The 144,179-nt window shown below is 38.8% G+C and overlaps 1 protein-coding gene across 1 annotated transcript; it reads left to right on the top strand.

Moving 5' to 3' along the window:
• The first annotated feature begins 53,060 nt into the window (after nt 1-53,060).
• On the top strand, nt 53,061-138,677 carry SEPTIN14 (septin 14). Its single transcript, XM_025986424.2, has 10 exons — nt 53,061-53,240; nt 53,884-53,950; nt 81,940-82,060; nt 82,427-82,622; nt 89,448-89,634; nt 91,841-92,002; nt 119,077-119,173; nt 120,911-121,079; nt 124,255-124,387; nt 138,260-138,677. The coding sequence occupies exons 2-10, from the start codon at nt 53,897-53,899 to the stop codon at nt 138,437-138,439; spliced, it is 1,299 nt and encodes a 432-aa protein (XP_025842209.2). The 5' UTR covers nt 53,061-53,240; nt 53,884-53,896; the 3' UTR covers nt 138,440-138,677.
• The last annotated feature ends 5,502 nt before the right edge of the window (nt 138,678-144,179 follow it).

The following is a 144,179-nucleotide window of genomic DNA, read 5'->3' as shown; positions in this document are numbered from 1 at the left end:
AGTTATAATGTTCCCTCTTTCATTTATGATTTTATTGATTTGTGTCATCTTACTTTTTGTCTTGGTTAGTCTAGCAAGAATTTATCAATTTTGTTTATCTTTTCCAAGAATCCACTGTTTGGTTATTTTTTTCTATTGTTTTGCTGGTCTTGATTTCATCTATTTCTGTTCTAATTTTCATTGTTCCCTCCTAGACTCCTAACTCTGGGAAACAAACAAAGGGTAGTGGAAGAGGAGGTGGGCAGGGAGATGGGGTGACTGAGTGACGGGCACTGAGGGAGGCACTTGATGGGATGAGCACTGGGTGTTATGCTATATGTTGGCAAATCAAAATTCAATAATTTTTTTCTTAGAAAGAAATAGTTCAGAGTTTAGCTGATAGAGTTACTGAAAAAAGGGGACAGCCACTCTAGGGACTAGGTTGAGTTACCTTTTAAGACTTCCTCTAACTCTTGGATTTTATTATTCTATGAAAAAAGAAACAAACAGTGGAAAGAATACTTCTCTCTGGAACCATATTAGTTATTTCAATTAAAAAGTTCAGGGGGTGCCTGCATGGCTCCATGGACTAAGCATCTGACTCTTGATTTTGGATCATGCCATGACCTCAGGGTTGTGAGATCAAGCTAGCATAGGGCTCCACACTGTGCATGGAGCCTGTTTGAGACTCTGTCTATGCCCCTCCTCACTCTAAAAAATGTAATATTTACCATGTCATAATTCATCATTGACTTTAAAACAGTAACCACTAATTCCGAAACCAGACAAAGACCCCACCAAAAAGGAGAATTACAGACCAATATCCCTGATGAACATGGATGCAAAAAATTCTCAACAAGATACTAGCCAATAGGATCCAACAACACATCAAGAAAATTATTCACCATGACCAAGTAGGATTTATCCCTGGGACACAAGGCTGGTTCAACACTCATAAAACCATCAATGTGATTCATCATATCAGCAAGAGAAAAACCAAGAACCATATGATACTCTCATTAGATGCAGAGAAAGCATTTGACAAAATACAGCATCCATTCCTGATCAAAACCCTTCAGAGTGTTGGGATAGAGGGAACTTTCCTCGACATCTTAAAAGCCATTTACGAAAAGCCCACAGCAAATATCATTCTCAATGGGGAAGCACTGGGAGCCTTTCCCCTAAGATCAGGAACAAGACAGGGATGTCCACTCTCACCACTGCTGTTCAACATAGTTCTGGAAGTCCTCGCCTCAGCAATCAGACAACAAAAAGGCATTAAAGGCATTCAAATTGGCAAAGAAGAAGTCAAACTCTCCCTCTTCGCCGATGACATGATACTCTACATAGAAAACCCAAAAGCCTCCACCCCAAGATTGCTAGAACTCATACAGCAATTTGGTAGCATGGCAGGATACAAAATCAATGCCCATAAATCAATGGCATTTCTATACACTAACAATGAGACTGAAGAAAGAGAAATTAAGGAGTCAATCCCATTTACAATTGCACCCAAAAGCATAAGATACCTAGGAATAAACCTAACCAAAGAGGTAAAAGATCTATACCCTAAAAACTATAGAACACTTCTGAAAGAAATTGAGGAAGACACAAAGAGATGGAAAAATATTCCATGCTCATGGATTGGCAGAATTAATATTGTAAAAATGTCAATGTTACCCAGGGCAATTTATACGTTTAATGCAATCCCTATCAAAATACCATGGACTTTCTTCAGAGAGTTAGAACAAATTATTTTAAGATTTGTGTGGAATCAGAAAAGACCCCGAATAGCCAGGGGAATTTTAAAAAAGAAAACCATAGCTGGGGGCATCACAATGCCAGATCTCAGGTTGTACTACAAAGCTGTGGTCATCAAGACAGTGTGGTACTGGCACAAAAACAGACACATAGATCAATGGAACAGAATAGAGAACCCAGAAGTGGACCCTGAAATGTACGGTCATCTAATATTCGATAAAGGTGGAAAGACTATCCATTGGAAGAAAGAGAGTCTCTTCAATAAATGGTGCTGGGAAAATTGGACATCCACATGCAGAAGAATGAAACTGGACCACTCTCTTTCACCATACACAAAGATAAACTCAAAATGGATGAGAGATCTAAATGTGAGACAAGATTCCATCAAAATCCTAGAGGAGAACACAGGCAACACCCTTTTTGAACTTGGCCACAGTAATTTCTTGCAAGATACATCCACGAAGGCAAAAGAAACAAAAGCAAAAATGAACTATTGGGACTTCATCAAGATAAGAAGCTTTTGCACAGCAAAGGATACAGTCAACAAAACTAAAAGACAACCTACAGAATGGGAGAAGATATTTGCAAATGACATATCAGATAAAGGGCTAGTTTCCAAAATCTATAAAGAACTTATTAAACTCAACACCAAAGAAACAAACAATCCAATCATGAAATGGGCAAAAGACATGAACAGAAATCTCACAGAGGAAGACATGGACATGGCCAACATGCACATGAGAAAATGCTCTGCATCACTTGCCATCAGGGAAATACAAATCACAATCACAATGAGATACCACCTCACACCAGTGAGAATGGGGAAAATTAACAAGGCAGGAAACCACAAATGTTGGAGAGGATGCGGAGAAAAGGGAACCCTCTTACACTGTTGGTGGGAATGTGAACTGGTGCAGCCACTCTGGAAAACTGTGTGGAGGTTCCTCAAAGAGTTAAAAATAGACCTGCCCTACGACCCAGCAATTGCACTGTTGGGGATTTACCCCAAAGATTCAGATGCAATGAAACGTCGGGACACCTGCACCCTGATGTTTCTATCAGCAATGTCCACAATAGCCAAACTGTGGAAGGAGCCTCGGTGTCCATCGAAAGATGAATGGATAAAGAAGATGTGGTTTATGTATACAATGGAATATTACTCAGCAATTAGAAACGACAAATACCCACCATTTGCTTCAACGTGGATGGAACTGGAGGGTATTATGCTGAGTGAAATAAGTCAATCGGAGAAGGACAAACAGTGTATGTTCTCATTCATTTGGGGAATATGAATAATAGTGAAAGGGAATATAAAGGAAGGGAAAAGAAATGTTGGGAAATATCAGGAAGGGAGACAGAACATAAAGACTCCTAACTCGGGGAAACAAGCTAGGGGTGGTGGAAGGGGAGGAGGGCGGGTGTTGGAGGGGAATGGGTGGCGGGCACTGAGGTGGACACTTGACGGGATGAGCACTGGGTGTTTTTCTGTATGTTGGTAAATTGAACACCAATAAAAATTAATTTAAAAAAACAGTAACCACTAAATCAGTAGTAAATTAAATATTGAAATGAAGAGAATATGTTTTCTATTGGTTGTAATTACAAATTAAAATCCCACTTTTTGTTGTTGGCTCATGAGGTGTGGAGATACTGAGTAATTTATCCATGATACCTGTGGTAAATGAGATGATAGTAGTCAGTGACTAATGAGGTACTTTAGTTATTTGGAAAATCTATTTGCATTCAAAGGGTCCAGGAAAGAAGTGAACCTTCTTTAGTTTTACTACTCATTTATTGATTTTCTTTTTTTAAAGAATTATATACTTTTATTAGTAAATGCTTAATATAATCAAAGACATGAAGTGGGAGAAAATAAAATCATGAAAGAGACTAACTTTTCTTTATTCTGTGATTAAACTCTTTTATGCTTAAAATATATTTTTTAAGATTTTATTTATTTATTCATGAAAGACACAGAGAGAGAGAGCAAGGCAGAGACACAGGCAGAGGGAGAATCAGGCTCCATGCAGGGAGCCCGATGTGGGACTCGATCTCAGGACTCCAGGATCACGCCCTGGGCTGAAGGCAGATGCTCAACTACTGAGCCACCCAGGTGTCCTATGCTTCAAATATTTTGCATGGAACCTTGGACATACAATTTTGTCTATACTAAGTGGTGTTAAAAGGCAATGGATGCCTGATGGATTTTTCTGTTTTTAATTTTCATAGCTTCAGTTTCATCTTTAATGACGTACAAATGGCTTTTCAAATACATCATCATTTTAAAAGCTACAATATACTTAAATGAACATTAGAACTTTTATCTTTTGTAATGTTACCTATAGTACTCTTGTAAATGAAGGGGATAATTGTAAAATCCTGAATCATTCTGGATGTAAGTATTTTAAATTGCTGGCAATAAATAATTAGAAATGAGAAACCACTCCAGGAAAACATCTCACAGAGCCCATTTATTAAACATTAACATTTCCTGGTTCAAAAATATTTGAAGTTATTCCATCAAAATGTCAAAATAAATGAGTATACTTTCATAATTTAGTTTTTTATGGTAATATTGCTGGTGAGAAAAATCAATAATGTGAAAATCACTTTGCTAAGACATTTCCAGATGATGTAGCTCGTATATACATACATTGAACATTTGTATCGATGATTGTGCTTGCATAGTCAATTCTGAAATACTGTTGAGTAAAATAAAAAGTATATTTAACTATGAGACATATTAATCTTAGTTTAAAATAGAAAAATGTCAATTTGTATTTTTTATCCATATATTTGTACAATATATGGATATTGTATCATCTTAGGTGCCTGGATGTACTATGCTAAAACCTGGCTAATTCAGAAACATGGAGTCTAGTCTTCCAAGAGCTTCAAGCAGCTTCAAATGTATAAATGCAAGAAGAAAAAAATGGCAGGGGGACAAAAAGCCACAGAGAATCTCCCTTTAAATAATAAGAAGCAAAGTTAACATAGAAGAATGAAAGGCTCATTTCCATTCAGTGTTCTATTCACCAGCAGATCAAAAAGACCTACCCCATTTTTCTGGCTTTTCTTTGGAAAGGCAGGAAATTGAAAGCCCAAAGATACAATATAAGCAAACACAGAAGGAGGAGGAAAAAGAGAAAAAGGTGGAAGAAGAAATATGGACCTTGATGGTAAGGAGAAAGGAAACTAAAAAGAGACAAAACAATTCTAGACAATAGTCTGTTACCTTCAATAAAACAAAACATGTAGAATTAGAAGGCAGGACAAGTTAGAATCTGCAAATGACCCAGTGATAAATAACGAAAGTTCTCCTCATGTCAGATGAATTTACAGATGAATCTGCAGAATTAAACTATAAAGTATCTGCGTGCCCAAGTTTAAAGCATGTAATAGCAAAGTGTAGATTTACCAACCTGAGGAAAACCAGTTTTCATCCCCATCCAACAAAAGAAAAAATAAGGTAATGAAACATAAAGCCAAAACCAAAAACAACAACAAAAAACCCACATTAAATTACAGCAATGATGAAATATTAGAAGGTCAATTTAACACTAACTGGTTTACAATAATAATGGAAAGTATTGGTCCTTTATACAATCACATAAATTTAATATGGCTAATAGACACTTTGAAGAAAATTGACATTAACTTTAGGATTATCATCATATAAAGAGTTTGTGATTATCAAGCGAGCTATCTTGGAGCCACCAAACCATTCATACAACTGCATACTAAAACATGAGACGGATTTCCAACCCCAATTTGGGCAGAGAAGTAGGCAGCCCTGGGGGCTAACCTTGGGCACACCATAGGCCAGCCAGGAAGGAATTCCAGAAAGGAATACTGGATGTAAACTAGAGTTGGAGCCTAAAGAAGAATGAAAAGGATGAATTTAAGGTTTTAAATAAAACATATATTACAGAATGTGTGCTTGAGAGCACATGACACACTGCAGACTAGTTGCTTCTCTCACTGGTCAGGGAAGAGTAGTTAGTAAATCATGTAGATGTAATCCATTCTACTTCATTTCCACTTATTGATATTGCTGCATGTAAGATAAAAGAAATAAGAAGAGGGAAAGTGTCTCTCCCCTTGTGCCTTACATGAGTTTGCCTGAGCTTGGAGTGATCTCAGTACCTATTCTTTCTACTCTGGCTTCAACTGTGAAGGTTTGGGCTGGCTCAGAACAGAGTAAAATAAGAAATCAATTATGGTATCATTCCAGCTTTCAGTAACAGTTAATTGATACTTAAGCTCTCCCGAAACATTAAAAAGGTTGGAAATATTCTTTTTTTTAAGATTTTATTTATTTATTCATGACACACATACACACACGCACACGCACACGCACACACACACACACACACACAGAGGCACAGACACAGGCAGAGGCAGAGGCAGAGGGAGAAGCAGGCTCCATTCCATGCAGGGAGCCCGATGTGGGACTCGATCCCAGGTCTCCAGGACCACATCTTGGGCTGAAGGTGGCGCTAAACCGCTGAGCCATCTGGGCTGCCCGGTTGGAAATATTCTTAATTAGTTTTGCAAAAATATAATAATCCTGGTACCAATATCTGAAATATATAGCACAAAAAAGAAAACCAAAGCTCAGCTTTAAACAAAAATATGGATACGAATTTTAAATAAATCACTACAAAAGTCCAAAGTAAATAATAAATAAAAAAGAATTATTTGTCACCAAAGAAGTTTTATCTCCTAAAAATACACACATAGCTATTATTAAATACTTTATAAAATATATCATATTAATAGATTCAATATTTTAAAAATATAAATGTTTTTTTTATTTTTTAATTGAAGTTTGATTTGCCAACATATAGTATAACACCCAGTGCTCATCTCTTCAAATGCCCCTCAGTGCCCATCACCCAGTTACCTCACCCTCCACCTCCCCTTCCACTACCCTTTGTTTGTTTCCCAGAGTTAAGAGTCCCTCATGGTTTGTCTCCCTCTCTACCCTCTCTAATTTTTCCCACTCTTTTTCCCTCCTTTCCCTTATAATCCCTTTCACTATTTCTTATATTTCCCATATGAGTGAAACCATATGATGAATGTCTTTCTCCAATTGACTTACTTCACTTATCACATGAATTTTTTTAAAATAGTACTGGAACATTTGTTTCAAACCCAAAGAATCAGGGTGGCTGAGTGGCTCAGTTGGTTAGCATCTGATTCTTTATTTTGGCTCAAGTCATGATCTCAGAGTGATAGGAATGATCTCTGTATTGGTTCATGCTGGGTGTGGAGTCTGCTTAAGATTCTCTCTCTCCCTCTCCCTCTGCCCTACCCCCATACTGTCTTCTTCTTTCCAAAATAAATAAACAAAAACAAAAACGATGCATAATTAACCAAATGAAAAACCCAAGTTCTAACAAGCTTTAAAACATACCACAAATGGTAAACTTGATAAAAGATACCAGTCACTGAAGAGCAAACACCACCATACTATAAAGAGGAATAGTGAAAGCATCTCACTGAAGTCCGAATGGTAATAGCAACATCAGTATTTAACCTAACCCTAACTCTAACTGTAACCCTAAACCCTAACTGGGCACTAACCCCTAACCCTAACACTACACCTAAACCTATCCCTAACTCCCTAACTCAAAACTTAACCTTAAACCTAAGCCTGTCCCCTAACCCTAACCCTAACTCTAACCATAACCATACCTCTAACAACTAAACCTTACTCTAAACCTAAACCTTACCCTAAACATAAACTTAACCCTAACCCTAATAATAACACTAATCCCTAACCCAGCCCTAACCCCTAATGCTAGCCCTAACCCTAAACTTAACCGTAATTCATAACTACCCCCAAACCAATAACTCTAACCCTATCTCCTAACCCTAACCATGAACCTAAATCTAAACCCTAACCTTAACCCAAATCCTAACCCTAAACTTAACCCTAATTGTAACAATAACCATAACCCTAAACTTAACCCTAAACCTAAACCTAAGCCATAATAACACTAACCATAACCAAAACCCTAAATCTTAACCCTAAACCTAAACCTAACCCTAAACATAACAGTAACTTCAACACTAACCTTAAACTAAACCCTAAACTCCAACCCGAAACCTAATAACCCTAAGCCTAACCCTAACCCTAACCCCTAAACCTAACTGTAACCCTAACCCTACCCCAAACCTAACCCATAACCATAACACTAACCCTATTCCTTTGTCTTAACCCTAGCCATACCCTAAACCCTAAACCTTATGATAACCTAACCCTACCTCTAAACCTAAACCTAACACTAAACCTAACACTAACCCCTACTCTAACCCTTAGCTAACCCTAATCTTAATGCCTAATCATAAACCTAAACCAAACCAATAACAATAAAATTAACCCTAATTTAACCCTAATTAACCCTTATCCCCTAATCATAACCCAAGCCCTAACTCTGAAATCTAACCTAACACTAACCCTAACCCTAAACCTAACAGTAACTCTAACATGAACACATAAAAATAACCCTAACCTTAACCCTATCCCATAAGTATACCCTAACCTTCACCAATAACCATAACTCTAACCTGAAACCTAACCCTAACCTGTTAAACTAAACATTACCCTAACTTTATCCCTAACCCTAATCCTAACCCCTAAAGCTAACTGAACTCTAACCCTGTTACCCTAACCCTAACCATTACCCTTAATCCTAACTCTAACACTAAGCCTTAACATTAACCATAATAATCCAAGCACTTACCCTAACCCCAACCCTACACTCTAACCATAACCCTAATCCTAACACTCACACTAACCCCTAACACTAACCCTAAGCCTAACATCAACTTATCCCAAAACCATAACCCCGAACCTAATCCTTAATCCTAACCCAAACACTAACATTACACTAACCCTAAATACTAACCTAATCCTAATTTCTACCCTAACCCTAACCCGAAACCTAATCCTTAACAATAACCCTAACCTGAACCATAACCCATAATCCTAAATCTACCATAAAACCCTAATCCTAATCTAACCCTTAAAGCTAATCCTAACCATAACCCCAAACCTATGCCAGACTCCACCCCTAAACTTAAACCTAACACTAACCCCTAACCATAGCCCTAATGCTAATCCCTATCCCTAACAGTACCCTAACCCAAACCCTAAATCTAACCCTAACACTAACACTAACCCAATTGCTAATCCTTAACCCTAACCTTAAACTAACCCTACACCTAACCTAACCCTATCCCTAAATCTAACCTTAAATTTAGCCCCTAACCCTAACCCTAATCATAAGCCTAACCCTAAACACTAAACCTAACCTTACTCTAATCCCTAACCATAAACTTAACCCTAACCCTAAAACGCAGAATACTCATTCCTTTCAAGTGCATGTGGTACATTCTCCAGCAGAAGAAACATATTAGGCCACAAAACAAGTCTCAACAAATTCAAAAGGATTGAAATAATACCAAGAATCTTTCTGAGCACAAGGCTGTGGAACTAGAAATCAATCCCAAGGAAAAAAAAAAAAAAACCTGGAAAAAAACACAAACACGTGAAGGTTCAAAACCATGCTACTAAACAATGAATGCATCCACGAAAATTCAAAGAAGAAAAGAAAAAATTACATGGAAACAAAATGGCAAGACCATTTTCCAGCATCTTTGGGATACAACAAAAATGGATCCTAAAGAGGGAAGGTTACAGCAATACAGGCCTACCTCAGACAAAAATCTCAAATCACATAAACTTACACAATAGGATCTGGCAAAGAACAGTAAACAAAACCAAAAACCAGCAGAAGACAGAAAATACTAAATATTAAAGCTGAACTATATGTTACAGAAAAAAAATTAAAAACCATAGCACAGATTAATGAAACCGGGCTCTAGTTCTTTGAAGATAACAAAGTGATAATCTTCTAGCTAGACTCTTTAAATAAGAAGGGGGAAGCACTCAAAGAAACAGAATCACAAAGGAAAAAGGAGGAATTACAACCAAATCCATACATACATAAATTATTGTAACAGAATATTGTGAAAAACTATTTCCCAACAAATTGGACAAACTACATGCAATGGATAAATTCCTAGAAGAGTAGACACTACAAAAACTAAAGCAGGAAGAAAGTGAAAATTTGAACGGACCAATTACCAACAATGAAATCGAGTTAGTAATAAAAATAACTGCCAACAAACAAATGCCCAGGACCAGATGGCTTCACAGGCAAGTTCTACCAAACATTGAAGGAGTGGAATACCTACTCTTCTCAAACTATTCAAAAAAATAAAAAAAGAAGGAGAACTTCCACATTCATTTTATGAGGCTACCCTGACCCTTATACCAAAACCAGATAAATACATCACACACAAAAAGAGAACTACAGGCCAATATCTCTGATGAATAGAGGTACAAAAATTCTCAACACCAAACTACCTTATGGAATCCAGCAAAAAATTACAAAAAATTTCAACACAATCCAGTGGAATTTATCAGGATGCAAGGGTGGTTCAATATTCAAGAATCAATCGACGTGAAACATCACACCCCTTATAGAGAGGATAAAAACCATCTGATCATGTCAAGAGACACAGACAAAGCATTTGATAAAGTACAACATCCATTGATGAAAAAAAGCCCTCAAGAGAGGAGCTCTAGGCATAAGAAAGGTCATATATGAAAAACCCACAGGCCACATTAACCTTTCTTCATGGGGAAAAATGGACCTTTCTCGCTAAGATCAGCAACTAGACAAGGATGTCCATTCTCACTACCTTCATTCAGTCCTGGTACTGGTAAGCCTAGCTACAGGCTTCAGACAACAAAAAGAACTAAATGGCAACCAAATGGAAGGAAGAGGCCAAACTTTCACTATTTGCAGATGACATGATACTCTATAGAGCAAATCTGACAGACTCCACCAGAAATCGACTAGAACTGATAAATGAATTCAGTCAAGTAGCAGAGTACAAAATCAATGTGCAGAAAACTGCTGCATTTCTATAGTGAAATAATGAAGTAACATAAGGAGAAATTAAGAAAACAATTACATTTAAGCCTGCACCAAAAATAATAAGATACCTGGGAATAAACCTCACCTAGGAGGCAAAAGATTTGTTCTCTGAAAACTATCAAACAGCAAGGAAAGAAACTGAACAACACACACACCTACCCCAGACTGATGATCTATAAACATGTGTGAACTCAGCTGTAGCAATTAAAGGACTAAAATACTCATAAGGTGGTAAGAAAAAAAAAAAAGGAAGCAACAAACAGACTGCTCAGATCTCACACCAAGTCCCCACTTCATGATCAGGAGCTTAAGGGTTCCTGGCTGACATGGTGAACATCATCCCCTGGGAACACCCTGGATGAACTAGCCCCAGATGAATTTCCATGGCACTTCAGTGTCCTACCCCCCAAACAAAGGCTGCAACTTTCCCTAGAAACACAAGGAGCTGGCCTCTGCCAGGGAAGCCATTTCATATAGCCAAGGGACCTGACAGCCCGGGTGCTTTCTGACATGGGCCAGCCATCCTTGAAAATGATTTTTGAAAGGAAGAACAGGCAAGAGGATACTGGAACTCTAAAGAGAATGGGAAGTGACAGGGTCCAGGGCAGTCAAGGCCAGAAGGAAGCAAGTGTTTCTAGAGTAAGCCTGTTTGTATGCACTAACTCATTTTATCCACCCCCTGCCTCCCACAAAAGAAATATGGGTTCTTGTGAATATTATCACTATTTTCTTATATGGTGAGGGAAACACAGGGGGGCAAGCAGGGTGCTTGATATTACACATGAAGAAATGAATGGTGTTGGGATTCTAACACAGAGAATGATGGTTTTCTCTGTGAAAATGATGGTGTAATAGTCTATCCAACACACACACACACACACACACACACACACACAAGGACCTCACCCACGAGCTCACTTACCGTTAAGCAAGCTTGGGCTTTCCTGCTCCTACAGCTGTGAGTTTTGTGTCCTCCACCTAGGATGCCTGCTCACCTCAGGTCTGCCTCCCCAGGGAGTTGGCTCCCCCCGGTGACTCCACAGTCATCAAGGAGAATCTTGGTGTCTTTCATGTGACCAAGGCCCTGGTCAGTTCTGACCTCTTCCTGATCGCAGTGACCTTTAAATACAGAGCCTTGTCCCTATTTGTCCAATGGGATCAGAGGTGGGGGTCAGGATTTCTTTCTGTCTGACATACTAAAGGCCTGGAAAGGAGGAAGCAATGAGAATCTTTCTGGGTTGAAGGCACATTTACTTCTGGAGAAAAACCGCATCACACTGGTAAGCGGTGCTGAAGTAGAAATTTTGGCCACCTTCTTGCAACACAAAGTTCTGCCCTGTAGTTAACATGCTTCTTAATATGGAACTCCCTCATTGTTCCTAACCATGGTTAGTGGAAATAATAATTGGGCAAAACATAGTAAACAGAATTCTTCACCAATCTTGGACATTTTGCCAAAGAAAAGAAACAGGCCTGAGTTTTCACTGTTCACCCCTGCTGCCATGCCATGAGTGGCTGGTGCTGTCTTCCATCTGCATGTGCAATGGCCATCCTATCACACCGCATTGGAAGATGCATTGGAAGGCTACCAAATACTTTCATCCTTCTCCCTGGGGCAGACATGCTGGAAATGGCTCTGGAACTGGTTGAGGAGGACAGTGCTCACTCTCCCAGCCCATGAGCAGAATATCTAGGCAAACTCCCATTAACCATGACACAATTTTGATTTTTCTGAACATTACTAGTGTGGGGTTGATGATGAGTGCCTGTAGCAGAAGAAACCTTGTTCTGGACCTAGGACAGAATCACAGCAGAGAGCCTGGGAGAATGGGCAGCTTGTCCTGGTCTAAGAGGCTGTTGGAAAAGCTGCCTAGAAAGCATGAGCTCTAGAAGAAGGAGCATTACCAGGACCTCTGGAGATATTAGGGTGGCTGGTGAGACAATGGCACTGTCTCACAGAGTTGGTTACCCACGGTGTTGGAAACTGAGAGAAATACAGTCCAGATTGGTGCTGAATTTGCACAGGTATCACATGGCTAAAGTAAAGACTTCCCAGGAGAAGGGAGAGCAGAATAGGGGTGTGGTGTGAAAGACAGTATAGGGCCTCAAGGGAGTAGCAGTCAGTGGCCCAGAGAGTTTGTAGCAAGCAATGGCACAGGTGAAGCAAAACTGAGCCCTTCCTGGGGGACAGAAGGTCTCAAGTCTGGGATATGGATTAGTCTCAAGCAAATGGGCAATGGATGACTCTGTAGCAGGGCCACAGTTTACTTCTGGGGAAAGAGAGGTGCCCAGTTAGGAGGACAAGATCCTATTGCTGCAGGGGTCCCATAGACAGGTTGACTGATCCCTGAGTTTCTTGATCTCTTGAGAAGAATGGAGTATGGAGGAATGAGAAAAGGAAAATCTACCCCCTTATGCATTAAGGACTGCCCTGAGCCAATAAGACTCCCATGACTGACCTCACGAGAATGATCAAACTGACTTCTACTCCCCACATGCATATACCTACCACCTCTGTCCCACAATTTCCTTACATAAGCTGGATGCATTTTCAGCACTTTAGAGGCAGTCTTGAGACAGTGCCATTGTCTCACAATTGTCTACTGTCTCCCATATTGGGCTCACTGAAATAAATTCCTTTCTTGTTTCACCACCACTCCTCTTCCTGCCTTTGGATTTTGTCAGCGGTGAGTGCCTAGGCCTGATATGTCTGGTACCTCTAGAACCAGGTGATCTTACACTCCTCTACTCCAGGTACAAGAAGTCAATGAGATGAACACAAACACCCCATTAATGGGAAGACATCTAAGCACCCACTGTGCCAGTGACAATACAAATAGTAAACAAACATACAAATATATGCTCAACATCATATATCTTTAGGGACTTACATAACGGAAAAGCAATGAGAGAGCACATAACAATTGTTAGAATGGCGAAGTTACAACAACAAAAATGACAATAGCCATTGCCTGACAGTGAGGAAAACTAGGAGGTCTTCATTTATTACTAGTGAAGTGCATGTACATCCACTCTGGAAGAGTCTGCAAGTTTTCTCCAAAGATACACAGTATCACTTTAAGTTCTAAAAATCATACATCTAGTAGTTAGACAACTTCTTTCAAAACCATGACCAAATAAAAAACAAGCATCCCAATATGCAACTATGAATAGAACCTCTATTAATAATGACTAAAATCTTAACAAAACCAGTATGTCCTTCAGTGGACGAATGCAGAAGCAAACTAAGGTACACTCATGTGAAAGGAAGTAGAATTTGCCACCCAGAATAAGCATTTTGGCATGAACATTATTTGAGGCTGATTAATTGTTTAAAAAAAAACAAATATGGAAGAATGGCTCAACACAGACTAGAAGGTACCTTTTCATGAGGAAAATTTATATTTATAAGAATCCATTTGTAAGGATATCTCCCTCTCTGTACCAGGAACAAATGAATGACTAAATCATTGGACTTAAACCTGGACTTAAAACTGCATAACAACTGTTTCTTTTTTTAAAGAAAACAATGGGTAACAACCATGCCCTTGTTACTGTGCTTTCCCTGATAACTTTCCTTAACTGGCATACCAATAACCCAGACATCTTCTTGTCTTTAGCTAAACATGCTGTTCCAGTGGATGTCGTGAGCTATTTATGGCAGTTACTCAATTTTCCTAGGTATCTCCTATGTATACATCTTATTACTTCTATTTGTGTTTCTCCTGTTAATCTTTTATGGGGAGGAACGGGGACTCAGCCAAGAACCTAGAAGAGTAGAAGGAAAATTATTTTTGCCCACTTACACATGTAATGCCATTCTATCCAGCAATATAAAGAATGAACTATCAACCCATTCAAAGATATAAATGAGCCTTACGGCAAATAGAATTTAAATAAAATATCTTTTAAAATAAAAAAGAAACAAAGAATCTAGTCTGAAGAGGCTTCCATACTTTATGACCCCTTTATAGGATATTCTTGAAAAGGCAAAACACAGAAGAGAAACAGATCATGCATTTGGGATTTTGAAGTATTCCATAGGATACTGCAGGGATGACTTCTTGCTATCCCCTAAAATGTATTGATTTTTATATCCCAAGAAGCAAACCGTAATTTATTCAAATTTTGTATGTGGGATTGTCACAGGATGGAATAGATAATGTGACAAAAAACCTCATAGTATTAAAATGTATTAAAAAAAATCATCGGGATCCCTGGGTGGCACATCGGTTTAGCGCCTGCCTTTGGCCCAGGGCGCGATCCTGGAGACCCGGGATCGAATCCCACATCGGGCTCCCGGTGCATGGAGCCTGCTTCTCCCTCTGCCTGTGTCTCTGCCTCTCTCTCTCTCTCTCTCTCTGTGACTATCATACATAAATAAATTTAAAAAATTAAAAAAAAATCATCCTAGGTGGTAGTTCAAGAGGTGTAGATATAAGTAAGTTTGGAAATGAATGGAATGTGTACTCTTAAGGCATCTTCTACCGAACATGAGCAGCAGATTCTATTTTTCCATGGGTGTAGTAGCTAAATGGGAAAACCCTTCTGTAATCTGGAAAGGAAAATTTCTGTGGAATCAGAAAAGACCCCGAATAGCCAGGGGACTGTTGAAAAAGAAAACCAGAGCCAGGGGCATCATAATGCCAGATTTCAGGTTGTACTACAAAGCTGTGATAATCAAGACAATGGGGTCCTGGCACAAAAACTGACACATAAATCAATGGAACAGAAGAGAGAACCCAGAAATGAGCCCTCAACTCTATAGTCAACTAATATTCGACAAAGCAGGAAAGACTATCCACTGGACAAAGGACGGTCTCTTCAGTAAGTAGTGCGGGGAAAATTGGACAGCCACGTGCAGAAGAATGAAACTAGACCATTCTCTTGCACCAGACACAAAGATAAACTGAAAATGGATTAAAGACCTAACTGTGAGACAAGAATCCATCCAAATCCTAGAGGAGAACACAGGCAACACCCTTTTTGAACTTGGCCACAGCCACTTCTTGCAAGATACATCTATGAAGGCAAGATAAACAAAAGCAAAAATGAACTATTGGGACTTAATCAAGATAAAAAGCCTCTGCACAGCACAAGAAACAGTCACCAAAACTAAAAGTCAACCTACAGAATGGGAGAAGATATTTTCAAATGACAGACCAAATAAAGGACTAGTATCCAAGATATATAGAGAACTTATTAAACTCAACACCCAAGAACCAAACAATCCAATCATGAAATGGGCAGAAGACATAAACAGAAATTTCACCAAAGAAAACCTACACATGGCCAACAAGCACCTGAGAAAATGCCCTGCATCACTTGCCATCAGGGAAACACAAATCAAAACCACAATGAGATCCCACCTCACACCAGTGAGAATGGGGAAAATTAATAAGACGGGAAACCACAAATGTTGGAGAGGATGCGGAGAAAGGGGAACCCTCTGCACTGTTGGTGGGAATGTGAACTGGTGCAGCCGCTCTGGAAAACAGTGTGAAGTTTCCTCAAATAGTTAAAAATAGAGATGCCCTATGACCCAGCAATTGCCCTGCTGGGGATTTACCCAGATGCAGTGAAACACCAGGACACCTGCACCCCAATATTCATAGCAGCCACGTCCACCATAACCAAACTGAAAGGAGCCTCAACGTCCTTCGAAAGATGATGGATAAAGAAGATGTGTTCTATATATACAATGGGATATTCCTCAGCCATGAGAAAGGACGAATACTCACCATTTGCTTCAACTTGGATGGAACTGGAGGGTATTATACTGAGTGAAGTTAAGTCAATCTAAGAAGGACAAACATTATATGGTTCCACTCATATGGGGTATATAAGAAATAGTGACAGGGATTATAAAGTAAAGGAGGGAAACTGAGTAGGACAAATTAGAGAAAAAACATGAGAGACTCCTAAGTATGGGAAACAAGCAAACAAAGGGTTGCTGAAGGGGAGAATGGTGGGAGGATACAGTGACTGGGTGATGGGCACTGAGGAAGGCCCTTTATGGGATGAGCACTGGGTGTTATACTGTATGTTCAGAAATTGAATTAAATTAAATATTTTTATAAAGGAATTCTTCCCCTTAGGACAGGGGTATTTGACCCACTTATAAATATAGATAGATGGATAGATAGATAGATAGATAGATAGATGATAGATAGATAGATAGATAGATAGATAGATAGATAGATAGATAGGATGAGCACTGGGTGTTATATGTTGGCAAGTTGAACTCCAATAAAAAAGTATACAAAAAGAAACAATGAGTTAAATAAATGAGAGATGATGGGAGCCAAGTTTTTCACAGTTGAAATATGAAGTTTTAGAAAGTCAAAGAGAGATTACAATGTCCATGTGATAAATGGGTCAGGTTAGAGACATCAGTATAAACTCATCTTTAACTTAATATGGAGATGGACAGTTCCACATAGAAACTTGATAATTAGATGTGTATAAATTGATTGGATTGCATGCATATAATTTCTTGCATTGTCTATTGAGCACATTTCACACATGTAAAATCACGAGATTGTCAAGTGCCCCGCTCAGTGCCTGTCACCTAGTCACCCCGTACCCCCACCCACGTCCCCTTCCACTACCCCTTGTTCATTTTCCAGAGTTAAGAGTCTCTCATGTTTTGTCTCCTTCTCTGATATTTCCCACTCAGTTCCCCTCCTTATCCCTATAATCCTTTTCACTATTTCTTATATTCCCCATATGAGTGAAACCATATGATGATTGTCCTTCTCTGATTGACTTACTTCACTCAGCATGATACCCTCCAGTTCCATCCATGTTGAAGCCAAGGGTGGGTATTCATTGTTTCTGATGGCTGAGTAATATCCCATTGTATATAAGACCACATCTTTTCCATCCATCATCTGTCGATGGACACCGAGGCTCCTCCCACAGTTTGGCTACTGTGGACATTGCTGCTGTGAACATTGGGGTAAAGACTCACTTTTTTGATCTAGAAGTCTCATTCCAAGAGAGGAACCAAAGAGCAAACCCCAGCTTACTTGCAGCAGTGAGCACCTACAAAAATCATGAATGTGCTCACAGGGAGCAGGGAGCCACAAAATCAAGAGTAAAACTTGTGGTTTTCCATTCTGAAATCCTGGAGTCTCTTGTCTTATTCCTATTAAAGTTCAAATTCTTTAGAGGTGGGGGCTGGGCCTGGTTACTGATACCTACTACAGATCTGGGAATAGTATAGCCAGCCTTGGTAAGTGTGGAAGGAAGGAATAAAAAAAGGTATACGTATGAAGATCTAAAATATAGTGTCCCAAATATCTTAAAAGCAAAAAACAGAAAGAAGAGCCAACTCACTAGTAAATGGTTACAATTTGGCACCATTAATTGACATGAAAACTGTGAAAGTGAGCATCTGAAAAGTTTATGTTGCCTACCATAAGGATATTACTCTTCAATATAAAAGAGTGATAGGGATCCCTGGGTGGCGCAGCGGTTTGGCGCCTGCCTTTGGCCCAGGGCGCGATCCTGGAGACCCGGGATCGAATCCCACGTCGGGCTCCCGGTGCATGGAGCCTGCTTCTCCCTCTGCCTGTGTCTCTGCCTCTCTCTCTCTCTCTCTGTGACTATCATAAATAAATAAAAATTAAAATAAATAAATAAATAAAATAAATAAAAGAGTGATATATGTTACCATAATGAACCTGAAAACGTTATGCTAAATGAAAGAAGCCAGTCACAAAAGACCACATATTGTAGGACTCCATTTCTAATACATATTCTGGACCTCTGTCCCTTTCGGCGCCCCCGGGAACCCCAGTTAAATGTAGATTTTTCTTCCTGAGGCTGTCATTTATTTCCCTTAATCTCTCCTTGTGATCTTTTAATTGTTTTTCTCTTTTTTCCTCAGTTTCCCTCTTGGCCATCAACTTGTCTTCCTTGTCACTCACTCGTTCTTCTATCTTGTTAACCCTCGTCGCTAGGACCTCTAGCTTGGATTGCATCTCATTTAATTGATTTTTAATTTCTGCCTGATTAGATCTAAATTCTGCAGTCATGAAGTCTCTTGAGTCCTTTATGCTTTTTTCTAGAGCCACCAGTAGCTGTATAATAGTGCTTCTGAATTGGCTTTCTGACATTGAATTGTAATCCAGATTTTATAACTTTGTGGGAGAGAGGACTGTTTCTGATTCTTTCTTTTGAGGTGAGTTTTTCCTTCTAGTCATTTAGCTCAGTGCAGAGTGGCCAAAACCAAGTTGTATTGGGAAAAGGAGAAAAAGGAAGAAGAGAAAGAAGAAAAAGGAAAAAAAAAAAAAAGAGAAGAAAAGAATAAAGGGGGGGGGGGGGAAGCAAACAGTAAACAAAAAACAAGGGGGAGTATCCTCTGATTCTATATACTGTAAATCCCTCGACTTCCCCTGGAACTTTCCAGTGCTGCTTGGTCAATAACTTGCTCTTCCCTTGTCCGTCTAGCGGGTCTTCTGGGGGAGGGGCCTGCTGTGCTGATTCTCAGGTGTGTGCACCTGGGGAGCTGCCCCGCCCCCTGCCAGGTGCACGGCTCAGTGGGAGCTGTTTATCCTGTGAGGCCCCTGCTCCGTCCAAGGCACGAGATCACACCAGGAGGAACCCAGTGGTGGCGGCCAGCTCGCAGCCCAGAGTCAGCTCCCGCAGCAGCTCCCGCAGCTCCCAGTCCGCAGGGGCCTGGATGCTCCGGGGTGGGGCCGCTGACCTGCACAGCCTGGGGGCGCCCGGGGCAGGAGCGTCCTTGCTGTCCTGAGCCCTCCCGGCCTCCGCCTGTCCCGGGGGGAGGCCGGATCCTGGGCTGTGTCCCGGCGCCCTGTGCTCCGGGGCCTGCGCTGTTGGATTCGCGCTCCGGCCCCGCAGCCCCCTCCGCGGAGCCGCCGCCCGGCCCCTCCTCCGGGTCCCGCCGTGCGCTGCAGCCCTTAGGGAGCTCGGTGCACTCTCCTGGGCGCAGGTGCCTGTTAGTGTCCCAGGGAGCCTGAGGGCACCCCCGCCCTCCTGGGTCCTGCTCTAACTCCCTGCGAGCCCCTTTCCACCCGGGAAGGTCGGTGCAGCTCCTGCTCCTCTCGGACGGGGCTCTCCTGTCCTGGGGACACTCGCCCCGGCCTCAGCCCGGCTCCTCGCGGGGCCCCTCCCCCTTGGAGGCCTTTTGTTTCCTTATTTCTTTTTCCCCGTCTTCCTACCTTGATAGAAGCGCGAACTCTTCTCACTGTAGCATTCCAGCTGGTCTCTCTTTAAATCTCAGGCCGAGTTCGTAGGTTTTCAGGATGATTTGAAGGTTATCTAGGTAATTTGGTGGGGACAGGTGACTTGGGGACCCTACTCTTCGGCCTCTTGCCCCACCTCTCTAGGATTCCATTTCTAAGAAATATCCAGAATAGGCAAATCCATAGAGACCCCAGATTAGTGGTGGTAAGGGTATGGAGAGAAGGAAGTATGAGTAAATGCTAAAGGAACAGGATTTCTTTTGTGGTGATGGACATGTTCTAAAATTGATGTGGTAATTAAATGAATATGTAAAAATCAATGATTTATACACTTTAAATGGATAATTATATGGTATATGGATTTTTATCTCAATAAAACTGTATTTTTTTTTATAAAGGAAACAAATAGGTAGCCACTATGGGAGCACAAGAAATCACAGAATATGGAAGAACAGACTCCCATTAAATAAAGAGGGTTGCTGAAGAGGAAGTGAGTGGGGGGCGGAGTAACTGGTGGATGGGCATTAAGGAGGGCATGTGATGGGATGAGCACTGGGTGTTATATGCGACTGATGAATTGCATCTGTAGATCTGCTGTGAAAGCAAGCACTGATGAATTGCATCTGAAACTAATGATGCACTATATCTTGGCTAGTTGAATTTAAAATAAAAAATACTTCATTGAAACATAAATAAAGTGGCAGCCAAAACATTGTTTAGGAACATGTTTTGACAGAATTCCTTTTCAAAAGGACAAGGAAGGGCCTTGATGTCTCAGCTGTCCCAGGTGAAAGAAAGGATCTTTTAGACTTGATCTTCAAAGGAAGTTTTAGAAAGATTTGAGAATTTCTAAGATTTCTATTCTTCTCTTTTTTTAAAAATTTAAATTCAATTTAGTTAACATACATTGTATTCTTAGTTTCAGAGGTAGAATTTAGTGATTCATCAGTTGCATATAACACCCATTATTCATTACATCAAGTGCCCTCTTTGATACCCATTACCCAGTTACCCAATTGCCCACCAACCTCTCCTCCAGCAACTTTCTGTCTCCTAGAGTTGAGTCTTTCAGTTTGCCTCCCTCTCTGTTTTCATCTTATTTTCCCTTAACTTCCCCTATGTTTATGTTTTGTTTCTTAAATTCCACATATGAGTGAAATCATATGGCATGTATCTTTCTGACTGACTTATTTCTCTTAGCATAGTACATTCTAGCTCTATCCATAACATTGCAAATGGCAAGATTTCATTCTATTTGATGGCTGAATAATACATATATTATTAAGTAATATATATATATATATATATATATATATATATATATATACCACATCTCCTTTATTTGTTCATCTGCCAATGGATATCTGGGTTCTTTCCATTGTTTGGCTACTGTGGACATTATTGGGATGCATGTGCCCCCTTCGAATCACTGTTTGTATCCCTTGGATAAACACCTGGGAGTGCAATTGCTAAGTCATAGGGTAGATCTATTTAACTTTTTAAAGAACCTCCATACTGTTTACTAGAGTGGCTGAACCAGCTTACATTTCCATCAAGAGTACTGGGTGGCCCAGCGGTTTAGTGCCTGCCTTTGGCCCAGGGTGCGATCCTGGAGACCCGGGATCGAATCCCATGTCAGGCTCCCGGTGCATGGAGCCTGCTTCTCCCTCTGCCTATGTCTCTGCCTCTCTCTCTCTCTCTCTCTGTGTGTGACTATCATAAATAAATAAAAATTTTTTAAAAAATCTAGTTTTTCTGGTATAAGGATGGCTACTCCAGTTTTCTTTTGATGTCCATTAGTGTGGTAGATGGTTGTTACCCCCCCACACTTTCAATGGGGAGATGTCTTTGGGTCCAAAATGAGTCTCTTGTAAGCACCATAGCCATGGATCTTGTTTGTTTAAATTTTTTAGATTTTATTTATTCATGAGAGATACACACAGAGAGAGGCAGAGACATAGGCAGAAGGAGAAGCTGGCTCCTCACAGGAAGCCCAATGTGGGACTCGATCCTGAACCCCAGGATCATGCCCTGAGCTGAAAGCAGATGCTCAACTGCTGAGCCACGTAGGCATCCCAGATCTTGTTGGTTTTTTTTTTTTAAATCCATTATGATATCATATGTCTTTTGATAGTAGTATTTAGTTCTTTTACATTCAGAGTAATTATTGAAAGATATGAATTTAGTGCCATTGTATTACCTGTAAAGTAACTGTTTCTGTTCCTTTCTGGTCTTTATTAGCTTCAGTTTCTCATTTTGCTCGAAGGGTCCCCTTTAATATTTCTTTCAGGATTAGTTTAGTGTTCACACATTCCTTTAGTTTTGTTTGTTTTAGAAGCTCTTTATCTCTCCTTCTATTTTGAATGATAGCCTTGCTGGATAAAGTATTCTTGGCTGCATATTTGTGCCATTTAGCACTTTAAATATATCAGGCCAGTCTTTTCTGGCCTGCCAGGTCTCTGTGGACAGATCTGCTGCAAGCCTTATGTGCCTACCCTTGTAGGTTAAGGGCCTCTTCTCCTGAGCTACTTTCATGATTTTCTCTTTATTCTTGTAATTCACAAATTTTGCTAAAATATGTTGAGCTGTTAATTGTTTATTTAGAGGGGATTTTTCTGTGCCTCTTGCTGTGAATGCCTGTTTCCTTCCTTGGATTAGGGAAGTTTTCAGCTATAATTTGTTCAAATAAATCTGCCACCTTTTCCATCACTCTTCATCTTCTGAGACTCCTATAATATGGATATTTTTTTGGTTTATGGAATTGCTGATTTCCATGTCTACCTTTATGATCTTTGCTATTACTGATTTGCTCCTCTGCTTCATTCATTGTCATTTCTATGAATTACACTTGAGACTGCACATCAGTATTTGCATTTTAATTTCCTCCTGACTAGACTTTATTTTTTTGTTTTTTGTTTTTAAGTTCTACAGTAAAGGATCTCCAGCATCTTTTATGCTTTTTTTTGAAGCCCAGCTAGTATCCTTATAATCTTTTTCAATTCTAATTCAGACATCTTACTTATATCTGAATTCATTAAATCCCTGATGATGAATACTACCTCCCGTTCTTTCTTTTGGGGTGAATTTCTCTATCTCATCATTTTATCCAGAAAATAAAAGAAGAAAGAAAAAGAAAGAAACAATAACAACAGCTATAACCACCACTACAACAACAACAAAAATAAAACAAACAAAAAACACTAGATCCTCAAAAAAAAAAACTAGATACTCAATTAAGAAAGAAAGAAAAGAAACAAAAAAATAAAAATATATAATGTATATATGGAAATAAAAATTTTAAAAGAATAAAAAAGAATTGAAAAATAAAGAAATATCTGAAATAGTTTTACTGAAGGACGAGGAATAGAAATACAAAGAATGCTATATGCTAGAGCTGAAGATTTGCAGACCTCTATGATAAGTAAACTTGGTGCGAGCAAGTTGTTCATGCTGGTTCTCTAGGGGAGAGTCCTGTTGCACTGATTCGCAGGTGGCCTTGCCCTAGTGGAAATGTGCCTCCAGTGCACAGGGAAACAGAACTTGCATTCATCCCACAAGGTGGCGCTGTTTTGTTCCCTGGAGGCTTTCAGCATTGTTGGGCAGGATGAATATGGTGGTGCTCAGCTCCTTAGCCCCAGAGCTGAAAATGTACACCCCCTATTCTTCAGTGAACCCTTACAGAACAATCAATCACTCTTGTCTCCCTAGTTTCCATCAGAACTCTGTTCATCCCACCTGTGACCAAATGTTTTTATCTCTGTGATGGGACTGAGTTTCAAAACTCCAAATTTTAGTGACTCCCTCAGCTTTTTGCTGGACCTGTCCCAGAAAAGCAATTGCAGGAGTGTGCAGTGGTTCACAATTTATAGCAACACAGAGCAGCCAGCCAGTACCTAGACAGGCTGTTCTACACTGGCTTTCACATTCTAATGCCTGGGAACCATGCCGCACTTAGGCACCATCCATTCTCCCTGCTACCCCAGGGCTCCTCAGACCATGCAGTCACACCTGGGAGTCTGTCTCGCTTCACCACCTGAGCACCTTTAAGTCAGGCATGTCTCCCACATAGCAGACTTCTAAAGGTTTGGATTTTGGTATCTATTGTTAATAATACTTTGGGGTACCCAAAGACTAAAACCCATATTTTCTTCCCTCTCTCAATGGTGCATGTTCCATCCCATCCCAGGTATAGCACATTTCACCAGGTCCAGTTTACAGCAGGACCATGCCATCTAGGGTAGAATGAGTAATTCCTCACCAGGGATGCTTAGTAATTCATCCATCCTGGTGGAATATCCCATCATAAATGCCAGTAGATAATGGGATTTTTTTTTCTTTTTTGCAGGTGTGATAGAGCTTGGTGTTCTCAGCAACATAGCACCTTCATTCATGGTAATAGCCAGGATAATGGCTGTTCCCAAGGCTTCCATACCTTTATGTTATTAGGTGCCTCAACAGGGACCCCAGTCTGAAAATAGGTCCTATTGGTTGATCATTCAAATGTATTAAGTCCTGATGCAGTACTTTAGAGCACCCAGCCAAGATGGTTTCACTTGTTAATAATTTAATATGTGGCTTTAATATTCTATTTTTTCTTTCTACGAACCCTTCTGCTTGTAGATTATAGGAATGATGGAAGTTCCATCAAATGTAATGTTCTTTTGCCCAATCTTGCAGATTATGACTTTTGAAATGTGATTCCTGATCACTGTCTAGTTGATAATGATATTCATTCATGATGCTTAGCTTTTTTTAAGCCCCTGATTGTGGCAGCCTGGTTTGCATGGCAATATGAGAATGCTTGGATTAGTCATTATTCAGTGTTCACACAAACCATGCCATATTTAGGACCCTTACTCAGAGAAGGGAGGTAAGTACAGTCAATTTTTCAGTCCCATACTGGTTGGGAACTTTGGTGCATGGTCCCAGATTCCTTTGGCAGATGCTTGGGAATTGTTTAGAACATACAGGACGTGCTGCTACTGCATTAACCAGGTCACTGTACTTCAAGGGCAATCTGGCACACTTGGCAATACATAATCCCAACAAGGCACTGCATTGACATCTCCTTCTGTGAACCCAAAGTGCTGTATCTATTGAGTAATCAATTTTGAGGGCTGATACCCAAACTAGGGCATTAGCTCCCTCATTGCCAGGGATCAGAGTGCCTTATGAGCCAGGAAATGAAACAGTGAAAACTATCTCAGGCTCTTATAGATGAATTCATATATCTCTCCATATATCCTGACCACACAAGGGTATCCATGATTATACATCCCTCAGTTACCCATTGCCCCAGCCAAAGTGTTAATCTCTTTAGAACAGCCTAACTGTCAACGTACAGAATTAATGGCCAGGGCTGATGAGTGATCACCAGTCAAATCATTCTGAGTTCAGCCCATGGATTTGCTGTGGTTTATTCCTTCTTGAGAAATTACACCTGGAGAAGTTACACTGTGTACACATATCAGTGCTGTTGCTTTATGGGGCATATTGGGTTCTTACTTCCTTCCAGAGCTAGGACACAAATTCTAGGGACATTCTCTCCTTTTTTATTTCTGCCATAGTGCCATCCATACATTCTGGAGTTACAGGTGTGGAGGCTGAGAAAATTAAGGCCATTCCACTTTAAGTTCAGTGTTAGCACACGTCCAGCCATCCCAGGCCCCTGTGAATAAGAGCTGAACTTTATATTACTTCAGTTACAGGAGGAAAACAGCTTACAGCTTAACATCCTAGAAAACCCCATATTAGAATGAGAACAGAGCTCAATGCCCTTGAAAGCCCCATATCAGAATGTAAACAGAACTTGAGAAATTCCTCCCCCCCCTTCTGGAGGTCCCCCTAGACCAACCCATAAAAGTCAGCTAGAACCCACTTCGGGGTCCAAGTCCCTGCTCCGCTGGGTCGGTATACTTGGGCCCAAGCTCGAGCTTGTAAATAAACCCTCCTGTGTTTGCATTGGTGTCGGCTCCTCAGTGGTTTCTCGGATTTGCAATCTTGGGCACAACATTTGGGGGCTTGTCCCAGATCCAAGAAACCCCCAGGACCCCATCCGGAGGGTTTCACATGTGGTGAGTGCACTCAACTTTTTCCACTTTTTGTGCATATATTTTCTGAGAGCTCTAAATTGTACTTTTACTGTAGGAATTCCAATCTGTATTGGGTTGGCATTGGCTTAGGCAGATGCGCTGGTGGGCCGTCAACCGGGGGTCTTGAGGAGACGTCCCTTGCCCCTGCCTGGAGGACTCCTCATTTGTAAGGAGGACAGGGTCCTCATCTGTAGGAGGACGAGAGTCCTCATCTGTAAGGACAGGAGTCCTCATCTGTAGGAGGACGGAGGTCCTCATCTGTAAGGAAGACAGGAGTCCTCATCTATAAGGAGGACAGGAGTCCTCGTCTGTAAGAAGGGCTGACTGCCAGCCCTTCAGGTTACTTTCTGTTTTGTCTCCGCAGCCACACGGGAACATTTGTCTGTGTTGTTGTGTCCTTGTTAATCGTCTGTACTGTCTGTGTCTTGGTGTGGATTGGGGACTTAACGGGGGAGACAGAAACCACTCCCCTGACTCTTATGCTCTCCCACTTTCAGATGTTAGGGAAAGAGCTCGTATTCTGAGCATAGACATACAGAGAGAGAGATTCCAAATTTATTGCATATCAGAATGGCCAACCTTTGACGTGGGATGGCCCCAAGAAGGAACTTTCCACCTACCTATTATCTTACAGGTTAAGGCCGTGATCTTCAGGGACAAACCCGACAGCCACTCTGACCAGGTGCCCTACATCCTGATCTGGCAGGACATGATTGAGAATCCCCCTCCTTGGATAAAACCATTTTTACCCCCCAAAGCCGGACCCACCAAGATTCCAGCCCTGCGGAAAGCCGAGAAGGAGACGGACTCTATGCCCCAAGTGCCCCTTAATCCAGTCTTGCAGGATTCCTCCCTGGAGGACCTGATCCTCCCGCTGCCCTACCAGGCACCCTCCTCCCCCTTCCGCCCCTCCATTGGAGGCTCTGGGGGCTGCAGAAGGGGCACCACCCCTCCCTGAAGAGGGAGTCCCTGTGCTCGGGCCAGCAGAGGGGACGCACGGTGGGACCCACGGGGCGGCCCCACCTCCTTATGCGGGTGGCTGACTCCACCGCCCTTCCCTTCCATGCCATGGGGCCCCCCCGACGAGACTGGCAAACAGCTACTGTTATATTGGCCGATCTCCACCAGTGATTTATATAATTGGAAAACCCAAAATGCAAAGCTCTCTGATAATCCGAGAGATCTAATCGGGCTTTTAGATACTGTTCTCTTTACCCACCAGGCTACTTGGGAGGACAGCCAACAGCTCTTACAGGTTCTCTTCACCACCTAGGAGAGAGAACAATTTCGGGTGGAAGCCCAGAAGTCTGTCCTGGTGGAGGACAGACAGCCGACTCAAAACCCAGACCTCATAAATGCTGCCTTCCCTTTATCCCGCCCCACCTGGGACCACAACTTGGCTGAAGGTAAGGAGAGACTCCGGGCCCACCACCAGACTCTAATGGCAGGTCTCCAGGCTGCCATGTGCAAGCCTACAGATCTGGCCAAGGTCTATGATGTGAGACAGGGTAAGGATGAGAGTCCAGAAGCCTTCTTAGAGTCATAGAAGCTTTTAGGCAGTGCACCCATATGAACCCAGAAGCCCCAGAAACAAAAGCCACAATTATCATGGCTTTTGTTAACCAGGCCGCACCGGACATTAAAAAGAAATTGCAAAGAGTAGAGAGACTGGGAGAGAAGAGCTTGCAGGACTTAATAGCAGAACGAGTCTATAATAATAGAGAAAGCCCGGAAGAACAACAAACCAAACCAAGTGACCGGCAGACCTGAAACCTGGCCAAGATCCTGCTGGCCACAACCATGGACGACCCACGGGAAAGACAGAGGCACCTCCAGAAGCTGGCCTCAGGGACAGGTAAGGAAGATGGCCCTGGTCCCCATTGGGAGTGCCCTAAGCTGAACAAAAACTAATGTGCTTTTTGCAAAGAAGAGGGCCTCTGGGTGAAAAGCTGCCCTAACAAAAGATCTAAGGCCCCTGCCAAGATCTTGGAGATGGAGGACCTGGACAACTAGGGGAGTCGGGGTTTGGCACCCCTCCCCAAGCCCAGGGTAACTCTCAGAGTAGAGGGGCAGCCCGATGAATTCCTAGTGGACACTGGGGCACAAGATTCGGTTTTATTACAACCCCAAGGGAAATTGGCAAACAAAACTTCATGGGTGCAAGGGGCCACGGGCACCAAACAATACTCATGGACTACCCGAAGAACTGGGGATCTCGGCATGGGCCGGGTATCCCACTCCTTCATGGTCACCCCTGAGTGTCCCTACCCATTGTTAGGTCGGGATTTGCTCACAAAGATGGGGCACAAATTCACTTCCATCCCGAAGGGGCAAAAATCCTAAACAAGGAAGGGCACCTGATTCAGGTGCTTGTCCTGAGTTTAGAAGACAAATATCGTCTCCACCAAATGCCCTCAGCCCCAGTGACTGACATTGACTGTTGGCTGCAGGAATTTCCCCAAGCATGGGCAGAAACTGGGGGAATTGGGCTGGTCCTCACCGACGGGCCATATACATAGAACTAAAGTTGGGGGCAGACCCTGTCAGGGTCCACCAATACCCCATGCCTCTTGTCTCCCAAACCCAGACTGGGACCCCCCTCTGCATGACTGTCAAGAAATTTTGGCACAGGGGCAAGGAATCAGCTGATCTCCAGGACCAGCCACTGCCAAATGCGGACGCCACCTGGTACACGAACGGCAGCAGTTTCATCCAAAAAGGAATCAGATACGCGGGGGCAGCCCTAACCACGGAAATGGAGACCCAATCCGGGGGCACCAACCCTGCCGGACACCCCCAACTATACTGATGCTGATTTACACTGGATCAAATGCTTCCCTGTGACCCAGTGCTTGCGTGGCTGGTGGAGGGCTGCAGACTCCAGCATCCTCCTGCCAGAGGAACTAGGATGGCGAGCCCTGTCCAGAACACATCGGGGTACTCATATGGGAACAAGGAAGATGGAAGACCTCATACGACATGCAAAGATTGAGATTAAAGACTCTCGAGCAAAGATGGAGCAGATTGTGGCAAGCTGCCACGCAGGCCAGTCAACTAATGCCACCGCCCATGGATCTAACCCGGGCACCCGGCTCTGAGGGGACTGCCCAGGAGCCTACTGGGAAGTGGACTTCACTGAGGTAAAACCTGAAAAATGCGGATACAGGTATTTATTAGTGTTTGTAGATACTTTTTCAGGATGGACAGAGGCATTTCCCACCAAACATGAAACGGCACAGACCGTGACCAAGAAACTGCTGGAAGACATCTTACCGAGGTATGGTTTTCCTGTGAGGATTGGATCAGACAATGGCCCAGGATTCGTCTCTGAGGTAACACGGGGAGTGGCCCTAGTACTTGGGGCAGATTGGAAATGACATTGTGCATACAGGCCCCAGAGCTCAGGACAGGTAGAGAGGATGAACAGAACATTAAAGGAGACCTTAGCTAAATCAGCCCTGGAGACTGGCGGGGACTGGGTGACTTTCCTCCCCTTCGCCCTATATAGGGTGAGGAACTCCCCATATAAGATGGGACTGACCCCCTACGAGATCATGTTCTGTCTTCTCCACCTATTATCCCCAATTTAAAACCCGATGTGCTTGCTGAATTTAGTGATCACCAACTTCTTTTCTCCCTCCAAATGTTACAACGAGCCCATGAGCAGGTGTGGCCTAAGCCGAGGGCCCTCTACGGACTGGGCCACCCCCCGATCCCCATCGATATCAGCCAGGTGACTGGGTCTACATGCGGAGATACCAACACCGGACACTTCAACCTCGCTGGAAGGGACCTTACACCGTGATCCTGACCACTCCCACCGCTCTCAAGGTCGTCGGGATTACTCCCTGGGTCCACTACACCCACGTCCGGCCAGCTGACCCACACGCCGTTCTCAAGAACTATGTTCCAGAATGGAAAAGCCAACCAGACAAGGACAATCCCCTACAGCTAAGACTGCACCATTCTCACTTATTTCGCACCTCCAAGACTCCCTAGTCTGAGGTTGTCCTTCAAAATAGAAGGGGATTAGACTTAGTCTTCTTACAACAAGGTGGGGGTTATGTGCTGCCTTAAACGTAGGATGTTGCTTCTTCACTGAAATGTAAATGGGAGTGAGAACAGCAACAAGGTTTGTTCAAATCCTGGTTTAATCATTCCCCCTGGCTCACTCTGAAAGCAACCTGGACCCATGGTTGTTGGGTCCTTCCTTAGGTTCCTCTGAGAGGGGGAAATGTGGAGGCCGAGAAAATTAAGGCCATTCCACCTTAAGGTCAGCGTTAGCACAGGTCCAGCCATCCCAGGCCCCTGGGAATAAGAGCTGAAATTTACATTACTTCAGTTACAGGAAGAAAAAAAAAAAAACAGTTTACAGCTTAATGTCCTAAAAGCCCCATATTAGAATAAGAACAGAGCCCAAGGCAAGGGCAGGAAGCCCCTATTAGAGTGAGAACAGAGCTCAATGCCCTTGAAGGCCCCATATCAAAATGTAAACAGAACTCGAGGAATTGTTCCAGCCCTTCTGGAGGTCCCTGAGACCAGCCTTTAAAACTAAGCTGAAACCCACCTCGGGTCCAAGTCCCTGCTCCGCTGTGTGGGGTATACTTGAACCCAAGCTCGAGCTTGTGAATAAACCCTCGGGTGTTTGCATGGGTGTCGGCTTCTCGGTGGTTTCTCGGATTCACAATCTTGGGCACAACAATAGGCACATCTAACTTAAATGATAACCCTACTTGAGAGATGCCTAGATTTTCAATTTGCCCCATTAGTACTTTTGCCTTCTCAAAGGAGGCCACTACTCTGATCCTCATTCTTACACATGCCCTTTCTTTACCAGGCAGTACAAGAGATTGAGGCACTGTACCAGGTAGGGAGTAAAAGTCCTTAAAACTCCAAAATTCCTACAAAGGCTTGTACCTTCTTCACATTCTTAGGGGGCAGATAAGCTTGCACCTTATCAATCACAATTTCTGGGACAATGTAAATTCTTATTTAAAGACTCCCAAAACCTTATTCTGGTACCTGGGCCTTGAATTCTCTGTGGGTTCACCATCCATCCTTTCCCTCGCAGATGTTCCAGCAAAACCTGCAAAGTGTCATGCAAGGCTTTAGATGTTAACGTTACATTGCTGTGCCCAAGATTACGTATCCGAGAAACCACGGGGTAGCCGACACCGATGCAAACACACGAGGGTTTATTCACAAGCTCCAGCTTAGGTCCAAGTGTACCCGACACAGCAGAGCAGGGACTTGGACCCCGAGGGGGGTTCCAGCTTAGTCTTATGGGCTGGTCTAGGGGACCTCCAGAAGTGGGGGGGGGAGGAATTTCTCAAGTTCTCTTTACATTCTGATATGGGGCTTTCAAGGGCATTGAGCTCTGTTCTCATTCTAATATGGGGCTTCCTGCCACTGGGTGGGGCTCTGTTCTCATTCTAATATGGGACTTTCTAGGGCGTTAAGCTGTAAACTTTTTTTTTTTTTTTCTGTAACTGAAGTAAGGTAAATTTCAGCTCTTATTCCCAGGGGCCTGGGATGGCTGGACGTGTGCTAACGCTGAACTTAAGGTGGAATGGCCTTAATTTTCTTGGCCCCCACAATATCTTTCATGTAGTGGTCTCATTATACTGAAGTGAGGAAGGAGAACAGAGATAGGTCTCAGGTTACCCTCTCATGAGGCTATGCAGATAGCTTTGGGGAAGCACATGGAAGGCTCATTATTTTTCCTCCCACAAAAAGGCAAATTGATGTTAGTCATCATAAACCTATCAGTCTTTTCCATGAATCTCCTTGGAGATTGAGGCACTTTTGCAGAAATGTTCTTTTTTGTTGTTACAGTATCAGATTAAAACAATAATTGTCTCAAATGACAAAAGACTTTAAATTGGCCATTATTAAAGATTAAAGATCTGGTGAAATTTCCTTATAATGCAGTTGACCAGGGTATTTGGGTATTTCTGTGACATACATTTTAAAATTATTACTGATAACATAATACCAGGATATATTAGATTTCAATATTATTCTAAAGAAAGTTTAGCATCACTTTTTAAAATTTTATTTTATTTATTTTCCCATAAAATGGAACATATGTTAAAAAGATACATAATTTTAAAAAATACTTTTAATAGAGAAGACTCAATGTTCTTAACTAATCAAAGACCTAGTAAAGACTAAATACAGAATCCTTGTTTTCTAGGCAGATTTCATTGAAAGTAAAGGAAAATCTTTGTTCATAATTTCTTATTAAGAGAAGCCTAATAATTTAATAAACCTATGTCCTTTCAACATAAAACCAAATTCTAATTTTGTACCAATGTGCTTTTGTACAATTCTCCTTCTTTTTCTTTCTTTTTAACTCTGGGGGCAGTGTCTTGGGTATCTACTGGGGTGTTTACATTGCAGAGAAATAAGATTTACAACTTTGAAAGACAGAGAAAGAATTCAAGTTTTCTTTTGGAGTTTTTTTTTTTTTTTTGGTAATTATTACTCAAAATTTTCTAACGTATTAGACGCCAAAAAGCATGGAATTTTTTTCATCAATGGCCATAACATTCTCCTTTTTGTTCTTATTATTTCCCCAGAGATTTCATCCTTTAGCATCCTAATTAAGCTTTGTCAAAAGCCCCTGGATCTTAATCCAAGGCATTTTGTACTCTCCAGCTTTGCAAAACAGTAGGCTAATGCCTTTAATTTACTGCTTTTCTACATTGTCTGTCAACCCCAAAGGTAGCAGAGAAGTGACAACTTCTTGCCCTTTTCTAAACTCTAATCTCAGTTCTTTTAACTTTCTAACGAGTTTTATCCTTCAGTTGGGGATCAATGGCCAGCTAAACTGTCTACAGTAGAGGCCAGTTCCATCACTGCATCCCTTTGTTTCCCTTCCCTGTGGCAGTGTGTTATACACAGTTCCTCACGTGAGCCCCTTAAAATAGCCAGTGTTTGGGAGGTGTGCTTATATTCATGTAGTGATTCGCAAGTTGTGACATACACACCATCTCTCCCCCCACACAGTCATTGGCCAACGTGGAATTTTCTCCACAGGTGCTCCTTTCCCAAGGCTAGGGAACATAGTTAAGAAGCTTGTATAGGCCACTATTCCCCACACAGAGGTCAATAGTCAACTCAGGATTTCCCCTATGGATGCCTCTTTCCCAAGGCTAGTTTCTTTAGTCTCCTGGCTGGCTTGCAAATTGTCAATTCACAAGCTCCTCTGGAGCTCCCCAGGAGTAATCTGAAACAGGGCCCCACACCCACTCACCAAATCCTAAAAGTTTATATAGAAATTAACTGGCATTGGTCATATACTTTCTGGATGATCTTAATACCACATCATTATCTCAAGTCTATGTATTCCTTAAGGCAGTCTCTGGAAGTGTAAAAGGCAAATGGAATGCACATTCCTAGGACAGGAGAGGAATTGAGGAGCTTCCAATTAACTGGGGTCCAACTCATGGATAAACTGGCAGACACATCTTGTCAATGACCTTCCCCAGCAAGTATCCTCTTGGAGAATGTAACATTAGAGCCAAGGCTTAAAGAAGTGAAAGCAACAAGCCATGTGAAGGTCTGGGTGAAGAGGATCCCAGAAATTCTGGCAAGAATGTAGAGCAACAGGAATAGTCATATATGGCTGGTGGGAATACAAAATGGTATAGGCACATTTGGAAGACATTATGGTAGTCTCTTACAAAACTATGCATAATCTTACCATCCAATCAACAATTGTTCATCTCAGTACTTACCCAAAAAAGCTGAAAATATTTTAAGAAGTAGAAAGCAGGGCAGCCCTGGTGGCCCAGCAGTTTAGTGCTGCCTTCAGCCCAGGGCGTGATCCTGGAGACCCAGGATGGAGTCCCACGTCAGGCTCCCTGCAGAGAGCCTGCTTCTCCCTCTGCCTGTGTCTCTGCCTCTCTCTCTCTTTCTGTCTTTCATGAATAAACAAATAAAATCTTAAGAAAAAAAAGTTGGAAGCACAAAGACCTGGACACAACATTTATAGAAGCTTCTTTCATAATTGCTAAGTAACCAAGAAGACCCTAAGTAGGCAAATGGATACATAAACTGTGATACATCCAGACACTGGAATATTATGCAATGCTAAAAAGAAAGAAGCTATCAAGCCATGAAAAGACATGAGGAAACTTAAATTGTATTATTAAATGAAAGAAACCAATCTGGGAAATCTATATATTCTGATTTCAACTATATGATATTCAGAAAAAGCAAAATTATGGAGACTGTGAAAAGATCAATGGTTTCCAGGAGTTAGAAGATGGAAAAGGATGAATAGGAAAAATACAGAGGGTTTTTAGAGCAGTGAAGATAATCTACATGATACCATAGTGATGGATATGCCAAATCCATAGAATGTACACCAAGAGTGAACACTAATGTGAACTACGGACTTAGGATGATTACGATGTGTTGAGGTAAGTCAATCAATTTTACCAAATGTACCACTGTGGTGGGAGATCTTGATAATGAGGGAGCTATGCATGTTGGGGATAAGGATTATATGGGAAATATCTGGACCTTCCCCTCAATTTTGTTATGAATCTTAAACTGCTCTTAAAAGAAAAATAAGGACAGAGAGAGAGAGAGAGAATCCCAGGCAAAGGCAACAACAAACCAAAATACTTTGAGTGGGTATCTATTTGATGAATTCAAAGAGAAAGGAGGCCCATGTGGCTAGAATCTGATTAGTGAAGGACAAGGAGATAGGGGATAAAAGACAAGTAATGGTGAGTTTAAGTAAGACCTTATGATAAGCAAAAAGAAGTTATAGGGATTAGGCTATGGTAAGAAATTATATTTGTTGGTTTGCTTATTTGTTTGAATAGAAGCTGTGTCAAACCCAGTTGTAGAAATAAACAGAGACCATCTACATGAGAGCAGAGTCTATTATTCTGAGCTTGTTGTAGCAAGAGAGCCACCATATCTTGTATTTGGCAGAGACTCAAAGGCAAGCAGAGAACTAGGAAAGCTTTATAGTAGAAAAAAAGGAAAAGGTTTAGGCTTACTATGATTGGATGTTGTTGGCAGGAGAAGCTGGAGGCAGTATAACTAGGAGAGGGTCATCTTTTTTTTCCTTAAGATTTTATTTTTTAAATTGTGTTTTCTTTAAATTCAATTAATTAACATGTATTGTATTACTAGTTTCAGAGGTAAAGTACAGTGATTCATCAGTTGTGTACAACACCCAGTACTCATTACATCACATGCCCTCCTTACTGCCCATCACGTAGTTACCCCATCTCCCCATTCCCCTCCCCTCCAGCAATGCTTAGCCACCAAAAACTTAAATCTTAACCATTTGCATTGACATGGATGGAACTACAGGGTGTTATGCTAAGTGAAATAATCCAAGAAAGACAATTATCACAGGAGAGGACATCTTTTTTTTTTTTTTAAAGATTCCACTTATTAAATAAAATAAAATAAAATAAAATAAAATAAAATAAAATAAAATAAAATAAAAAAATAAAGATTCCATTTATTTATTCATGAGAGACACAGAGAGAGGCAGAGACACAGGCAGAGGGAGGAGCAAGCTCCATGCAGTGAGCCCGACGTGGGACTCGATCCCGGGACCCCAGGATCACACCCTGGGCTGGAAGGCAGATGCCCAACCACTGAGCCACCCAGGCGTCCCAGGAGAAGACATCTTATGTGAAAAGTTTGGAGAGCATATTCAGTTCTCCTTTGGTTAGTCCTAAGTTAGAAGATGGGGCAAATATAGGAAAGTTGACAGTCATTGACCAGGTTTTTATTCTGAACTAATGTTGGAGACAGAAATTGTAGTTTGGATGCCTAGAGAATTGTAGATCAGAATTGTATTATACCTGCTTTGTCCATGTCAGTTTATATATTCAGTCTCCCACAGTTTATGTGCCTTCAGGTATTTTCTCAGGAATGGTTTTCTACTTGAAGCAAATGCAGACCCTTCAGGAAGATCCTCTAATATTCCTGTTGGCCATAGAAGAGAGATTTTCATCTTCCCTGCAGGGAGGCTCATTGAGCTCAATTACATTTCACTGCAGGGGCCACACCATTGTGATGTACTGCCTAGTAATCCTAGCACTGACCTATTGTTCCAAGTCTTCCTATGGCTCACTGGCATGATCCTACAATACTTGGCCTCCCACTTCCTAGCTAGGCTTCCTTGATGTCTTGTGTGAAATGTGGTGAAAACACTAGGCATCTCTGCATGTGCACCAGTTTTCCAGGAGATATGTAACACTGCAGGCTGTGACTGGGAAGCTGAGGCGTAGCACTGAATGAGCACTGACATGCTGTGGGTGCCACTGCATTTCTCGTGGGAACTTTCCCCATGGTTGTAACAGCACTCCAGCTTGGCTTAAGGGTTAACTTGCTTCAAGTTAATACACTCTTTGCTTACTGACCTAAGGCCCTTGATACAAATTAAGGGCAACTAATTCACTCTCTTTGAGATCTGCAGACCACTGGCCCTGGGAAATGAAGAACCAGAACTTTCCCAGGCCACAGAGACCAGCAAATCTTATTGAAGCCTCCTCAGCTTCCTGATTAGCTCAGTAATCTTTTAGCAAAATGTTTTTCTTTTTTTAAGGTCACACAAATGACCTCCCTTTTCACATCTGTAGATCTTGCCTTCCTTTGCAGAAAGAACAGAGTACTCTTGCACAACCCCCAGGTACCAAGGAACTAGACCTTCTTGCACAACATTTAAGCAGAGATAACTGTAGCTGACATAATCGAGTCTATATGTATTTGAGAAATTTCATAGATCACTGCACTCCATTAACTGATTAAAACCCTTTGAAAATCTTTGAGCCAGGCAGAAACCTTAGATTTGGCTGTTGGACAAGAGTCTGCCTTCTCCAGTTTGCCAGCCTCCTAAATAAAGCTCATATTCCTTTCCAATCACCACTGTCTCTTGAGTTTGGCCTTTTGAGCAATGGGCAGCCAAACTTGGGTTCAGTAACATGTTGCCTGCAGGTAATGTAAGGAGCAACCAGGAAAGGTGAGGAGTTGAAGCCCCAGTGAGTGAACTTGGATCAGTAAAATATAAGAAAAAGGACAGAAGTGATGTATCTATATTTCTTTCCATCCCATGATCTTTGTGAAGTGCAATATTTTATAAATCATCTAGTTTATCTGGAAATGTTCCATGAGATGGGATAAAAATGATTCCAGTGAGGTGGATTCTACTGAATATGAGATTCAACTGGCCATTTTGGGGTCCTATGCCACTGAGTCAACAGATGAGAGAGAGAGAGACAGAGACAGAGAGAGAGGATTAATGGGTACAGTGATTGAGCTATATTACCAAAAAGAAATTGCATTGTTGCTATGCAATATGTAAAGGACTATGTATGTAACTTGGAATTCTGAGAGTGTGTCTTACTTAGTACTTTCATAAGTGATTGTGAAGTGCAGTAAAGAAAAGAGGAGGAGGAGGAGGAGAAAGGGAGGGGGGAGGAGGAGGAGGACAAGGAGGAGAGGAAAAGAAAAAAAGGCAGAACGATGGAGAACTTAAGCCTTTCAGGAATGAAGATTTGGGTTACTCAACTTGGTAAAGAATATAGAGCATCTAAGTTTCTGATGGAAAGCAAGGCAAATGTGGAAAGGGTTGAAGAATGAAGCAGTGAATATCAACTATGACCTCATGACCAATTACCGAAAAAAAAGAATGTAGTGTCTTTGAACATTTTTCCTGCTTGAAATATGCATGTTAATTTGTGTACAACAACCATTTTCTTTTTTCCCCTTCCCATTTTATTTTTTAAACTCATTGGAGGTTAGATCAACAATTAGTTTCCAGGAAACCAAATATTCCGTGTGACTGTGACTGGATTTGAGAAGTAATTAATAGAGTCAGCTACTTTTTGGAATTGTGCATTTCCTTATTCTAGGAAAAGGATAAGAACTCATTCACTTGTAAAAGAGAGAGATCTATTTCTTGTTAGTTAAATATATGGAGTTGTTTTGGTGATGTGTAGGAGTCCAAGTGGAGTTCAAGAGTGCATATGAAAACTGAACAGTCAAAGGAATGTGCTAGTTATCAGTGTGTTTCAAGTCTCAGTTCACTATTTTCTGCTCTGTGAAAATTTATATTGACCTTTAAGTATTTTTCTTTTTCTGGCCAGTCTATTAAGCTTTAGTAGTAGAAGTCACTGGAGAAACACCGCAGAAGGAAGGAGTTTTTCTTTTCTAGTTCTGGTGGCTTATAGGCCAGGATGTTGGAGAGCACATATTTTTTCTTCACTGCTTGGTCAATTTGATTTTTCCAATATTAGATTCAAGTAAGCAGCTTTATATAGCATTTGATAAATGTGTACTTTCTCTAGGCCTTGATGTGGGCAACAGCAGAGACCTCAGATATTGTAGTCTTGTCCCCAGCCCAGGTCTACTTCCCATAACATTTTGTCAGTTTCATATAGGTGCATGCCTGTGGCCCTGAGGCCTACAGCTGGTTGCTTAAGTGCATTTTGAGCAGCAGCCCAGGTATGTCCCAAACTGAGCCATACATTAGGTTCCCACAGAGATAACCTTGTAGGCTCTCAGTTTCAGCAGAACCCACAGGAGTTCCTTGTGTCCTTTTACAATTCTACCCTTCAGGGGTTATTCACCTGTGTCTCAAAAGTGTGCTTCTGCTTGCCCAGTGACTGTTGACCTGCTCTGATCTAGGCCATTTGTTGTTTCCTGAGTTGTTAATTTTAGTCATTTTGCCAGGTGTGAGGTGATATCTCATTGTGGTTTTGATTTGTATTTCCCTGATGATGAGTGATGTTGAGCATTTTTTCATGTTTCTATTGGTCATGTGTATGTCTTCTTTGACAAAAAGTCTGTTCATGACTCCTGCCTATTTCTTGACTAGATTTTTTGTTTTTGGGTGCTGAGTGTAATAAGTTATTTATAGATTTTGGATACTAGCCCTTTATCTGATAAGACATTTGCAAATATCTTCTTACAATCTGAAGGTTGCATCTTAGTTTTGTCCAATGTTTCTTTTGCTATGCAAAAGCTTTTTATCTTGATGATGTCCCAATAGTTCATTTGTTTCTTAAAGCATGGAGTTTTAAAGGCAAGCAGGCTCGGCTGGAATAGAGCCTGAAGATAGAGCTGCCCCTGGAGATAAGGCAGACAAAAAACCGAGGGGACAAACAATGTGGAAACAGTAATCTGAAGCAAACCTGAGGCACACAATGGGGAGCTTATTCATCTTTCTTGGAGCATGTCCCTGAAAGGCAGCGTTCATGGAGATGGCTCTCTGGGAACAAAGGAGCTTATTGGTGCCATTCCCCTACCCACACACCAGAGTAAACCCAGAGCCCTTTATTATTACAGTGTCCTCCTTTGTCTCTTGTTACAGTCTTTGTTTTAAAGTCTGTTTTGTCTAATATAAGTATTGCTACTATGACTTTCTTTTGACATCCATTTGTATGGTAAATGTTTCTCTGTCTCCTCCTTTTCAATCTACAGGTGTCTTTAGGTCTAAAATGAGTCTTCTATAGGCAGCATATACTTGGGTCTTACTATTTTTTTTTTAATTCATCCAGTTACCCTATGTCTTTTGATTGGGGCATTTAGTCCATTTACATTCAAAGTAAGTATTGATAGGTATGAACTTATTGCTATTTTATTACTTGTTTTGTGGTTGTTTCTTAAATTTATCTGCAATCCATTCTCTTTCTTTTTTTAAGATTTTATTTATTTATTCATTCATAAGAGACAGAGAGAGAGAGGCAGAGACACAAGAAGAGGGAGAAGCAGGCTCCATGCTGGGAGCCGGATGTGGGACTTGATCTGGGGACTCCAGGATCATGCCCCTGGCTGAAGGCAGATGCTAAACCGCTGAGCCGCCCAGGGATGCCCTCTCATTCCCTTTCATGGTTTACTGGTTTCCTTTAATGATACATGTGGATTTCTTTCTTATACTTTACAGATTTTAGTGATTTTTGATTACCATTAGGTTTGCATATATCATGTTTTGCATAAAGCAGTCTATATTAAGTTGATGGTCATTGAACCCACTCTCATTCCTCTCCTCTCTATGCTTTAGGCATTTAGTGTCATATTTTATGTCCTTTTATTTCATGAGTTCCTTGACTGTTTTTTTACAGGAATATTCATTTTTATTGCTTTTGTGATTCCTACGTTTATGTTGTCATTTTTTTCTTTCTCCTCAAAGACTTTTGTTTGGGAAACTCTTTAAATGTCCTTCTATTCTGAATGATAGCCTTGATGGATAGAGCATTCTTGGCTGCAGAAGACTGTTCCCCATTCAGCACTTTGAATGTATCATGCCACTGTCTTCTTGTTTACGAACATTCTGCTGAAAAATCCTCTGATAGCTTTATGAGTTTTCCCTTGTATGTAACTGTCTTCTTTCATACTGCTGGATTTAATTTTTTCTTCTTTCACTACATTTTGTATTTTTAAAATATTTATTTATTTATTCATGAGAGACAGACAGAGAGAGAGGCAGAGACACAGGCAGAGGAAGAAGCAGGGTCTTTTCAGGAGCCTGATGTGGGACTCGAATGCGGACCCTGAGATCACGCCCTAAGCCAAAGGCAGACGCTCTACCACTGAGCTACCCAGGTGTCCCACATTTTGCTATTTTAATTACAATATATCTTGATGTGGATCTGCTTGTTTTGTATTTGTTGGGGCATCTTTGTGCCTCCTGGATCTAGATATTCTTTTCCTTCCCCAGATTAGGAAAATTTTCAGCTATTATGTCTTCAAATAAAATTTCTGCCCCTTTTCACCTCTCTTTTCTTTTTGGGATCCCTACATTGTGAATATTATGCTTGATGAAGTCACTGAGTTCTCTAAGTTTATTTTCATTTTGCATAATTATTTTTTATCTCTTTGTTCAACTTCATTACTATCTTCTAGTTTATTACTTTTCCCTCAGTTTCTTCTAGCCTGCTATTTAATCCATCAAGTATATATTTTTTAAATATTTATTTATTTTTGAGAGAGAGTAGTGAGTGAGTGAGTGAGGTTGGGGAAGATGAAGAGAATCTTCAAGCAGACTCCTCATTGGGCACAGAACCTGATGTAGGCTCAATCCCAAAACCCATGTGATCATGACCTGAGCTGAAACCAAGAGTCAGATGCTTAACTGACTCAGCCATCCAGGTGCCCTGCCATCAAGTGTATTTTTAATTTTATTTATTATGTCCTCATCTTCAATGGTTCTTTTTTATGTTTTCCATCTCTTTGTTAAGGATCTCACTGATGCATTCCAGTCTTTCCTCAAGTCCAGTGAGTATGTTTATGATCATTACTTTAAATTCTCTATCAGGCATATTACTTGTATCTGTTTTACTTAGGTCTGTTGCTGTGATTGTCCTGTTCTTTCTGTGACCTGTTCCTCCTTCTCATTTGCCTACCTCTCTGTGTCTGTTTCTGTGTATTAGGAAAGTCAATTGAGAGTTTTCTCTTGAAAGCAGTGGGTGGGATGTGCATTTTTAACTAGGTGGCACTGGTCCTCCTCCACCAGGGATGCTGCAGATCATGCACAGTAGAGGGGTGCAGTTATAACAAGCTGTGCACATACTTTGTGGGAGGTTAGGAAGTCCAGCACTGGCTAGGTTTGTACAGGTTCTCTGAGGGAGGGAATTCACAGCCCTTGAGTCTAAGACAGGTCTGTCTATAGAGGCCAGGGCATGGTGAAAGGAAGTTTTGTACTGAATATTGGAGCCTTACTGGTTCTGGCAGGTGGCTGGCTGTTTTTAGTTAAGAGTTGGGGAGGGATATGGCACCTTTTAGCTCCTTTATTCCTGGAGAAGCCCTTTAGGGAATTCTGAAATTAGTCTTCCTCCTATATGCTAATTCTCAAAGCCAGATGCTATGGGCATTTCTTTTCCCTTTGTAGGATCACTGGTGTACTAGTAATTCTCCCCTCCCTTTCTTTTGCCCACAGCTCTCTCCCTCTGATGGTCAGACCTATTGGTGTTTATGTTCTCACCTAGTCCTCACCCTTCCTCCTCTCTTTCATTGTGGCTTTTCCCCCTACATTTTGTTATGGGCTTTGTTCAGTCAGTCCCTGAGTCCTTTTCTAGGTTGTTTCCTCAGGTGCAATATTTGTCTCATTGTACCTATGGGATGAAATGGGTTTGTGGACTTCCTCCTCTGCCATCTTCCCTGTAAGCTCCTAAACAATATTTTCTCAAACAAGGGAATTTTGTTGAGAAGAATTGCAGTTTTTCAAATCTCTTAAATGTTTGGCCTAATTAAAGAAAGTTGGTGAAAAAAATTTTAAAAAGACAAAAAAATACAGACATCTTCTATTCATAAACTGAAAAACAATATTGTTAAGGTGTTACCATTATTCAAAATGATCTCCAGATTCAATGTAATCCATATCAAAATTCAAACATATTTACAGAAATAGAAAAAATTTCTAAAATTCGTGCAGAGTCTTTGAGAGTCTTGTAAAGGCAAAAAGTCTTGAAAATAGACTAAAGACAGGGACACCTGGGTGGCTCAGCAGTAGAGTGTCTGCCTTTGAGTCAGGGATTATCCCGGAGTCCCAGGATGGGGTCCTATATCAGGCATCCTGCATGGAGACTGCTTCTCTCTATGTCTCTGCCTCTTGCTCTGTGTCTCTCATGAATAAATAAATAGAATCTTAAAAAAAAAGAAAAGAAAAAGAGCAGAGGTCTCACACTTCCTGATATCAAAACTTATAAAGCTATAGTAATCAAAACAGTGTGGCATTGGCATAAAGACAACATATAGATCAATGAAATGAAATAGAAAGCCCAAATATACACCTTCATGTAAATAATTAAAGAGTTTTTTAGTATATTTTTTATTGGAGTTCGATTTACCAATATATTACAACATCCAGTGCTCATCCCATCAAGTGCCCCCCTCAGTGCCCATCACCCACTCACCCCTGTGCCCCGCCCACCTCCTCTTCCACTATCCCTAGTTCATTTCCCAGAGTTAGGTGTTTCTCATGTTCTGTCACCCTCACTGATATTTCCCACTCATTTTCTCTCCTTTCCACTTCAGTCCCTTTCACTATTTTTTTATATTCCCCAAATGAATGAGACCATATAATGTTTGTTGTTCTCTGATTGACATAATTTCACTCAGCATAATACCCTCCAGTTCCATCCATGTCGAAGCAAATGATGAGTATTTGTGATTTCTAATGGCTGAGGAATATTCCATTGTATACATAGACCACATCTTCTCTATCCATTCATCTTTCGATGGACACCGAGGCTCCTCCCCCAGTTTGGGTATTGTGGACATTGCTGCTGTGAACATTGGGGGGCAGGTGTCCTGGTCTTTCACTGCATCTGTATCTTTGGGGGTAAGTCCCCTAGCTGTTGTAGGGTAGCTCTATTTTTAACTCTTTGAAGAACCTCCACACAGTTTTCCAGAGTGGCTGCACCAGTTCACATTCCCACAAGTACGCAGAGGGTTCCCCTTTCTCCACATCCTCTCCAACATTTATTGTTTCCTATCTTATTAATTTTCAGCATTCTCACTAGTGTGAGGTGGGATCTCATTGTGGTTTTGATTTGTATTTCCCTGATGGCCACTGATACGGAGCATTTTCTCATGTGATTCTTGGCCATGTCTATGTCTTCCTCTGTGAGATTTCTGTTCATGTCTTCTGCCCATTTCATGATTGTTGAGTTTTAATCAGTTCTTTATAGATCCTGGATACTAGCCCTTTATTTGATCTGTCATTTGCAAATATCTCCTCCCATTCTGTAGGTTGTCTTTTAGTTTTGTTGACTGTTCCTATTGCTATGCAGAAGCTTTTTATCTTGATGAAATCCCAATAATTCATTTTTGCTTTTCTTTCCCTTGCCTTCATAGATGTATCTTGCAAGAAGTTGCTGTGGCCAAGTTCAAAAAGGGTGTTGCCTGTGTTCTCCTCTAGGATTTTGATGGATTCTCACATTGAGATTGTTCATCCATTTTGAGTTTATCTTTGTGTCTGGTGTAAGAGAATGTTCTAGTTTCATTCTTCTGCACGTGGCTGTCCAATTTCCCCAAAACCATTTATTGGAGAGACTGTGCTTTTTCCAGTGGATAGTCTTTTATGCTTTGTCGAATATTAGTTGACCATACTAATATTCGACATTATTAGTATGGGGCCATTTCTGGGTTCTCTCTTCTGTTCCATTGATCTATGTGTCTGTTTTTGTGCCAGGACCACACTGTCTTGATGACCACAGCTTTGTAGTACTATCTGAAATCCAGCACTGTGATGCCCCTGGCTCTTGTTTTCTTTTTCAACTTTCACCTGGCTATTCAGGATCTTTTCTAATTCCACACAAATCTTAAGAGTATTTGTTCCTACTCTGCGAAGAAAGTCCATGGTATTTTGATAGGGATTGCACTGAACGTGTACATTGCCCTAGGGAGCATTGACATTTTCATAGTATTAATTCTTCCAATCCATGAGCATGAAATATTTTTCCATCTTTTTGAGTCTTCCTCAATTTCTTTCAGAAGTGCTCTATAGTTTTTAGGGTATAGATCCTTTACTCTTTGGTTAGTTTTATTCCTAGGTATTTTACGCTTTGGGGTGCAATTGTCAATGGCATTGACTCCTTAATTTCTCTTTCATCAGTCTCATTGTTAGTGTATAGAAATGCCACTGATTTCTGGGCATTGATTTTGTATCCTGCCACACTGCCGCATGGCTTTACGAGTTCTAGCAATCTAGGGGTGTACTCTTTTGGGTTTTCAATGTACAGTATCAAGTCATCTGTGAAGAGGGAGAGTTAGACTTCTTCTTTGCCAATTTGAATGTTTTTATTTCTTTTTGTTGCCTGATTGCTGAGGCGAGGACTTCTAGTACTATGTTGAATAGCAGTGCTGAGAGTGGACATCCCTGTCTTGTTCCTGATCTTAGGGGAAAGGCTCCCAGTGTTTCCCCATTGAGAATGATATTTGTTGTGGGCTTTTCACAGATGGCTTTTAAGATGCTGAGGAATGTTCTCTATATCCCTACACTCAGGAGTTTGATCGAAAATGGGTGCTGTATTTTGTCAAATGCTTTCTCTGCATCTAATGAGAGGATGATATGGTTCTTGTTTTTTCTCTTGTTCATATGATCTATCACGTTGATTGCTTTCTGAGTGTTGAACCAGCCTGGCATCCTGGGAATAAATCCCACTTGGTCATGGTGAATAATCTTCTTAATGTACTGTTGGATCCTATTGGCTAGTATCTTGTTGAGAATTTTTGCATCTGTGTTCATCAGGGATGTTGGCCTATAATTCTCCTTTTTGGTGGGGTCTTTGTCTGGTTTTAGAATTAAGGTGATGCTGGCCTCATAGAATGAGTTTGGAAGTATTCCATCCTTTTCTGTCTTTTGGAACAGCTTTAGTAGAATGAGTATTGTTTCTTCTTTAAACGTTTGATAAAATTCCCCTGGAAGCCATCTGGCCTTGGACTTATGTATCTTAGGAGGTTTTTGATGACTGCTTCAATTTCCTCCCTAGTTATTGCCTGTTCAGGTTTTCTATTACTTCCTGTTCCAGTTTTGGTAGTTTGGGGTTTTCCAGAAATGCATCCATTTCTTCTAGATGGCCAAATTTATTGGAGTATAATTGCTCATAATATGTTTTTAAAGTCGTTCATATTTTCTTGGTATTGATTATGAGCTCTCCTTTTTCATTTGTGATTTTATTAATTTGAGTCTTTTCTCTTTTGTTTTTAATAAGGCTAGCTAATGGTTTATCTATCTTATTAATTCTTTCAAAGAACCAACTCCTGGTTTTATTGATCTGTTCCACAGTTCTTCTGGTCTCTATTTCATTGAGTACTGATCCAATCTTTATTACCTCCCTTCTTCTGCCTGGTGTAGGTTTTATTTGCTGTTCTTTCTCCAGTTCCTTTAGGTGCAAGGTTAGCCTTGTGTATTTGAGTTTTTTTCAAATTTTTTGTGGGATGCTTTTATTGCAATATGTTTCCCTCTTAGGCCTGCTTTTGCTGTATCCCAAAGATTTTGAACAGTTGTATCTTCATTCTCATTAGTTTCCATGAATCTTTTTATTTCTTCTCTAGTATCCTGATTGACCCTTTCAACTTTTAGCAGGATGCTCTTTAAGTTTTTCTGTGTGTTTGAGTTTCTTCCAAATGTCTTCTTGTGTTTGAGTTTGCGTGTTTCTTCCAAATTTCTTCTTATGATTGAGTTCAAGTTTCAGAGCATTATGGTCTGAAAATATGCAGGAGACAATCCCAATCTTTTGGTAGGGTTGAGACCTGATTTGTGACCAGGTATGTGGTCTATTCTGGAGAAAGGTGCATCTGCACTTGAGAAGAATGTGTATTCAGTTCTGTTTTGATGTAAAGTTCTGTAAATATCTGTGAAATCCATCTGGTCCAGTGTATCATTTAAATTTCTTGTTTCTTTGGAGATGTGCTTAGAAAACCTGTCGATTGTAGAAAGCACTATATTCAAGTCACCAAGTATATGTATTATTATCAAAGTATGTCTTTACTTTGGTTATTAATCGATTGATATACTTGGCAGCTCTCACATTAGGGGCATAAATATTCATGATTGTTAGCTTCTCTTGTTGGATAAATCCTTTAAGTATGATATAGTGTCCATCTTCATCTCTTACTACAGTCTTTGGGGTAAACTTTAATTTATCTGATATGAGGATTACTACCCCTGATTTCTTTTGAGGACCATTTAAATGGTAAATTGTTCTGCAACCTTTCATTTTCAGGCTCTAGGTGTCCTTAGGTCTAAAACGAGTCTCTTGTAGAAAGCAAATAGATGGGTCTTGCATTTTTATCCAGTCTGAAACCCTGCGCCTTTGATGGGATCATTTAGCCCATTAACATTCAGAGTTACTATTGAAAGATATGAATTTTGTGTCATCATTATACTTACTCAGTCCCGTTTTTGTGGATTATTTCTTTGGGCTTCCTCTTTCTTTTACAGGGTCTTTCTTAATACTTCTTGCAGAGCTGGTTTGGTGGTCACATATTCTTTGTTTCTGCCTATCTTGGAAGCTCTTTATCTCTCCTATTCTGAATGAGAGAATTTGCTGGATAAAATATTTTTGGTGCATGTTCTTCTCATTTAAGACCCTGAATATATCCTGCCAGCCCTTTCTGGCCTGCCGGGTCTCTGTGGAGAGGTCTGCTGTTCATCTAATATTTCTCCCCATATAAGTTAGGGATCTCTTGTCTCTTGCTGCTTTAAGGATTTTCTCTTTATCTTTGGAATTTGCAAGATACCTCTCTATTTCTTGGATCTGAAAGCCTGTTTCTCTCCCCAAGTTAGGGAAGTTCTCAGCTATGATATGTTCAAATATGCTTTCTAGTCTTCTCTCCATCATGGTGTCCTTTGGAACCCCAATTAAACCTAGTCTTTTCCTTCTGAGGCTGTCATTTATTTCCCTTAGCCTTTCCTTGTGGTCTTTTAATTGTTTTTCTCTTTTTCCTCAGTTTCCTTCCTTCCTATCAACTTGTCTTCTATCTCACTCTTTCTTCTACCTCATTAACCCTCATCGTTAAGACCTCCATTGGATTGCATCTCATTTAATTGAGTTTTAATTTCAGCCTGATTAGATCTAAATTCTGCAGTCATGAAGTCTCTTGAATCCTTTATGCTTTTTTCCAGAGCCACCAGTAGCTTTATAATTGTGCTTCTGAATTGGCTTTCTGACACTGAATTTTAATCCAAATCTGGTAACCCTGTGGCAGAGAATACTGTTTCTGATTGTTTCTTTTGTGGTGAGCTCTTCTTTCTAGTCATTTTACTCAGTGCAGAGTGGCTAAAAATGAGTTCTACTGGAAAAAGGAAGAAAACAAAAAGAAAAAAATAAAGGAGTATCTTCTGATTCTATATACTGTGAATCCATTGACTTACCTTGGAGCTTTCCAGTACTGCTGGGTCAAAACCTTGCTCTTCCCCTGTTCTTCCAGCTGGTCTTGGCGGGGGGGGGGGGGGGGGGGGGGGGTCGCTCCTGTGCTGATTTTCAGGTGTATGTACCTCAGAGATATGCCCTGACCCCTGCCGGGTGTTGGGCTCAGTGGGAGTTGTGTACCCTGTGATGTCCCTGTCCCCTTCCACCCCCCTAGGCAAGGGGTGACACCAGGAGGAATAGCAACACTGCTGGCCGCCAGGTCTCCAGCCCTGAAATCACCTCCTGCAGTAATACCACAGTCTCCCTGTCCTCACTGGCCTGGATTGTCTGGGAGCTGGGGGATGCTGATCTGCACAGCTTAGGGGCATCTGGCAGCAGGAGAGTCCTCGCTGTCCTGGGCCCTCCCCGCTTCCACCTGTCTGGGGGAGCGCAGGATCCTGGACTGTGTCCCGGGGTGCCTTGGTATCCAGGACCTGCGCTGCCAGAATCATGCTCCAGGGTCTGTGGTTCCCAAAGGCAGGAGGGCGCAGCCCCTTCTGCCCCCCGCCCCCATCCGGAGCTGCAGCCTGAGCTTCTTCTGACGTCCGGCTGGGCAGGTGCTCCAGCCCTTTACCGAGCTTGGCCTTCAGTCTGTGGTGTGCTCTTTCCCAGGGTGCACCTCCTCTGTTAGTGACCCTGGGAGACTGGAGACTCCACTGTCTCTCCTGCGGTTCTGCTCAGTTTTCCTGCTAAGTGCCTTTCCATTTGGTTAGAATCTGGTGTGGATTTTTAAGTCCCCACTTCTCCAGGACTGGGCTTTCCTGTCCCAGAGGCTTTGCTGCCTGGCTTTAGCCTGGCTCCTCGTGGGGGTCCCTTCCCCACTTGATTCTTTTTTATTTTTCTTTCCTGCCTTCCTACCTTGTTAGAAGTGCAAACTCTTCTCTCTGTAACATTCCAGCTGTCCTCTCTTTAAATCTCAGGTCGAATTCATAGGTTTTCAGGATGATTTGAAAGTTATCTAGGTAAGTTTGTGGGAACAGGTAACTTGGGGACCCTACTCCTCCTCCATCTTGCCCCCCTCCCCTTAAGTGGTTTTTAACTACAGTCCCAAAAGCATTCAATGGTAAAGAATGACTTTTTCAACAAAGAGTGTTGGGAAATCTGGATATTCATATGCCAAAGAATAAAGTTGGATGCTCACCTTCCACCATTTACCAAAATTAACTCAAAAAGGATCAAATACTTAAACATGAGATCTAAAATTATAAAAGTCTTAGAAGAAACAATAGGGGTATAACTTCATGACATGCTCTTGGAAATGGTTTCTTGCATTTGATATCAAAAGCACATGCAACAACAACAAAAAATCAGATCCCAACACTATTTAATACTTTTGTAGATCAAAGGACACTAGTAATAGAGTGAAAAGACAACCAAATGGGAGAAATTACTTGAAAATAATTATATCTGATAAAAGATTAATATCCAGAATATATAAAAACTCCTACAAGTCAACAACAAATAAGAGACAACCAGATTTAAAAGTGGACAAAGGGGGTTGAATAGACATTTCTTCAAACATGGTATACAAATAGCCAATAAGTACATGAAAATGTATTCAGCATCATTAATTTTTAGGGAAATGCAAATCAAAACCATAAGATGCCACTTCATACTCACTAGGATGGCTACTATTCAAAAAATAGAAAGTACAAGTTGGGAATGATATGGAGAAATTGGAACATTAGTGCATTACTAGTGGGAATGTAAATTGGTGCATGTACTGTGGAATACAGTTAAGCAAGTTTTTCAGTAATTAAACAGAATTACAATATAATCAAGCACTTCTACTTCTGGGCATATACCCCTTACCACATTGAAATCAGGGTCTCAAGGAGTTATTTGAGTTTTTATGTTCATTGCAACATTGTTTACAATAGCAAAAATGTGGAAGAGACCCAGTGTCCATTGACAGATGAATGGATAGATAAAATGTGGTATGTGCATGCTATGGAATATCATTCAATCTTTAAAAGGAAGAAAATTCTATACAATGAGCACTGTTGTTACATGCAACTGATGAATCATTAAGTTTTACCCCTAAAACTAATAATACACTATACATTAACTAAATTTAATTTAAATTAAAAATTTTGTAAAAGGAAGAAAATTCTGACAGATGCTACAACATGGATGAATTTTGAAGACATTAAAATAAGTGAAATAATTCAGTCACAAAAGGACAGATATTGTATGATTCCACTTATATAGGATACCTAGAGTATCCAAATTCTGACATTCACAGTAAATACAGAAATTTGCTAGGGGTGGGGGTTGCAGTGAAGGGGATGGCCAGTTACTGTTTAATGAGTATAGTCAGTTTGAGAAAATGAAGAGTTCTGGAGATGAAAGGTGATGATGATTATATAACACGTGAATTTACTTAATACCACTGAACTTAAAATGGTAAATTTTACATTATCTATATTCTAACTTAAAAAAAGAGCAAAGATAAAAGGACAGCTCAATGACTGAATCTGCTTCTACATTCAATCTCTTGAAATATGTTGCTTTGGTTGATGTTTCTGAAGAAAATATGGTTTCATATAGATATGTAGTTGGAAGAAAGGAATACTTAAATAGTTTTTCCACATGATTTTTAAAAGATTTTATTTTATTTATTTATGAGAGACACAAAGAGAGAGGCAGAGACATAGGCAAAGGGAGAAGCAGGATCCCTGGGTGGGGGGGGGAGCTTGACGCAGGACTCGATCCCAGGACCCCAGGATCATGCCCAGAGCTGAAGGCAGACGCTCAACCACTGAGCCACCCAGGTGTCCCAGTTTTCTCACATAGTTGTTAATGTTTTTCTTTGATAGTCCACCAAAATGTGACAAGATTGGCAGCAATGAAGAATCTGAAACTGTATTAATTTTTTTGTTTTATTACATTAAAATCTGTTATTCTATCTCACTCTCCAAATGGATCTTAAACTCATGTATTACTTTGTAATGTAATGTATCAGTAATTTGGAAAATATCTGTTTATTGGGATATGCAACCCAGTGTTTCTTAGCTGGAGGTGATTTTGCCCTTTAGGAAATATGGCAATGTCTGGAAACAGGTTTGGTTGTCACACTCAAGGCTTTCTACTGCTGTCTAACTAAGTAGAGGCCTGAGATGCTGCTAAACATCTTACAGCTCCTTCACAACAAAGAATTATACAACCTCAAATGTCAATAGTTGGAAGACCTAGTCTATTTAATGCTGACATACTTCATTATACAATATCAACATTTTATATTTGTTAATATTATCACTAATATTTTGGGGCAAATTTGTAAGCATTAAGGAATCTGTCAGGATCATGATGGTATACACAAATTCACTAAAAACTTAAGGACTCAAATTTTACTATTTGCAGCGTGTATTTCCAGTTATTTTCCTTCATGTTACAAAGCACATTTTATCCATTTTCTTTTTTAAAAAGATTTTATTTTATTTATTCATGAGAGACACAGAGAGAGAGACAGGCAGAGACATAGGCACCAGGAGAAGCAGGCTCCCCATGGAGAGCCTGATGTGGGACTCAATCCCAGGACCCTGGGATCATGACCTGAGCCAAAGGCAGACACTCAACCACTGAGCCGTCCAGGTGTCCCCATTTTATTTATTTTCAAGAAACTGTCCTAGATATATTTTAAAAAGTCTGAAAACTAATTATCAGTTGTTTTTTTCAAAGAAAATTGTGTTCCTTGACAAAAGGAGTTATTTCTCACAATCATATAATTTGTTTTACCTAAGACATCCATCATATTTGTATAGTACAAATATTTATGGGTATTCACCTTCTATTTCTTTTTCTGTGAATGTGTGAAGTGACTAACACAATGACTAATAATACAGTTTGGTGCCACTGCCTTGATTAAAGTAGCTGCAGGTTTGCCTACCATTGCTTTAGAACCATCAGTGCAAATGTCAACACATTAGAAAAACCAAATCACCTTCATATCATTAGAAAAAATTTTGACCTTATGAATTCTCTGAAAGAGTGTCAGTGATTCCCAGAGTCTTAGGAAACATACTTTGAGAATTTTTGCTCAAGGCTTATGTGACATAAGTAAGCTCTAATTTGTTTAAGGTTAATTAGGTTTTAAAATGCAAGATAGGGATTCCTGGGTGTCACAGTGGTTTGGTGCCTACCTTTGGCCCAGGGCGCGATCCTGGGAACTTGGGATCGAGTCCCGTTGGGCTCCCTGCGTGAGGCCTGCTTCTCCCTCTGCTTGTGTCTCTGCCTCTCTCTCTCTCTCTCTCATGAATAAATAAATAAAATCTTTAAAAAAAATGCAAGATAACTTGTATCTCTAGTTTTCAGGCCATCTTGTATAGGCTTACAAAAACATAGCAGTTAGAAATGCTATTTTTCTGAAAATATTTGTCTCTTTTTTAAAGCTTTATTAAGATGTGACTGACAAATAAAAACTATATATTTGAGGTGCACAATATGATATTTTGAGATACATATTCATTGTGAAATGATTATCCCTATAAAGCTAATTAACATATACATCACCTCACAGTTACCATTGTGTGTGTGTGAAGAATACTTAAGAACAACTCTTTTAACAAATTTCAAGTATGCAATACAGTATTATTAACTATAATCACCATGCTATAGAGTAGATCTCCAGAACTTTTTCGTCTGCCTAACTAAAACTTGAGATACTTGAATTTATATTAATTTATTTCAAATTCTGAGGAAGATTAGGCAGAAGAAGTTAAGAAACACTTATTTTTAGTGGTTTAGATATGTGTTGTTCATTGCAATTAAAGAGTGGAAATCACTGCAATACCTATCATTAAAGTTCTGCTAAGTCAGATAGAACCTACATATATACTGGACTAAATCATACCATAAAACAGAACATTATCTATCTGCATTAGAGGACAATATTAGGTATAAAAGAAAAAATGAGGTTAATATACATACAAAAGAGAAATAATCCTCAGGATTATTAGTGAAGAAACCATGGTACAGAGATAGTCTTTGGTTCTGCTTTTCTTTTTCTATATTTGTATATAATATTTCCTTTTAAGTCATTCCTCATATTCTTATATCTTTGTGCTGACTCAAAAGTAGGGTAGCATGTCCTTCTCAGGCAGTTCTGCTTAGAAATCAGCACAACATGCACGTTAGTCCTCTCCTCCCTTGTTCCAGGGAGTTGCAAACAGTGTTGCAAACATAATTAATATTTGGTCCATAACTGGGGACAGTAGAAAGAACACCAGCTTTGAAGTCAGTTCAGACCTGTGTCTGCTGCGTAGTTGAAATTGTGAGCAAGTAAGTTACTTAATTTTTCTGACTCTGAATTTTCTCACTTGGCATATGGCAACAAAATATGTATATATCTACCTACTATGAGGATTAAAGGAGCTGAAGCACATAAGCACCAGCACAATGCTAGGTGCACAAGAGCTTCATAAATGACAATTATTATTAATTTAGTTCACTAAGGGACTTGTTTAGATTTTATCAGCTCTTCTTTCCCAATTCTTGTTGCATAAGTATCCTGTGGCACCTTAGTCTTCCCTGGTAAGCTACTGTAGAAAGTTAGGTAATTATGTGCTTTCCTGGTTCTTTTAAGCACATTTTAAAGCAAAATTACCTATTTTGCACCCAGATAGTACTTTAAATAAGAATGCTCCCTGTTGTCTTGATTTCAAAAGAGAGTTTACATTTCTTTGGATGATTTTGCATGTTTATGATTAAATGTATCATATACAGTGTAAGTTAAATATTACATTTTATTTATTAGATAGGATCCTGTCTAGCAAAACAGCCACAATTTAAAACTGATCAATTGTGTGGACCGAAATTCAAAATCTGAATGTCCTATTAGACTCCCTTACTGATATAAAAATATATTAAATGTATCTAGCATTCTAAAGTAATTTTTAAAAGACTTTTGTTTTTTCATTTTCAGCTTTCAGCCTGGTATGGCAGAAAAACCAATGTGTATGCCCATACAAATACCCCATGATGAAGATATGGTTGAGTATATCTTTCAAATAGAACTTTTCATTTTGTATTTTAATGAGATTGGGTATTTTTAAAATATTGGCTCAGTAAAATAATATAGGCCTAGATGATAAAGACTCATGTTTGTTATGTTTGCACATGAATTAACTTTTATATTGATTGGAGTTAAATATCAATGATGGTTTAAATAACTGTTGCTTATTTCTCGAGTTTGCAGACTGTTTTAGTAGTGCAAACGAGTATTCCTATTTAACACCAAAGAATAAACTCAAGAACCTCCTCTTAGGTGAAGAGTATTATTTTGATGCATGTACTTGTAGAAATTTATGTGATGATAATAACTTTTAAATGAAATCATTTTAGGAAGTGATTGGGTGATTACTTGTTTATTTCTTTGCTAAGTTTCATTTTAAGATGAGCCTCTGTGCCAGGGACAACATATAATAATTCACATAAAAATTTACACTAAAACAGAGAGTAGTATGTCAAAATAGATGAAAACTTGGCTTTAGAATTCTTTTTGAGCAGAATTTCAAATGTATACATGAGTATTGATCTATGTTAGATAGTGTTCATTTATGTCTTAATAACTAATGCCTCTCTTCCTGGTATTTTCTCTTCCTCCAAACATGCAGCTTTCTTTATATCCAAAATACAATGTTTTTCCTTTTCTCCTTCTCACTGATACTCCTTTGGAGGGAATGGCTTATACAATCTTTATTTTTCTATCAGTCACACTTTTAAAATCACAACTGATCCACCTTTCATCTTCACTGCTTTTTAAACTACTGTCAAATTCATGATTCAGAAATGAAACCACTGACTTATGTCCATTCCATATTATCTTTGGCTACACTTTTGCATTAAATCATGGTGAACACTCCTTTGTTTACATCATATTAAAATAATAAAATGTTAGAATTAGAAGGGATGCCAAAAGCCAATAGTCAAACTGATAAAATCTGATACATAAATGCTTGTGATACACACTTTAGGAAGTAATCTTACAGTCCATTTTATTTAACGCTTTTGCAATTGGCAACTTAGTTTATTCTCACATTTAAATATTAAAAATATCATGCTCAAACAGTAGGAAAGAGAAAACTTTTCTCAATCTAGGTTTGTTTGTTTTTTCCTCAGCAATAACTAATTTTTGGACAACTTTTCAGACCACCAAACAGATCAACCTTATTCTTTGCTTTTTGTTTTAGTTTCTAATGAAGTTCAATTTGCAAACATATAGTAAAACACCCAGTGATCACCCATCAAGTGCCCTCTTCAGTGCTTGTCACCCTGTTACCCAACCCCTGCCCATCTCCCCTTCCACAAACTTTTGTTCATTTCCCAGAGTTAGGAGACTCTCAGAGTTTGTACCCGTCTCTAATTTTTCCTACTCATTCTCCTTCTTTCCCTCATAATCCCTTTCACTATTTCTTATATTCCTCGTATGGTTATATAATGATTGTCCTTCTACGATTGACTTAATTCACTCGTCATAATATCCTCCAGTTCCATCCACATCAAAGCAAATGGTGGTGATTCACCTTTCTCATGGCTGAGAAATATTCCATTGTATACATAGACCACACCTTCTTTATCCATCTGTCTTTCAATGGACACCGAGGCTCCTTCCACAGTTTGGCTATTGTGGACATTGCTGCTGTGAACATTGGGGTGCAGGTGTCCCGGTGTTTCACTGCATTTGTATCTTTGGGGTAAATCCCTAGTAGTGCAATTGCAGGGTTGTAAGGTAGTTCTATTTTTAACTTTTTGAGGAACCTGCACAGAGTATATCAGAGTGGCTGCACTAGTTCACATCCCCACCAACAGTGCAAGAGGGTTCCCCTTTCTCCATCTTCTCCAACATTTGTTGTTTCCTGTCTTATTAATTTTCACCATTCTCACTGGTGTGAGGTGGGATCTCATTGTGGTTTTGATTTGTATTTCCCTGATGGCCAGTGATGCAGAGCATTTTCTCATGTGCTTGTTGGCCATGGCCTTCTTCTTTGGTGAAATTTCTGTTCATATCTGTTGCACAGTTCATGATTGGATTGTTTGTTTGTGTTTTATATGTACAGTATCATATCATCTGCAAAGAGGGAGAGTTAGACTTTCTTCTTTGCCAATTTGAATGCCTTTTATTTCTTTTTGCTGTCTGAATGCTGAGGCGAGGACTTCTAGTACTATGTTGAATAACAGTGGTGAGAGTGGACATCCCTGTCGTGTTCCTGATCTTAGGGGAAAGGCTCCCAGTGTTTCCCCATTGGGAAGGATATTTGCTGATGGCTTTTAAGATGTTGAGGAATGTCCCTCTATCCCTACACTCTGAAGAGTTTTGATCAGGAATGGATGCTGTATTTTGTCAAATGCTTTCTCTGCATCTATTGAGAGGATCATATGGTTCTTGTTTTTTTTTTTTTTATTTTATTTTTGATATAATCTATCCTGTTGTTTTATGAGTGTTGAACCAACCTTGCATCCTGGGTTTAAATCCCACTTGGACATGGAGAATAATCTTCTTAATGTACTGTTTGATCCTATTGGCTAGTATCTTGGTGAGAATTTTTGCATCCAAGTTCATCAGGGACATTGGTCTATAATTCTCCTTTTTTATGTGGTATTTTTTTGGTTTTGAAATCAAGGTTATGGTGTCTTCATATAATGAGTTTAGAAGTATTCCATCCCTTTCTATCCTTCAGACCATCTTTTTTAGAATAGGTATTATCTCTTCTTTAAACATTTGATAGAATTCCCATGGGAAGCCATCTGGCCCTAGACTTTTATGTCTTGGGAGGTGTTTGATGGCTAATTCATTTCCTCACTGGTTACTGGCCTGTTCATGTTACTATTTCTTCCTTTCCAGTTAGTAATTTGTGGTTTTCTAGAAATGCATCCATTTCTTCTAGATTTCTGTATTTGTTGGCACTAGCTGCTCTTAATACATTTTTAAAATCATTTGTATTTCCTTAGTATTGGTTGTGACCTCTCCTCTTTCATTCATGATTCTGTTAATTTGAGTCTTTCTCTTTCCTTTTATAAGGCTTGCTAGGGGTTTATCTATCTTATTAATTCTTTCCAAGAACCAACTCCTGGTTTTGTTGATCTGTTCTACAGTTCTTCTGGTCTCTATTTCACTGAGTTCTGCTTAAATCTTTATTATCTCTCTTCATCCTCTTGGTGAATGCCTTACTTGCTGTTCTTTCTCCAATTCCTTTAGATGCAAGGTTAGCTTGTGTATTTGTGTTTTTCCAATTTTTACAGAGTGACTTGTATTGCAATGTATTTCCCTCTTAAGACCACTTATGCTGTACCCCAAAGATTTTGAATGGTTGTATCTTCATTTTTATTCGTGTCCATGAATCTTTTTTAATTCTTCTCTAATTTTCTGGTTGACCCATTCATCTTTTAGCAGGATGCTCTTTAACTTCCATGTGTTTTAGTTTCTTCCAAATATCTTCTTGAGATTGAGTTCTAGTTTCAAAGCAGTGTAGTCTTAAAATATGTAGGGGACAAGCCCAATCTCTTGGTATTGGTTGATACCTGATTTGTGACCCAGTATGTGGTCTGTACTCAAGAAAGTTCCATGTGAACTTGAGAAGAATGTGTATACAGTTGCATTGGGAAGGAAATAGAGAACTTTCTGTATACATCTGTGAAATCTATTTAGTCCAGTGTATCAGTTAAAGCCCTTGTTTCTTTGGTGATTTTGTGCTTAGAATATCTGTCATTTGCATAAAGTGCCATGTTGAAGTCTCCTACAATTAGTGTATTATTATCTAAGTATGTCTTTACTTTTGGTTATTAATTGTTTGATATAATATGGCAGCTTCCATTTTAGGGATATAAATATTCATGATTGTTAGGTGTTCTTGTTAGATCGACCCTTTAAGTATGATATAGTGTCCCTCTTCATCTCTTACTACAGTCTTTGGGATAAACTTTAATTTATCTGCTATGAGGATTGCCAGCCCGGCTTTCTTTTGAGGACCATTTGAATGGTAAATGGTTCTCCACCCTTTCCTTTTCTGTCTGGAGGTGTCCTTAGGTCTAAAATGAGTCTCTTGTAGACAGCAAACAGATGAGTCTTGCTTTTTTATCAAGTCTGATACCTTTTATCTTTTGATGGGATTATTTAGCCCATTCACATTCAGAGTAACTATTGAAAGATATGAATTTAGTGTCATCATAATACCTATTCAGTCTGTTTTTGTGGATTGTTTCTCTGGGTTTCCTCTTTCTTTTACAGGGTCCTCCTTTAATATTTCTTGCAGAGCTGGTTTGCTTGTCACATATTCTTTCAGTGTCCGCCTGTCCTGGAAGCTGTCTCCTTCTATTCTGAAAGAGAGTCTTGCTGGATAGAGTATTCTTGGCTGCATGTTCCTCTCATTTAGGACCCTGACTATATCCTGCCAGCCCTTTATGGCTTCCAGGTGTCTGTGGAGAGGTTTGCTGTAATCTAATATTTCTCTCCATATAAGTTAACAATCTCTTGTCTCTCTGCGTAAGGATTTGATCTTTATCTTTGGAATTTGCAAGTTTCACTATTAAATGTGAGGTGTTGAATGGTTATTCTTGACTTTGGGGGGATAGGTCCTCTCTATCTCTTGGATCTGAATGCCTGTTTCCTTCCTCAGATTAGCCCAGTTCTCAGCTATGATTTGTTCAAATATACTTTGTGATCTTCTTTCCCTCTCAGCATCCGCTGGACCCCCAGTTATATGTAAATTCTTCCTTTTCAGGCTATCATTTATTTCCTGAAGCCTTTTAATGGCTTATTAATTGTTTTTTTCTTTTTCCTAGCTTCCTTCCTCACCACCAATTTGTCCCCTATGTCACTCACTCTCTCTTCCACCTCATTAACTCTAGTAGTTAGGATATTCAGTTTGGATTGCATCTCATTTAATATATTTTTAATTTCAGCCTGATTAGATCTCAATTCTGCAGTAACGAAGTCTCTAGATTCCTTTTTGCTTTATAATTGTGCTTCTGAATTGACTTTCTGACATGGAATTGAAATCCAAATTCTGTAACTCTGTGGCAGAGGGCATTATTCCGGTTCTTTCTTTTATGGTGAATTCTTCCTTCTAGTCATTTTGTCCAGTGCAGAGTGGCTGTATGAGTGGGATGAGTCAAAAATATGAACCACGACCTAAGTAAAATGCACCCTAGATGATTCTAAAGAGGTCAGAGGCCAGGAGCTAAAAAAGAGAAACAGAACAAAATAAAACAAAAGGACAACTAAAGTGGAAAATAAATTTTAAAACAAAGTAGTAAAAATAAAAGGCCAAAACCCACAAAGAAAAAGAAAAAAGAAAAAGAAAAAGTAAAGAAAAGTGGGAAAAGAGAAAAAAAAAGGGGGGGGGCTGGCGAGATGGTGATGGTGAAGTAGTGGTAGTGGAGAGAGAATGTAGTCAATCTGAGAGGTCCTAGAGGGTGATCCTTTTGGTTCAGAGTGTATTTTGTTATGTATGTTAGAAGATGCTCAATCCAAATTTATATAAACCACCAATACTTATAGAAAGCCCCTACATTGACCACCAAAACATAAAAATGATAAAAGAGGGGAGCAGAATGGGAAGGAAGAGAAAATCCAATCTCACAGAATGAATGAGCACAGTGTTCCACTTGGTTCTGGGTGCATACTGGTCATGTTTTAGAAGGTATTAACTTCCACCATTGTAAAACAAAACAAGGCAGAAAAAAAAAACAAAGAAAAACACAAAATAAAAACCCATATCTTGTATATCTACCAAAATTAAATTGAGTATGTTGAAGGGAATCTAGAAGTGAAAAATCTATCTAATACATGTAATTGTAGAAATATGAAAGTCAAAAAGAAAAAAACTTAAAGAGCTGTTAAAATATTAAAGTGAGAAAAGACAATAAATATTGGAAACTTTTAGTCTGATTAAAAACAAGTCATTATTAAAAAGAAATATAAAAGGAATATAAATAAGGACCCTCTAGTTATATATATTATTTTTCCTCAGTCCTGAAGCTTTCCAGTGCTGCTTGGTCCAGAACTTGCTCTTCCTCTGTCCTTCCAGTTGGTCTTCTGGGGGCAGGGCCTGCTGACTTGCCCAGCTCGGGGGCCCCACAACAGGAGAGTCCTCACTGTCCTGTGCCCTCCCCACCTCTGCTGTCCCAGGGAGAGCACAGGATCCTGGGCTGTGTCTGCTCGGCACCCTGGGATCCGGGGCCTGTGGGCTGGACCCGTGCTCCCAGGGCATGGCCCCGTGGCTATTGGGGCTCAGCCACCTCTGTCTGGAGCCCTCGCCTGACCCACCGACTTCTCCCCAATGCCCCAGGGAGCTGTGCACTCCAGCCCTTTACCAAGATGGGCTGTAGGTGTGCAGTAAGCTCCCCCCATGCTCCTCCTCTCATAGTGACCCCTGGGGAATCTGGAGACTTCCCTGACCCTCCTGAGGTCCTGCCTGATTTCCCTGCTGAGCACTTTTCCATCAGGGAAAACTCCCATGAGGATTTTTAAGTTCCCACTTTTCCAGGGCTGGGCTTTCCTGCCCTGGAGGCTTTCACTCCTCTGCTTTAGCCTCCCCATTTTTTTTTTCAGTTTATTTTATTCTCTCCCCCACTTTATCCTATTTCATTTTATTTTTTATTTTTTCACCTTCCTACCTTGTTGGAAGTGAAAACTTTTCTCTCTGTAGTGTTCCGGCTGTTCTCTCTTTAATCTCAGGTCGAATTTGTAGGTGTTCAGGATGTTTTGAAAGTTATCTAGGTAAGTTCGCGGGACCAGGTGAATTGAGGACCCCTATTTTTCCACTATCTTCCCCCTCCTCCAACCTTATTCTTTTTAATAGCTCCCTACTTCCAGGTACAGAGCTCTTATGAATGTACTTTTTTAAAAGATTTATTTATTTATTTATTTATTTATTTATTTATTTATTTATTCAGAAAGAGAGAGAGAGGCAGAGAGACAGGCAGAGGGGAAGTAGGCTCCATGCAGGGAGCTGACATCGGACTCGATCTGGGGTCTCCAGGATCACACCCCGGGCTGCAGGCCGCGCTAAACCACTGCACCACAGGGGTTGCCCTGAAAGTACTTTTCTTCAATAACTGATCCCTTCTAGGTAGCAGTAAGGTAACTTCTGTTTCCACACCCCTCCCCCCATCTCCTCATCCTCCTCCTTTCTTCTTCTGAATTCTGTATAATGCTGCATTGAATATCTATGTGCTTCTTCATGTATATGTTTGAATACTTTGCTACAAATGGAAATGTTGGGTCAGAAATTAAACACAATTTAAAATTTTATCATAATGACCAAATCACTCTATAAAGATATTATGCCAATTTATACTATAACCATCAATATGTGTGAATATCTAGTTTTAGATTTTATTTATTTATTAATGAGACACACAGAGAGGCAGAGACATAGACAGAGGGAGCAGCAGGCTCCCTTCAGGAAGCTTCATGTGAAACTCCATCCCAGGACCCTCGGATCATGACCTGAGCCAAAGGCAGATGCTAAATCACTGAGCCACCCAGGGGCCCAAGATGCCCAGATTTTAAAAAAGCATAATTTCTCTCCTGTATTGGAATTCAAGGCTTAACTATACTCACTTAATTGTTTTTATCAAAGTATAATTAATATAGTGTTATATTAATTTCAGGTATACAATATGATTCAACAATTTGATACATTACTCAGTTCTCAGTTCTTATAATGATAAATGTACTCTTAGACCCTTTTCCCTATTTCATGTGTTTCCCCTACTCCTTTTCTGATAACTGCCACTTTTCTCTCTGTACTTAGGAGTCTATTTTTTGCTTGTCTTTTTTTTTGTGTGTGTTTTTTTTCTTCAATTCCAAATATAAGTGAAATCATATCATACATGTTTTTCTCATAATGGCTTATTTCACTTAGCTTTATACTCTTTAGATCCATCCCTGTTGTTGCAAATGACAACACTTCATTCTTTTTCATGGCCAAGTAATATTCTAATATATATAAATAATATATATTCTGCTATATATATATCCCATTATATATAAATGATATTCATATATATATCACATATTTTCTCTCTCAAGCTATTATTTAAACTCTAGTTAGTTAACACACAGTGTAATATTAATTTCACATGTAGAATTTAATGATTCAACATTTATGTACAATACTTGGTGCTCATCAAATACAAGTGCCCTCCTTAATCCCCATCACTTATTTATCACATCTTCCCATCCAACTCCCCTCGTAACCATCAGTTTGTTCTCTATAGTTAATGGTCTGTTTCCTGGTTTCCTACACTTCTTTCCCCTTATGTTCATTTGTTTTGTTTCTTAAGTTCCATATGGTATTGTCTTTCTCTAAACTGACTTATTTCACTTAGCATAATACTCTTTAGCTCCATCCATGTCATTGCAATGGCAAGATTTCATTCGTTTTAATGGCTGAGTAGTATTCCACTATATATATGCACCATTTCTTCTTTATCCATTCATCAGTTGATGGACATTTGGGCTCTTTCCATAATTTGACTATTATTGATAGTATTGTTGTAAACATTGCAGTGCATATATCCCTTCAAATCAGTATTTTGGTATTATTTGTGTAAATACCTAATAGTACATTGCTGAATCTTAGAGTAGTTCTATTTTTTTACTTTTTGAGTAATCTCCATTACTGTTTATCAGAGTGGCTTTACCAGTTTACATTCCAACTGACAGTGTAAGAAGGCTGCCCTTTCTCCATATCCTCACCAAAACCTGTTGTTTCCTATGTTGTTATTTTAAGCTCTTCTGCCAGGTGTGAGGTGATATCTCATTGCACTTTTTTATTTCCCTGACGATCAGTAATGTTGAACATTTTTGCATGTTCCTGTGGTCATCTGGATATCTTCTTTGGAAAAAATGTCTGTTAATGTCTTCTGCTCAATTTTAACTGGATTGTTTGCATTTCAGGGGTTGAGTTTTATAGGTTCTTTATATATTTTGGATACTAGCCCTTCATCAGATATGCCACTTGCAAATATCTTCTGTTGTTCCATAGGTTGCCTTTTCATTTTGTTGATTATTTCCATCGCTGTGCAGAAGCCTTTCATTTTGATGAAGTCCCAATAGTTTATGTTTACTTTCGTTTCCTGTGCCTTATATCTAACATTGGTAGAGCTGATGTTAGAAAGGTTACTGTCTATATTATCCATTAGGATCTTAATGGATTCCTGACCCATATTTAGGTCTTTCATTCATTTTGAATTTATTTTTGTATATGGTGTAAGGAAGTGGTCTAATTTCATTCTTTTGCATGTGGCTATCCTGTATTCCCAACACCATTTGTTAAAGAGAATGTCTTTTTTTCCATTGGATATTCTTTCCTGCTTTGTTGAAGATTAATTCACCAAAAAGTTGTTTGTTAATTTCTGGGTTTTCTATTTTGTTCCATTGATCTATGTGTCTATTTTTGTGCCAGTATCATACTGTTTTGATGGCTACTGTTTGTAACATAACTTGAAGTCCAGAATTGTGATGCCTCCAGGTATGGTTTTCTTTTTCAAGGTTGCTTTGCTTATTTTGTGGTTCCATACAGATTTTAAGATAGGTTAGTCTAGTTCTGTGACAAATGCTGTTGGCATTTTGATAGGGATTGCAATAAATGTGTAGATTGTTTTGGGCACAATAGATATTTTAACTATATTAGTTCTTCCAATGCATGCTCATGGGATGTCTTTCCATTTCTTTGTGTCATTTTCAATCTTCTTCATCAGGGTTTTATAGTTTTCAAAGTACAGGTCTTTCACTTCTTTCTTGAGGTTCATTCCTTGGTATCTTATTGTTTTCACTGCAATTATAAATGAGATTGACTATTTGATTTCTTTCTGCTGCTTCATTATTGGAGAATAGAAATGTAACAGGTTTCTGCTTGTTGATTTTGTATCCTGTGACTTTACTGATATTGTATGTCAGTTCTAACAATTTTTTGGTGGTCCTTCATTTTTTCTACATAGAGTATGATATCATCTACAAATAGTGAAAGTTTGACTTCCTTAATGCTGGTTTGGATGCCTTTTATTCCTTGTTGTCTGATTGCTGTGGTTAGGACTTCTAATCCTATATTAAGCAACAATTATGAGAGTGGATATCCCTGTCTTCTTCCTGATAATAGGGGAAAAGCTCTTAACTTTTATTATCCCATTGAGGGTGATATTAGCTGTGGCTTTTTCATAGATGGCCTTTATTATGTTGAAGTATGTTCTTCCTAAGCCTACTTTCTTGAACCTTTTTATCATGAGTGGATGTTAAATTTTGTGAGATGCTTTTTCTGCATCTATTGAAAGGTTGATGAAAAAAAAAAGAAAGGCTGATATGGTTCTATTTTTTTTGATATGGTTCTAATGCTTTCTCCTATTTATGTGATGTGTCACATTGATTGATTTGTGAATATTGAACCACCTTTACAACCATGAATAAATCGCACTGGATTGTGTTGAATGATTCTTTTAATGCACTGTTGGATTTCACTTGGTAGTAATTTACTGAGAATTTTTGCATCTGTATTTATAAGGGATATTGACCCATAGTTCTCTTTTTTAGTGGAGTCTTTATCTGTTCTTGGTACCAGGCTAATATTAACCTCAGAGAATGAATTTGGAAGTTTTCATAGCATTTCTAATTTTTGGAATAGTTTGATAAGAACAGCTATTAATTCTTCCTTAAATGTTTGGTAGAATTCACTTGTGAAGCCATGTGACCCTGGACTTTTGTTTATTGGGAGATATTTTATTACTGATTTAATATCTTTGCTGGTTATTTGGTCTGTTCAAATTTTCAATTCCTTCCTGTTTTGGTTTTGCTAATTTATATTCTAGGAACTTAACCATTTCAGGTTATCCAATTTGTTGGGATATAGTTTTTCATAATATTCTCTCATAATTGTGTTTCTGTAGTGTTGGTTGTTATCTCTATGCTCTCATTTGTGATTGTATTGATTTGTGTCCTTTCTCTTGTCTTTTTTGGTAAGTCTGGCTAGGGATTTATCAATTTTATTATTTTTTTTTTCAAAGAACCAGCTCCAATGATTTCATTGATTGGTTTTATTGTTATTATTATAATTAGTTTTTATATCACTTATTTCTGCCTAATCTTTATTCTTTCCCTTCTTCTGCTGGCTATAGGCTTGTTTGTTGTTCTTTTTTGAGCTCCTTTAGGTATAAGGTTAAGTTGTTTATTTGAGATTTTCTTGCTTCTAGAGGAAGGCCGGCATTACTCTTTACTTCCCTCTTAGGAACACTTTTGCATCATCCTGAGGCTGTGGGCCATTGCATTTTCATTTTCATTTCTTTCTATGTATTTTTTTTCTTCTGTTATTTCCTGGTTTGCCTATTCATTTTTCAGTAGCTTTAATTTCCATGTAGTCTGTTCTTTTCAGACTTTTTTTTGACTTTTTCTTGTGGTTTTCTTCAAGTTTCATAGCGTTGTGGTCTGAAAATGTATATGGAATGATCTCAATCTTTTTGTCCTTGTTGAGGCCTGATTTGTGACTAGTATGTTTTTTTGTTTGTTTGTTTTGTTTTTTATTGGAGTTCAATTTGCCAACATATAGCATAACACCCAGTGCTCATCCCATCAAGTGCCCCCCTCAGTGCCCATCACCCAGTCATCCTCACCCCCTGCCCACCTCCCTTTCCACGACCCCCAGAGTTAGGAGTCTCTCATGTTCTACACAGTACATGATAACTAGTATGTTATCTATTTTTGAGAATTTCCCACGTGCATTAAAAAGAAAGTGTATTCTGCTGTTTTAGAATGGAATATTCTGAATATATCTGTGAAGTCCATCTAGTCTAGTGTGTAGTTCAAAGTCATTGTTTTCTTGTTGATTTTCTGTTTAGATGATCTGTCCATCAATGTGAGGTTTTAAAGTCCCCAACTATTATTGTATAATTATCAATAGGTCCCTTTATGTTTGTTGTTAATTTTTTATAAATATTTGGGTGCTCTCATATTGGGTGCATAAATACACGCAATTGTTATATCTTCTTGTTAGACTTTCCCATTTTATTATGATTTAGTGCTCTTTCTTGTATTTTGGTACAGACTTTGTTTTTTTTTTTTTTTTTTTTTTTTTTAATTTATGATAGTCACAGAGAGAGAGAGAGAGAGAGAGAGAGGCAGAGACACAGGCAGAGGGAGAAGCAGGCTCCATGCACCGGGACCCCGACGTGGGATTCGATCCAGGGTCTCCCGGATCGCGCCCTGGGCCAAAGGCAGGCGCCAAACCGCTGCGCCACCCAGGGATCCCCAGACTTTGTTTTGAAGTCCAGTTTTCTACTAAAATCTTGCTACTCTGCTTTCTTCTGATAGCCATTCATATGATAAATGTTTCTGCATCCTCTTACATTCAATCTGCCAGTGTCTTTACGTATAAAATGAATCTCTTGCCAGAAGCATACAGATGGGTCTTCTCAAAAACTTAATTCTGGGGCAGCCTGGGTGGCTCAACGGTTTGGCGCCGCCTTTAGTCCAAGGTGTGATCCTGGAGGCCCGGGATCGAATCCTGCATTGGGCTCCCTGCATGGAGCCTGCTTCTCCCTCTGCCTGTGTCTCTCTGCCTCTCCCTCTCTCCCCCCACCCTCTCATGAATAAATAAATAAAATCTTTTAAAAAATTAATTCTGACAGCCTATGTCTTTTGATTGGAGCATTTAGTACATTTACATTCAAAGTAATTATTGATAGATATGTATTCAGTTCCATAGCATTACTTGCTCTGTCATTGTTTCTGAATATTTTCTCTGATCCATACTTGTCTTTGTCACATTTGGCTTTCTAATCAAAGAATCTCCTTTAATATTTCTTGTAGGGCTGTTTTAAGAGTCATGAATTCCTTTAGTTTTTATCTCTCTGGGAAACTCTTCATCCCTCCTTCTGTTCTTAATGACAGCCTTGTATATAGAATATTCTTGGCTGCATATTTTCCCATCCAGTCCTTTGGATATGTCATGCAAGTTCCTTTTGGTTTTCTAGCTTTCTATACAGAAGTCTTCAGCCAGTCTAATGGGTTTTCCCTTGTAAGTTAAGGACGTCTTTAGTCCTAGTCTATTTCATGTGTCTTTTGGCCATATGTATGTCTTCTTTGGAGAAAAGTCAGTTCATGTCTTCTGCCCATTTCTTGACTGGATTTTTTTTTTTTTTTTTTTGGTTGTTGAGTTTGATAAGTTTTTTTTCATAGATTTTGGATACTAGCCCATTATCTGATAAGACATTTGCAAATATCTTCACCCATTCTATAGGTTAGTCTTAATTGACTGTTTTCTTTGCTGTACAACAGCTTTTTACCCTGATGAATTCCTGATAGTTCATTTTTTCTTTTATTTCTATTACCTTTAGAGACATGCCCAGCAAGAAGTTGCTGCAGCCTAGGTCAAAGAAGTTGCTTCCTGTGTTCTCTAGGATTGTGATGGATTCCTGTGTCACATTTAGGTCTTTCATTTGAATTTATTTTTGTGTATGGTGTAACAAAGTGGTCCACTTTCGTTCTTCTGCATGTTGCTGTCCAATTTTCCCAATATCATTTGTTGAAGAGACTATTTCTTATTGGATGGTTTTTCCTGTTTTTTCAAAAATTAGTTGACCATATTGTGCTAAGTTAATTTCAGGGTTATCTATTCTGTTCCATTGATCTGTGTGTCTGTCTTTGCACCAATACCATACTGTCTTGATGCCCACAGCTTTGTAAAAGTTTGAAGGGGGAGATTGTGATGCCTACAGCTTTAATATTCTTTTTCAATATTCCTTTGGCTATTCAGGGTCTTTTCTGGTTCCATACAAATTTTAGGATTTTTGTTCCAGCTCTATGAAAAATGCTGGTGGTATTTTGATAGGGATTGCATTGAATGTATAGATTTCTTTGGGTAGCATAGATATTTTAATAATATTTGTTCTTCCAATCCATGAGCATGGAATGTTTTTCCATTTCTTTATGTATTCCTCAATTGCTTTTGTAATTGTTCTATAGCTGTTAAAGTAGAGATACTTTGCCTCAATGGATAGGTTTATTCCTAGGTATTTTAAGGTTTTTGGTGCAGTTGTAAATGGCATCAATTCCCTGATTTCTATTGCTTCTGCCTCATTGTTAGTGTATAGAAATGCAACTGAATTCTGTGCATTGATTTTATATCCTGTGACTTTACTCAATTCCTGTATTAGTTCTAGCAACTTTTTGGTGGAATATTTTGGGTTTTCTACATAGAATCATGTCATCTGTGAAGAGTGAAAATTTGACTTCCTCTTTGCTGATTTGGATGCTTTTTATTTATTTTTGTTGTCTGATTACTGGGGCTAACGCTTCCAGTATTATGTTGAAAAACAGTGATGAAAGTGGACATCCCTGTTGTATTCCTGACCTTAGGGGAAAAGTTCTTAGTTTTTCCCTGTTGAGGATGATACTTGCTGTGAGACTTTCATATATGGCTTTTATGATGTTGAGTTACATTCCCTTTATCCTTACATTTTGGAGGGTTTTTATCAAGAAAAGATGCTGTATTTTGTCAGATGTGTTCTCTGCATCTATTAAGAGGATCACATGGTTCTAATCCTTTCTCTTATTATTGTGGTATATCATGTTGATTGATTTGTGGATGTTGAACCACCCATGCAGCCCAGGGATAAATCCCTCTTGGTCATGATGAATAATCCTTTTAAAGTACTATTAGATCCTATTGGCTAATATCTTGGTGAGATCTTTGTATCCATGTTCATCAGGGATTTTAGTCTGTAATTCTCCTTTCTTATAGGTCTTTGTCTAGGTTTGGGAACAAGTTAACACTGGCCTCATAAATGACTTTGGAAGTTTTCCTTTCATTTCTATTTTTTGAAACAGTTCCAGAATAATTGAAAGAATAAATAATTCTTTAAATGTTTATTAGAATTTCACTGTGAGGCCATCTGGCCCTGAAATATTGTTTGTTGGGAGATTTTTTTTAAATTTTTATTTATTTATGATAGTCACACAGAAAGAGAGAGGCAGAGACACAGGAGGAGGGAGAATCAGGCTCCATGGAGGGAGCCTGATGTGGGACTCGATCCCAGGTCTCCAGGATTGCGCCCTGGGCCAAAGGCAGGTGCTAAACTGCCTTGACACCCAGGGATCCCTGTTGGGAGATTTTTGATTACTGATCCAATTTCTTTGCTGTTATGGGTCTGTTCAGGTTTTTTATTTCTTCCTGTTTCAGTTTTGGTAGTATAAATGTTTCTAGGAATGCATCCATTTGTTCCAGATTGCCTAATTTGTTGGCATATAGTTGCTCATAGTATTCTCTTAGAATTGTTTGTATTTCTTTTGTGTTTGTTGTTATCTCTCCTCTTTTACTTGTGATCTTATTTATTTAGATTCTCTCCTTTTTCCTTTTGATAAGTTTGGCTAGGGATTTATTGATCTTATGAATTCTTCCAAATAATCAGCACCTAGTTTATTTGATTTGTTCTACTTTAAAATATATATATATATACAAAAATAAAATTAAATACAGAAAGAAAGCCAAAAAGGATATATCTATAAAATGTAAATGTAGAAATGAAAGTTAAAAAGACTTAAAAACAAAGAGTTGATAAAAAAGAAACTATTTGAAAAGAAAAAAAGAAAAAGAAACAGGAAATTTAAACTGAAAGACTAAAGACACATGTAAAAAAGACTTTAATTCTATATACTATTTTCTCCTAGTGCAGGAACTTCTTTCTTTCTTTCTTTTCTTTCTTTCTTTCTTTCTTTCTTTCTTTTTTCTTTCTTTCTTTCTTCTTTCTTTTCTCTCTTTCTTTCTTTTCTTTCTTTCTTTCTTTTCTTTTCTTTCTTCTTTCTTTCTCTTTCTTCTTTCTTCTTTCTTTCTTTCTTCTTTTAATATATATATTTTAATAAATATATATTTACAATAAATAAATATATTTATATTATAAATAATATATATTTTAATAAATACATACATTATTGAAGTTGTATTTGCCAACATATAGTATAACACCCAGGGCTTATCCCATCAAGTGCCCTCCTCAGTGCCCATCACCCAGTCATCCCATCCCCCCACCCACTTCCCCTTCCACAACCCTTTGTTTCCCAGAGTTCTGAGTCTCTCATGGTTTGTCTCTAATTTTTCCCACTCATTTTCCCTCCTTTCCCTTATAATCCCTTTAACTCTTTCTTATATTCCCCATTTGAGTGAAACCATATGCTGATTGTTCTTCTCTGATTGACTTATTTCATTCAGCATAATATCCTCTAGTTCCATCCACATCAAAGGGTATTCATCCTTTCTGATGGCTGTGTAATATCCCATTGTATATAGAGATCATATCTTCTCTATCCATTCATCTGTTGAAGGACATCTAGGCTCCTCCCACAGTTTGGCTATTTGGACATTGCTGCTATAAACATTGGAGTACAGATGTCCCAGCATTTCTGAATGATCTATAAATTTGGTAGTCCACTGAGGATCCTGCTTGTCTTTTCAGGGAGGAGCCTGTTGCACTGATTTTCTGGGGTGTTTGCCTGGGCTGTGTTGTACTTTCCTTGCCAGAGGGCCAGGCTCAGTGTAAGCTGCTTCTGGTTCCTCTTTGTGGCTTTTGTTCCCTGATGGCTTTCTGGGCCTTTTCAGGAGATGAAAATTAAAATGGCCGCTTTGGATCTCTTGCCCTGGAGCTGAAAGATCACAGCTGGTAGTTCAGCAAACTCTCAGGGATAAGTAATTTTCACTTGTGTGTGTGCCAAACTCTGGAGATTTCTGTGGTGTGGACCTGCAACCTATCCCATTGGGGGAAAGTGGAGGGCCACTAAGTTTCTGCACTTTACAGAGCCCCTACATGGAGAGCAGTTGCCCAATTGCGTGGGGGGTTTTCTGTTTATTGCTAACCAACCCCAGAAACTTGCTCTGATCTCACTGACTGATACTAGTTTCCCAGTCCAATGTTTGGTAACTCTGCTGGATCAGGCTTTCCCATTTTTTTTTCTGTGACTGCAGGGATCCTGAAACCACATTTCCTACCTAAAATTTTGGCCCACTTTGCCACCTAAGCATCTTTCAGGCAAAGATCTCTCTTACTGGAAAAAAAAAAAACATGTAAAAGTTGATTTTCTGCTCTGTGGCTACTTCTCTTTCTGGTAGCTTGTTTCTGGAAAGCTCCCACCTTCCACTCTATATATTCCTATATATCCCCTTGAATTCACTTCTCTGAAACTCCTACCTTGAAAAAAGTAGTCTCTTCAATTCGTAGAATTCCATCAATTCTTTTCTTACATATCAGATTGAATTAATAGGTGTTCAGAATGATTTGATAGTTATCTAGCTAAATTCAAGGGATCAGAAGAAATAAGGTCTCCCATTCTTCTGCCATCTTGATTCACCATCAAAGACATTATTTACTTACTTGAAAGAGAGAGAGCACCAGCGGGATTGGGGGAGTGGCATAGGTAGAGGAAGAAGCAGACTCCCTGCTCAGCAGGGTGCTCAATGCAGGGTACAGTCCCAGGACCTTGAGATCATTACCTGGGCTAAAAGCAGTTGCTTAATTGATTGAGCCACCCAGGCGCCCATACAAGCATTTTTTAAAATTCTAGTTCAGACATCTTATACCCATATTGGTTAAATCGCTGGCAGTGAGTACAATCTGTTCTTTCTTTTGGGGTAAATTTCTCTGTCTTGTCATTTTGTCCAGAAAAGAATACAAGAAAGAAAAAGAAACAACAGTAATAACAACTACAATAGAAAAAAATAGAAAAAATCAAAAACAAAATAAAATAAGAAAAATTCAGGATGCCTGGGTGGCTCAGCAGTTGAGCACTCCCCTTCTGTCTAGGGTATGATCTGGGAGTCCTGGGTTCGAGTCCCACATCAGGCTCCCTGCATGGATCCTGCTTCTCCCTCTGCCTATGTCTCTGCCTCTCTCTGTGTGTGTCTCTCATGAATAAATAAATAAAATCTTTTTTTAAAGAAAAATTCAAAGAAGAAACAAAACAGAATGAAACAAATAAGTAGATCTTGAGTGCGTTTTGTTCTGCTTATTAAAAGAAACAAGATCCCCAGAAAGGAAAGAAAAACATATATACAAAAATAAAATAGAGGCAAGATGGTGGAGGACTAGGGTCCCCACCTCACTTGGCCCCACCAACTTACCTGGATAACTTTCAAATCATCCTGAACACCTACAAATTCAATCTGAGATTTAAGAGAGAATGGTCGGAAGCTACAAAGAGAAGGTTTTTGCAGACAAAAGTAAAATAAAAAAGAATCAAGTGAGGGAGGGGCCCCGCGAGGAGCCAGGCTAATGGGGTAGGGGCAGGCAGGAAAGCCCAGCCCAGGAGAAGAGGGAAACTTAAAAAATCAGCACCAGATTCCTCCTGGAGGGAAAAGCACTTAGGGAAATCGGGCAGGACCGTGGGAGGGGCGGGGGAGCCTCCAGATTCCCGGGGTCAGTAAGAGAGGAAGTGCACCCGGGGGAAAGCTCAGCACACACTGCGGGCTGATCTCTGGGAGGCCTGGGCGCCCCAGTGGGGCGTCGGGGAGAGGCCGGGTGGTCAGGCGGGCAGCTCCGGCCGGAGGTGTCTGCACCCCGCGGCCTCGGGAGCCACGGCGGGACCGCGATTCCAGCCCACGAGCCCCAGAACCAAGGGAATCCTGCACGCCCCCCCCCGCCCCCGCACAACTGAGAGTGGGGAGGACCCAGGGCAGCGAGCCTCCCCTGTCGCTTGGCGCCCTGGAGTGTGCGGGTCAGCACCCCTCCCCGGGAGCACCTGGGCCAGGGCGGACTGGGAGCGGCGGGGTGTTCCCCAGGGGAGCTGGCTGCCGACAGTGTTGGTATTCCTCCTGGCATCCCCTTGTGCCTGGCGGTGGGGCAGAGACCGGGTCCTCAGGGTACGCAGCTCCCACTGAGCCCAGCACCTGGCAGGGGGTGGGGCATCTCCCCAGGTACACACACCTGAGAATCAGCAGAGCAGGCCCCGCCCCCAGAGACCAGCTGGAAGGACAGATGAAGAGCAAGTTCTGGACCAAGCAGCGCTGGAAAACTCCAGGGAAAGTTGAGGGATTTACAGTATATAGAACTAGAGGTTTCTTCCTTTTTGACTTTCATATTTCTGCAATTACAGGTCCTAGATATATTTTCCACTTCTGGAGTCCCTTCAACATAATCAACTTAATTTTGGGAGATATACAAGATATGTTCTTTTTGTTTTGTGTTTTTTGTTTTCTCTGCCTCATTTTCTTCTACAATGGCAGGAGTTACCACCTTCTAAACATAACCAGCATGCACCCAAACCAAGTGGAATACCATTCTGGTTCATTCTGTGAGATTATATTCTCTCTTCCTTCCCAACTGCCCCCCTCTTTTATCTCATTTATGTTTTGGTGGTCAATGCTGGGGCTCTCTACAGGTATTTCTGCTTTATAAATTTGGGACTGAGCATCTTCTAACATACAGAACTTAATACACTCAGAACCAAGAGGATTACCCCCTAGGATCCCTCAGATAGACGACATTCTCCCTCCACTACAATTTCGTCACCACCACCATCTCCTAGTAACCCCCTTTTTTCTCCTTTTTTATTTTTTCTTCTTTTCTCTTTGCTTTTTTCTCTTTTATTTTTTTTTTCTTCTTTGAGATTCTTGATCTTTTATTTTTTAACACTTTGTTTTAAAATTTGTTCACTTTAGTGGTCCTTTTGTTTTATTTCATTCTGATTTTTGTTTTCAATTTCCAGTCTCTGACCTCATCAGAATCATCTAGGCTGAAGTTTACTTAGGTCTTGGTTGATATTCTTGACTCAGCACACTCATACAGCCACTCTGCACTGAGCAAAATGACTAGAAGTACTCACCACAAAAGACAGAATCAGAAAGAGTACTCTCTTCCAGAGTTACAAATTTGGATTACAATTTGATATCAGAAATCCAATTCAGAAGCACAATTATAAAGCTATTGGTGGCTATGGAGAAAGCATAAAGGATTCAAGAGACTTCATGACTGCAGAATTTAGATCTAATCAGGCCAAAATTAAAAAATCAAGTAAATGAGATGCAATCCACACTGGAGGTCCTGATGACAAGGGTTAATGAGGTGGAAGAAAGAGTGAGCGATATAAAAGACAACTTTATGGCAAGGAAGAAAATGAAAGCTGAGGAAAAAATAGAAAAACAATTAAAAGACCATAAGGAAAACTTAAGGAAAATAAATGACAGTACCAGAAGGAAGACTCTACATATTATTAGGGTTCCAGAAAACACCAAGAGGGACAGAAGGCCAGAAAGCATCTTTGAACCAATCATAGCTGAGAACTTCCCTAGTTAGGGGAGGGAAACAAGCATTCAGATCCAGAAGATAGAGGAGTCATCCCCAAATCAATAAAAACAGTTCAACACCTAGACATTTATACTGAAACTTGCAAATTCCAAAGAAACATAAAATCCTTAAAGCAGAGAGAGACAATAGATCCCTAATTTATATGGGGAGAAATATTAGGTTAACAGCAGACCTCTCCACAGAGACCTGGCAGGCTAGAAAGGGCTGGCAATATATTCAGGGTCCTAAATGAGAAGAACATGCAGCCAAGAATACTCTATCCAGCAAGGCTCTCATTCAGAATAGGAGAGATAAAGAGCTTCCAAGATAGACAGAAACTGAAAGAATATGTGACCACCAAACTGGCTCTGCAAGAAATATTAAAGGGGACCCTGTAAAAGAAAGAGGAAGTCCAAGGAAACAATCCACAAAAACAGGGACTGTGTAGATATTACAATGACACTAAATTCATATCTTTCAATAGTTACTCTGAACGTGAATGGGCTAAATGAACCCATCAAAAGACAGAGTATTGGACTGGGTAAAAAAGCAAGACCCATCTTTTTGCTGTCTACAGGAGATTAATTTTAGACCTAAAGACACCTACAGCCTGAAAATGAATGAGTGGAGAACCATTTACCATTCAAATTGTCCTCAAAGGAACGCTGGAGTAGCAAACCTCATATCAGATAAATTGTTTATACTAAAGACTGTAGTAAGAGATGAAGAGGGACATAATGTCATACTTAAAGGGTCTATCCAACAAGGAGACATAACAATCATGAATATTTATGCCTGTAATGTGGGAGCTGCCAATAATATCAGTTAATAACCAATGTAAAGAGATACTTAGATAATAATACACTAATAGTAAAAGACTTAAGCACGGCACTTTCTGCAAATGACAAGTATTCTAAGTGCAACATCGCCAAAGAAACAAGAGCTTTAAATGATACACTGGACCAGATGGATATATACAGACCTTTGCATCCAAATGTAACCTAATACACATTCATTTCAAGTGCACATGGTACTTTCTCCAGGATAGACCACATACTTGGTCACAACCAGGTCTCAACCGATACCAAAAGACTGGGACTGTCCCCTGCATATTTTCAGACCACAATGCTTTGGAACTAGAACTCACTCACAAGAAGACATTTGGAAGAGTCTCAAACACATGGTGGTTAAACAAAATCCTGCTAAAAGACAAATCGGTCAACCAGGAAATTAGAGAAGAAATAAAAAGATTAATGGAAACTAATGAAAATGAAGATGCAACCATTCAAAATCTTTGGGATACAGCAAAAGCAGTCCTAAGAGGGAAATAGATTATAATACAAGCATCCCTCAAAAAAATTGGAAAAAACTCAAATACAGAAGCTAACATCACACCTAAAGGAACTAGAGAGAGAGAGCAGCAAATAAAGCATTCACCAAGAGGAAGAAGAGAGATAATAAAGATTTCAGCAGAACTCAATAAAATAGACACCAGAACTGTAGAACAGATCAACAAAACCAGGAGTTGGTTCTTTCTTTCAAAGAATTAATAAGATAGATAAACCAATAACCAGCCTTATTAAAAAGAAAAGAGAAAGACTCAAATTAATGAAATCATGAATGAAAGAGGAGAGAACACAACCTATACCAAGGAAATAAAAATGATTTTAAAAACATATTATGAGCAGCTAGAAGAAGTGGATGCATTTCTGGAAAACCACAAACTACCAAAACTGGAACAGGAATAAATAGAAAACCTGAACAGGCCAATAACCATGGAGGAAATTGAAGCAGTCATCAAAAACCTCCTAAGACACAAAAGTCCAGGGCCAATTGGCTTCCCAGGTGAATTCTATCAAACGTTTAAAGAAGAAACAATACCTATTCTACTAAAGCTGTTCCAAAAGCTAGAAGGGGATGGAATACTTTCAAATTGTTTTATGAGGCCAGCATCACTTTAATTCCAAAACCAGGCAAAGACCCCACCAAAATGGAGAATTGTAGATATTGATCCCTGATGAACATAGATGCAAAAATTCTCAACAAGATATTAGCCAATAGGATCCAACAGTACATTTAAGAAGTTTATTCACCATGACCAAGTGGGATTTATACCTGGGATCAAGTGTGGTTCAACAGTCATAAAACAATCAATGTGATAGATCATATCAACAGGAGAAAAAACGAGACCCATATGATCCTCTCAATAGATGCAAAGAAAGCATTTGACAAATACAGCATCCATTCCTTTTTTTTAAAGATTTTATTTATTCATGAGAGACACTGAGAGAGATAGAAGCAGAGACACACACAGGCAGAGGGAGAAACAGGCTCCATGCTGCTGGGAGCCCGACGTGGGACCCGATCCCGGGACTCCAGGATCAAGCCCTGGGCGGAAGGCGCTAAACCACTGAGCCACCCAGGGATACCGTACAGCTTCTATTCCTGTTCAAAATTCTTCAGAGTGTAGGGGTAGAGGGAACATTCCTCAGCATCTTAAAAGCCATCTACAAAAAGCCCACAGCAAATATCATTCTCAATGGGAAAATGCTGGGAGCCTTTCCCCTAAGATCAGGAACAAGACAGGGATGTCCACTCTCACCACTGCTATTCAACATAGTACTAGAAGTCCTCGCCTCAGCAATCAGACAACAAAAAGAAATAAAAGGCATTCAAATTGGCAAAAAAAAAAAAGTCAAACTCTCCCTCCTTGCCAATGACATGAAAGTGTATGTAGAAAACCCAGGCCACTCCACCCCAATATTGCTAGAACTCATCCAGCTATTTGCCAGTGTGGCAGGATTCAAAGTCAATGCCCAGAAATCAGTGGCATTTCTATACACTAACAATGAGACTGAAGAAAGAGAAAATAAGGAATCAATCCCACTTACAATTGCACCAAAAAGCACCGATACCAGGAATAAACCTAACCAAAGAGGTAAAGGATCTGTACCCTAAAAAACTACAGAACACTTCTGAAAGAAATTGAGGAAGACACAAAGAGATGGAAAAATATTCCATGCTCATGGATTGGAAGAATTAATATTGTGAAAATGTCAATTCTACCCAGGGCAATTTACACATTTAATGCAATCCCTATCAAAATACCATGGACTTTCTTCAGAGAGTTGGAACATATCATGTTAAGATTTGTATGGAATCAGAAAAGACCCAAATTGGGGAATATTGAAAAAGAAAACCAGAGCCGGGGGCATCACAATGCCAGATTTCAGGTTGTACTATAAAGCTGTGGTCATCAAGACAGTGTGATACTGGCACAAAAAAAAAAAAAAAGACACATAAATCAATGGAACAGAATAGAGAACCCAGAAATACCCCCTCAACTCTTTGGTCAACTAATATTTGACAAAGCAGGAAAGACTATCCCCTGGAAAAAAGACAGTCTCTTCAATAAATGTTGCTGGGAAAATTGGACATCCACATGCAGAAGAATGAAACTAGACCATTCTCTTCCACCAGACACAAAGATAAACTCAAAATGGATGAAAGATCTCAATGTGAGACAATCCATCAAAATCCTAGAGGAGACACAGGCAACACCCTTTTTGAACTTGGCCACAGCAAATTTATATCTATGAAGGCAAGGGAAACAAAAGCAAAAATGAACTATTGGGACTTAATCAAGATAAAAAACTTATGCACAGCAAAAGAAATAGTCAACAAAACTATAAGATATCCTATAGAATGGGAGAAGATATTTGCAAATGACAGATCAAAAAAGGGCTAGTATCCAACATTTATAAAGAACTTATTAAAACTCAACACCCAAGAAACAAGCAATCCAATCATGAAATGGGTAAAAGACATGAACAGAAATTTCACCAAGGAAGACATAGACATGGCCGACAAGCACATGAGAAGATGCTCCACATCACTTACCATATAAATCAAAACCACAATGAGATACCACTTCACACGTGTGAGAAGGGGGAAAATTAACAAGACAGAAAACCACAAACGTTGGAGAGGATGTGGAGAAAGGGGAACCCTCCTGCACCGTTGGTGGGAATGTGAACTGGTGCAGCACTCTGGAAAACTGTGTGGCGGTTCCTCAAAGAGGTAAAAATAGACCTGCCCTACGACCCATCAAAGGCACTACTGGGGATTTACCCCAAAGATACAGATGTAGTGAAATGCCAGGACACCTACACTCCAATGTTTATAGCAGCAATGTCCAGAATAGCCAAACTGTGGAAGGAGCCTTGGTGTCATGAATGAATAAATAAGATGTGGTCTATATATATATATAATGGAATATTACTCAGCCATTAGAATCAACAAATACCCACCATTTGCTTCGACGTGGTTGGAACTGGAGGGTATTATGCTGAGTGAAGGGAGTCAATCAGAGGACAATCATCATATGGTTTCACTCATATGGGGAATATAAGAAATAGTAAAAGGGATTAAAGGGGAAAGGAGAGAAATTGAGTGTGAAATATCAGAGAGGGAGACAAACCATGAGAGACTCCTAACTCTAGGAAACAAACAAGGGGTAGTGGCAGGGAAGGTGGGTGGGAGCATTGGGTGACCTGGTGATGGGTTCTGTGCTGGCACCTGACAGGATGAGCACTGGGTGTTATACTATATGTTGGCATATCGAACTCCAATAGAAAATATACCAAAAAAATTAATAAAATAAAATGAATGGAAAGGAAAGAAAAAAATAAAAATGATAACATATATGTAAAAACAAAACTCATCATTAAAAAGTAATTGGAAAAATACAAAAATAACTGAAAAACTGAGAGACTAAAGAATAAAAAAAAAAAACATGAGTGCTATGTTTTCTCCAAAACCTAAGGTTTGCATCTCCCTGTGTTCAGTACATTGTGTTGGCCAGTTCTTGCTGCTGATGTTCAGGGGGATGGACTGTTGCCCTAATTCTCAGGTGCCCTTGCCTTTGTGGAAAGGTCCCTCCCTTGCCAGGGGGCTGGGGTTAATGTAGGCAGCTCTGCATTGCATTATGTGTTGCTATTTCACTCCTGAAAGCTCTCTACACTGAAGGGCAGCATGTGGATGGCAGTGGCCTGCTCTCTAGCTCTGTAGCTGAAGCTCATGCCCCACTCCTCAGTGAGTCCTCACAGAAAAGCAGTCAGTCACTCTTGTCTCCTTGGTTTTCATCCAAACTTTGCGGTCACCCAGCCTGTGACTGTTTTTTTTTTTTTCCTCAGGCATGCAACTGAGTTTCAGGTTTCTAAATTTTATAGACTCCTGGGTCGTCAACCCATGCCATTTCTCCTAGGGGACAAAGGGATCTTGCTATGCCTCTGCCTTTTGCTGGGCACCTGTGTGGAAAGCAGTTGTTCAATCATTCAGCTGCTCACAGTTTATGGCAACACAGAGCAGAAAGCTGGTGCAGAAACTCACTGTTTTCAGTGGGCTTCCCCTCTCCTAAGCGTGAGAACTCTGCCACACTCAGGCACACTTGTTCTTTTTGTGACCCTGGAGATCCCAAGACCACGATGTCACACCTGGGATTCCACCCCACTCCACCACCTGAGCACCTTAAGGCAGGCACATCTCCCACTGTAGCAGACTTCTAAAAGTTCTGACTTTGCACCCTGCTGGTTATATTTTGTGAAAGCCTCCTTAAGCAGGCTCCTTCCCTTTCACCGTATCTTCAGATATATCTTCCTGGATTTAAGTCTCCACAACTCCTACCTTCCAAAAAAGTGGGTGCTTTTCTGCTTATAGAAAGGCAACATTTTTTTCCTCAGATATCTGATTTCACATGTTTCAGAATGACTTGCTAACTCCCTAGCTGTATTCGATGGACCAGTGAAACTTAGGGTCCCCTACTGCTCTGTCATCTTAACTCCACTGGCCTGCTCTACTTGATTTTGATGGGAGTTCTCTGTGCCTCCTGGATCTGGATGTCTATTTTCTTCCTCAGATTAGGGACATTTTCAGTTACTGTTTCTTCAAATAAAATTTCTGCTCCCTTTCTCTCTCTTCTTTTCTAGGACTCCTATAATATTCATGGTATTACATTTGATGGAGTCATTGAGTTCTGCAAGTCTATTCTTGTGTAATGCTTTCTCTATGCTGTTCAGCTTCTTTAATTTCTGTTACTTACTTTGTCTTCTATGTCATTAATTAATTCCCCTACTTCTTCCAGCCCACTGTACATTGCATCAGGCCTGTTTCCAATCTCATTTATTGTACTCTTCATCTCTGACTTTTTTTTTTACTCTTCTCTCTCTGCAGTGAGGCCTCACTGATCTCTTATATTCTTTTTTTTTAAGCCCAGAGAATATCCTTGTGATTTTTGCTTTAAGTTCTCCATCAGACATGTTACTTCTATCTGCTTTGCTAGATCTCTGGTTGTGAACTTATCTTGTTCTTTCACTTGGGATGAATTCCTCCATTTGACATTTTATCTAAGGTTTGCCTTATTTTGTATGTTAGAAAAGCCCATTATGTTTCCTGGTCCTGATACTCTCAGGACCCCTGAATGGGTCATGCTGTGTCCAGGGTCTGATGCTTCAGGGAGTGCCTCTGGTTTGTGCTGCATGCATTTGCTTTTGCTCTATTCTTCACACCAGTGGTATGCAGAGGCTTTCCTTGCCTGCAGTGGGCAGTGCTTGACCCCTGGCCAAAATGGTTTTAACTAAGTGTGCTCTGGTCTGCTTGTTGACTGAGACCTGATACTACTTCCACTAGGACTGAAGTCCTGCAGAACTTTCAGGTCAGGAGACATAGTGTGGGCAGGGTTTCTGCTGGTCTTCTGTAGGTGGAGCCTGCCACATTGTGCTTGAAGCAAGTTTGACTTGGAAGGGTATTCCCACCAGTGTGCAAGGGGTGGGGCTTTGTGCAAGCAAGTTTAGACAACCAGTGGTGGCACTGTGCTGCTTCCAGCAGCTCTGTGTTTATGCTGACTGACAGATGAGGGAAATGTTGCCAGGCAAATCTTTTGTTCCCAAGATGCATCTGTGAACAATGCCTTTTTGGTCTGTACTTGGAGAAGAGTAAATAATCTGCCCCCTGTGTGCCCTAGGCAATGATCAGAGTGCTATTTCCATGGGATCTACTACTGAGTTGTTTGCCTGCCCTCTCTCCAGGAGCAGCACAGTGCCCTTGGTGCTCTATCCCAGCCAAGGCAGCCCACCTTCAAAACTGCAGGCTTTAAGCCCCACTGGTTGCAAGAACTCACGAAATTCAGCCCTTCTAGATTTCCAATCCCATACCTTTTGCAAAACATTCTCTTTGTGTGTTCCCCTGTGTGCTCCTCTTTCATTCTTCCCTGCAGCTCTGGCTCTCTTCTTACAGCAGCACCTATGATCTTTTTCTCCCCTCTACCACTTCTCCACATTTCCTGTCTTCTTTGATATGGCCTGTTCTCTCCCTTTAGTTGTGGAGTTTGTTCTGTCATTCTTCAGATTGATTTCTGGAGATATTTAGGATGATTTCATAGTTATCTATTTGTATTGATGAGACAAGATGAGCAAGATGAGCCTAGGTCCTTCTACTCCACCACCATCCTCCTCTTCTTCCTCTCTATTTACTATTTTTTAAGTTGAAGCAAAATTTGTGTCTGGAAAAAAGACTTATTTGCTCACAAATTTACTTCATTTGAATATTGTCTGAATTATGATAATCAAATGATAACTGTAATTTCTTCAACATGTTAAAATCGTATTTCAAATGATATTACTAATTCTAATTAATATCTTTTCATTTTTATTTTTTTAAGCAAAAAGGAGATAGTGTCCGTTGCTTAACAATGCTTGGTCATTTTGGTTTTGAATGTTTGCCTCATCAATTGGTGAACCGATCTATCCAACAAGGATTCTCTTTTAATATTCTGTGTGTGGGTAAGTGCCTGACTCCTCTTCTGAATTATTAATTTTCTCAAATGCTCATTTCAATTTATCTTAAGTAGTGTAACACTGGTGCTGTTACTTCAAGACTGTGTCTTTTCATCTGTGTTTGTTTCCATCATGTTAGTCATATTAGACTTTTTTCTTTAAATGTTTCAGTGCTCTTCAAAATCTGATATCTCTTTATGTATATATTTTTCTATATTATATTAATGACTGAGTCAAGAGAAGCATGTATACTTTAAAGGACATTATAGTCATTGATGTATTTGAGACCCTTTAAGCCACTTTAAGAGTTAAGAGTGTTACTTCTTCTCAGCCATCTTATGCCCCTAGATAATGTATCTATGTTTTTTACAGGAGAAACTGGGATTGGAAAATCAACACTCATTGACACATTATTCAATACTAATTTGAAAGACAAAAAATCCTCGCATTTTTACTCAAATGTTGGACTTAAAATTCAGACATATGAACTTCAAGAAAATAATGTTCAGTTGAAATTAACTGTTGTGAGAACTGTGGGATATGGTGATCAAATAAACAAAGAAGCCAGGTTAGTGATTTCTTATTTTGATAAAAAAAGATTTTCTTATTTCAAGGAATTTAGTATCTTTGTTGATATTTCCGTGTCTATATCACTCCCTTCTGCCTCTATCTTCACACAGCTTTCTCTGCTACCTTTATATCTCTTTTAAGGACATTTATTGTTGCATATGAGTACCTAGATAATGCAAGATCATCTTATTTATATACTCTTTACTTTCAAGAAGATTAAGTCCTAGGGTAGCTCTATTTTTAACTTCTTGAGGAACCTCCATACCATTTTCCAGACTGGCTGTAGCAGTTTGCATTCCCACCAATAGTGTAAGAGGGTTCCCCTTTCTCCACATCCTTGTCATTATTTGTTATTTCTTGACTTGTTAATTTTATCCATTCTGACTGGTATGAGGTGGTATCTCATTACAGTTTTGATTTGTATTACCCTAATGATAAGTAATGTTGAACATTTTTTCATGTGTCTGTTGGCCATTTGTATGTCTTCTTCGGAGAAATGTCTGTTCATGTCTTGTCCATTTCTTGACTGGATTATTTTTGGGGTGTTGCATTGAATAAGTTCTTTGAAGATTTTAAATTCTAGTTCTTTATAGGATGTCATTTATGAATACCTTCTCCTATTTCATAGGCTGCCTTTAATTTGGTTTATTGTTTCATTTATGTTCAATAGCTTCTTATCCTGATGAAGTCCCAATAATTCATTTTTGCTTTTGTTTTTCTTACCTTTGGAGATATGCCTAGAAAGAAATTGCTGCAGCCAAGTTCAAAGATGTTGCTGCCTATGTTCTCCTCTAGGATTTTGATGGATTCCTGTCTGGATTCACAGTTAGGTCTTTCATCCATTTTATTTTATTTTATTTTATTTTATTTTATTTTATTTTATTTTATTTTATTTTATTATTTAATTTAATTTAATTTAATTTAATTAATTTAATTTAATTTTTGAAAATTTTATTTATTTGTGAGAGACCCAGAAAGAGAAGCAGAGGCAGAGACATAGGCAGAGGGAGAAGCAGACTCCCCAGGGAGCCCAATGTGGGATTCGATCCCGGGACTCCAGGATCATGCCCTGAGCTGAAGGCAGACACTCAACCACTGAGCCACCCACAGGCCCCTTTCATCCATTTAAAATTTATTTCTGTGTATGACATAGAAAGTCACCTTGTTTATTTTATTATTTTTAAAAGATTTTATTTATTTATTCATGAGAGACAGAGAAAGGCAGAGACATAGACAGAGGGAGAAGAGACTTCCCTGTGGGAAGTCTGATGAAGGATTCAATACCAGGACCCTGGGGTCATGACCTGAGCCAAAGGCAGATGCTCCACCATTGGGCCACCATGTGTCCCTGAAGATGGTCCAGTTTAATTTTTCTGCATGTGGCTGTCCAGGTTTTCCAACACCATTTGCTGAAGGGAATGTCTTTTTCTATTGGATATTCTTTTCTCCTTTGTCAAAGATTAGTTGATCATAACGTTGAGGGTCCATTTCTGGGTTTTTTATTCTGTTCCATTTATCTGTGTGTCTGTTTTTGTGCCAGTATCACACTCTTGATGATCATGGCTTTGTAATACAGCTTGAAGTCTGGAATTATGATGTCCTCCAGTTTTGCATTTCTTTTTCAACATTCCTTTGACTATTTGGGGTCTTATCTGGTTCTGTTCAAATGTTAGGATTGTTTGTTCTGGCTCTATGAAAAACGCTGATAGTATTTTGTTAGGGATTGCACTGAATATGTAGATTGTTCTGGGTATGGCCTCTTCCAATCCATGAACAGGGAATGTTTTTCCATATCTTTGTGCTTTCCTCCATTTCTTTCATGAGTGTTCTGTAGTTTTTAAGGTATAGATCCTTTACCTCTTTGGTTAGGTTTATTCCTAGTTATCTTATGCTTTTGGGTGCAATTGTAAATGGAATTGATTCCTTGATTTCTCTTTCTGCTACCTCACTGTTACTGTATAGAAACGCAATTAATTGGGACACCTGGGTGGCTCAGCGGTTGGGTGCCTGCCTTTGGCTCGGGGCATGATCCCAGGGTCCCAGGATCGAGTCCCACACTGGGCTCCCCACATGAAGCCTGCTTCTCCCTCTGCCTGTGTCTCTGCCTCTCTGTCTCTCATCAATAAATAAAATATTTAAAAAAACAAAAGAAATGCAACTAATTTTTTTGCATTGATTTTATATCCTGTAACTTTGCTGAGTTCTTGTATGAGTTCTAGCAATTTTGGGGTAGAATCTTTTGGGTTTTCAACAGAGTATCATGTTATCTATGAAGTTTTGTTCTTCTGAATGTCTTTTATTTCTTTTTGTTGTCTGATTGCTGAGGCTAGGACTTCTAGTACTATGTTGAATAACAGTGATGAGATTGGGCATCCGTGTCATGTTCCTGGCCTTAGGGGATGGCTCTCAGCTTTTCCCCATTGAGGATGATATTTTCTGTGGGTTTTTTGTATATGGATTTTATGATATTGAGGAATGTTCCCTCTATCTCTACACTGCAGAGGTTTTATCAAGAAAGGAAGGAATGTTGTATTTTGTCAGATGCTTTTTCTAGATCTACTTAGAGGATCATATGGTTCTTCTCCTTTCTTTTATTAATGTGGTTCATCACATTGATTGATATGTGGATGTTGAACCACCCTTACAGCCCAAGAATTAATCCTACTCGGTCATCATGAATAATCCTTTTGATGTATTATTGGATTGTATTAGCTGGTGTCTTAGTTAGATTATTTATATCTATATTCATCAGGAATATTGGTCTGTAAATCTTTTTGGTGGAGTCTTTGTGAGATTTTGGGATCGAAGTAATGCTGGCCTCATAGATTGAGTTTGGAAGTTTTCCCTCCTTTTCTACTTTTTGAAGCAGCTTCAGAAGAAGGAGTCCTAATTTTTCTTTAAATGTTTATTAGAATTCTGTTGAGATGCCATCTGGCCCTGGACTCTTGTTTGTTGGGAGATTTTAAAAAATATTTTTTATTTTATTTTATTTTATTTTATTTTATTTGGGTATTTTTTATTGGAGTTCGATTTGCCATCATATAGTATAACACCCAGTGCTCATCCCATCAAGTGCCCTCCTCAGTGCCCATCACCCAGTCACCCCATCCCCCCACCTGCCTCCCCTTCCATTACCCCTTGTTCATTTCCTAGAGTTAGGAGTCTCTCATGTTTTGTCTCCCTCTCTAATTTTTCCCACTCATTTTCCTTCCTTTCTCCTATATTCCTTTCACTATTTCTAATATTCCCCGTATGAGTCAATCAGAGGACAATCATTATATGGTTTCACTCATATGTTGGGAGATTTTTGATGACTGCTTCATTTTCTTTGCTGGTTATGGGTCTGTTCAGGTTTTTTTATTTCTTCCTGTTTCCGTTTTGGTAGTCTATAAGTTTCTAGGAGTGCATCCATTTCTTTCAGATTGCTAAATTTGTTGGCATAGAGTTGCTCATAATATTGTCTCAGAATTGTTTTATTCTTGAGTATTGGTTGTGATTTCTCCTCTTTCATTCATGATTTTGATTTTTGGGTCTTTTCTATTTGAAAAGTCTGGTTAGGGGTTTATTTATCTCAATTATTTCAAGGAACTAGCCCTACTTTCCTTGACCTGTTTTACTGGCTTTTTAAAAATTTTTTTGATTTTTTTTTTAAATCGTTGATTTTTTTATTTCTGATCAAAAAAATTCTGATAGATTTGATTTCTGATCATTGATTTCTGCCCTAATCTTTGTTATTTCTCTTCTCCTGCTGGAGTTAGGCCTTATTTGCTCTGTAATGTTATGTTATATATTTGAGACTTTTCTTGCTTTTTGAGAAAGGCCAGTTTTGCTATATGCTTCCATCTTAGGATCACTTTGCTGCATCATAAATGTTCTGAAATGTTGTGTTTTCATTTCCATTTGTTTCCATGTATTTTAAAAATTCTTCCTTAGTTTCTTGTTGACCCATCCATTCTTAGTAGGATTCTCTTCCATGTATTTATGGTCCTTCCATGTTTTTCCTATAGTTGCTTCAAGTTTTAAAGCGCTGTGTTCTGAAAATATGTATCATATGATCTCAAACATTTTGTACTGGCTGAGTCCTGATTGTGACCTGATACGTTATCTCTTCTGAAGAGTGTTCCATATGCACTTGAGAAGGATGTGCATCTGCTGGTTTAGGATTAAATGTCTGAATGGATCTGTGAAGTCCATCTGGTCCAGGCTGTCATTTGAAGTCTTTGTTTCCTGGTCAATCTTCTACTTAAATGATCTGTCCATTGCTGTGAGGGAACATTAAAGTACCCTACTATTATTGTATTATTATCAATGAATTTCTTTAGGTTTGTTTTCCTTAGTTAGGATCACAAATATTTATGTGTTAGATCTTCTTGTTAGATAGATGCTCTTATTATGATATATTATCCTTTTTTCATCCAGGATGGATGACTCTGTGTAAGTGGCTGTATTGTACTATGTGGTGGTGTTTTGTTCCCTGAAGGCTTTCAGCACCAATGGGTGGGATAAAAATGATGGTGTCACAGTAGTCCATGATGGTCTGCTTTTGTTGATTTTGATCCAGTTCTCTGTGCCTCCTGGATCTAGGTATCTGTGCTTCCCTTCCAGATTAAGGAATTTTTCAGATATTATTTCTTTCTCTCTTTTTTAAAGATTTTATTTATTTATTCATGAGGGACACACAGAGAAAGGCAGAAACATAGGCAGAGGGGGAAGCAGCCTCCCCTGTAGGGAGCCTGATGCAGGACTCGATTGCAGCATTATTACCTGAGCCAAAGACAGACACTCATCCACTGAGCCACCCGGGTGTCCCTCAGCTATTATTTCTTGAAATAAATTTTCTGCTTCCTTTTCTCTCTTCTTCTTCTGGGAGTCCTGTACCATGTATGATATTATATTTGGTGTAGTCACTGAGTTCCATAAGTCTATTCTTCTTTTGCATAATTCTTTTTTTTTTTGTTCAGCTTGGTGACTTTCTTCCATTACTCTATCTTCTAGGTCACTAATTCATTCCTCTGCCTTTTTCTTTCTGCTCTTCATTCTGTCAATCATTTAGTTTATTGTGCTCTTCTTTTCTGCTGTTTGTTCCTTATTTCTTTGTTAAGGTTCTTACTCATGTCTTGCACTTTTCTCAATTCCAGTGAGTCCTCATGCTCATTCCTTTAAATTTTCTATGAGGCATATTACTTTTATCTGCTTTGCTTTGATTGGGTTGTCCTATTCTTCCAATTTACATAAATTTCTCTGTCTCCTCATTTTGTCTGCTTCTTTGTGTCTGTTTATGTGCATTAAGAATGTCAGCTATGTCTTTTTCTCTTAAAAGTAGTGACTTTATGAAGAGGAGGTTCTGTGTAGTGTTCCCTGTGCACTGGAACCTGGCACTTGAGTAGAGTATCCTATGTGTGTTGCTTACATCCTGCTTTTGTGTCATAGTCATTTTTCCTTTCAGTTCAGTCACCTGCACTGACTCTTTGCCTGTTGTGGACACTGCTTGTTCTCTGTACTTAGTAGATCTCAGGTAAGGCAACTCTTAGGGGTTGTGCCTGCTGGAGAACTTGGGGGTAGGGCAGTAGTTTTAGCCAAATTTTCTTTGTGCAACTAGTCTTATGCTGGATCCCTTGAAGTGCTGAGGCAATGGGAGTCTTGGCTTCAGTGTGAGAGGATGTGGGTTGCTGGGCATGGTGTGTGGTGATAGGTGGGCATGCTGGTTCAGGTGTGCAATGGTGGCTGTGCACCCAGCAGCTGGGCAGGGATTATATGCAGCTTAACAAAATTTTCCCTGAGCTCAGGGCTGAGGCTGGAAGGCTTGGAATGTGGGGGTCCTCAGGAAAACTTGTGGACATGGCACATTGCTAGCAATTTGGTTAGCTACTGTTTGTGCAACCCAGGGTCCTGCAGATGGCCCTGTGTTTATGCTGGGGAATGGGAGAGCAAAATGACACCTGTCGGGTCCTTCATTTTCAGTGACATGTCCTAACATGCTCTGAAATCAGTATAAATGGATATGTCTCCTGTTTGCCCCCAGCACTATGTAAACTACCATATTTTTAAAGATAGATTTATTTATTTATTTATTTATTTATTTATTTATTTATTTATTTCTGAGAGAGAGAGAGAGAGAGAGAGAGACAGGGACACAGGAGGAGGGAGAAGCAGGCTCCATGCTGGGAGCCTGATGTGGGACTCGTCCCAGACTCCAGGATCGCGCCCTGGGCCAAAGGCAGGTGCTAAACCGCTGAGCCACACAGGGATCCCTAAACTACCGTTTTTTATGTTACCTCCATGCACAGGTTGCTGTCTCTTTAAGGGGAATGATACAGCTATCACTAGTCCTCTAGGCTTGCCCAGGGTCAAGTCAGTGGGCATTTAAAGCTCCAGGTAGGTTCTAAGCCCCATTGGTTATACAAACTCATAGAATTCAGCCCCTCTGGCTTTAAAAATCAAAAGCTACATGGGTTTGTCTTCCCTGTGTGAACTCCCTGGCACAAGGATCTGTTTCTCTCCCCTCTCTGCACATGCAGGTCCCTCCCTCTTATGAACAGTCTTCCTCCCCCTTTCTAACCTTCCTAAACATTCAGATGCAGCTTCTTTTGTGTATTAAGTCATGGAATTTGTTTTGCTAGCATTTGGATCACTCTCTGATTTATTGACTTGGATGTGGGTGATATCTATTTGTAAACATGGGATACAGTGAACCGTGTCCTTCTACTCTGCCATCATCCCAAGCTCCCCCATATTAATTATATTAATTAAATGGTTAAAAGGCAGAGTATAGGTGTTATTAATCTGTCATGCTAATCTGTTGAAATAATCTTTTTTTTTTCAGCTACCAACCTATAGTTGACTATGTAGATGCTCAATTTGAGGCTTATCTTCAAGAAGAATTGAAAATTAAACGTTCCTTCACTGACTACCATGATTCCCGTATACATGTGTGCCTTTACTTCATTTCACCTACAGGACATTCTCTGAAGTCCCTTGATCTATTAACAATGAAAAACATTGACAGTAAGGTGTGTTAGATAAGTCCATCAGCCTATTAAGATTTGATAATTATTTTGTGATAATGTATAACTTGAAGGTATTTGAATACAAGAATTTATATGTTATATGTTAAAATATATTTTTTCTATTAATCTTTAAAGCACTTCTCTTAATTTCCAAAGTATAGCATTGCAACATACCACAGACTTAGTAGTCTAAACAGAAATTAATTTTCTCAGTTATGGAAAGTAGAAGTCCAATATGAAAATACCACCAAGGTATTTTTTTCTTTGAAAACCTATTTTTTTAAAAAATGATGGTTGCCTTCTCACTGTGTTCTCACATGGTATTTCCTCTGCATATATCTGATGTCTGTATGTCTGTTTCCTACTGGGGGTTTGAGCCTCAACATAGGCACTGGGGTGGGATGATACATTCAGCCCATAGCATTTGATAAACTTCAACCTTAGTTTGCTTTCCAGAAAAATTTAATTAGGTATTAGGAAAATAAGCTACAGGTTAAAAAATAATAAGATAAAAATTTACAGTTTTTTTGTGATTTAAGATAACAGAGATTGTGGTAATTTATCTGTAATTTTCAAATTGAATTCATTCTACATCACTATAAAGCAATCCCATTAACATTTATCCGTTACCACTGATTATGTGAAACATGAAGTTTTCATGATCTTGGTTAGTGGTCTATCACAGAGGATTCAGAATGCAATATGTATGAATATATTTTTTCCAGTAGAGGGTAAATATATATATGAAAGAAATTTTTATGCCATGAGTTCTTTTTTATCCTTTATTAGGGTAAAGAGAGAAAAAGTACAAAATCTGGTTTCTTTTTATCAAAGAAGTCTTGGCTTTTGCTCTATATGGTTCAAACTGGAAAGAAATTTTGTATTTTAATGTTACATGTCACCAAGTTTTTAAAAAGAAGTTAGACTTCTAGTTAAAATCAAGAGCTGCCTCAATTTCTTGATTATTAGTATATTCAATTGCCAGGGACACTCAGTTTTATTTTTAATATTATGGGTAGCTGTTATCATGAAGCAATTTCCAGATATAGAAAATTGTTAATTTTTTTTTACAAGAACATACAGGAACAATGGGGTGGGCAATGGTGATTTTGTGTGTCTATTGTCTTCTCTCCTAGGCTGCTCAGTTCCCTTCTGCAATAAGTGACTTTCATTCAAGTCTGAATATCTAAATTATTAACATGGAAATTTTCCATTTATTATATGTTAAGGTTTTACTATCATTAGAAGATAGCTTTCTCAGCAATACAATCCAAGATATTTGAATCTACCTTAGAAGTTGTATGCTTTTTATTGTGGAAGGAATTATTTAAGATTCTAAAATTAGGTAAAAATTTGAACATCTGTGTTATATTGAAGCCCCAGATTTGTACAGGATTTTTTAAAATCTGCTTTGAAGAATCTAAAACAAAAACAATACACCTGGAGCTGATTTTTATGCATTCTTACCATATCACAAAACTTGATATTATGTAGCTATGATTTAATTAGATAACTTATCTTAATAATAATAAAATGTATCTTAGAATTTTGCAAATTTTTTTTCTACAAAGTTTAATTATTAAAATGTAAATGTAGGGAGAGAGGAGTGATCATATTGTAGAACTAGGAAAAAAGTTTATGAATAAAATTTCAACCTCAAATATGCAATATAGAAATAATACCTTTTTACAAATTACAGATATATTTGTGAGCAAGGTGTTATACACATGTATACATGTAGTCAGCCTTCAGAGTATGGTAACAAAAGAAGGGTCTATTATTTTTAGGTGGCCTTTGGAAAACACAAGCAAATCTATCTACAAAGGCATGGATTTATGGAGAAAGGGATGCAAATGAATGGCAGGTAGAAGGACAAAATTAATTTAGGGTACAGTTTTGATGAAAGCACTCAGTTTAATAAGACATCAAATTGATAATGAATTAATTGGACTATCTGTTGAAAGTGTAAGAAAGCTTGAGAAAAGAAATTTGAAACCTCTATACCTGAATTCTAACAAAAGGTTAATCTTCAAAAGTATTGATGAAAATCAGTACTTGGAAAGCCATTTTGTGAGGAAGGTACAGTAGTAGCCAGTGATTATCTAGTTGTAAAAATTTATTGTCAGAGCTTGTAAGGTTTTGATGTAAAAATTCCAAGATTAACAACAAATCCTCAATGGTAGGATTTTGTTTGCTCCCTTATTTACAGGTGAACATTGTACCATTGATTGCCAAAGCAGATACAATTTCTAAATATGATTTACAGAAGTTCAAGTGTAAAATAATGACTGAATTGGTTAGTAATGGCATCCAGATATATCAGTTTCCAACAGACGATGAACCTACTGCTCAGGCGAACTCTTCAATGAATGTAAGCTTTTTTTATGAATGTAAGCTTTTAACTATTGCATATCAATTCTATTTTGTGCAGGAATAAAAATATAATTTATAAGTAACAATATTAGTAATAAATTGTCACTTGTATCTGACAAAGATACTTTAAAACCTATTGCGAAATCTCTTTTCTTTCCTCTCCTCACTTCTCTCTTCCATCTCTCCCTCCCTCCTTTTTCTTTTTTTCTTTCTTTCTTTTTTTCTTTCTTTCTTCCTTCCTTCTTCTTTCTTTCCTTTAGTTATTCTCCTCTACTACCTGTCAGACCTCCTCTCACCAATATAGGCAACCACTAATCATCTTCCTTATCTGTAGATGATTTCTCTGTTCTGAACACATCATATGAATAGAATTAATGATACTTGATCTTTTCGTGTACTTATTGGCTATTAGTATATCTTCTCAGAGAAATATTTGCTTGTATTTCTTTTATAAGGTCCTGGAAAATGGAAAAAAAGATTCATTTTTAAGTTAACTTTTGTCTTTTTATCATTGGTCTGTAGATTATTTATATATTCTGGACACAAGTTTCTTATATGTTCCTCAATACAACTTGGAAGTATTTTCTCCCAAGCTGTTGGTCATTTCCTCACTTTCTTTTTATCATCATTTGAAACACAAAAGGTTTAATTTTGTTGAAGTCCAATTTATCTGTTGCTGTTGTTGTGTTGTTTACAGTTTTGGTGTCATATCTAAGACTATTGTGCTAAATCCAAGGTAATAAATTTTTATGTTTTCTTCTAAGAGTTTAAAAAACTATGGTAAAATACACATAACATGTAATTTACCATCTTACATATTTTGCAGTGTACAGTGGAGTGGTATTAATCATTCACAGTTTTGTGCTCCCGCCATCACATCTATCCACAGAACCCTTTTCACAGTGCAAAACTGAAAGCCTGTATGTAACTCCACATTATCCCTCCCCACAGCCCCTGGAAACTACCATTGTACTGTCTGTCTATAAATTTGACTGGTCAGGATAATTCCTGAGAAGAGAATTATGCAATATTTGTCCTTTAATGTTTGTACAACTATTTCTTGGAGTCCTATATTTGATTACTCTGAGTATATTTCAAGAAGTGGAATTGTTAGATTTTATGGTAATTTTATGTTTAATTTTTGGAGAGCTGTCATACTGTTTCCATAGTGTCTGCACCAATTTTCATTATTAACTGCAGTGTGCAAGTATTCTAGTTTCTCTACATCCTAACCAATGCTTGTTCTTTTCTGTTTTTTTTTTTAAATAATAGCTAATCTTAATAGATGTGAGGTGTTATCTCACAGTGGTTTGAATTTTCCTAATGATTACTGATGTTGAACATCTTTATATGTGCTTTTGACATTTGTATATTCTCAATGAAGAAATGTCTAAATATCCATTGTATTTAGTTGTCTCATTTGTTGCTGTGAAGTTGTTCATAGTATTTATTTATTTTTATTTTTGTTTCTGCAAAGTTAGCAGTAATGTGTCTCTTTCATATCTGATTCTAGTAACTTGAGTCTCTTCTTTTCTATCTTGGTTGATCTGACTAAAGGTTGTCAATTTTGTCGGTCTATTCAAAGAATCCATTTTTAATATCTTTCATTTTTCTGTATTTTACTGTTCCTTATTTTTTTCTTTTTTTGCATATTTTTATTGGAGTTCTATTTTCAATATATAATACTGAGTGTTCATCCCGTCAAGCGCCCAACTCAGTGCCTGTCACCTAATCACCCCATCCTCCCGCCCACCTCCTCTTCCACTACCCCTTGTTCGTTTCCCAGAATTAGGAGTCTCTTCATGTTTTGCCACCATCTCTGATTTTTTCCACTCATTTTCTCTCCTTCCCCTATGATCTGCCCTATTTTTTATATTCTCCGTAAGAGTGAAACCATCAGATGATTGTCCTTATTTCATTAATTTGCACTTTACCCAGTATGTTGCTTTCCTTCTGCCTGCTTTAGGTTTAGATTTTTTTCCTTTTTTAGTGTCTTAATATAAGTGGTTAGGTTGTGGATTTGAAAATTATCTTTTTTCTTTTGTAAAATTTAAAATTAAATAACAGAGATGACTGGGTGGCTCAGCGGTTAAGCGTCTGCCTTCAGCTCAGGGTGTGATCCTGGAGTTCCAGGATCGAGTCCTGCATTGGGCTCCCTGTATGGAGCCTGCTTCTCTCTCTGCCTGTGTCTCTGCCCCTCTCTCTCTCTCTTTCTGTGTCTCTTATGAATAAATAAATAAAATCTTTAAAAAATTAAAATTTAATTAAATAACATAGAGTGTATTATTAGTTTCAGAGGTGGAGTTTAGTGATTCATCAGTTGCATGTAGCATCACTTGCACACTAATCAAGTGCCCTCTCTAACATCCATCACCCAGTTAATTACCCCATCCCCCATCTATTTCCCCTCCAACAACTCTCAGTTTGTTTCTTATAGTTAAGGAACTATAGGAACTATAGAAACTCTTATGGTTTGTTTCCATCTCTGATTTCATCTTATTTTATTTTTCCTTCCTTTCCCTTCTGTTCATCAGTTTTTCTTAAATTCCACAGATGAGTGAAATCATATGATATTTGTCTTTCTCTGACTGATTCATTTTGCTTAGCAGAATACTCTCTATTTCCTTTCATGTCATTGCAAATGGTAAGATTCCATTTTTTGATGCCTGAGTAATATTCCATTGTATATATATCACATCTTATTTATCCATTCATCATACAATACGTATTTGGGCTCTCTCTCCATAGTTTGGCCATTGTGGATATTGCTGCTATAAGTATCAGGATGCATGTAACCCTTTGAATCAGTATTTTTGTATCGTTTGGGTAAATACTTAGTAGTGCAATTACTGGATCTTAGGGTAGTTCTGTTTTTAACTTTTTGAGGAACCTCCATACAGTTTGCATTCCCACCAACAGTGCAAGAAGGTTCCCCTTTCTCCACATCCTTTCTAATACCTGTTGTTTCTTGGGTTGTTAATTTTAGCAATTCTCTCAGGTGTGAGGTGGTATATCATCATGGTTTTGGTTTGGTATTTCCCTGATGATGAGTGACATTGAATATCTTTTCAAGTGCCCCTTAGCCATTTATATGATCTTTGGAAAAGTGTCTATTTCTGTCTTTTGCCCATTTCTTAACTGGATTATATGTTTTTTTGGTTGTTGAGTTTGAGAAGTCCTTTATAGGTTTTGGGTACTAACCCTTTAGAGATATGTCATTTGCAAATATCTTCTAGCTGTTGGTTGCCTTTTAGTTTTGTTGATTGTTTCCTTTGTGGTGCAACAGCTTTTTATCTTGATTAAGTCCCAATAACTCATTTTTGCTTTAGATTCCCCTGCCTCAGGTGATACGGCTAATAAGAAGTTGCAAGGCTGAGGTCAAAGAGATTTCTGGCTGTGTTCTCTAGGATTTTGATGGTATTCTGTCTCACATTTAGATATTTCATCCATTTTGAATTTATTTTTGTTTTATGGCATAGGAAAGTGATCCAGTTTCATTCTTCTGCATGTTGCTGCCCAGTTTTTCCAACACCATTGTTGAAGAGACTTTTTTCCCTTTGGATAGTCTTTCCACTTGTTTAAAGATTAGTTGATCATAGAGTTGAAGGTCCATTTCTGGGTTCTCTGTTCTGTTCCATTGATCTATGTGTGTTTTTGTACCATACTGTCTTCTTTTTAAAAAGATTTTATTAAGAGAAAAGATTTTATTTATTTATTTATTTATTATTTATTTATTTATTTAACACAAAGAGAAAGTGAGAGAGCACAAGCAAGGGAAGCTGCAGAGGGAGAGAGCCTACAGAAGCAGACTCCCCACTGAGAAGGGAGCCTATTGTATGGCTCAAACCCAGGACCCTGGCATCATGACCTGAGCTGAAGGCATCACACTTAACTGACTAAGCCACCCAGACACGCCAGTACCATACTGTCTTGATGGCTAACTTTATAAAATAGCTTGAAATCCAGAATCGTGATAGCACCAGTTTTGTTTTTCTTTTTCACAATCATTTGTCTATTTGAGGTCTTTTCTGGTTCTGTACAAATTACAGGCTTATTTGTTCTAGTTCTGTGAAAAAGGTTGGTGGTATTTTGGTAGGGATTGCATTCAATGTGTATATTTCTTATGTATGCTAAAATGTAGACATTTTAACAATGTTTGTTCTTTGAATCCATGACCATGAAATATTTTTCCACATATTTGTGTCCTCTTCAATTTCTTTCATAAGTGCAGAGATCTTTTACTTCTTCAGTTAGATATATTCATAGGTATCATAGTTTTTGGTGCAGTTGCAAATGGGATCGATTCCTTGGTTTCTTTATCTGCTGCCTCATTATTGGTGTATAGAAATGTAACAGATTTTGGAGGAAGACGGTGGAGGAGTAGGGGACCCTAGTTTTATCTGGAATTCAGCTATATAGCTATCAAATCATTCTGAACACCTATGAACTCAACCAGAAATCTAAGGAAAGAATTGTTGCAATTTTTCAGAGAGAAAAGCGACCACTTTTTGCAAAGTAGGAGGTGTGGAAATGTGAATCCCAGACTATATATTGGAAGATAAATGGGTGGAGGCAGGGGAAGGCACCTCCAAAAGCGGGGTACCAGAAAGCGATATAGCAGCAGAGTGTAAAATCAAAACCTTTACAAGTCTGCTCCAGTGAGGGACATTCCTGCCTGAAAGGCACTCAGGTGGTGAGCAGGTGGAACCTTAGGAGGGACAATGTGGTCTCAGGATCCCTGGGATCATAAAAAGAACACGGGTGTCTGAGTGTGGCCGAGCTCCCAAGGATTAGAGCAGGGAAGCTAGCTGCAAACATAGAGCCCAGGAATGGGCTTTCAGCTCTGTGTTGCCATAAACCACAAATTGTGGCAGGGTCTGATGACCACTCTCAGCAGGGGTCTAGCAAGGGGCAGAACCATGGCAAGACCCCTAATCATCCCTCAAGAGGAGTGGCACAGGTGCACACCACCAGAGTCTTTAAAGTTTGGAGACTCAAAACAGGTCGCAAGCCTGAGATAAAAGTGCTTGGTTACAGGCTGTGTGAACATGGAGTGTGGATGGAAACCAGGGACACAAGAGTGATTGCTTTTCTGTGAGGGCTCACTGAATATTGGGGGGTGCAATCTTTCAGCTCCAGAGCTGGAGATTGGGAGACTGCCATTTTCATTTTAATCCCCTAAAGTGGTATGGAAAGCCTCCAGGGAACAAAAGCCACAAAGAGAAATCCTGAGCCATTTACACTGAACCTGGCCCCTGACAAGGGCGGTGCAATTCCCACCAGGCAAAGCCACCTGAGAATCAGCACATCAGGCCCCTCCCCCAAAAGACCGCAGGAACATCTGGCTAACACCAAGGTTACAGATCACACAAAACTGCAAAACTGCAGCACGAGGGGAAAATGGTATATAGAATTCATGTTTTTTTTTTTTTTACCTCATGATTCTTTAGTCTTTCAGTTTTAATATATTTTCCTTTTTAACTAATTTCTCATTTTATCAACTCTTTTTTAAAAGTTTTGTTGAATTTTCATTTTTACAGTTATATTCTATCTTTTCATTGCATATAATTTAATTTTTGTAAATGTGTAAGTTTTTCTTTCTTTACAATTGCGGGATCCAGTTTTCTTCTAAAAGAAGAAGAAAGAAAGAGAGGGAAGCAGAAGGTATATTTGAGTAAATTATAGCTGATAAATTCCCCAATCTGGGGAAGGAAATAGGAATTCAAGTCAAGGAGGCACAGAGAACCCCCTTCAAAAAGTTAGGTCAACATCTTGACAGGTAATAGCGAAGGTTGCAAATTTCAGAGATAAAGAGAAAATCCTGAAAGCAGCTCAGGCAATAGGTCTTTAATCTACAAGGGTAAAAATATAAGGCTGGCAGCAGAGCCATCCACAGAGACCTGGCAGACGAGAAAAGACTGGCATGATATATTCAAGGGCTAAATGAGAAAAATATGCATCTAAGAATACTTTATCCAGCAAGGCTGTCATTCAGAAAGGAAAGAGAGATTAAAGAGCTTCCAGAACAAACAGAAACTAAAACAATTTGTGATCACTATAACAGCCTTGTAAGAAATATTAAAGGGGATCCTTTAAGTAAAGAGAGAGTCTAAAAGCAACACAGACCAGAAAAGGAAAGAGCCTATATCCAGAAACAGTGACTTTACAGGGAATACAATGGTATTAAATTCATAGTTTCAATAGTTACTCTAAATGTAAACAGACTAACTGATCCAATCAAAAGATACAGGGTAGTAGATTGGATAAAAAAAAAAAAAAGCAAGACCCATTGATATGCTATCAATAAGAGACTCATTTTAGACCCAAAGACAACTCCAGGTTAAAAGTGAGGAGATGGAAAACCATTTATCATGCCAATGTCCATCAAAAGAAAGCTGCAATAGCAATCCTTATTTCAGAAAAATTAGATTTTAAACCAAAGAGTGCAATAAAAGATGAAGAAAGACACTATATCATAGCTAAAGTGTCCATCCAACAAGAAGATCTAACTATTGTAAATATCTATGCCCCTTAAATGGGAGCATCCAATTATATAAACCAATTAATAGTTAAATTAAAGAAATACATTGATAATAATACCATAATAGTAGGAGACTTTAACACCCCACTCAAAGATCAGGAGATCAACAAGGAAATAAAAACTTTGAATGACACACTGGACCAGATGGACTTCACAGATATATTCAGAGCAATTCATCATAAAACATTCTTTAGGATACACATTCTTCTAGAATGCATATGGAACATTCTCCAGAATATGCCACACAATGAGTCACAAATTTCGTTTAAAGTAGTATCAAAGGCCTGAGATCATACAATGCATATTTTTAGACCATAATGTTTTGAAACTTGAACTCAATCACAAGACGAAATTTGGAAGGAATTCAAACACTTGGAGGTTAAAGAATGAATGGGTCAACCAGGAAATTAAAGAAGTTTAAAAAATTATGGAAACAAATGAAAATGGAAAAAAATAAACAATGGTTAAAAACGTTTGAGATGCAGCAAAAGTTGTTCTAAGAGGGAAGTATATAGCAATGCAAGCCTTTCTCAAGAAATAAGAAAGGTCTGCAATACAGAAGCTAACTTTACACCTAAAGGAGCTGGAGAAAGAATGGCAAATAAATCTTAAACCAAGCAGAAGAAGAGAATTAATAAGGATTAGAACAGAAATAAATGAAATATAAATTAAAAGAACAATGGATCAATGAAAGTAGGAACTGGTTCTTTGAAAGAATCAGTAAACTTCTAGCCAGACTCAAATAAATAAAATCGTGAATGAAAGAGGAGAAATGAAAAAAAAAACAAAAAAACAAAAACAGAAAGAGTAGAAATAACAAACAACACAAAAGAAATACAAATAATAAGAAAAACATATTATGAGCAACTATATGCCAAAAAATTAGGTAATCTGGAACAAATGGATTCATTTGTGGATTCATTCCTAGAAACTTATAAACTACCAAAACTGAAACAGGAAGAAATATAAAACATTAACAGGCCTTTAAACAGCAAAGAAATTGAAGCAGTAATTTAAAATCTCCCCAAAAAATGAAATTCCAGGGCTGGATAGCTTCTCAGGGAAATTCTACCAAGAATTTAAAGAACTAATACCTATTCTGAAACAGCTCCAAAAAATAAAAATGGAAGGAAAACTTACAAACTCATTCTATGAGACAAGCATACCTTGATCCCAAAACCAGACAAAAACTTCACTAAGAAGGAGAATTATAGACCAATATCTCTGATGAACATGGATGCAAAAATTCTGAGCAAGATACTAGCTAGTATGATCCAACAGTACATTGAAAGGATTATTCACCACAGACAAATGGAATTTATTCCTTGGCTGCAAGGGTGGTTCAACATCCTCAAATCAATCAATGCGATACACTTCATTAAGAGAAAGGACAAGATGCATATGATTCTCTCAATAGATGCAAAAAAAGCATTTGACGAAGTACAACGTCCTGTTTTGATTAAAGAAAAAACAGTCCATAGTGTAGGGATAGATAGGTGCATTTGCACCCAAAACCATAAGATACCTAGGAATAAACCTAAACAAAGAGGTAAAGGATCTGTACTCTGAAAATTGTAGACACTTATGAAAGAAATTGAGGAAGACACAAAGAAATGGAGAAATATTCCATGCCCATGATTGGAAGAATAAATATTGTTAAAGTATCTATGCTACCCAGAGCAATCCACAGATTCAATGCAATCCCTATCAAAATACCATTAACATTTTTCACAAAGCTGGAACAGAAATCCTAAAATTTGTATGGAGCCAGAAAAGATCCCGAATAGTCAAAGTAAAGTAATGTTGAAAAAGAAAACCAGAGCCAGGGGCAATACAATGCCTGACTTCAAGTTGTACTACAAAGCTATGATCAGCAAGACAGTGTGGTGCTGGCACAACAGACACATAGATAAATGGAACAGAATAGGGAACCCAGAAATGGCCCCTCAACTCTATGGTCAGCTAATACTCGACAAAGCAGGAAAGAATATCCAATGGAATAAGGACAGTGTCTTCAACAAATGGTGTTGGGAAAATTGGACAGCCATGTGCAGAAGAATGAAACTGGACCTTTTTTGTTGCATCACACAAAAATAAACTCAAAATGGATGAAAGATCTAAATGTGAGACAAGAACCCATCAAAATCCTAGAGGAGAATACAGACAGCAACCTCTTTTAGGTTGCTTCCACTACACAGCAGCTTTTTGCTATACACATCTCCAAAGATAAGGAAACAAAGGCAAAAGGGGACATTGAGATTAAAAACTTCTACACAGCAAAGGAAACAGTTGACAAAATCAAAAGACAACTTACAGATTTGGAGAATGGATTTGCAAAAGTTTTATCAGGTAAAGGGTTAGTATCTAAAATCTACAAAGAACTTATTAAACTCAACAGTCTAAAACACATAATCCAATCAAGAAATAGGCAGAAGCCTTGAACAGACATTTCTCCAAAGAATACATACAAATGGCCAATAGACACATGAAAATGCTCCACATTACTTGGCACCAGTGAAATATTGATTATTGAATATTAATTTCAAAACTTCGAAAAGATACCAGCTCACATAAGTCAGAATAGCTAAAATTAACAGATCAAGAAATGCTATATGTTTGCAAGGATGTGAGGCGTGGAGAGAAGGGAACCCTCTTATGCTGTTGGTGAGAATGCAAGCTGGTACAGCCACTCTGGAAAACAGTAGGGACATTCCTCAAAATGTTAAAAATAGAACTACCCTAGGACACAGCAATTGCACTGCTAGGTATTTACCCAAAAGATACAAATGTAGTGATCTGAAGGGGCACATGTTTCCCAATGTTTATAGCAGCAATATCCACAACAGCCAAACTATGGAAAGAACCCAGATGTCCTTTGACAGATGAATAGATATATATAGATAGATAGATAGAGATATAGATAATAGGTATAGATACAGATAGATATATACAGTCAGAGATCAAAAAATGAATCTTGCCATTTGCAATGTTGTATATAGAACTAGAGGGTCTTATGCTACGTAAAATATGTCACTCAGAGAAAGATAATTATCATATGATTTCACTCACATGTAGAATTTAAGAAACAAAACATAGAGGAAGTGAGGGAAAAATAACACAAGATGAGATCAGAAAGGGAGATAAATCATAAGACCCTTAAGCATAGGAAAGAAACTCAGGGTTGCTGGAAGGGAGGGAGTAAGAGGTTGGGTTAAGTGGGTGATGGGCATTAGGAAGGGCCCATGATGTAATGAGCACTGGATGTTATATACAACTAATAAACTGAACTCTACCTTGAAACTAATAATACACTATATGTTAATTAATTGAATTTAAATAATAAGAAATGTAACAGAATTCTGCACTTTGATTTCATATCCTGAGGCTTTGCTGAATTCCTGTATGAGTTCTAGCAATATATTTGTGGAGTCTTTTGGTTTTTCTATATAGAATATCACATAATTTGTAAATCGTGAAAATTTGACTTCTTCCTTGCTAATGTAGATGACTTTCATTTATTTTTGTTGTCTGATGGCTGAGGCTAAGACTTCCAGTAACGTGTTAAGTGATAATCATTAGAGTGGACATTCTTGTCTTTGTACTGATGATAGGAGAAAGACTCTTATTTTTTTTAATTTTTTATTTGACAATGACCTGTAAAACATTTATTATTGCCCCTTTCATGTCATCTTGATTTATATTTCTACTTAAAAAGAATAACAAACTTCTAAAATATAATACTTCCTTTGATTTGATTTTTTTGTATATTTTTATTGGAGCTTGATTTGCCAATATATAGTATAACATCCATGTTCATTCCATCAAGTGTCTACCTCAGTGCCAGTCACCCAGTCACCCCATTACCTCGCCCACCTCCCCTTCCACTACCCCTTGTTCTTTTCCAAGAGTTAGAAGTCTCTCATATTCTGATATTTCTCACTCATTTTCTCTCTTTTCCTCTTTAATCCCTAATTAAGAATGATATTAGTTGTAGGTCTTTCATATATGACCATTAAGATGTTGAGTTGTGTTCCCTCTATTCCCACTTTGTGGAGGGTTTTAATCAGGAAAGGATGCTGTATTTTTGTCAAATGATTTTTCTTAATCTAGTGAGAAGATGGTGTGGTTCTTATCCTTTCTTTTTTTAATGTGATGTCTCACGTTGATTAGTGGATGTTGAACTGCCCTTACAGCTAAGGAATAATCCCATTTGGTTGTGCTGAATAATCCTTTTAATGTACTGTTGGATCCCATTAGCTGGTATATTGCTGAGAATTTTTACATCCATATTCATCAGAGGTATTGCTCTGTAATTCTTCTTTTTAGTGGAATCTTTAGTTTTAGGTTCAAAGTGATGCTGGCCTCACAGAATGAGTTTGTAAGTTTTTCTTCCATTTCTATTTTTTGGAAAAGTTTTAGAACAGGTATTAATTCTTTAAATGCTTGATAGAATTCTCCCTGGGTAGCCATCCATCCCTGGAATCTTGTTTGTTGGGAGATTTTTAATTACTGTTTCATTTTTTTTCCTGGCTATGTGTGTCTTTGGATTTTCTATTTCTTCTTGTTTTAGTTTTAGTAGTGTGTAAGTTTCTAGCAGTGTGTCTATTTCTTCTAGATCACCTAGTTTGTTGAAAGATAATTTTTCATAGTAATTTTATTTATTTGAAAAGAGAGAGAGTAAGAAAAAGCATGACCAAGGGGTGGTGCCGAGGGAGGTCAAGCAGAATTTCCACTGAGAGATGAGCTTGATGTGTGCTTTGATTCCAGGACCCCAAGACCATGACCTGAGCTAAAGTCAGATAATCAACTGAGCCACCCATGCCCCAATTCATTTATTCTTTGGTGGGATGTTCTTTAATCTCCATGTATTTGAAGTCTCTCCAAATTTTTTCTTGAGGTTGACTTCCAGTTTTATATTGTTTTGGTCTCAAAATATACATAATATGATCTTGATCTTTTTGTACTTGTTGAGGGCTAATATGTGATGCAGTATGTGATCTATTCTATAGAATGTTCCATGTGCGTTCAAGAAGACTATGTATTCTGCTGCTTTAGGATGAAATGTTCTGAATATATCTGTTTAGTCCATTTGTTTTTATTGTGTCATTCACAGCCCTTGTTTTATTGTTGCTCTTCTACTTAGATTATCCATCCATTGCTGTGAGTGGGGTGTTAAAGTCCCACACTGCTATGTGTAATTATTAATGAGTCTCTTTATGTCTGTTATTAATTGATGTATATATTTAGGTGCTCCCAAGTTGGGGGCATATTTACCATTGCATGTTCTTGATGGGTAGAAACCTTAATTATGATATATTTCCCTTATTCATCACATGTTATAGTCTTTGTTTTAAAATCTAGTTTGGATAGGCAGGGAAAGATGGCAGAAGAGTAGGGGTCCTTAATTCACCTGGTCCCACCAACTTACCTAGATAACATTCAAAACATCCTGAACACCTACAAATTCGACCTGAGATTTAAAGAGAGAACAGCCAGAAACTACAGAGAGAAGGGTTTTTCGCTTCTAGGAAGGATCATCTAGAGTAAAATTTACTTAGGTTGTGGTTGATATTCTTGACTCAGTCTGCTCGTACAGCCACTCTGCACTGAGAAAAATGACTGGAAGCAAGAATTCACCACAAAGAAAGAATCAAAAACAGTATTATCTGCAACAGAGTTACAGAATTTGATTTACAATTCAATGTCAGAAAGCCAATTCAGAAACACAATTGTAAAGCTACTGGAAGCTCTGGAAAAAAGCATAAAGGATTCAAGAGACTTCATTACTGCAGATTTTAGATCTAATCAGGCCAAAATTAAAACTCAATTAAATTAGATGCAATCCAAACTGGAGGTCTTAATGATGAGGGTTAATGAGGTGGAAGACAGAGTGAGTGACATAGAAGATAAGTTTATGGCAAGGAAGAAAACTGAGGAATAAAGAGAAAAACGATTAAGACATCATGGGGAAAGGTTAAAGGAAATAAATGACAGCATCAGAAAAAGAATCTACATATAATTGGGGTTCAAGAAAAGGCCAAGAGGGCCAGAGGGCCAGAGAGTATATTTAAACAAATCATAGCTGAGAACGTCCCAATATGGGGAGGGAAACACGCATTCAGATCCAAGAGATAGAGACGTCTCCCCGACCAAAAAAATGAAGAAAACAGTTCAACACCTCGACATTTAATCGTGAAACTTGCAAGTTCCAAAGCTAAAGAGAAAATCCTGAAAGCAGCAAGAGACAAGATACTCTTAACTTATATGGGGAGAATATCAGACCTCTCCACAGAGACCTGATATTTAAGGTGCTGAATGAGAAGAACATGCAGCCAAGAATACTTTATCCAGCAAGGCTCTCATTCAGAATAGAAGGAGAGATAAAGAATTTCCAGGACAGGCAGAAACTGAAAGAATATGTGACCACCAAATCAGCTCTGCAAGAAATATTAAAGGGGATCCTGTAAGAGAAAGAGGAAGCCCAGAGAAACAATCCACAAAAACAGGGTCTGAATAGGTATTATGATGACACTGAATTCATATCTTTCAATAGTTACTCTAAATGTGAATGGGCTAAATGATCCCATCAAAAGACACAGGGTTTTGACTGGATAAAAAAGCAAGACCCAGCTATTTGCTCTCTACAAGAGACTCATTTTATTTATTTGTTTTTTATAAACTTACTTTTATTGGTGTTCAATTTGCCAACATATAGAATAACACCCAGCGCTCATCCCATCAAGTGCCCCCCTCAGTGCCCATCACCCAGTCACCCAGACCCCCCGCCCACCTCCTCTTCAACCACCCCTAGTTCATTTCCCAGAGTTAGGAGCCTCTCATGTTCTGCCTCCCTCCCCGATATTTTCTACTCATTTTTTCTCCTTTCCCCTTTATTCCCTTTCACTATTTTTTATATTCCCCAAATGAATGAGAGCATACAATGTTTGTCCTTCTCTGATTGACTTATTTCACTCAGCATAATACCCTCCAGTTCCATCCACGTCGAAGCAAATGGTGGGTATTTGTCATTTCTAAAGGCTGAGTAATATTCCATTGTATACATAAACCACATATTCTTTACCCATTCATCTTTCGATGGACACCGAGGCTCCTTCCACAGCTTGGCTATTGTGGACATTGCTGCTGTGAACATTGGGGTGCAGGTAAAGCGACTCATTTTTAGACCTAAGGACACCTCCAGCCTGAAAATGAACATGTGGAGAACCATTTACCATTCAAATGGTCCTCAAAAGAAAGCTGAGGTAGCAATCCTCATATCAGATAAATTAGTTTATCCCAAAGACTATAGTAAGAGATGAGGAGAGACACTATATCATACTTTAAAGGGTCTATCCAACAAAAAGAACTAACAATCATGAATATTTATGCCCCTAATATGGGAGCTGCAAGTATATCAATCAATTAATAACCAAAGTGGAGACATACTTAGATAATAATACGTGTATAGTAAGAGACAACAACACACTACTCTCAGCAAATGACAGATGTTCTAAGCAGAACATCACCAAAGATTATGTATACAATGGAATATTACTCAGCAATAAGAAACGACAAATACCCACCACTTGCTTCAACGTGGATGGAACTGGAGGGTATTATGCTGAGTGAAACAAGTCAATCGGAGAAGGACAAACAGTGTATGTTCTCATTCATTTGGGGAATATAAATAATAGTGAAAGGGAACATAAAGGAAGGGAAAAGAAATGTTGGGAAATATCAGGAAGGGAGACAGAACATAAAGTCTCCTAACTCGGGGAAACGAACTAGGGGTGGTGGAAGGGGAGGAGGGCGGGTGTTGGTGGGGAATGGGTGACGGGCACTGAGGTGGACACTTGACGGGATGAGCACTGGGTGTTTTTCTGTATGTTGGTAAATTGAACACCAATAAAAACTAATTAAACAAAATAAAAATAAAAATAAAAAAATAAAAGATAAAAAAAAAAGAACATCACCAAAGAAACAAGGGTCTTAAATGATACACTGGACCAGATGGATTTCACAGATATTTACAGAGTGAAATAGATTGCAGACAAGAATCCCTCAAAAAATTGGAAAAAACTCAAATACACAAGCTAACTTCTCACCTAAAGGAACTGGAGAAAGAACAACAAGTAAAACCAACTCCAGGCAGAGGAAGAGAGATAATAAAGATTGGATCAGAACTCAATGAAATATAGACTAGAAGAGCTGTAGAGCAGATCAAAAAAAACAGAAGTAGGTTCTTTGCCAGAATTAACAAGATAGATAAACCCCAGCCAGCCTTCTTAAAAAGAAAAGACTCAAATCATGAATGAAAGGGGAGAAACCATGACCAATACCAAGGAAATACAAATGATTATAAAAACGTATTAGGAGCAGCTATACTCTAATAAATTAGGCAATTTAGAAGAAATGGATGAATTTCTGGAAAACCACAACTTACCAAAACCAGAACAGGAAGAAATAGAAAACCTGAACAGGTCAATAACCAGGGAGGAAATTGAAGCAGTCATCAAACACCTTCCTAGACACAGAAGTCCAGGGCCAGATGGCTTCCCAGGGGAATTCTATCAAACGTTTACAGAAGAAACAATACCCATTCTACTAAAACTCTGAAACACAGAAAAGGGACGAAATACTTCTAAACTCATTTTATAAGGCAGCATCACCTTAATGCCAAAACAAGACAAAGACCCCACCAAAAAGGAGAATAATAGACCAATATCCCTGATGACCTCAGATGCAAAAATTCTCACTATGATACTAGCCAGTAGGCTACAACAGTATATTAAAATGATTATTCACCATGACCAAGTGGGATTTATCCCCAAGATGCAAAGATGGTTCAACACTCGTAAAGCAATCAATGTGATTCACCATATCAACAAGGGAAAAAACAAGACCCTATGATCCTATCAATATTTGCAGAGAAGGCATTTGACAAAATACAACATCCATTCCTTTACCTCCTTGGTTAGGTTTATTCCTAGGTATCCTATGCTTTTGGGTGAAATTGTCAACGGGATTGACTCCTTAATTTCTCTTTCTTCAGTCTCATTGTTAGTGTATAGAAATGCCATTGACTTCTGGGCATTCATTTTGTATCCTGCGACACTGCCAAATTGCTGTATGAGTTCTAGCAATCTTGGGGTGGAGGCTTTTGGGTTTTCTATGTAGAGTATCATGTCATCAGCGAAGAGGGAGAGTTTGACTTCTTCTTTGCCAATTTGAATGCCTTTAATTTCTTTTTGTTGTCTGCTGAGGCTAGGACTTCCAGTACTATGTTGAATAGCAGTGGTGAGAGTGGACATCCCTGTCTTGTTCCTGATCTTAGGGGAAAGGCTCCCAGTGCTTCCCCAGCGAGAATGATATTTGCTGTGGGCTTTTCATAGATGGCTTTTAAGATGCCGAGGAATGTTCCCTCTATCCTTAGGCTCTGAAGAGTTTTGATCAGGAATGGAGGCTGTATTTTGTCAAATGCTTTCTCTGCATCTAATGAGAGGATCATATGGTTCTTGGTTTTTCTCTTGCTGATATGATGAATCACATTCATTGTTTTACGAGTGTTGAACCAACCTTGTGTCCCAGGGATAAATCCTACTTGGTCATGGTGAATAATTTTCTTAATGTACTTTTGGATCTTATTGGCTAGTATCTTGTTGAGAATTTTTTGCATCCATGTTCATCAGGGATATTGGTCTGTAATTCTCCTTTTTGGTGGGGTCATTGTCTGGTTTTGGAATTAAGGTGATGCTGGCCTCATAGAACGAATTTGGAAGTACTCCATCTCTTTCTATCTTTCCAAACAGCTTTAGTAGGATAGGTATGGTTTATTCTTTAAACGTTTGATAGAATTCCCCTGGGAAGCCATCTGGCCCTGGACTTTTGTGTCTTGGGAGGTTTTTGATGACTGCTTCAATTTACTCCCTGGTTATTGGCCTGTTCAGGTTTTCTATTTCTTCCTGTTCCAGTTTTGGTAGTTTGTGGCTTTCCAGGAATGCGTCCATTTCTTCTACATTGCCTAATTTATTGGCGTATAGCTGTTCATAATATGTTTTTAAAACCGTTTGTATTTCCTTGGTGTTGTTGGTAGTGATCTCTCCTTTCTCATTCATGATTTTATTAATTTGAATCTTCTCTCTCCTCTTTTTAATAAGGCTGGCTAATGGTTTATGTATCTTATTAATTCTTTCAAAGAACCAAGTCCTGGTTTTGTTGATCTGTTCCACAGTTCTTCTGGTCTCGATTTTGTTGAGTTCTGCTCCAATCTTAATTAACTCTTTTCTTCTGCTGGGTGTAGGATCTATCTGCTGTTTTTTCTCTAGCTCCTTCAGGTGTAAGGTTAGCTTTTGTATTTGAGTTCTTTCCAGTTTTTGAATGGATGCTTGTGTTGCAATGCATTTCCCCCTCAGGACTGCTTTTGCTGCATCCCAAAGATTTTGAACGGTTGTATCTTCATTCTCATTAGTTTCCATGAATCTTTTTCATTCTTCCTTAATTTCCTGGTTGACCCTTTCATCTTTTAGCAGGATGGTCCTTAACCTCCACGTGTTTGAAGTCCTTCCAAACTTCTTGTTGTGATTTAGTTCTAATTTCAAGGCATTATGGTCTGAGAATATGCAGGGGACGATCCCAATCTTTTGGTATCGGTTCAGACCCGATTTGTGACCCAGTATGTGGTCTATTCTGGAGAAAGTTCCATGTGCACTTGAGAAGAATGTGTATTCAGTTGAGTTTGGATGTAAAGTTCTGTAGAGATCTGTGATATCCATCTGGTCCAGTGTATCATTCAAAGCTCTCGTTTCTTTGGAGATGTTGTGCTTAGAAAACCTATCGAGGGTAGAAAGAGCTAGATTGAAGTCACCAGGTATAAGTGTATTATTATCTAAGTATTTCTTCACTTTGGTTATTAATTGATTTAAATATTTGGCAGCTCCCACATTCGGGGCATATATATTGAGGATTGTTAAGTCCTCTTGTTGGATAGATCCTTTAAGTATCATATAGTGTCCCTCTTCATCTCTCACTACAGTCTTCAGGGTAAATTTTAGTTTATCTGATATAAGGATGGCTACCCCTGCTTTCTTTTGAGGACCATTCGAATAGTAAATGTTTCTCCAACCTTTTATCTTCAGGTTGTAGGTGTCCTTCTGTCTAAAATGAGTCTATTGTAGACAGCAAATAGATGGGTCCTGCTTTTTTATCCAGTCTGAAACCCTGCGCCTCTTGATGGGGTCATTAAGCCTGTTCACGTTCAGAGTTACTATTGACAGATATGAGTTTAGTGTCATCATGATATCTATTCAGTCCTTGTTTTTGTGGATTGTTCCACTGAACTTCTTCTTAAAGGGGAATTTTAAGAGTCCCCCTTAAAATTTCTTGCAGAGCTGGTTTGGAGGTCACATATTCTTTCAGTTCCTGCCTGTCTTGGAAGCTCTTTATCTCTCCTTCCATTCTGAATGAGAGCCTTGCTGGATAAAGTATTCTTGGTTGCATGTTTTCTCATTAGGACCCTGAATATATCCTGCCAGCTCTTTCTGGCCTGCCAGGTCTCTGTGGAGAGGTTTGCTGTTACCCTAATACTCCTCCCCATAAAAGTCAGAGATTTCTTGTCTCTTGCTGCGTTAAGGATCTTCTCTTTATCTTCGGAATTTGCAAGCTTAACTATTAAATTCCGAGGTGTTGAACGGTTTTTAATGATTTTAGTGGGGGTCTCTCTATTTCCTGATTCTTAATGGCTCTTTCCCTTCCCAGATTAGGAAAGTTTTCAGCTATGATTTGTTCAAATACATATTCTGGACCTCTGTCCCTTTTCGGCGCCCTCGGGAACCCCAATTAAACATAGGTTTTTTTTCCTCAGGCTGTCGTTTATTTCCCTTAATCTATCTTCATGGTCTTTTAATTGTTTGTCTTTTTTTCCCTCAGTTTCCCTCTTTGCCATCAACTTTTTTCCTATGTCACTCACTCGTTCTTCCACCTCGTTAACTCTCGTCGTTAGGACTTCTAGTTTGGATTGCATCTCATTTAATTGATTTTTAATTTAAATTTAAATTTCTGCCTGATTAGATCTAAATTCTGCAGTCATGAAGTGTCTTGAGTCTTTTATGCTTTTTTCTAGAGCCACCAGTAGCTGTATAATAGTGCTTCTGAATTGGCTTTCTGACATTGAGTTGTAATCCAGATTTTGTAACTCTATGGGAGAGAGGACTGTTTCTGATTCTTTCTTTTGAGGTGAGGTTTTCCTTCTAGTCATTTTGCTCAGTGCAGAGTGGCCAAAAACAAGTTGTATTGGGAAAAGGAGAAAAAGAGAGGAGAGAAAGAAGGAAAGAAAAGAGAAAAAAAGGAAGAAAAAAGAAAAGAAAGAGAAGAAAAAGAGAAAGAAAAAGAAAGGAAAAAGAAAAAGGTGGGGGAAGCAAACAGAAATCATAAATCAAAAGAAAACAAAACAAAACACGGGGGAGTATCTTCTGATTCTGTATACTGTAAGTCCCTTGACTTCCCCTGGAACTTGTCCGTCTAGCTGGTCTTCTGGGAGATGGGAATGTTGTGCTGATTTTCAGGTGTTAGCACCTGGGGGAGCTTCTCTGCCCCCTGCCTGGTGCAGGGCTCAGTGGGGGTTGTTTACCCCGTGAGGCCCCAAGAGGAACCACCGCAGCGGCGGAGGCAGCTCTGCAACCCTGGAGTCAGCTCCCGCAGTAACTCCGGGGCTCTCCATCTGCAGGGCCTGTAGGCTCCGGGGTGGGGCGCTGATCTGCTCAGCTGGGGGCAGGAGCGTCCTTGCTGTCCTGGGCCCTCCCGGCCTCTGCCTATCCCGGGGGAGGCCGGATCCTGGGTTGTGTCCCGGCGCCCTGTGCTCCGGGGCCTGCGCTGTTGGATTCGCGCTCCCGCCCCGCAGCCCCGTCCACGGAGCCGCTGCCCGAGCCCCTCCGAGCTGCTCGGGGCCCCGCCGTGCGCGCTGCAGCCCTTAGGGAGCTCGGCGCACTCTCCCGGGCGCAGGTGCCTGTTAGTGTCCCAGGGAGCCCGAGGGCACCCCCGCCCTCCTGGGTCCTGCTCTAACTCTCTGCGGGCCCCTTTCCGCCCGGGAAGGTTGGTGCAGCTCCTGCTTCTCCGGGACGGGGCTCTCCTGTCCTGGGGACACTCGCCCCGGCCTCAGCCCAGCTCCTTGCGGGGCCCCTCCCCCTTGGAGGCCTTTTGTTTCTTTATTTCTTTTCCCCCCGTCTTCCTACCTTGATAGAAGCGGGAACTCTTCTCACTGTAGCATTCCAGCTGGTCTCTCTTTAAATCTCAGGCTGAATTCATAGATTTTCAGGATGATTTGAAGGTTATCTAGGTAATTTGGTGGGGACAGGGGACCTGGGGACCCTACTCTTCTGCCATCTTGCCCCTCCCTCTATAATTTTATCATCTATATCATTGAATTGTTCCTTTCCTCGACCATCCTTGTTTTTATGGCTTGAATTTGTGTTTGCATCTCAGTTACAGCATTTTAAAATTTCAATGTGACTAAATTTTAATTCTTTTATCTCTGCAGTAAGGGATTCCCTAGTTTCTTCTATGCTTTTTTTCAAGCCCAGCTGGTATCCTTATAATTGTTATTTGAAATTCTCATTCAGACATCTTTTTTATATCTGTTTTTATTAAATCCCTGGCCATTGGTTCTATTTTCTGTTCTTTCTTTTGTGGTGAATTCCTCTGCTTTGTCATTTTTGCAGAAAAAATAAAACAAACTAGATCCTATTGTGTTTCAAACTGTTTGTTAAAAAGAAGCTAGATCAACAACAACAACAATCAAGAAGCAGCAGCAGCTAGGTACAAAAAAAGAAAATTAAAAGAAAGATAATATATAAAAATAGTTTAAAAATAAATGAAAGAAGAATAAATAATAAAAATAAGAAATAGAAATAAAAAAGAAACTACATCCTATTCCCCCTAGAGATGAAGCCTTGCAGCCTTCTATGATCAGTAGACTTGTGTGCAAGTTGTTTCTGCTTGTGTTATGGGGGTGGGGCCTCATGCTGATTCCCAGGTGGAGACTTGCTCAAGTGAAGATGTGCTTGGAGGATGGTGGGGAGTCTAGAAGGAGGGAGAGTGAGGGGGGGCAGAGCTTGGTGTAGGGTGCTCCAGCCTCCACTAGATAGATTTTTGCTCTCTTAAACCTTTAACACTGATGGGTAGGGTGAAAATAGTGATACCCTGCTCTCTGGCCCTGGAAATGAGAGTTCACACCCACCACTCTAAAAGAAACCTTAACAGAAATTCAAACTGGCTTCCTTCAGATACCTGCCTTCATTCTGTCTGTGTCTGATTTGTTTTATTATCTTAAGGGTGTGGCTTGGTTTCAAAACTCTAAATTTTAGGAGCTGGTGTGGTGCAGAACCATGCTGGACTTCTGGGGCAGGGTCTCATGGTTCTTTAGCCATTTGCTGGCCCATCCCAAGAAAGTAGTCACATTACTGTACAGTGGTTTAGGGTTTATGGCAAGGAAGAAAAGATATCTGACATCCAATCTCACTGCCCTGTACTAGATTCCCTGCTCTTATGCCTGGGAGCAGTGTAACATGTTAGCACCACCCATTCTTCTTGCATCCCAGGGCATCCTCAGACCATGCTGTCATTCCTAGGACTCTGTCCTCCTTCCCTCCTTTAAGCTATCCATGACTTGGTGGCAGCTAACTTCTAAAACTTAATATTTTATGTTTTGCTGCTTATACTACCACGTGGAATCTCTGTAAGAGGGATCCCTCCCCTCCAGAGCCCCTGTAGTTCTTATCTCCCCCAGATCTTCCCTCTGAACTTCTTACCTTCCAGAAAGTGGTTGATTTTCTACTCATAGTCTTGCAATTTTGTTCTTTCAGTCCTTAGAATAATTTATTGGATGTTCAGATTGTTTTGATAATTATCTAGCTGTGTTTAAGGGATGGGGCAAACTTAGCTTACCCCTACTTTTCTGTTATCTTAGATCCTCAAATCATATCTGAAAAGATAAACATGTTAGTTAACTTAAATTTCAAAACTACCTTCTGTACTAAAAACCATAGCATGCTTGGAACAAACAATTCTAAAATCTGTATGGAATCACAAAAGACCCCAAATAGTTAAAGTAATGTTGAAAAGGAAACCAAAGCTAAAGGAACCACAATTCTGGACTTCAAGCTGTATTACAAAGCTATGATCATCCAGACAGTATGTTACTGGCACAAAAACATACACTAAGATCAATGAAACAAAATAAATAACCCAGAAATAGACCCCCAATTCTATAGTCAACTAATCTTTGACAAAGCAAGAAAGAACATCTAATGGAAAAAAAGACAGTCTCTTCAAAAAATGGTGTTGGGAAAATTGGACTGCCATATGCAGAAGAATGTAACTGGATCACTTTCTTACACCGTATACAAAAATAAATTCAAAATGGATGAAACATCTAAATGTGATTGGAATCCATCAAAATCCTAGGGAGCAGAGGCATCATCCTCTTTCAACTTGGCCCCTGCAATTTCTTCTTAGACACGTCTCCAGAGGCAATGGAAACAAAAGCAAAAATAAACTATTGGGACTTTGGGAAAAAAACAACAAAAACCCAAACCTTTTGCAGAGCAAAGGAAACAACCAAACTAAAAGGCCACCTACAAAATAGGGGAAGATATTTAAAAATGACATACCAGATAAAGGTCTAGTATCCAAAATCTATATAGAAGTTCTCAAACTAAACACCCCCAAAACAAAAAAATCTAGTCAAGAAATGGGTAGAAGTCACGAACAGACTTTTCTCCAAAGAAGACGTACAAGTGGCTAGCAGACACGTGAAGAAATGCTCAACATCACTCATCATCAAGGAAATATAAATCAAAACCACAATGAGATACACCAGTCAGAATAGCTAAAATTAACAAGTCAGGAAATAACAGATGCAGAGAGGATGTGAAGAAACCCATTTACACATATGATTTCACTCATATGTGGAATTTAAGAAACAAAGCAAATGACTTTAGGGGAAGGGAAGGAAAAATAAAGTAAGATAAAAACAGAGGGAGGCAATTTACAAATGACTCTTAACTAATTAATGAATTCAAGGTTGCTGGAGTGGAGAAGGGAATTATTGGGGTGATGGGCATTAAGGAGGGCACTTGATATAATGAGAATTTGTGTTATATACAACTGATGAATCCTGAATTCTACTCCTGAAACTAATACACTATATATTAACTAACTTCAATTTAAACAAACAAAACAAAATGAAAAAAAAAAGTATCACATATCATCCTATCCACAAATATGAATCAAGGAATTAATAAAATAAAAATATGTAAATTATAACATATTTAAAATGTAGAGAGGGGAAATAGAAATTTAGCTTTTTAAAGATGGGTTAGTGGTGCACCTGGGTGGGTCAATGGTTGAGCATCTGCCTTCAGCTCACATCATGAACCTGGGGTCCTAGGATTGAGTCCCACATCGGGCTCCCTGTAGGGAGCCTGCTTCTCCCTCTTCCTATGTCTCTGCCTCTGTTTCTGTATGTCTCTCATAGATAGATAAATAAATAAATAAATAAATAAATAAATAAATAAATAAATAAATGTAAGTTTTAAAAATATGGGTTAGAACTTAAGTGACCATCATTTTAAAATAAGCTACTATACACATAAGATGTTATATGTAAACATAATGAATGATAAACAAAAATAAAAAACCTATAATAGACATAAAAATAAAAAAATAGAAGGATAACACTAGAGAAAAACATGAAACCACAAGGAAGAATGAAAGAGAAGGAGGAACAGAGAAGAAGTATAAAACAACTGTAAAACAACTAATAACTGGCAACAAGTACCTATTGATCAGGATGCCTGGGTGTCTCAGTGGTTGAGCCTCTGCCTTTGGCTCAGAGCATGATCCTGGAATCCCAGGATTGAGTCCCATATCAGGCTCCCCACGAGGGGCCACCTTCTCCCTCTGCCTGTGTTTCTGCCTCTTTCTCTGTATCTCTCATGAATAAAAAAAATATTTTTTTAAAAGTACCTATTTATCATTAATCACTTTAAAGGTAAATGTTTTATTTTTTTATGGGTTGTCTTTTCACTTTATTTTTTCTTTTTTTAATTTTTATTTCTTTTTTCTTTTTTTAAATAAATTAATTTTTTATTGGTGTTCAATTTACCAACATACAGAATAACACCCAGTGCTCATCCCATCAAGTGTCCCCCTCAGTGCCCGTCACCCACTCACCCCCACCCCCCACCCTCCTCCCCTTCCATCACCCCTAGTTCGTTTCCCAGAGTTAGGAGTCTTTATGTTCTGTCTCCCTTTCTGATATTTCCCACACATTTCTTCTCCCTTCCCTTCTGTTCCCTTTCACATTATTTATATTCCCCAAATGAATGAGAACATACACTGACTGTTTGTCCTTCTCCGATTGACTTACTTCACTCAGCATAATACCCTCCAGTTCCATCCACTTTGAAGCAAATGGTGGGTATTTGTCGTTTCTAATGGCTGAGTAATATTCTATTGTATACATAAACCACATCTTCTTTATCCATTCATCTTTTGATGGACACCAAGGCTTTTTCCACAGTTTGGCTATTGTGGATAATGCTGCTATAAACATCGGGGTGCAGGTGTCCCGGCATTTCATTGCATCTGAATCTTTGGGGTAAATCCCCAACAGTGCAATTGCTGGGTCGTAAGGCAGGTCTATTTTTGACTCTTTGAGGAACCTCCACACAGTTTTCCAGAGTGGCTGCACCAGTTCACATTCCCACCAACACTGTAAGAGGGTTCCCTTTTCTCCGCATCCTCTCCAACATTTGTTGTTTCCTGCCTTGTTGATTTTCCCCATTCTCACTGGTGTGAGGTGGTATCTCATTGTGGTTTTGATTTGTATTTCCCTGATGGCAAGTGATGCAGAGCATTTTCTCATGTGCTTGTTGGCCATGTCTTTGTCTTCCTCTGTGAGATTTCTCTTCATGTCTTTTGCCCATTTCATGATGTTTTAAATGTTCTAATCCAAAGACATAGAATTACTGAGTGGATAACAAAGTGAGACCCATATGTTGTATATAAGAAATTCATTCAGACCTAAAGACACATTCAGATTAAAGGAGGAGATATGAAAAAACATTTAATATGTAAGTGGAAACAAAAAGAAAAGCATAATTTAAGAAACAAAATAGGAAAACAGTATGTAAACTCCTCAGAAATTTAAAAATAGAACTATCCTATGATCCAGGGGTTACACTATTTGGTATTTATCTCCAAAATACAAAAACACTAAATCAAAGGGATGAATGCACCTCTATGTTTATAATAGTATTATTTGCAAGAGCCAATTTTTAAAAAGATTTTATTTACTTATTCACAGGAGGCACAGACATAGGTAGAGGGAGAAGCAGGCTCCCCACAGACAGCCAGATGTGGGACTCGATCCCCCAGACCTGGGATCATGCCCTGAGCTGAAGGCATATGCCTAACCACTGAGCTATCCAGGCGTCCCTACAAGAGCCAATTTTTTAAAAGATTTTATTTATTTATTCATGAGAGACACACACAGAGAGAGAGGCAGAGACACAGGCAGAGGGAGAAGCAGGCTCCATGCAGGGAGCCTGATGTGGGACTCGGTCCTGGGACTTCAGGATCACACCCTGGACCAAAGGCAGGTGCTAAACCACTGAGCAACCCAGGGATACCATACAAGAGCCAAATTATGGAAGCAGTCCAACTGCCCATTAGTAGATGAATGGATAAAGAAGATGTGGTATATCTATATAATGGAATATTATTCAGTCATAAAAGATGAAATCTTGCTATTTGCAATGGCATGGATATAGCCAGAGAATATAATGCCAAGGGAAATAAATCAGAAAAAGACAAATACCATATAGTTTCACTCATATGTGGGCTTTAAGAAACAAAACAAATGATCAAAGGAAAATAGAGAGAGAGGGAAGCCAAGAAACAGACGCTTAACTATTGATAACAGATTGGATATTAGAAGGGAGATGAGTTTGGGGGATGGGTTAAATAGGAGATGGGGATTAGGGAGTGCACTTGTGATGAGCACCAAGTGTTGAATGGAAGTGTTGAATCACTATATTGTACACCTGAAACTAATACTACACTATATGTTAACTAATTTGAATTTAAATAAAAACTTTATAAAAGAGTAAAACTATTTTAAAAATCCATAAGATCTTGTACAATTCCTATCCTCCTTGAGGCCATTAACTTATATACACTATGGAATCACTGATATGGCTATTAAGGCTTCTTGTGAGGTTTAAAGGCCATAATCTTTGCAAAGTGCCTGATACACAGGGTCTAGATACAACAAATAAGTAATAAGTACTAATTCTGTGTCTTTAATTTCTCTTTTGTTATTTTTCATACACTATTTATTTTAAGATTTCACAAATTAAACAGTTTTCTGAATTGAAAAGCTGAGTATTGTAAAATTTTTATTTATTCTTCTGTGTTATTTTTTTAGTTTTGTCTTAAAGATTTTGGCCTCTCTAATTGTACCTGTAGGAATTCATAGGGAATACTTTTTATTTTTATTTTTTTAAAGATTATTTATTTATTTATTTATTTATTTATTTATTTATTTATGATAGACATAGAGAGAGAGAGGCAGAGACACAGGAGGAGAGAGAAGCAGGCTCCATGTCAGGAGCCCGACGTGGGACTCCATCCCGGGCCTTCAGGATAGCACCCTGGGCTAAAGGCAGGCGCCAAACCGCTGAGCCACCCAGGGATCCCCACTTTTTTTTTAACCCAATTTAATTAATAAATTAAATACTGTTAATTATTAAATACTTAACATGATGCCTAATAATTTTTATTTTAGATACTTTTTGTATATCAACTCTTCTATTCAGACAATCTATGCAACTTCTGACAGACCATGAATTTATCTTGCATATTTCTGCTGTCTTTACATCCTGCTCAAAGCCTTATTTTTACTTATGATTATTCTTCTTACTTTGCTTATCATCTTCCCAAATCTCCCTTGAGTTGCACATTAATTTTCAAATCTCAGAGTGACCCTTTAGTTTTGTTTAGAATTAACTGAGACATATATAGTACTATTTACTAATATACTCTAATTGTATATTCATTAACTGGTTATTAGAGTTTTTTTCCTTAATACTTCCCATTTTAACTTCTGTACTGGAGTTAAAAGTGGTTTATTTATTCTTTCCTCAACATTTTTTCATTTCAGGTTAAAGATAATATGAAAAATATTGCATCTCATAAAAATACTTTTTATTTGTATTTCCCACAGCAGAACCCCTTGCTTTTGGCTTTACTCAGCAGACAGTTCTCAGTTGTCTGCATGGCTTGATGATAATGCTTGAAAAAATTAATTTGCACATATTTAATACCAAGGCATAAAATCTGTGACAGGGTAGATGCCCTATTGGAATAAACTTATTATGATATTCTTGTCTCTATAGATTTCCAAAACAGAAGTAATTAACAGAGTAGGCCATATTGGTATACGGGAACATGATTAAAGTTGTTCTTACTTTTAGGGACAATTACCATTTGCTGTAGTAGGGAGTATGGATGAAGTGAAAGTTGGAAAAAGAATGGTCAGAGGCCGTCAGTACCCTTGGGGAGTTTTACAAGGTAAATGTGATGGAAGTGAGCAGGCTTGCTCAGGAAAGTGTGTGTGTGTGTGTGTGTGTGTGTGTGTGGTGTGTGTGTGTGTGTGTGTGTGTGTGTGTGTGGTGTGTGTGTGTGTGTTTGTGTGCGTATTCTTAGAGTCTTAAAATATTTTGATTTGAGTCAGCGCTGGTAATTGTTGCTAAACAGTGAATTAAGAGTTACTAATGAAAAACACAAATTCTTTTTCATTTAAGCTAATTCTTACTTTGACTATAATTCATTCTCATAGGAATTTACTAGGCAGTTCTTTAGACAAAAATTCACAGAGGTTTGCTAGAATCTCTTCATTTACCCCAACCTGACCTATGCATAGTATCTCTCTGTGCATAAATTATTACATTCAGGATGTTGGAAAATGCTTTGAACAAAAGATCTTGGAACAAAATTAAAGCACAAATACTAATGTTTAAAACCTGCTACATATATTAATTACTACTTAATTTATAAGACATTTTTAAATGGTCAATAGACAAAAAGTATGGTAAACTATTTTTAAAATAATGAAATGTAATTTATCTTTGGAAAAATTATACTTCTTAAAAATATTTTATTTATTTATTCATGAGACACAGGGAGAGACAGACAGAGACACAGGCAGAGGGAGAAGCAGGCTCCTCGCAGGGAGCCTGATGTGAGACTCGATTCTTGGACTCCAGGATCACACCCTGGGCCAAAGGCAGATGCTTTTGCTGAGCCACCCAGGCTATCCCAGAAAAATTATACTTAAATATTTATATAAACTATCTAACATTGGGGATCCCTGGGTGGCTCAGCGGTTTAGCGCTTGCCTTCCGCCCAGGGCGCGATCCTGGAGTCCCAGGATTGAGTCCCGCGATGGGCTCCTGCGTGGAGCCTGCTTCTCCCTCCTCCTGTGTCTCTGCCTCTCTCTCTCTCTCTCTGTCTATCATGAATAAATAAATAAATCTTTTTTAAAAAACTATCTAACATTGTGATGAGTTGAAATATTTTAACAGGCAGTCACTTATCCTCTGGTTTATATAATTTTAATGGAAATTACTGGAGATTGGATTATCTCCACTTATACTAGTTTCCAAAATGTTGTTTTATTAATTGATACATTAAAAATTAAATTTATGAAACACTTAAAACAATATATTTTAATTAATATGAAATTTGGTTACAATGTCATGCACAATAAAATATATATTGTGCTCAGTAGCCTGGATATGACACACAGGAAAGATCCATGCAAATTTATTGATTGATTTTAAATAGTAACTAATTTGGTCTCATAAATATGGGGTATAAATAGTATTTGAGAATGAAAATATGCATAATTTTTGGTGCCTTCATAGTAGCAGGATTTACATTATGAAATTATTTACTTTAGTGAAATTATATGTTGTGTTCTTTGTTAGTGCTCTGTGAAATACCTTGGGGGCACTTGTAAAATACCAACAATTATTAACAAAAACTATACCATACATTAATATAATATAACATGTTAATTCACTCTTTCCTATTTATTCTTTGGCTAATAAATTTAAGATAAACTTCCTGATCCAAAAACAAACTCTGCTTATAACAGATAAATTACAAAGAATTATATCTATTAATCATAATGATCTCTTAGTTATTACTTTAAACGTGTTTCTCATGCATACATTCCCTCAAGAATACTTATTGAGTGCCAAGAGTTGCTGATAAGTGTTGTTGCTTTCTTATTTTCCTGCCTAGTGGAAAATGAAAATCACTGTGATTTTATCAAGCTCCGGGATATGCTTCTTTGTATAAATATGGAAGACCTGAAAGAACAAACCCACATTCAGCACTACGAACGGTACAGATGCTACAAACTGAAGAAAATGGGCTTTACTGATGTGGGTCCAGACAACAAGCCACTTAGGTGAGTGGAAGAGATCTTGTCAGAAGAAGCTAACAAGATTTAGAAATCCTGTAAAACCATGAGATTCAATCATTTGGGAAAGAGAGTAACTGTACATTTCACATTCTGGTCATCCTGAATTGTATTTTTTGAATCATCATCAGACTTAGATGGAGAGAATTATTAACAGCAATGTAATTCAATGACCCATTTATATGCTCAAATAGGAGTATTCAATATGTGCATATGTTGAAATGTGTATCCAAAAGAAAAATATTACCTTGTTTTTACTTTTGTATTTTATATGAAATAGATGTTCATGAAGGAGATTTTAAATATTGGCCAAAACGAATCCCTGGGTGGTGCAGCGGTTTAGCGCCTACCTTTGGCCCAGGGCACGATCCTGGAGATCCGGGATCAAATCCCACGTCGGGCTCCCGGTGCATGGAGCCTGCTTCTCCCTCTGCCTATGTCTCTGCCTCTCTCTCTCTCTCTCTCTGACTATCATAAATAAATAAAAATTAAAAAAATAAATATTGGCAAAGATAGATAAAGGCTAGCAGAGGATATTGAGAATGGCAAGGGACATCACATTGAGTGCTGGATGAAGGAAAGAGGAAAAGCAGCAGTAATGTTGGAGAAGTCAAGTGAAAATAGTTTGAGAGCAGATGTATTTAGTTATTTTAAGAGGACTAGGATTTGTACTGCAAAAGATGACAGTGTATACCAGTGATACTGGTATATCAATTTTTTAGGTATTTGAAGACAGCCAAAAGTGAACTGATTTAAATTTTGAAAGATGCCGGACTTAAATTTTAATTTTAATTTTGAGAGGCAAGAGAGCTTGTTTTTAAAGAAAGATGGTAGGAAAAACAGATTTTTTTCAGTCTTAAAATCATTTTAAAAAGAAGTATAGTTGATACCTGGTATTACAATAGTTTCAGGTGTACACATAATTGTTTTATAACTTTATATATTATGCTATGCTCACCCCAAGTGTTGCTACCACTTGTCACCATACAACACTATTATAATACCACTTACTATATTTCCTATATTGTGCTTTTCATCTCCATGACTTATTTATACTGTAACCAGAAGCCAGTACCTCCCACTCCCTTTCACCCATTTTGCCCATCTCCCATTCCCCTTCCCTTTAGCAATCACCAGTTTGTTCTCTGTATTTATTCTTCTGTTCCTCCTTTTCTTGTTTATTTGTTTGTTCCTTTGCTTAGTTTTTAGATTCCACACACAAATGAAATCATATAGTACTTTTCTTTCTATGTCTGTTTGACATTTCACTTGTGACATACTCCCTAGGTCCATCCATGTCATAAGTAGCGAGATCTTATTCTTTTTTAAGATTGAGTAATATTCTTAACACACACACACCCCACATCTTGTTGATCCATTCATCTATTGATGGAAACTTAGGTTGCCTCCATATCTAAGATAAATGGTGCTGAAATAAACATAAGGATTTATTTTTTTTCAAATTAGTGTTTTCATTTTCTTTGGGAAAATAACCAGTAGTGGGATTACTGGAACGTATGGTATTTCTATTTTTAATTTTTTAAGGAAACGTCATGATTTTTTTCCACGGTAGCTTCACCAATTTACATTCTACTCAAGAATGCATGAGAGCTCCTTTTTTGCCACATCCTCACCAACATTTTACGTTTTTATTTTTTTGATTCTAGCAATTATGTCAGGAATAAGAGGATATCTCATTGTGGTTTGATTTGCATTTCCTGATGATAGAAATGTTGAGCATTTTTTATGTGTCTGTTGGCCATCTGTATATTTTCATCAGAAAAATGTCTATTCACTTTCTCTGGCCATTTTTTAAATCAGTTTTTTTGGGTTTTTTTAGTGTTGAGTCATAGTCATATAAGTTCTTTATATATTTTGGTTATTAACCTTTTATCAGAGATATCGTTTGCAATTTTTTTTCCATTCAATAGATTGCCTTTCATTTTCTTGATGGTTTCCTCCACTGTACAAAAGCCTTTTATTTTGGTGTAGTCACAATAGTTTATGTTTGCTTTTATTTCTTTTGCCTGAGGAGACACAGGTAGAAAAATGTTGGTCAGTGTCCAAGAGACCACTGCATATATTCTCTTCCAGAAGTTTTATGGTTTCAGGTTTCACATTAGGGTATTTAATGATTTTGACGTTGTTTTTGTGTATGGTATAAGAAACTGGTCCAATTTCATAATTTTACATGTAGCTGTATAGTTTCCCAGTACCAATTATTGAAGAGACTTTTTCCATTGTATATTTTTGCTTCCTTTGTCATAAAAATGACATAAAAATGACATATGATTAATTAATCATATAAACCTGGGTTTGTTTTTGGGTTCTCTACTATGTTCCATTTTTATATGTGTTCCATTTATCTATGTGTCTATTTTTGTTCCAGTACTATATGATTTTGATTATGATGCTTATTATTATAATTGATAATAATATTATTATGGTGCCCAACATTATTTTTTAAAGATTTTTTTTAGATTTTTATTTATTTATTCATGAGAGACACACACAGAGGCAGAGACAGAGGCAGAGGGAGAAGCAGGCTCCATGCAGGGAGCCCGATGTGGGACTCGATCCTGGGTCTCCAGGATCATACCCTGGGCTGAAGTCGGAGCTAAACCGCTGAGCCCCACAGGCTGCCCTAAAGATATTATTTATTTATCAGAGAGAAACAGAGCACACAAGCAGGAGGAGCAGCAGAAGAAGAGGGAGAAGCAGGCACCCTGCTGAGTAGGGAGCCCAGTGTCAGCCCAATCCCAAGATCCTGGGATCATAACCTGAGCTGAAGGCAGCCTTTTAACCTACTGAGCCACCCGGGCACCCTGCCTGGCTTTATTTTAAATAAAAACCTTATAAAGTAGAGGTTTTCCCAAGTTTTATTATAAAAAGTTCTAAAGAAGTGTGATATATTGAAAGGTGGTGGTAACAAGCAATCACTAATATCGTTTCAAAATTCTAGTATTCTTTAGGCACACTGTCTATATATTCTACAATATTGTACCTCACTTTTTTTATACCTCATGATATAGAAATTTCTATTTCTATACATGAAGAAAATGTTGGTAAATGCCCTCACATGGGACTTAACATACAGTATATATTTTTACAGGGTTATATATGTTACCATTTTAATATGAGAGTAATAATGTATTTTTTATAGTTTTCAAGAGATCTATGAAGCCAAAAGACAAAAGTTCTATGATCAATGTCAGAGGGAAGAAGAAGAATTGAAACAAAAATTTATGCAGCGAGTAAAGGAGAAAGAAACAACATTTAAAGAATCTGAAAAAGAGGCAAGTTCACCAGTCTGGTATAATTTGTATTCATTTGTAGGTGTGTTTTTAGTTTGGAGTTTTAATCTCAAGGGTTTAGTTGATGAGTTTGGAGAATATTTGCTATTTTTCTAAAGATAGCTATTTACAATATGGATTTTGAATATAAGCTTTAAAAATTATTGGCAGCAATTTTATTTTTTTAGAACATATAATTTTATTTTTTACATTTATTTTTTATTGGAGTTTGATTTGCCAATCAAAAATATAGATGCATTGAAAAGCCGAGACACCTGCACCCCAATGTTTATAGCAGCAATGTCCACAATAGCCAAACTGTGGAAGGAGAATTTGCCTTTTAAAAAATGAAAATAATTTTGTAAATCCTATTTGCTTTTATTTTATAATTTGAATTTTCACATAAATTTTAATTTATAACAAATTCAAGCTATTAACTTCTGTGAAGAGTCATTACTTTCTTTTTTAAGGTTTTACTTATTTGAGAGAGAGAGAAAGAACACAAGCAGGGAGAGAGGGAGATAGGCGGAGGGAAAGGAAGAAGTAGACTCCCCACTGAGCAGAGAACCCGATGTAAGTCTCAATCTCAAGACCCTGAGATCATTTTTTCTCCTTTCCCCTTTATTCCCTTTCACTATTTTTATATCCCCCCCCCCCAAAAAAAAATGAGTGGGAAATATCTGAAAGTGAGACAGAACATGAAAGAGTCCTAACTCTGGGAAATGAACTAAGGGTGGTGGAATGGGAGGTGGGCAGGAGGTGGGGGTGACTGGGTGACGGGCACTGAGGTGGGCACTTGACGGGATGAGCACTGGGTGTTATTCTATATGTTGGCGAATTGAATACCAATAAAAAATAAATTTATAAAAAAAGACCCTGAGATCATGACCTGGGCCAAAGGCAGATGCTTAACTGATTGAGCCACCCAGGCACCCCAAGAGTCATTACTTTCTAACACTACTACTGAAAATTTTTCTTCCCTTTATAAATAAGTTAGTGAATGTTGACTAACACAAGACTTATTTAGAAAGCTTTTGGTTGGTGAACTGTTAATTTCCTTTTCATTTCATTCTTTTATGTTTCCAAAGAAATGGGAAAAAAAGACTACTATAGTCTTTTTATGGTCTATACTATAGTGTTGATTATTTGCACCAATACCTTTTTAACAAAAAAATATGCTTGGAATCATAAATATCATTCTCTCAAGTGGATGTGGTTTAACTTAAGAATTTAGTTTTGAGCAGAAATAGGTAAATTGAAACATCATTTTTTCTTTTATTTTTGTAAAGATTTTTTTTATATTTTTGTAAAGATTTTATTTACTCATGAGACACACAGAGAAAGGCAGAGATATAGGCAAAGAGAGAAGCAGGCTTCCTGCAGGGAGCCCAATGCGAGACTTAATCCCAGGACTGCAGGATCATAACCTGAGCCAAAGCAGATGCTCAACCACTGAGCCACTCGGGTGTCCCAAAACATGAATTTTTTTCAATAAAAGCAAAATAGTGACTAGGTGCTGTATACCAGATGTCTCAATCATGGACATCTTGGACATTTGAATCATGGACGATTGAACAATAAGTAATAAAAATTCTAGCAGATTAAGTATAAAGGTTAAGTTTTGAAAGTATCCAAGGGTTTCATATAGAGAGAATAGAATAAGAAGCATAGCTGGGTCTCCTGATAACCTAAATCCGGAGTAGGAAGTGACCAGAAACCAAATCAATCATTTAAATTATCCTCTACCTTATTCCCTTTGGTTATGGCCCTTATCTATGTACATCTGCTTCATTTTTGCTCATCAGTTTTTCTTCTATTCTTCAGTTATATGTTCCCTCAAGAAAAACCAAAAACAACCTAAAATTGGTTGTGCAAAGTGATGAGTAGATGAAATTCTTTTTTTTCTTTTAAGACTTTATTATTCATGAAAGACACACAGAGAGAGGCAGAGACATAAGCAGAGGGAGAGGCAGGCTTTCCACAAGGAGCCTGATGTGGGACTCAATCCTGGACCCAGGATCACGGCATAAGCCAAAGACAAACGCTCAAGTGCTGAGCCACCAAGGCATCCGTGTAGCTGAAATTCTTAACAAAGATTAATAAATGACTTTAGAAAAAATGCTGGTAGAAATAAAATGACCAAGATTGTAAAAGCATCCACACAGGACAAAGTGACAGGAAACAGACGTACAAGGCTTTCTCAGAAAAGGAAAAACTTAATTTTTGAAAATATGATAAGTACGCAGCAACTAGGATTAGCTGACAAGAAAGTGGAGGCTCACAAGTAAACTTTTAAAGCACATCTAGCAGATAGATTAGTCAGAATTCAAAATTACAACTTTACAATTTTCAAATACTTAAAAACTGAGACGTTTGTACATTTTCCACATTACTAGAGATCATCTTTCTTTTCATTTTTAAAGGCTTTTATTTTAATTTCAGTCAGTTGACATACACTGTTATATTATTTTCAGGTGTACAATATAGTGATTCAACACTTCCATATGCCACCCTGTGCTCATCACAACAACTGCAATCCTTAATTCCCATCACTTATTTAACCCATCCTCCCCAGTTCTTCCCCTCTGGTAAACATCAGTTTGTTATCTATAATTAAGAGTCTATTTCTTTCTTTTCTTCAAAAAATTGTTAGTTAACATACAGTGCAATATTGGTTTCTGGAGTAGAATTCAGGGATTCACTATCTACATACAACACCCAGTGCTCATCGCAGCAAGTGTCCCCTTTAATAGCTATCGCTCATCTAGCCCAATTCCCAACTACCTCCATCCATTAACCCTCTGTTTATTCTAGAACATTAAGAGTCACTTATATCTTGTTTCCCTCACTCCCTTTTTTCTTTTCCCCTTTCCCATATGTACATGTTTTTTTTATATTCCACATATGAGGGAGATCTTGTTACTTGTCTTTCTCTGACTTAATTCACTTAGCATAATACACTCCAGCTTTATCTAACTCATTGCAAATGGCAAAAATTCAATCTTTTTGATGGCTGAGTAGTATTCTATTGCATGTATATACCACTTCTTTATCCATTCATGAGTTGATAGACATTTGGCTGCTCTCTGATTTTAGCTATTGCTGAAAATACTGCTGAAAACACCAGAATTCATGTAACCCTTTGAGCCTGTATTTTTTTTCTTTTGGTTAAATACTGAGTAGTGCAATTGCTGGGTCACAGGGTAGTTCTATTTTTAACTTTTTGAGAAAACTCATACTCTTTTCCAGAGTGGCTACACCAGTTTTCATTTCTACCAACAGTGCAAGAGGGTTCCCCTTTCTCTGCATCCTCACAACCTCTGCATCCTCTATTTTCCAGAATTCCTGCACCAGTGTAGATTCCTATCAAAATTATAAAAGGGTTCCACTTTCTCTGCATCCTTTCCCCATCTCTTATTTCCCAGATTGCTAAATTTATCCATCCTGAATGGTTTGAGGTAGTATTTCATTGTGGTTTTGATTTTTATTTCTCTAATGATGAGTGATGTTTCATGTCTGTTGGCCATTTGTATGTCTTCTTCGGAGAAATGTCTGTTCATGTCACTTGCCCATTTCTTGACTGAATTTTTGGGAATTTTTTGGCTTTGAGTTGATAAGTTCTTAATAGATTTTGGATAATAGACCTTTATCAGATATATCATTTGCGAACATCTTCTTCCATTCTGTAGGTTGCCTTTTAGTTTGATTATTTCCTTTGCTGTGCAGAAGATTTTCATCCTGATGCAGCCCCAATAGTTTTTGCTTTTGTTTTCATTGCCTCTGGAGATATGTCTAGGAAGAAGTTGTTGCAGCTGAGGTCAAAGAAGATGCTGCCTGTGTTTTTTGGTAGGATTTGATGGAATCACATTTAGGTCTTTCATCCATTTTGAGTGTAAATTTATCTTTGTGCATGGTGTAAGAAAGTGGTCCAGTTTCATTCTTATGCATGCGGCTGTCCAATTTTCCCAACACCATTTATTGAAGAGACTGTCTTTTTTTCCAGTGCATTTTCTTTCCTGGTTTGTCAAGGATTAGTTGACTATAAATTTGAGGGTCAATTTCTTGGTTCTCTATTCTGTTCCATTGATCTTTGTGTCTGTTTTTATGCCAGTACCACACTGACTTGATGATCACAGCTTTGTAATAGAGCTTGAAGTCCAGAATTGTGATACCTCCAGCTTTGGTTTTCTTTTTCTACATTCCTATGGTTATTTGATTCCATACAAATTTTAGGACTGTTCTTGCTCTGTGAAAAATACTGGTGGTAATTTGATCAGGATTACATGGAAGGTGTAGATTGCTTTGGGTAGCATAGACATTTTAACAATATTTGTTCTTCCAATCCATAGCATGGAATGTTTTTCCATCTCTTTATGTCTTCCTCAATTTCATTCATAGTGTTCCATAGTGTTCAGAACAGATATTTTATCTCTTTGGTTAGGTGTAATTCCTAGGTATGTTATACTTTTTAGTACAGTTTAAATGGCATCAATTGCTTTATTCCCCTTTCTGTGCTTCATTGTTGGCATATAGAAATGCAACAGATTTCTGTACATTGATTTATATCATGCCACATTACTGAATTACTGTATCAGTTCTAGCATTTTTTTTTTGGGGTGCAGTCTTTTGGGTTTTCTTCATAGAGTAAGTATGATTCCATTTCTGAATAGTGAAAGTTTGGCTGCTTCTTGGCCAATTTGGATGTCTTTTATTTCTTTTTTTTGTCTGATTGTTGAGGCAAGGACTTCCAGTATTATGTTGAACAACAGTTGTGACAGTGTACATCCCAGGCATGTTCCCGATCTTAGGGGGAAAGCTCTCTGTTTTCCACATCGAGGATGATATTAGCTGAGGTTCTTTCATATATACCCTTTATGATGTTAGGTTATGTGCCTTCTATCCCTATTTTATATAGAGTTTTAACAAGAAATTATGCTGTAGTTTGTCAAGTGCTTTTTCTGCATCTATTGAGAGGGTTATGTCACTATTATCCTTTCATTAACATGGTTTATCACATTGATTGATATGTGGATGTTGAACCCCCAATGCAGCCCAGGGATAAATTCTACTTAGTTGAGGTGAATAATTCTTTTATTATACCATTTGATCCAGTGAGCTAGTGTCTTGTTGAGAATTTTTGCAACCATGTTCATCAGGGATATTGGCCTGTCATTATCATTTTTAGTGATTATTTTTGGGATCAAAATGATGCTGGTTTTATAGAATGAGTTTGGAAGCTTCCCATACATTTCTACTTTTCAGAACAGTTTCAGAAGTATAGCTATTGATTCTTTTTCTTTTTTTACATTTTTTAATTTGAATTCAATTTGCCAAACATATAACAGTGCTCATCATACCAAGTGCCCACCTCAGTTCCTGTCACCAGGTACCAATGCCCTCCCACCTCACCTTCTGCAACCCTTTATTTGTTTCCCAGAGTTAGGAATCTCTCATTACTTGTCTCCCTCATTAATTACTCCTATTCAGTTTTCCTTGTTTCCTATATAATCCCTTTCACTATTTCTCATATTACCCATAGGAGTGAAACCATATGATGATTGCCTTTCTCCAAATGACTTCCTTCATATAGCATAACACCCTCCAGTTCCAACCATGTCGAAGCAAATGGTGGGTGTTCATCCTTTCTGATGGCTGAGTAAAATTCCAATGTATGTATAAACCACATCTCCTCTATCCATTCATCTGTAGAAGGGCATTGAGGCTCCTTCCACAGTTTGGCTATTGTGGACATTGCTGCTATAAACATTGGGGGGGGGCAGGTGTTCTGACGTTTCAATGCATCTGTATCTTTGGGGTAAATACCCAGTAGTGTAATTGCTGGGTCATAGGGTAGCTCTATTTTTTAACTCTTTGAGGAACCTCCACACTGTTTTCCAGAGTGGCTATATCAGTTCCCATTCCCACCAACAGTGCAAAAGTGTTTCCCTTTCTCTAAATCCTCTCCAACATTTGTTGTTTCCTGTCTTGTTAACTTTTGCCATTCTCACTGGGGTGAGGTGGGATCTCACTGTGATTTTGATTAGTATTTCCCTTATGGCAAGTGATGCAGAGCATTTTCTCATATGCTTGTTGGCCATGTGTAGGTCTTCTTTGGAGAAATTTCTGTTCATGTCTTCTGCCCATTTCAGGATTGGATTGTTTGTTTTTGGGTGTTGAGTTTGATAAGTTCTTTATAGATCTTGGATACTAGCCCTTAATCTGATATGTCATTTGTAAATATCTTCTCCCATTCTGTAGGTTGTCTTTGAGTTTTGTTGACTGCTTTTGCTGTATCCCAAAAAGATTTTGAATGGTTGTATCTTCATTCTCATTAGATTCCATGAATCTTTTTAATTCTTCTCTAACTTCCTGATTTGTTCAAATATAATTTCTGGACCTCTGTCCCTTTCGGCACCCTCAGGAACCACAATTAAAAGCAGATTTTTCCTTCTGAGGCTGTCATTTATTTCCCTTAACCTATCCCCATGATCTTTTTATTGTTTTTCTCTTGTTTCCTCAGTTTGCTTCCTTGCCATCAACTTGTCTTCTATGTCACACACTCATTCTTCTACCTCGCTAACCCTCGTCGTTAGGTCCTCCAGTTTGGATTGCATCTCATTTAATTGATTTTTAATTTAAATTTAAATTTCTGCCTGATTAGATCTAAATTCTGCAGTCATGAAGTCTCTTGAGTCCTTCATGCTTTTTTCTGGAGCCACCAGTAGCTTTATAATTGTGCTTCTGAATTGGCTTTCTGACATTGAATTGTAATCCATATTTTGTAACTCTGTGGAGAGAAGACTGTTTCTGATTCTTTCTTTTGAGGTGAGTTTTTCCTTCTAGTCATTTTGCTCATTGCAGAGTGGCCAAAAACAAGTTGTACTAGGAAAAGGAGAAAAAGAGAGGAAAAAAAGGGAGGGAAAAGGGGGGTAAACAGAAAACACAAAACAATGGGGAGTATCCTCTGATTCTATATACTGTAAATCCCTCGACTTCCCCTGGAACTTTCCAGTGCTGCTTGGTCAATAAGTTGCTTTTCCCCTGTTCTTCCAGCTTGTCTTCTGGGGGAGGGGTCTCCTGTGCTGATTCTCAGGTGTGTGCACCTGGGGGAGCTGCCCCGCCCCCTGCCAGTTGCACAGCTCAGTGGGAGCTGTTTATCATGTGAGGCCCCTGCTCAATCCCAGGTACAAGGTGACACCAGGAGGAACAACAACAATGGTGGCAGCCAGCTCTCCAGTCCTAGAGTCAGCTCCCGCAGTAACTACCACAGCTTCCTATCCTCAGGCGCCTGGATGCCCTTTTTAAAAAGAAATAAGAATAAAAATAAAATTTTAAAAATTAAAAAGTAACATAAGATAAAATAAAATACATATAGGAAGCTATATCCTAAGTGTGTTTTCTTCTGCTTGTTATAAAAAGCTTCTTAGAAAAAAGGTATAAAGAATTAAAATAGGAGAAAAATTTAACAATTTTTAAAATGCCCTTTCTTATCTTAAAAAACAAAACAAGAATAAAAACACAAAAACAAAGGCAAAAAGAAGCAAACAACAAACAAAAAGAAAAAGAAACAGAGGATGCTAGATCTTGTTTCCCCCCAGAACTGAATTTTTTTTTAAAGATTTTATTTATTCATGAAAGACACGGGGAGAGAGGCAGGCAGAGACACAGGCAGAGAGAGAATCAGGCTCCATGCAAGGAGCCCAATGTTGGACTTGATCCCAGGTCTCCAGGATCACACCCTGGGCTGAAGGTGGCACTAAACCGCTGAGCCACCGGACTGCCCCAGAACTGAAGTTCTGTGGTGCTCTATAATCAGCTGACTTGGTGTGGGCAGGTGTTTGTGCTGGTCTTCTGGGGGAAGGACATGCTGCTCTGTTTCTTAGGTGGAACTGCCCTAGTGGATATGCACCTGCAGAGTGCAGGGTAGCTAGTGTGGCTTGGTGTAGCAACTCCATTCCCCACTTGGCATTGTTTAGCTCACTAAGATGTATCATGGTGGGGTTTGCAGGGTGAAAATGGATTCCCCCCAATCTCTCATCTCTGGAGTGGGAAATGCACACCACCCCTTCTTAGTGAGCCCTCAATGACTCTGTTCCTGGTCTCTGTGAGATCCCTGCCTTTCCTCTGTCCGTGTCAGAGCTGACCACCTGCCAATCAGAGCGGCACTCCTGTGTTTCATCTCAGGCATAGATGTGTTTCAAAACTGCACACCTCAGAGACTCCAGGGGAACAAACCCATAATGATTCTCTGGGGGAGGGTTTCCTTGTGTTTTGTTCAGTGCTTTCTTGTAGCAGACGGTGGTGGCTGGATCCTAGAGCAGTTTGGAATTTATGGTGAATTGCAACACACTGCTGAGCCCCTGGGGTTTGTAGCCTTCATACAATGTCTTTGTTCTTGTATTGGTGGACAGGGAGGGCCCTGGGATACTGCCTTTGGGGTCCTTCGCCCATGCGGAGGCCATGTCACCTCTCCAAAATGAACTCAAGCTCTCAAGTTGTGGCCAGCGTTTCCTTGTCATAGAAGGCAGAGGAGTGGGACTTGGTGTAAGGATACGGCCAATATCAGTGCTGGTCCTAATCCAGCAAGTGGCTATGTGTTTATGCTGAGGAACTGGTAGGGAAGTGGCGCGAGCAGCTCCTTTGCTCCTCGAGAGAAGTCTCAGGAAATGTTGCATCTCAGGAAGCTCTCTGAGAAGAGCAAATAATCTTTCACCTATGTGCCCCGGGTGGTCTTCAGATTGCAGTTTCCAAGCTATATGCCCCTTGATGTTTGCCTATCTTCTCACCAGAAGCAGGGGAGTGCCCTCGGGGCTCTATCCCAGGCAAGACTGCTGACCTTTAAAAGTCAGCTTTAAGCCTCACACTTGGCAACAAAAACATGAAGATCAGTCCCTCATATTTTCCAGGCCAAGGGCTTTGGTGAAATATTCTCCTGGTGTGTTCCCCTTTGTGGCCATGTCTCTCACCCTTCTCTGTGACCACAGGTACCTCCCCTTCACAGCACCTGTGATCCATTTTCCACTAAATCACATCTCCATACTGAATAAATTCGTACCACTTGACTATGGCCTCTTTTCTCCCTTTATTTTTTTTTCAAGTTCACAAAATAACTCTTTATTATTTCAGGCAAGAAGTCTGGATGCTCTTTTCTCCCTTTAGTTGTGGAGTTGTTCTGTCCATCTTCAAGTTGATTTCTGCCATATTTAGATAGATATTTAGATGTGTTCATGGGGTGAGGTGAGCCTCAGACCTACTACTCCACTGCCATCTTCCTTCCAAGCTTCACCTTCCAAAGGTTTTTTTATTTTGTATATTTTTTTATTGGAGTTTGATTTGCCAACATATAGTATAACACCCAGTGCTCATCCCATCAGGTGCCCCCCTCAGTGCCCATCACCCAATCCCATCCCCCGTCCACCTTGCCTTCCACTACCCCTTGTTCCTTTCCCAGAGTTAGGATTCTCTCAAGTTCTGTCACCCTCTAAGATATTTCCCATTTTCTCTCCTTTCCTCTTTATTCCCTTTCACTATTTTTTATATTCCCCAAATGAATGAGACCATATAATGTTTGTCCTTTTTCAATTGACTTACCTCATGCAGCATAATACCTCCAGTTCCATCCACCTCGAAGCAAATGGTGGGTATTTGTCATTTCTAATGCTGGAGTAATACTCCATTGTATATATGGACCACATCTTCTCTATCCATTCATCTGTTGAAGGACACCAAGACTCCATCCACCGTATGGCTACTGTAGACATTGCTGCTATAAACATTGGGGTGCAGGTGTCTCCATTTTTCACTGCATCTGTATCTTTGGGGTAAATCTCCACTAGTGCCATTAATGGGCCATAGGGCAGATCTCTTTTTAACTCTTTGAGGAAACTGCACAGAGTTTTCCAGAGCAGCTGCACCAGTTCACATTCCCACCAACAGTGCAACAGGGTTCCCCTTTCTCCACATCCTCTCTGACATTTGTTGTTTCCTGTCTTGTTTTCACCATTCTCACTGGTGTGAGGTGGTATCTCATTGTGGTTTTGATTTGTATTTCCCTGATGGCAAGTGATGCAGAGCATTTTTTCATGTGCATGTTGGCCATGTCTATGTCTTCCTCCGTGAAATTTATGTTTATTTCTTCTGCCCATTCCATGACTGGATTATTGGTTTTTTGCTGTTGAGTTTAATACATTCTTTATAGATCTTGGATCCCAGCCCTTTATCTGGTATGTCATTTGCAAATATCTTCTCCCATTCTGTAGGTTGTCTTTCAGTTTTGTTGACTGTTTCCTTTGCTGTGCAGAAGCTTTTTATCTTGATGAAGTCCCAGTAATTCATTTTTGCTTTTGTTTCCCTTGCCTTCATAGATGTATCTTGCAAGAAGTGGCTGTGGCCAAATTCAAAAAGGATGTTGCCTCTGTTCTCCTCTAGGATTTTGATGGATTCTTTTCTCACATTGAGATCTTTTATCCATTTTGAGTTTATCTTTGTGTCTGGTGTAAGATGATGGTCTAGTTTCATCCTTCTGCACCTGGCTGTCCAATTTTCACAGCAACATTTATTGAAGAGACTGTGCTTTTTCCAGTGGATACTCTTTCCTGCTTTGTCGAATATTAGTTGACCATAGAGCTGAGGGCCCATTTAAGGATTCTCTATTCTGTTCCATTGATCTATGTGTTTGTTTTTGTGCCAGTACCACACTGTCTTGATGATCGCAGCTTTGTAGTACAACCTGAAATCTGGCATTGTGATCCACCGGCATTGGTTTTCTTTTTCAATATCCCTCTGGCTATTTGGCATCTTTTTTGACTCCACACATATCTTAAGATGATTTGTTTCAACTCTCTGAAGAAAGTCCATGGTATTTTGATAGGGATTGCTTTGAATGTGTAAATTGCCCTGGGTAGCATTTGACATTTTCACATTTTCACAATATTAATTCTTCCAATCTATGGCATGGAATATTTTTCCATTTCTTTGTGTCTTCCTCAATTGCTTTCAGAAGTTTTCTGTAGTTTTTTTTAAAGATTTTATTTATTTATTCATGATAGAGAGAGAGAGAGAGAGGAGGAGGAGGAGGAGGAGGTGGAGGAGGAGGAGGAGGAGACACAGGCAGAGGGAGAAACAGGCTTCATGTAGGGAGCCCGATGTGGGACTCGATCCTGTGACTCTGGGATCATGCCTTGGGCTGAAGGCAGGTGCTAAACCACTGAGCCACCCAGGGATCCCCTGTGCCCTAGTTTTTAAGGTATACATCTTTTACCTCTTTGGTTAGGTTTATTCCTGGGTATCTTATGCTTTTGGGTGCAATTGTAAATGGGATTAACTCCTTAATTTCTCTTTCTTCAGTCTCATTGTTAGTGTATAGAAATGCCACTGATTTCTAGGCATTGATTTTGTATCCTGCCCCACTGCCGAATTGCTGGATGAGTTCTAGTAATCTTGGGGTGGAGTCTTTTGGGTTTTCTTGTTCTTGTACAGTATCATGTCATCTGTGAAGAGGGAGAGTTTAACTTCTTCTTTGCCAATTTGAATGCTTTTTATTTCTTTTTGTGGCCTGATTGCTGAGGTTAGAACTTATATGCTATGTTGAATAGCAGTGGTGAGAGTGGACATCCCTGTCGTGTTCCTGATCTTAGGGGAAAGGCTCATAGTTTTTCTACATTGAGAATAATATTTGCTGTGGGTTTTTCATAGATGGCTTTTAAGATGCTGAGGAATATTCCCTCTCTCACTAACTCTGAAGAGTTTTGATCAGGAATGGATGCTGTATTTTGTCAAATGCTTTCTCTGCATCTTTTGAGAGGATCCTATGGGTCTTGTTTTGTCTCTTGTTGATATGCCTATTACGTTAATTGTTTTATGAATGTTGAACCAGGCTTGCATCCCAGGGACAAATCCCACTTGGTCATGGTGAATAATCTGAATGTACTGTTGGATCCTATTGGCTAGTATCTTGTTTAGAATTTTTGCATCTGTGTTTATCAGGGATATTGGTCTATAATTCTCCTTTTAGGTGGAGTCTTTGGTTTTGGAATCAGGGTGATGCTGGTCTCATAAAATGGGTTTAGAAGTATTCCATCCCTTTCTAGCTTTCAGAACAGCTTTAGTAGAATAGGTATTTTTTCTTCTTATATGTTTGATAGAATTCCCCTGGGAAGCCATCTGGCCCTGGACTTTTGTGTCTTGGGAGGCTTTTGATGACTGCTTCAATTTCCTCCCTGGTTATTGGCCTGTTCAAGTTTTCTATTTCTTCCTGTTCCTGTTTTGGTAATTTGTGGTTTTCCAGAAATGCATCCATTTCTTCTAGATTGCCTAATTTATTGGCATATAGCTGCTCATAATTAGTTTTTTAAATCATTGATATTTCCTTTGTATTGGTTGTGATCTCTCCTTTTTCATTCATGATTTTATTAATTAGAGTCTTTTCTCTTTTGTTTTTAATAAGGCTGGCTAATGGTTTATCTATCTTATTAATTTTTTCAAAGAACCAACTCCTGGTTTTGTTGATCTGTTCTATAGTTCTTCTCATGTTTAAGTGAAGGTTTTTCTCATTGATTTTACCCTTATTTATAGATACCACACTCTCATATCCCCAGCTCTTTCACTCGTGTGTAGATATTCATTTCCTTCTCAGGCATGAAAATGTAATTAAGAGACATGCAGCTTCAGCAGAGGAAAAATAATTTTAATTTAAAACCATGGACCTCAAACTTTGCTGCACATTAGTCACCTGAGGAATTTCTAATAGTGGTGATGCTCAGGTTTCCACTCCTGAGAGTGTGATGCAACTGACCTGTGTGCATCCTGTGCTTTGGGAAGCTTGCAACCTTACCAAATTATTATAATGGCCATTTAGAGTTGAGAACCACTAGTCTTAACATGCTTGTGTTCTTCACAGCCATATAAGCCAGCTAATTAATATTGTGGCAGTTTAAACTCCTAGTCTGTTTTTCAAAAAGTTAACTGAAAATAAGTTTTCCCTCATACTTTTTATGCCATACTAGCCATAGTTTTAAAAATCATACTTCCTCTGATGTATACAAGCAATCTTTTTTTTTAAAGAACCCTGATTTTTAAAAAAAAAATTTATTTATGTATTCATAGAGACACACACAGAGAGAGAGAGGGAGAGACACAGGCAGAGGGAGAAGCAGTCTCCATACAGGGAGCCCGATATGGAACCCGATCCCGGGGCTCCAGGATCACGCCCTGGACTGGGCAGTGCTAAACCCACTGAGCCACCAGGGCTGCCCACAAGCAATCTTTATATTGAATGAAGTCAGGCTAAAAAATCCAGGGCTTTCTTTAATGGAAACTAAGATGATATTATCTGCTTCTTATAGTTAATTAGGCTCATTTTAAGTCCCAAAGATTATAAAAGCAAATAAAAGTAACTGAATGAGGTTTTTGTTTCTTCCTATAATTATGCTAACCTTACTTAACTGAGGAAATTATCTGACTTTCTTTCAAAATACCTTCACCAAATAAAGTGTCAAGAAATATTTTATATTCCATGTCGTATTTTAATGTATGTATTTTTAGTGGACATGGATCTATCAAATTTTACTCAAAGAGGTTTATGGGAAATTGTAGAGTTAAAAATATATACCTCATTAGGAAAAATTTCTACAATTGAGGTTTTTCATAACTGTGTTTTATTACATTTGGTTCAATGGTGACACATTTAAAATTAAAAGTAAGAAGGAAATTCCATATCTAATTTTTTACTTTAAATATGAAAATTTGAGGCTATTAAGATCAAGCTCTATTCTAATGACTAGGTTATGTTTGATAACCAGTAGGAAAGACAAGCATGTTCCTGGGAATGTTCTACCATAGTGTGCTTTGAGTCACAACTGCACGTTTGTTTCACAGCTACAGAAAAAGTTTGAGCATCTTAAAAGAGTCCAACAAGAGGAGACAATGAAACTTGAGGAGGAGAGAAGACAACTGGAAGAAGAAATAATAGATTTTTATAAAATGAAGGCTGTTTCTGAAACATTACAGACTCAAGTGTGCACCAACATAAAGAAAGAGAAAGATCGTAAGAAATAGTCCTCTCTTACTATTCTGTGCATTGTAGAACCCTATCATGCTCAGTTCTACCTTCCTATGAGATTACCTTCATAGTACTTAATTGTACTAATTTTTAAAATTTGTATTCTTATTGTATATGTTCCCCAACTAGAATGTTAACTCCTCAAGAGCAGGTACCCTGATCAAATTGGATTCCGTATCCTCAGTGTTTACAATAAAGTTTCCATTCAATAAATATTTGCTAAAAAGAAAAAAATAATCATTTTTAAAGACTATTTATTTATTTATTTATTCATGACAGACTGAGAGAGAGAAAGAGAGAGAGGCAGAGACATAGGCAGAGGGAGAAGCAGGCTGCATGCAGGGAGCCTGACATGGGACTTGATCCTAGGACTCCAGGATCACGCCCTGGGCCAAAGGCGGTACCAAACCATTCGGCCACAGGGGCTGCCCAGAAAAACCATTCGGCCCAGGGGCTGCCCAGAAAAAAACAATCAAAAGAATATATAGCACAGTGTAAGTAATGTAGATTAGCTATGGGATTTTTTTTTTTACCATAACTCCGGCTATGATTCCAGATATGATATGATTTTTTAAACATATCTAAATATACAAGTAAGAGATTTTTTAAAAAAGAACTAGGAGATTTGTTCATGAGCCATATGCATAAAATATGGTATAAAAAGCTAATCCTAGGAGTGAGTAGTTAAGATGGTGAAGAAATAGGGAGATTCGGGGTTTTCCCTGTCACTTAAACACAGCCATATTGAGGTCAGATCACTTGGAATACCCAGGACATTGATCCGAGGATTGGAAGAAGGATCTCCACAGTTTGAGGGAGACAGCATGGCAGGTGTGAGGTACATGGAAGTGAATTAGGGAGATAAAAACTTTTGTTCTGCAGAGGGGACAGAACTGTTTCCACAAAGAGAGAAAAGGGAGAGTGAGATAGAGGAATTAAAAGAGCGAGGTATTGGGTTCTCACAAGAAGAAAACCTCTTGGACCAAGACTGAGGAGCTTGGAAACTGAGTGGCATTAATGTTTCACAGTGTGTGGAGCTCACACTCAGAGGTTTTGAAAGCATGTGACTTTCATAGGAGCAGACCTGTAACATGCACTCCTGGATAGAAGGAGGGCTCTGGCCTTGGAATGCACACAGAATGGTGTAAGGATCACCAGGTTAACAGAGATCGTTCCCCCTCCTGCAGTACATTTGGAAGAGGGTATATTGCTTCTCCAAGGAAAAAGATCCTTCAGGCACCAGCAAATGGCCTTTCATAAGCAGGGGACAAAGGCGAAGGCAGAGGGTGGATATCCTGGTCACTGCTTTTTGAGGTGGACATATCATAGCTTCTGAGCACTATAAAGGCAGAGGACTGATTTTCTGGGGCAAAGGGCACTAGTCAGAGCACAGCTAAGCTCTAATCCAGAAAAAGGAGTAGATCTGAGTGGTTGGCTCCTTTAAGATTTGGAGTTTTGAATCCCAGCCCTGCCAAAGATAAAATGCAGAAGTGGGCTCTGGGTGTGCTAACAGCTTTCACTCTTCTGTGATGGCTTCCTGAACAGCAAGCAATGTGTGATCCCATCTGAGGAAGAGAGAAGGGAATTTCACCATTTTACTCCTGCTACCAACACAGACATCAGAGAGCAACAAAGTGGCCACCAGTGGAGATGGGAGCTGCTTATATAAATCCCAACTACCCCCCATCCTTTCTTGGAAACTGTTTTTTTTTTTCCACAAGGGCAGGATTGACTCTGAGCCAGCACAGAAGGCCTCTCCTGTAGAAGACCAAACAGGCAGCAGGCCACATGCACTGAGTTTATTAATCATGCAGTGCTTCAAAGCATTCCTTCAATTCTGGTAGAAATAGCCAGACTGTGTGCGTGCGTGTGTGTGTGTGTGTGTGTGTATTATATAAAGCCATATATATATATATATATATATATATATATATATATATAGGCTGTAAATACATATATACACACACACATATATTTTTTTTACTAATTCTTTTGTCTTTTCTCTTTGGTCAGGCTTATAGTTTTATGTGTGCTTCTTAGTTTGTGTTTAAATTTCTTTTTCTCATTTTTCTTTGGATCAGGCTTCTTTTTTTCTTTGCTTTATTTTTCCTTTCTTTCTCTTTGGACTCAAGCTAATTGTTTTGATTGTCTGTTTGGTTTTCTTTGTTCTCTTTCCTTTCCTTTTTTTGAGCAGGCTTTCCTTTTTCTCTTTTATCCCTCTCTCTCTTTTCTTTCTTTCCTTTTTTTCCAGGATTTTTTTTCAACAAACAAATCAAAGTATACTTACATAAATTAAAGGACCAAGAGCTCCCCATTGCAAATGAGGAAGAACTCTGCAGAGGACTGACCAAGTTATCAGCTAGGAATACTTCATACAGCAAGGCCTTCATTTAGAAGAGAAAGAAGATGAAGAGTTTCCAGGGCAAAGAGAAACTAAATGAGTTCATTACCACTAAGCAAGCCCTGCAGGAAATTAGAGGGGACACTTTGAGCAGAAAGAGGGACAAAAGGTAACAAAGACAAGAAAGGAACAGAAATAATCTACAGGAACAGGGACTTTACATGTAATACAGTGGCACTAAATTCATATCTTTCAATAATTACTCTGAATGTACATGGACACAATATTCCAAGCAAAAGACACAGGGCATCAGAATGGATAAAAAAATAAAACTCATTTCCATGCTGTTTACAAGAGACTCATTTAGGCCCAAAGACACCTCCAGATTGAAAGTGAAGGGACATGGGCAGCCCAGGTGGCTCAGAGGTTTAGTGCTGCTTTTGGCCCAGGGCGTGACCCTGGAGACCCAGGATCAAGTCCCACATTGGGCTCGCTGCAAGGAGCCTGCTTCTCCTACTGCCTGTGTCTCTGCTTCTCTTTCTCTCTATGTCTCTCATGAATAAATAAATAAAATCCTTAAAAAAAGAAAGTGAAGGGGCAGAGAACCATCTATCATGTTAATGGACATCAAAAGAAAGCTGAAGTAGCCATCCTTATACCAGGAAAACTAGATTTTAAAACAAGGACTGTAATAAGAGATGAAGAAGGGCACTATATCTTAACATAGGGTTCTTTCCAAAAGGAAGATCTAACGGTTGCAAATATTTATCCCCCTAACTTGGGAGCAGCCAAATATATACATCAATCTAATAATTCATATTAAAAAATCCATTGATAATAATACAATAATAGTAGAAGACTTTAACACCCTGCTCACAACAATGGACAGATCACCTCAGCAGAACAACAAGGAAACAAAGGTTTTGAATGCCACACTGCACCAGATGGACTTAGCAGATATATTCAGAGCATTTCATCCAACATCAACAGAATACACATTCTTTTTGAGTGCACATGGAAAATTCTCCAAAATAGATCACATCTTGGGTCACAAATCAGGACTCAACTGGTCCAAAGAGATTGAGATCATACAATACGTAGTTTCAGACCATAATGCCATGAAATTTGGAGTCAACCACAAGAAAAAAGTTGGAGGGATCACAAATAACTGCAGGTTAATAAACATCCTCCTAAAAAATGAATAGGTCAAGAGGAAATTAAAGAAAGACTTAAAAATACATGGAAGCAAATTAAAATGAAGAAATGATATTCCAAAGCATTTGAGGCATGCAAAGGTGACCCTAAGGGAGAAGTATATAGCAGTACATACCGATCTAAGAAGCAAAAGAAGTCTCAAATACACAACATAATTTTACACCTAAAGAAGCTGGAAAAAACAGCAAATAAAGCCTAAATCCAGCAGAATAGGGGACATAAAAAAGATTTGATAAGTAAACAATAATATAAAATTTTAAAAGCCAGTAGAACACATCCACCAAACTAGGAACCAGTTCTTTGCAGGAATTAACCAAATTGACGATCCCCCCCTAGTCACACTTATCTAAAAGAAAAGAGAAAAGGCCCAAAGAAATAAAATCACAACCACACCAAAGACATACAATTGTGGGAGAATACTATGAGCAAATGTATGGGAACAAATTAGGCAATCTAGAAGAAATGTATGCAGTCCTAGAAACATATAAACTTCTAAAACTAACAAAACTCAAACAAGGAGAAATAGAACAGCTGAACAGATCCATAAACAGCAAAGAAATTGAAGCAGTCATCAAAATTCTCCCAACAAACAATATTCTAGGGCTGGATGGATTCCCAGGGGATTCTACCAGACATTTAAGAAAGAATTAATATTATTTTTCTGAATATATTACAAAGAACAGAAATGGAAGGCAAACTTCCAAACTCATTCTATGAAGCCAGCAGCACCTTGATCCTGAAACTAAAGACCCCACTTTAAAGGAAAATTGCAGTCCAATATCCCTGGTGAACATAATTCAAAAATTCAGAACAAGATTCCAGCTAATAGGATGCAACAGTACATTAAAATGATTATTCATCACGATCAAGTGGCATTTATTTCTGTACTGCAGGTGTAGTTAAACACCTACAAAACATTCAGTGTGACACACCACATCAATAAGGAAAGGATAAGAATCATATAATTCTCTCAATGGATTCAGAAAAAGCATTTGGCAAAAAGCAGCATACTTTCTTGAAAAAAATTCAGTGTAGGGATAGTAGGAACATATCTCAACATCATAAAGTCCAGATGCAAAAGACCTTCAGCTAATATCTTCCTCAATGGGGAGGAACAGGATAAGGATGTCCACTCATCACTGTTGTTGAAGTTAGTACTTGGTGACCTAGTCTTGGCCATCAGACAACAAAGAGAAATCAAAGGTATTCAGAAGAGGAGAGAAGAAGTTAAACTTTCATTCTTTGCAGATGACATGATACTCTATGTAGCAAACCCAAAAGATTCCCCCCCAAAATTTCTAGAACTGTTAAAGGAATTCAGCAAAGTCACATGGTATAAAATCAATGCACAGAAGACTGTTGAATTTCTATATACCAACAATGAAACAGCAGAAAGAGAAACCAAGGAATTAATCCCATTTACAATTGCACCAAATAACATGAGATACCTAGGAATAAACCTAACCAAAGAGGTAAAGGTGTGCTCTGAAAACTGTGGAACACTTATGAAAGAAATTGAGGAAGATACAAAGAAATGGAGAAATATTCCATGCTCATGGATTGGAAGAATACATATCCTTAAAGTTTCTATGCTACCCAGGGTAATTTACACGTTCAGTGCAATCCCTATCAAAATACCAGTAGCATTTCTCAAAGAGCTGGAACAAACAAGTCTAAAATTTGTATGGAACCAGAAAAGACCCCAAGTATCCAAAGGAATGTTGAAAAAGAAATGCACTTTTTTCGCAACGGGTTTGCTGCCAGAACACAGGTGTCGTGAAAACCACCGCTAAACCTAAACCAAAATGGGAAAGGAGAAGACTCACATCAACATCGTCGTCATTGGACACGTAGATTCGGGCAAGTCTACCACTACTGGCCATCTGATCTACAAATGTGGTGGGATCGACAAAAGAACTATCGAGAAATTTGAGAAGGAGGCTGCTGAGATGGGAAAAGGCTCCTTCAAGTATGCCTGGGTCTTGGATAAACTGAAAGCTGAACGTGAACGTGGTATCACCATTGATATCTCCCTGTGGAAATTCGAGACCAGCAAATATTATGTGACCATCATTGATGCCCCAGGACACAGAGACTTTATCAAAAACATGATTACAGGCACATCTCAGGCTGACTGTGCTGTCCTGATTGTTGCTGCTGGTGTTGGTGAATTTGAAGCA

Source organism: Vulpes vulpes, chromosome 5 (genome assembly GCF_048418805.1).
Source record: "Vulpes vulpes isolate BD-2025 chromosome 5, VulVul3, whole genome shotgun sequence".
Taxonomy (NCBI): Eukaryota; Metazoa; Chordata; class Mammalia; order Carnivora; family Canidae; genus Vulpes; species Vulpes vulpes.
Note: the sequence above shows the minus strand (reverse complement) of the source record. Positions and strands in the feature narration are given on the sequence as shown.

Bases quoted from the DNA above. Each gene is read 5' to 3' on its own strand.
- SEPTIN14 (XM_025986424.2), top strand. From the start codon at position 53,897: ATGGCAGAAAAACCAATGTGTATGCCCATACAAATACCCCATGATGAA. The intron at 82,061-82,426 runs GTAAGTGCCTGA...TGTTTTTTACAG, and splicing joins TTTTAATATTCTGTGTGTGG to GAGAAACTGGGATTGGAAAA. The intron at 119,174-120,910 runs GTAAATGTGATG...TTTCCTGCCTAG, and splicing joins CCCTTGGGGAGTTTTACAAG to TGGAAAATGAAAATCACTGT.